This window comes from Punica granatum, chromosome 1 (assembly GCF_007655135.1).
Source record: "Punica granatum isolate Tunisia-2019 chromosome 1, ASM765513v2, whole genome shotgun sequence".
In the NCBI taxonomy this organism is placed as follows: domain Eukaryota; kingdom Viridiplantae; phylum Streptophyta; class Magnoliopsida; order Myrtales; family Lythraceae; genus Punica; species Punica granatum.
In genome coordinates this window covers 29,194,122-29,338,300 of record NC_045127.1, presented here as the reverse complement: position 1 = coordinate 29,338,300, position 144,179 = coordinate 29,194,122, and the positions used below count along the sequence as shown (strand labels likewise).

At 44.5% G+C, this 144,179-nt stretch overlaps 4 protein-coding genes across 6 annotated transcripts; 2 read left to right on the top strand and 2 right to left on the bottom strand.

The window, feature by feature from the left end:
- Positions 1-67,825: 67,825 nt before the first annotated feature.
- Positions 67,826-73,906, top strand: LOC116192392 (probable sucrose-phosphate synthase 1). Of its 3 annotated transcripts, XM_031520932.1 has the most exons (14): positions 67,826-67,935; positions 68,036-68,232; positions 68,703-68,792; positions 69,039-69,280; positions 69,690-69,753; positions 69,827-70,525; positions 70,725-70,829; positions 70,954-71,085; positions 71,178-71,354; positions 71,532-71,585; positions 71,698-71,760; positions 71,940-72,872; positions 72,982-73,109; positions 73,454-73,906. In XM_031520932.1, the coding sequence occupies exons 2-14, from the start codon at positions 68,050-68,052 to the stop codon at positions 73,725-73,727; spliced, it is 3,144 nt and encodes a 1,047-aa protein (XP_031376792.1). In that variant the 5' UTR covers positions 67,826-67,935; positions 68,036-68,049; the 3' UTR covers positions 73,728-73,906. The 3 variants fall into 3 exon arrangements, with proteins under 3 accessions (XP_031376792.1, XP_031376791.1, XP_031376793.1); XM_031520931.1 differs by lacking the exon at positions 67,826-67,935 and having other exon boundaries at positions 67,957-68,232; XM_031520933.1 differs by lacking the exons at positions 67,826-67,935; positions 71,532-71,585 and having other exon boundaries at positions 67,957-68,232.
- A 24,107-nt stretch (positions 73,907-98,013) lies between these two features.
- On the top strand, positions 98,014-106,416 carry LOC116213495 (protein REDUCED WALL ACETYLATION 3-like). Its single transcript, XM_031548472.1, has 16 exons — positions 98,014-98,481; positions 99,909-100,000; positions 100,299-100,436; positions 100,528-100,584; positions 100,663-100,735; positions 100,990-101,148; positions 102,368-102,517; positions 102,905-103,160; positions 103,388-103,503; positions 103,592-103,678; positions 103,825-103,913; positions 104,048-104,110; positions 104,214-104,270; positions 104,860-104,956; positions 105,080-105,238; positions 105,930-106,416. Exons 1-16 carry the CDS (start codon positions 98,449-98,451, stop codon positions 105,933-105,935), a joined length of 1,632 nt encoding a protein of 543 aa, XP_031404332.1. The 5' UTR covers positions 98,014-98,448; the 3' UTR covers positions 105,936-106,416.
- A 3,667-nt stretch (positions 106,417-110,083) lies between these two features.
- On the bottom strand, positions 110,084-113,272 carry LOC116193093 (pentatricopeptide repeat-containing protein At5g39680). The gene has a single exon (XM_031521847.1). The coding sequence runs from the start codon at positions 113,204-113,206 to the stop codon at positions 111,107-111,109; it is 2,100 nt and encodes a 699-aa protein (XP_031377707.1). The 5' UTR covers positions 113,207-113,272; the 3' UTR covers positions 110,084-111,106.
- Positions 113,273-123,652: 10,380 nt separating this feature from the next.
- Positions 123,653-126,580, bottom strand: LOC116205085. Its single transcript, XM_031537552.1, has 4 exons — positions 125,536-126,580; positions 124,883-125,424; positions 124,379-124,558; positions 123,653-123,949 (listed from the first exon to the last, which is right to left on the bottom strand). Exons 1-4 carry the CDS (start codon positions 126,578-126,580, stop codon positions 123,653-123,655), a joined length of 2,064 nt encoding a protein of 687 aa, XP_031393412.1.
- Between the last annotated feature and the right edge of the window lie 17,599 nt (positions 126,581-144,179).

The following is a 144,179-nucleotide window of genomic DNA, read 5'->3' as shown; positions in this document are numbered from 1 at the left end:
TGAGGCATGTATCCTCAGCTTACAGGCGGCGATCGACCTCAAAGTCAAGGAGCTTGAAGTGTTTGGAGATTCTATGCTCATAATCTTTCAAACACTCAAACAGTGGAAGACGAAAGATCCGAAACTGGTGCCATATCACGAGTACCTCGAAGAGTTGACAGAGAACTTCGAGGACATTTCATTTACGTATACTCCACGCATGAAGAACCAGTCCGCCGATGCACTCGCAATGCTCGCTTCTATGGTGAGCATCACAAAAGAGAATCTCATCGAGCCCCTCGAGTTAGAGATTGCTCAGGGCCCTGCCCATTGCGATGTAATCGACGCTGTCGACGGCAAACCGTGGTATGCAGACATCAAGCACTTACTGCAAACAGGTCAATTCCCAGCGTTCACAGATTGACATGACCGGAGGACTCTTCGGCGCATTGCAGCAAATTTCTTCCTAAGTGGTGAGACTCTCTACCGCCGTTCATTCGATGCTACACTGCTTCGGTGTGTCGATGAGAATGAGGCACAACGCCTCATGGAAGAAGTGCACGAAGGAAACTGCGGACCTCACATGAACGGGCTCAAGCTAGCAAAGAAGCTCATGCGACTCGGGTATTTCTGGTCTACCATGGAGACCGACTACGTCAAGCATGTCAGAATTGTCACTTGTGTCAAGTCTACGCGGATCGGATCAGAGCACTACCCCACGAGCTGCATCCAATGGCTGCTCCGTGGCCCTTTTCAATGTGGGGCATGGACGTGATTGGTCCTATCAACCCCAAAGCATCCAATGGACACTTGTTCATATTGGTAGCTATCGATTACTTTACCAAATGGATCGAAGCTATCACCCTTGCATCCGTCACTGCAAAGACTGTGGCACGCTTCCTCATGCGCGACATCAACGCACGTTACGGGGTCCCTGCGACTTTTGTCACAAACAACGCCAAGAACTTGAACAATAAGCTCATTGACGAGCTCTGTGCACAGTTCAAGAACCTACATCGCAACTCCTCTCCGTATCGTCCATAAATGAATGGTGCGGTAGAAGCAACGAATAAGAACATAAAGAAAATCATCGAAAAAATGACGGTGAATTACAAAGACTGGCACGAGATGCTCCCGTTCGCACTCTTGGCGTATCAGACTTCTATCCGCTCATCTACCGGAGCAACCCCGTATTCTTTGGTCTACGGCATGGAAGCAGTTCTTCCAATCGAAGTGGAGATTCCCTCCATGAGGCCGAGTCCAAGCTCAAGGAAGCAGAATGGGCGAAGCAATGTTACGAACAACTTAATCTCATCGATGAGAGGCGGCTAACAGCACTTTGCCACGGTCAGTGCTATCAGCAAAGAATGGCCCGAGCTTTTAACAAGAAAGTTCGTCCCCGCGAGATCAGCCCCGGCAAACTCGTCTTGCGAAAAGTTTTGCACATCGCCCCTGATTCCAGGGGCAAGTTTGCTTACAAGTACGACGGTCCCTTCATCGTTAAAGAAGTCTTTGATGGAGGGGCAATCATTCTTAATGATATGGACGGGAACGAGAACGCTCTTCCGGTCAACGCTGATGCACTTAAGAAATACTATCTGTGATGGTGTTTCTCTTATTCCACTGTGGGTGTTTTTCTCAAATGCACATTACATTTTTAGCTTCTTTCGCATGTACAATTCCCAGCACTGTCATTTCTGCTTATTAATATACTCCCCTCTTCTGTTTTTTTCCTTTTCTCTGAACTTTTTCCTGAGAGAAAAAGAATGAATCTCCCGCTAGGTTGAAAACCTCTTTGAGGCGGCCTAGGCAAAAATTAGAGAATCAGGGGTACGGTTTAAAATCCCGAAAAGGGAAACCGTGGCAAAAGGAGAGTATACAACAAAATCCTCGCTAGAGTGAAAACCCGAAAAGGGCGCTCTAGGCAAAAGTTAGAGGAACCAAGAGGTGTGATCAGACCCAAACAGGGCGGTCATAGCAAAAGGTGAGCTCTAAATGAGGGAAAAGTCAAACAAAACACCCCACTAGGTCGTCACGCGTCTTGCGACTTAGGCAAAAATTAGGGGATCTTTGGCAGCTCGACCACAAAATGACAGCTACACTCAACGTGCAGCGATAACAAGTAGTGGTTTGGCAGTCTTCGGTGCAAGTAAACTCTCTTTGACTCTCACAGCACAAGACACGTTTCGACATGCAGTCGAATCGTCGTATCCTTGATCTGGAGGATCCCAAAAATCCCTCCGTTTACCTTAATGCAAATTCTACGGGTCATGCCCGTTCTGTAAAAAGCCTTTCTTGTCAAGTCACAATTTAGCGGGAGACGACCACCCCTTTAAATGGTCATCAAGTTCAAATCCCCAAAGCATTATTATTCAGACTTCTTTGCACATCTTCATTATGGCTGTAGAGTAAGACTGACAACCACTGTTAGCTCCTTTGGTTCTATATGGAGGAAGGAGGATGTGAACCCCAAAAGGAGTTTTTCTTTAACAAATGCATGTCTGCCTTATGCCAAGGACTACAGTCAAAATTCGAGGAGAAACCTTCAGGATAGCACTCCAGGCATTCAGTGACATCACTATCAGTTGGCAAGCAATGAAGCATTCTGCCACAGCATCGATTGCAACACAGACAAGCTCAGTGACGGAGGAAGCACAATGATTCCTTCCACACTTCATGCAACTCCCCAGCATTTGCATTTACTTTGTGCACCTTTCATTATCGCAATGCACTTTTCAATTGGCATGCACCTTCTCAGGAAAGCAGTGCATCTTTTATTTCCGCAATGCACTTTTTAATTGGCGTGCAACTTCTCAGGAACGCAGTGCACCTTTTATTTTCGCAATGCACCTTTCAATTGGCGTGCAACTTCTCAGGAACGCAGTGCACCTTTTATTTTCGCAATGCACCTTTCAATTGGCGTGCAACTTCTCAGGAACGCAGTGCACCTTTTATTTTCGCAATGCACCTTTCAATTGGCGTGCAACTTCTCAGGAACGCAGTGCACCTTTTATTTTCGCAATGCACCTTTCAATTGGCCTGCACCTTCTCAGGAACGCAGTGCACCTTTATTTTCGCAATGCACTTTTCAATTGGCGTGCACCTTCTCAGGAACGCAGTGCACCTTTTATTTCCGCAAAGCACTTTTCAATTGGCGTGCACCCTCTCAGGAACGCAGTGCACCTTTTATTTTCGTAATGCACCTTTCAATTGGCGTGCACCTTCTCAGGAACGCAGTGCACCTTTTATTTCCGCAATGCACTTTTAATTGGCGTGCACCTTCTCAGGAATGCAGTGCACCTTGCAACCCGCCGGGCAAGCGCCCGTGCACCTTGCAAACCCGCCGAGCTTGCGCTCATGCACCCCGCAAGTCCACTGGGTAGTTGCCTTTGAACCATGCAGTTCATTCGGTATGCGCCCCGTGCATATTGCAAAACCCCGGGCAAGCGTCCATGCATCAGGCAATATATTGGGCAAGCGCCCATGCCTCTTGCAAAAGCACTTTTTAATTGGCGTGCACCTTCTCAGGAACGCAGTGCACCTTTCATTATCGCAATGAACTTTTCAATTGGCGTGCACCTTCTCAGGAACGCAGTGCACCTTTTATTTCCGCAATGCACTTTTCAATTGGCGTGCACCTTCTTAGGAACGCAATGCACCTTTCATTAAGATCATCACTTTTCATTAAACTTGGCATACCGCATTTCTAATTAAACAACGCATTTCTCGTTGACTGCAATTTCCTTTATACATGTACCCCATTTGTTTACTGCCAAACTTATGCACATCTCACCTCACTTCCTTTATCTTTATGATAGACACAATATCCCGTATATCCAAAACAAGAAGGAGAAGGCCATATAAGAAATTCCACATCGATCATTGCTATTAAACTGGAGTGCTTCTGAAGTCTTTGGCTGCATCCTCTACTCGAGCACGCAGTCAAAGAGGGGCAAGCTGTTAGCACCCCATTTTGTCTCACCGATTCAAATTACATTATCAGCAATGATCCAAGCTATGACTTGAGCATAGTACAGAAAAACGGCTCAACAGAGCGGAAAATCACTATTCATCCTCAAGTCGGCAAAATTGAGCAAATGACCCATGGATGTGATAGAAGGACTCCAGGGGTCACCAAAAGGCAACAGAGCGACCAGAGAGCTCAACAATGTCCAAAACCGGCATTTTCAGTATATCACACGGACGGTACTATTTTTCAATAGTTCGCTCGATCGTTGGAAGATAGCCAATATTTGACTCCAAAAATCCACTTCAATGCCAAACAGATGAAAAGTGTCCCCAAAGGCATTTTGCAAATTATCTTCTCTATACAGAACAACTTTCTGTATACATAAAACTTTTCAGTGGAAGTCCAAAAATGTCGGTTTCCTGGAGAAATGTTAATTCCAAATATCAGAAGTGGCCATGCCCCACCAGCACACAGAGCATGAACAATGCTTCAGATTGTCTCTGGGAAGTCACACAGACACTTCAAATGACTTCCGAGCGGCAAAATAAGCATACCCCTCCTCGGAAGAGCATAGCCGGAGAATGGTTTGATGGAATTACGGCAAACGAAGTTCATACCGTATTTCCCTGAAAACTCTAGCAGACATTCACAATTGGGCAAAACAGACAGCAAAACCCTTTTCAGTTTCCCGAGTAACCTCCGAGGAGCGGAAATGGCCATTTTCAGTGGAAATGCATATTCGGAGGTCCTTTTTACGGAAACTGGACGTCGGGTGTCTATCCTACACCATGCTAGCCCTCTCAGGGCTCAACGTGGAATCGTCGGAATAAATCACACGACTCATCTAGACCTCCCGAGCAATGCTTTAGAGGTCTCAGATACACTTTTCAAGTCCTTGGAGGTCTGATCTCGACAAACAGAGATTACAGTAATCTCCAGAGTGCCCAAGCAACTCAGAAATTATCCTGAGAAATCCAGTTTCGACCGCCTAGGATGTCTCCGGCCCCACGTTAGCATTACCGGCTTAAGGGATAATTGTTCACGTTGTCTGACAATTTATGTCAAAATGACCAACGTGAGATGCAGACACAAGATATGTTGTCAGAAGCGGACAACTTCGCTCTGGTCACCTGCAATGAGCAAAACCGGCTTCCGAGCCTCGTACGCTTCCGGGACATTTCTCCATGAAAAATGCCAATTTTAGGCTCATTAAAACCATTTTCTCGCGCATATCGACAATTCGACGTTCAATTCGAACCACGAACTTCGAATGCGCCACCAATCGAGACCCGAGCTTTATCAAGAACACTTGGTCCACATTCATCCTCATCGTCATTAGGGTGGCCGAAATTTGCTAAGGGTCCCATTAATGGTGCTTTGCTTTGCTTAATTGCCCATTAGTTTTGACTATAAATTGCCCAAAAGTGATTAACTTAATCACTTCTCCTCTTGCACATTTCTCACTAGCTTTCTCCCTCTAAAATCCTCTCAAACTCCATAGCTAAGAGCAGCCAGGAACCAGCAAGCTTCATCTCCGAAAAACAGAAAAGAAAACATCGAACAAAACCCGAAGTTCTTAAGTCGGAAGCCGGTGTTCATCATCCCAACTTAACTTCAAAATTTCTCAAACTCCATATCCCACTCATTTTGGATCCATGGAGTTCATTGGTGAAGTTGGTTTTTCCATTTGAAGTCTTTAAATTATTGTTTCAGGTCAAATAGTGCATTTCGGGCGAAATCGTCACTCCCAGGTGAATTGTGACAGTCCAGAGCCAGCCGCGGGCCCGCCCTCGCGCCCGCGCACGCCCCGCGCGTCTGTGTGTTCACCAACCGTGCTCCGACGCCCCTTTGGCTTGCATGCATGCATGCCCATGCACGTCCATACTCCCTCGACGTCCATACGTTCGTGCTAACATCCCGAACGTTCATTCAAGTGTTCAACTGAGTCACCCGACTCTCAAACACTTCCCCGACTCTTTCCTCGTATCCCGAGGCTAGGTAAAATATTTTCGACCTAGAGGAGTTAGGGCTTTTCATATTTTTGCATGGCTATGGAGAATTATGGTGTTTTATCCATGTTTAACTTGCAAGATTTAATTTTTATGCAATTTTATGTTATATTATGCATGTGTACTACCTTATAACTTGCTAGCATGTTGGAAAAATGTTTGGATCATCGTACGAAAGACTATCCCGACCCGGAAATGGCAAGATAACTCTCGGTCAAGTCTCTAAATGAGAGGGCCGAGACTTAAATTGCTCTTTTCGGGTTAAGATCGGTCTCCTTAGCCGATCCAAGTTAGTTTCCGAGTTTATTTTGTTGTTCTCGCATGCATGAAGCCGATGTTATTTTATCTATTCCTTAAATAACATGTTTGTGAATGTTTGCATGTTTAAATGAGTTAATCAAATCATGATAATACCGGCTTTTGTTAAAAAAGTGTTATTCATCATGGTTGATGCTTGAGCATGCGAAAAATAATTAAACCGAGACAAGGAAATCATTTGTGACTTGAATTGAGCCATGAGAACTTTTGGCCACCTTTGACAAGGTGAAGCCGAGGGTTTCTTGGCCTTTCTTGGATCAATAATGATTTCCTTATGACGAGTTTAATTCGTTTCTCGGATTGTGTGAATTTTAATTTCGACGTCTTTAAGATTCCCATGTTAAAGTATCATTTAAAAACCTTTTTTAAAACAAACATGCATGGATTTGTGTATCGAGGACTCATTCGGATCCATTTGGTTATAAGGATATTGTCGGTTATTCCACCGGATTATTCTTGATCAGTATGGATTCGTTTTGGTCATCGAATCACGAATCGTTTTCATAATTAATGCATTCGGCAATAACCTTAAGCATTAATTCCACAAACGGGTCAATCAGGATGCTTACATGATTAAACCCACTTCACACTGATAAGGTTTACACGAATTGGCCATTAACTGATAACTCGCGTCGATAAGTTGTCAAATGACGTTGGTGCCCTTTTCAAACTTATCAATTTCAAAACCCGAAACGCGCGGTCCGATGTAGCATGGACGTCTGAAAAGGGCTTCTGTGTCTCAACTTGAGTTTTTACCTGATTCCAGGTAACTCGGGTCAGAATACAGAAGATCTTTCTAGATCACTTCCGGGCAGATCGACCAGTTCTTTGGCTTTTTCGAGGTTCTTGCACAACCCTGGACGATCTAGGGAATTGGTTGACACTGGCTACAGGCCGAGGTGGCCCGCACTGCGATGTTTCCCCTTTTCTGAAAATAATTTTCAAATAAAGGGCAAAATCGTCTTTTCACAATTTAGTGACACCCTTAGGGTTAGCATGACAGAAACACTATAGTATGGGATAAGAACGGGCTACCTGTTCAGGTGCAGGTTCATTTGCATAGCCTTTTCTTATCTAACTGATGAGTTTCTATCATCCTAACATAGACTCGGGTAAGTAGAACGGTTATCTCTGTCAGAAAACATGCAAAATGCTGATTAACCTTTCACTCGACTTAACCAAATCCTAGAAAATGGTTAGGCGGAACTCTAGGTTCCAAATCTAGAGGTAAAATACAAGTTTGGATCAATTCAGTGATAATTCAGTGTCACAACACCAAATCACTATAAAAGCAATCCACACACACGAAACTTGACTACGGACACCCGACATGTCAGGTTCTCAAACCAAAGCCGAATGCTCAAACATTGGCACATGTTTGTTTGTCTAGGGTAGGATTTGCATGCCAAAATACCCCGAATTAATAAACTTGCTAATCCACGTACATTCGGTGAATACAAACACATTGTCTATTATTTACATGTTGCGTGTTATCTTTTCGCACCTGTTTGCCATGCGGGTCGAGCCTGATCCCCAGGCCGAATAATATTAGGGTTCAATGCCCTAATCATCGAGCACAGGGTCCAACACCCCAATCATCACTCACAGGGTCCAACGCCCTATTCAGTGAGAGCGTGCATCGAATTTCAGTTCTTCGGTCTTTTCCCTAAACTCACGGTGAGTTAGAGCGGAATAATAACCGAACGCGAGTCGACTGGAATTCGGCCATTTGTAATTTGTATTTATTGTTTTCGAGAGCATTGTAAGGACTTTTATTTTGTACATTTGTTCTGTAAGAATTCCAGTCGGTGAGCGAATGGTTCGAGAGTCGAATTAATCGAATCGATCTAATGCTTGCCCAGACACAAGTAAATCCAAAATCTCACGGTTTTGGTTCACGAAAGGATTTAACCTCCATGATTCGATGAACTGTAACGCAAGATTGTAAACCAACTCCCCGACATACGGGTTTACTTCTCTCTCGGCTTCTCAACCGACATCGTTTAGTTCACCGAATCTCCGGTGTCAAAACGTGCGAGCCGAGCGCAACTTAATCCATGCGATAAATAATAAAACATGCAAGCCTAGCAAACCAGAGTACTGAAAGGGCGTGCGGGAAATAGACCCGCACATAACATGAACCCCCGAACACGAATTTTCCGGTTCCGCACAGATCAATGCCTTAACGACAAACTAGGTGTTCCATACCCCTAGACCCGAGTAACTTATCCGTCCTCGGCCTTCGGGTCGTAAAATGATAAGTGGCGACTCCTTCTCTCATGCGTGTCCGTCACGCGTCCCCACGGGAAGGTGGACACTCCCAAGCCGCGCGATCCAAAAGCGCGCATGCGGGCCTCGACGAGAGTCCACATTCGGGTCCGTACAGTAGCAAAAGGTGAGCTCTAAATGAGGGAAATGTTAAATAAAAATACCCCGCTAGGTCATTACGCGTATTACGACCTAGGCAAAAGTTAGGGGCCTGTGGCAGCTCTACTACGAAAAGACAGCTACACCTAGTGTGAAGCAGCAACTAGTAGTGGTTTGGCAGCCTTCGATACAAGCAAACTCTCTTTGACTCTCCGGGCACAAGATACATTTCGACATGAGATCTAATTGTTGTATCCTTGATTTGGAGGATCCCAAACATCCTTACCTTTACTTTTATGCAAATTCCACGGGTCATTCCCGTTCTGCAAATAGCCTTTCTTTTAAGTCAGAGTCTTTAGGGACACGACCACCCTTCAAATGGTCACTGAGTCCAAAATCACTGAAGCAGTATTACTTGAACTTCTTTGCACAACTTTATTATGGTTGTAGTACACGACCGACGACTATTATCAACTCTTGTTTTCCTGTACACGGGTATAGGAATGCGGATCCCGAAATATGTTTTCCTTTGACGGATACATGTCTGCCTTAGGCAAAGAGCGACAATCTCAATATGAGGAAAGAGTCCTCAGAGTAGCACTCGACGTATTCGACTGCATTGCAACCCAACAACAAGTGACGAAGCATTTTGTCACAGCATCATCTCCAGCACTGACAAGTTCAATGCCAAATGAATCACAATGATTCTTTTCACACCTCATGCTACTCCCCAACATTTGGACTTTCTTTATGCAAAGCACTTTTTATTAAGCTCTGCAATTTCCATTAAGTTCTGCGCTTTTCATTAAGCTCTGCACTTTAGTTTAAGTTGCGCAAGTTGCCGGGTGAGCGTCCGCGCTTCTTGCAAATCCGCCAGGCAAGTACCCGTGTATCTTGCAAACCTCCCGGGCAAGCGCCCATGCCTTTTGCACTACACTTTCAATTAAGCTCCACACTTTTCAATTAAGTTTCGCACTTTCAATTAAGCTATGCACTTTCAAATTAAGCTCTGCAGTTTCAATTAAGCTCTGCACTTTCAAATTAAGCTCTACATTTTCAATTAAGCTCTGCCTTTTCAAATTAAGCTTCGCATTTTCAATTAAGCTCTGCACTTTTCAATTAAGCTCCGCACCTTTCAAATTAAGCTTCGCATTTTCAATTAAGCTTCGCATTTTTCAATTAAGCTTCGCACTTTCAATTAAGCTCTGCACTTTCAAATTAAGCTCTGCATTTTCAATTAAGCTCCGCACTTTTCAATTAAGCTCCGCACTTTTGAATTAAACTTCGCACTTTCAATTAAGCTCTGTACTTTCAATTAAGCACTGCATTTTCAATTAAGCTCCGCACTTTTCAATTAAGCTTTGCATTTTTCAATTATGCTCCGCACTTTTCAATCAAGCTCTGCATTGTCAATTAAGCTCCGCATTTTTCAATCAAGCTCTACATTTTTCATCAAGCTTCACACTTCTCATTAAGCCCATGTTTATTTCAACATAAGTTTCCTTTATGCACTTTTCTATTTTCTACAAAGCTTGCCCATGTCTTATTTCGTTTCTTTTATCTTTGCGCTAGGTGTGATATTTCCCACAAATCCAAAAAGAGAGAAGAAGAAGAGGGTGGTCAGAGGTGCCATGTAAGTCATCGCAATCAAACTAGGGTGTTTCTGAAAGTTTTTGGCTACATCCTCTACTCGAGTACATAGTCAAAGAGAGGCAAGCTGTCAGCACCCCATTTTGGCTCACTGGTCCAAACAACAGCATCAGCGCAATTCAGGCCATGGCTTAAGTATTGATACAGAAGAAGGCTCGACAGAGCAACGAATCCTTATCCATCTTCTAGTCAGCAGGGGCAAGCAGATAACCTAGGCAAACAACAAAAGAATTTCCTTGGTCATCAAGAGCTAACAGGGCAAACCAAAAAGTGAAACAATCCCCAAATCGGCTTTTTCAGAATACAACACTTACAGTGCTATTTTCCATTGGTTCACTCTACCATCAAAAAATAGTCAATATTGGACTCCAAAAATCCCTTGCAGTGCCAAACAGATGAAAAGTGTCTTCAAACACATTTTGCAGATCATCTGCTCTATACAGAGCAATTTTCTATATACAGACAACTTTTTAGTGAATGTCCAAAAACGCCGGTTCATTAGAGAAAAGTTAGTGCCCAACGTCAGACACAGTCATGTCCCACAAATATATAGAGCATGCCCATTATAGCAAATCTTTTCTCGAAAGTCACGCAGACTCCTCGAATGACTCCTGAACGATAAAACAAGTATACCTTTCATCGGGAATGCATAACCAGAGACTGGTTTGACGAAACATCGGCAAACGAAGTTGACCCTGCATTGCCCTGAAAACTACAGCAGATAGACGCTGTTAGCACCCCATTTTCGTCCACCGGCTCCAACAGAGGACGTCCGACCAAAGCTCGGGACACTATTCACGATCGGGAAACCGGGGCCGAACAAGCGGGCACAGAGTCATGAATTACGGGAGAGAAGCATGGTCCACTAAAAAGGCAGAGGAGAGCATTCAGAAGAACAGACATACAACGAACCCCGAAAACAACAAAGATTGGCACTGTGGCACTATTCATCGCCGGATCACCGGAGCGTTAGAAGATATTCGATATGGGACTTTAAAAATCCCTCTTGGTACCAAAATGATCAATGGCGCCTCCGAGCGCATTTCAGAAGCCTCATGCTAAAGCCGAGGTCGGAGTCGTCGTGCCGACCCCGTTTTCTCTAAGCTGCCACGGTTGCTGCCTCTCGGGTACCTACTGACCATTATGTCCAACCGGGTCACTTGACCCTCTTGCCACTTCCCCGACTCTTTTCCTCGAACGTCGAGGCTAGGTTACACTCCTCTACGACTTAGAGAAGTTAGGATCTCCGATATTCGTTTGATATGAGGTGTTAAGGCGTTCAACAAGTTGAAATGCATGCAAGTTTACGTTCTTACCTACTCCCATGCAAATGTACATCGTTTATCATGTTTTACGTTGTATGAACACATGCATCGTGATGGGAAACGATTAAGATCGAGGTAGGAGAGACCATCTCGGCCACGGTTGGACCATGGGAACCCACGGCTTAGTCCCAAAAGGGGAGACCCGTGAGCTCCCTTGGCTCACCCGAGGTGAAGGTGGCCTCTCCCTTCTCGAAATAAGTCGGTTCCCATGTCTTTATTGTCGTTTTCCATGTGTAATGTGTTAACATGACGGGAAAGAACTTAAATCGGGGTCGAAGAGGTCGCCTTGACCCGTGTAAGCCACGGAAACTCACGGTCATTCCTCATGGGAGGTGGCCGAGAGTTTCCTTGGACCACACGGGTCCAAGGAGTCCTCTTTCGCCTCGAAATAAGCCGGTTCCCGTATTTTCCGTGTCGTCATTGTATGAGTCGACGCCGTTTTATTGATTCCTTTAAATATTTTGTTTGTGCGTATATGTATCCACTTTTGCGTGATTATGACCATGGCGGCATCGATTCGGTTAAAACGTGTGTTATTATCGTGCTTGGCGTATTATGCATGCAAGATACGGTCGGAATCAATGTAGGAGACCCTCCATAACCCAAGTCGGGTCATGGAGAGCTCTCGGCTCAATCTTTGGGAAGAGGGGCCGAGTGCTCTTTAATCCATTTCGGGTTTAGGGCGGTCTCCTTCGTTGCTTCGGAGTCGTTCCTTGGAATTGATTGTATTCCCATTTCGCATTTTACCGTTAACCACGCGATAATTAAATGTTAGGCACGTTAGCCTCGGACAATTATCCATCAAAACCATAACCGCGACGAGGAATGATAATTACCGAAGAATTTCACAAATGGGAGAAAAGAGACGCACCATTCGATTAATTAAATCGCTTGGACTAAATAATTGGATAAATTAATTGTTAATTCGTAAGCGCATCGATGGTTCACGGAACGGTGGAAATGTCCTTTTCTTTAGAAGCTCACAATTTCAAAGCACCGGGACGTGTAACACGAATAGAATCGTTGTCTAGCGAATACTCGTGACTATGACTCGAGTCCGGGCCCAATTTGAGGCGGCTCGAGTTGAGACGCGCGAGTCCTTTTTAGACCTCTTCATGTCACGCGATCTTTAACTTATATGTGAATTACACACGTTTTACCGATCAAGGGCATAATCGTCATTCCGCGATTCACCGATATCCTAGGCATTAGGGAGTCGAAAACACCTCGATCTATGGATGGGAAAGGGCAACCCGTTCGGGTGCGAGTTTCATTCGCACGGCCCATTCCGTTCACTTTCGGTGTTTCTATCTCCCTATCGTAGATTCGGTGGTGAACATTTTATTTCTGTTACAAAACATGAAGAATTGGATTAATCATGCATTTGACTTGATTAAACATTAGATAACGGATAGGTGGAACGCTAGGTTCCAATCTAGAGTCAAAAGTATAAGTTTGGCTAATTCGGTGAAACCGCAATGACACCTCACTGAATAGAGTTCTAAAACAAATTCACGCATGTAATTGGCCTAGAACCATATCCCAACCCACTTCTTTGTTTGCCTAGGTTAGATACATTGTTTGCTAATCAACCCCGGTTAATAACTGATTAAATCACGTACATTTGGCCTAATATACAACTTGTCTGTATTTATCTATGTTTGTCAGTTATTGTCTGTTTTTCATCAGTTTTATCAGTTTTCTTATGTTTTCCATTTGCTTTTGCTAATTTGTTGCGGTTCGGATCCGAGCCCATAGGTTACGTGTTGCACGGGGCCCAACGCCCCAAATCATCGAACACGAGGTCCAACGCCTCCTAACTCACTGAGCGCGTGCAACCCGAGTGCGGAATGGGATCTAGCCTCGAGTCACCATCACACTCCAAATATGGTCTATGTGGAAGGCAATTTGGATTGGATGCGTGAAACGCGTTTAGATATCACCCGGGAGCTCGATCGGTCCAACGGTTACCATGGGAACTAATCGGTTCTCCTGCAAACCGTCGGTTCGATTGGACCCGACCCCCGGCTCTTTGAGCCCGCGTTGCCTTAATTTATTCATCAGTCATTCAAAACACACGGTGAGCCGGAGCGGAGTATTGGCCCAATGCAAACCGATCGGGATCCATTTACTTTATTCAGTTGTATTGTGTAATTATTCGAGTGTACATTGTGAGGATCTTATTTGTACATCTATTCATTCATTTATACGGATCCCTGATCGGCAAGCGAGAGGTCCGAGTGTTGAATTGGTCAAGTTGGTCTATTAATGCCTAGAGACGAGTAAGCCCGAATACTCGCGGTTTCGGTTCACGCAGGGAGTCGACCACCGTGGTTTGACGAACTGTAAAAGTAAGGATAGTGAACTAGTTCCTCGACGCACGAGCCTACTCATCTTTTGAGTTCTTGGCCCAACTTGATCAATTCATCGACTTTACGGTGTCAAAACGGGCGAGTCAAGTGCAACCTTAAATCACGTGGTAAATAAACAAAACAGTAAGCCTAGCAAACTAGAGTACCGAAAGAGCGTTCGAGATATAGGCCCGCACGTAATAGAACCTCCGAATTCGGAATTTCCGGTTCCGTGTGACCATTGGCTTAGCATTTAGGTGTACCCCGTACCCCTAGACCCGGGCGACTCAACGGCCCTCGACCTACGGGTCGTAAACAGTAAGTGGCAACTCCTTCTCACGTGCGTCCGTCGCGCGTCCCCGGGAAGGTGGATACTCCCAAGCCGCGTTGTATAGGCCTCACGCATGCGTGCCCCGACGAGATAAAATTCAAGTGCGCACAGCTTGCGACTCCACTGGGGATATCTAGAGGGTTCGGGCTCGATTCCGTTTGCTTGCTTGCATGTTTATTTATCGCTTTCCGTACATTTATTTTTAAGGACATTTATTTCTCGCATTTACTTTACGCATTTGCATCGCATCATTCTAGCAGGTTTCTAGGTACCTTGTCCGAAATCCCATTGGCACCAAAGATAGGAAGCTAGGTTAGTCAGAGGTTCTGAGTAAGGGAACGGATCGAGTCGGCGATGCCACCGAATCGGCCCCCAAAGATCCTCGCTCGATTTCAAAGAATTCACACCCTTGTATCGGGAGCCCCCATCCCTAGTTAGCGGTTCTCCCAGTAGCACCGGAAACCATGCATACACAGGGACCGTCATGCTGGACCAATCTTTGCCTCCATGCCGCCAACTGACCCCAAAGTCAAGTCATTGAGTCGGCCCGTAGTTTTTTTTTTAGGACGGGCTTTTTGTTGTTTTCTTCGGGAAAGAGTGATGTATACTGTAAAGAACACGGTTATAGTTTATCTTTCCGCACTGCATGCATTATTTCCAAAAATGACTTAGGACATTACATTGGTTTGATTCTTAAGACGTTGAGTCGACATCTCCTCCATTTAGGTAAGGATGGACCGCCCGGCTCCCGGCCTCAGGCTCAAAGAAATCACACCGCCTAGGCAAGAAATCATGCGCATTTGGAGGACACTCCGCCCGGTGGATCGCGCCTTTGTTCAAGGCATCATCGAAGACGTGGTTATGCTCACTGAAACTCCAGTGGATTGGATCTTCCTAAGGACCGCCGCCGAATTCTGGGACCCCCAACATGCAGTGTTCAACTTCTAAGGAACAGAGTTGGCACCCACAATCGAGGAGTATATGGCGCTCATTCAGAGGCCCACGCCCACCACCCAAGACATCTTTGTGCCTAACCCGTTCGCAGTAATTCGAAGCCAACTCTCCACCCTCCTCGGCATACCCGTCCAAGAGGTCCACCAAGAACTTCATCAAGGATGGGATCACGGTGTCAAGATCGCATGGCTTTCAGACTGGACACTTCTTCGTGCATTGACACCCTCGACAGGGTCCTACCAGCGTGACGCGTGTCACGGGTTCCTGCTCTTGATCTTCGGCACCCTCCTGTTCCCATACTCGCCAAACCTCATTGACGGGGCTATAGCCCAAGTCGTCCTCCAAGCGGTGGGAGGCCATAGTTATGTGGAGGCTTTACTAGCCGAGACCGTTCGGTCTCTAGACTATGTTAGGGAGGTTCGGCGCGACAGGATGAGAGGATCCCTGCACCTTCTACAAGTTTGGCTCCTCGCGCATATTCGCCCATTCTGCTCATCACATCCTTTCTCCTACATTGCGGACGAGCGTTCGCTGATTGAGCGCCTAGTGCCGGTCTTTCCACCTCCCAAGCGCAGTTTCTCAGAATGGAGGCACTTTTGGCGCAAGTTGACACCCGCGCGGTTCCTATGGGTCACTCGTTGGAATCCCGGCGGCCCCATGATCACGGGGTGTCCCGGAATAGTGGGAGTCCTTCTTCTCAGCCACTTGGGAAGCACGCTCATATTCCCAGGCCGGGTAATCAGACAACTCGGTGGCCTACAGGACATTCCCGCCGAGGCAGACCGCCTACCCTACCGCATCCAATGGTCCGACTCCACATCCACGGCCCCCGCAAGATTCCTGCAGATCCGAGAGATTCACCGTCAACGGGACGCTAGCACCATACAGCGTCTTTACTTCCCCGAGCATCCCACTGACGAAGAGCAAACACTTTCCGCCACATCAGCATACGTAGCTCAGTTTTATTCACAAGGGCCGACGTCGCCACAGCGGTTCCATACCGCCCCAATGCCCCGAGCCGCACCTACATCCGCCCCGGAAGCCGAAAGCTCCACCCAAGCAGCCATGCGCGCAGAGCTACATTCCATTAGGGAGGAGCGAGATAGACTCCGTTGGGAGCTTGTTGACTCTCGTACGGAAGTCGCGGACTACAGGGAGCTCCAGACGGAGCTAACTCGAGCACGCGCCCGGATCGCGACCTTAGACCGGGAGATGGCCTGCCTGAGCGCTACGTTAGACCGAGCGCGGGCAAGGGCGCGCTGAGCCTCCCATCCTTAGGATTAGCGGACGCACTCATTTTGCCCACGCTCAGACCTACGCTGCTTTCAGCCGGCCACTGAGCGCAAAGGGATGTCGGCTTACGTTTATGTTCTTTTTTTTTCTCCATGTGCTGCACTTTATAAAACTATGGAACTCGAATCAAACCAATGTGATGACATTAGTATTTTGAAACTCATGCATCTCATACATCTTTTCCTTTTATTTATTCCGCATTTGTCCTTTCGAAAGTGTCAATATCACGCTTACACACTCTTGGAATCTAGGTAATCGCAACTGGCGTCGCACCGATACCCAACTCGTCAATGTGTCAGGATGGCGAAAGAGGACCGAGTCGATATCTCCGAGGAAGTCAACCCACCGGTCCCGGCTCATTCTCAACCACCCCCGACACATGCTCCGCCGCCTCCAACTCCCGCGGGCATACCACCGGCGTATTCGGGCGCCCCTTCTATGCATCTCCCATCCCCGACGTCCTCAGGGACGCCCCTTCCGCGAGTCTCACTGACGTTGTCCACCCCCGACGACCATGCTCGCATCGCAGCACTTGAGGGCATAGTTAACCAACTAGCTGCGAGCATGACCACCAACATGGTTGAACTGTTCGCCCTACTCAGAGGACCGAACCGCGCATCCTCGAGCTCTACGCCTCCTTCGGGACAACGACCAACAATCGATCTGACCTCTTGGATTCCACCAACCCAAGTGCCGAAGGCCACGGATGCTCCCGCCCCGCCGACAATGCACACGTCCACGGTTCACCTGTTCACCAGCCCTTTTCCGCCACCACCGGCCCCACGGCCGTCCCTCTTCCACCGGCGGCATTCTTATCTTCGGAGCAAGCCTTGTCCGCGCCACCACCTATCTCCATGCCGGCCCTAGCCGCAGTCTATACCGTTCCTCCGCCGATGGTTTTTCCGGCGTCGAGTGCACCTGCTCTGACTCACCTCTAAGCCGCAGAGCTTCCTCCATACCCATCTCTACAACCCCACGTTGGCCTTCCCTACTAGGCACCGCCTCCTATAAATACCACCTTCCTCGAATCGGGCACACCAACTCACGCGGCCCAATTCGCTTCACCGACACACTTTCTTCCCGAGGTTGACGCCGAGCAGGAGCGCAGACTAAAGAGGATGGAAGAAACAATACGAGCCCTGTAGGCAAATGAGGCTCGACCCGACGCACGCTATGGTGACTGTAGTCTATTCCCGGGCATGCGGTTACCCTCGAAAGTCAAGATCCCGGAGTTCAGGATTTACGAAGGCACAACAGATTCGCGACACCATCTCCGCCATTACCAAGGAAAGATGCTACAGTATTGGGATTACGAGGAATTCGTCATCCACTCATTTCAAGACAGCCTGTCGGGATCCGCTCTTGATTGGTTCATGTCGCTAAAGGCCGAGGATACCCTTCCCGAAAGTTCATCGACCAATACCAGTACTGTGCGGAAACGCCTCCGACCCTCTTGGAATTGAGCATGAAGGAGATGACGCAAGGCCAAAAATTCGAGGAATACGCTACCAAGTAGCGTGCCCAAGCGGCGAAACACATCCCCCCTATCAACGAAGTACAACAAATCCAGTTGTTCCACTCCACCCTAAGGGGAGTGTACTATTCGCATCTGTTGGCTCACACTTCGTCATTCTCAGACCTCATCGAGGCCGGGAAAAAGCTCGACTTGGGGATCAAGCTTGGCAGGATGGAGGGCCCCGCCGTCAAAGGAGAGGAATCTACGAAGAGGACTTCCAAGATGCCAACCTCTTCCAGTAGAAGAAGGGGAAAAGAGGTCTCAGTCAACGCTGTCAATCCGGCACACCCAACGTCCCAGTAGTACTCGATAAACTACACGCCCCTACCGCCTGTTATTCCCGCCTACACCTCGCCGGCGCCGCAATACCGATCTTAACCCCCATCGCTCGTCGTTCATCACTACGCATCTACCCCACCTCAAGCCCCCCAGTACCAACCCGCACTTCGGGAGCTCCTCAGTCGGCTCAGCAGGTCCCACCTTCGTAGGGTCAACCAGGTGGTGCAGTACAATCGCAACCTCGCAGGCAATACCCGTCCTTGTCGGTTCCGCTTTCCCACATTTACCAACAGCTCCGTGCAAGTAACAAAATAGGCACGATAGCACCCGGCCCCAACTTCGACCCAACCATTCAGGATCGGAGCAAGCAATGTGAATATCATCGAGGCGCGCCGGGGCACACCTTGAATAATTACTGGAAGCTACGGGAGAGGATCCAGGAGATGATTGACTCAAAAGAGCTCAAGTTCAACTCCGTAAGATCCCCAAATGTGCAGGCTAACCCCCTCCCCGATCATGGACCGGCCTAAGGGCCTTACATCAATATGATCGGCATATGCGCATTAGAGGAGGGCGAAAGCGAACAAGGCAGTCCCTCCCCCTTCGTGGTTGAATACGTCCCCACGGAAGTTACGGTTGGGTTCGCAGGGATTGGCACATCTCCTGCCACGTTCGTGGTAGATATTCCCGCCCGAGAACCATACTCAAACGATAAGGTCCCCTGGACCTATGAACGAGGTGTCGGGAACCTTGAACGACAATTCAGCATCATGGGGTGACGCGCTCGGGACGGCTATATGAGAACCCGGCAGCCGCGGACAAAGGGAAGGCACCCGCAGCAGAAGTTGAGGCAATACTCGGAGCCTCGCCTACTCCGCCCAAGAAAGTGACCGAAGAAGAGGCTGAAGCCTTCATGAAGATCATCAAGGCGAGTGAGTATAAGGCAGTAGAGCAGATGGCCAAATTTCCAGCCCACGTCTCGTTGCTCGCCCTCCTCCTCAGCTCGGAACCACATAGGGAAGCCCTCCTGCGAACCAAGTTCCCAAAGGGACACCTCCGGACCGAATAGAGGAGACCGTCAGCTCCATCTTCTCCAATACCATCTCGTTTTCGGATGACGAGCTCCCCTCTGAAGGATGCGCACATTCCCGGGCGTTGCACATTGTCTGCAAGTGCAACAATCATATCGTTGGTCGAGTCATGATTGACAACGGCTCCACACTCAACATATGCCCGGTGACCACTTTGAAACAGATGAACGTGGATCTCAACCACGTCCGCCCAAGCAAAACAGTGGTCCGAGCATTCGACGGCTCGTGGAGGGAGGTGAACGGGGAAATCGACCTCCTTATAGATATCGGCCCGTGCTCTTTCAGCGTCACATTCCAAGTGCTTGATATCCCGAACGCCTTCAGCCTACTACTCGGAAGGCCTTGGATCCACTCAGCCGGCGCCATTACCTCCTCTCTACATCAGAAGCTGAAATTCATCGTCGAAGAGAGGCTTATCACGGTCGAAGGGGAGGAAGATTACGCCATCTATAAAGAGACGGCGGTCCCTTACATCAGCGTTGGAAACGATAAAAATCTGCCCTTCCACTCCTTCGAGACCATCTCCGTCATTCGAGATTACGGAGAGATCGGACCATCCCGCGCCGACCGCATGATAGGGAAGGTTCTCTTGCGCCACAACTACATCCCCGGCACCGGCCTTGGGGCGCGCAGACAAGGGATCAACCGTCCCATTGAAGTTGAGGAGTACAAGCATAGGAGGGGACTCGGCTTTCGCCCTTCCTGCCATGAAATCATTGAAGCCCGCAGGAGCAACCCCCTCCTGATGCGATTCCCGCCAAGAATGACCAGACCTGACAACTAAAGGAACCCAAGATCATTCCACGATCAGATTTGAGTGATAAACCTTCAACCCGTTGTTTACGACAAAAACAAGAACCTTGGTATAACTGACCTCAACCCGTTGTTTAATGCGAAACAAGAACTTCGGTATATAGGAAGACGCCACAAACGGTGATGGAAAGCCGTTTGATAAGTCGATGAAGACGCCACAAACGGTGGTGGAAAGCCGTTTGATAAGTCGTTGATGAACGCCACGGAAATTTCCGATAAGTTCGAATTAGTTCTTCAAGAACCAAAGAGAATACTCTCACAATTTTCTGAATGTTCCTTTCTATTAAAAATTGACTAAGATGAATATATATAGACATAAAGTAATCCTAATCTGGCCATATCTCCTCCTAAAAATAAGAAAATTAAAACCTAGAATATCGATAGAGATACGACAAAATCTATAAAGATATGAAATCTAAATATCCCTAGAATATTTCCATGAGATTTAAACTTTAAACAAATCTGATGATATCTTCTCTTGATCATCAAATATTCTAGAAGCTTCCTCAAACACTTGCTGAATTTAGCCTTGTCCGGAATCTTCTATAACTTGAATCATGTTGATGGATTTTTGTTCATGTCCAATGGGCCTCCACGAATTTGCTTGAGCCCGAACCTCTTGAATCAGGTCGTTGAGTTCATCTTTAAACTTCTTTGCTCGTGCTCGCGTAATCGATCCAATTGGAACTGGAACTGGATCCCTTGAAGTCGTGCTACGATTTGCATCATTCCCCTCTTCTTGAAAATGATTTGTCCTCAAATCATCACCTACATCAAAAGGAAGCAAATCAGCAACATTAAAAGTAGCACTTACATTGTACTCACCAGGTAAGTCTAGTTTGTAAGCGTTATCATTGATGCGCTCTAGGACTTGAAAAGGACCATCTCCTCTTGGAAGCAATTTCGAACGTCTTTGCGCCGAAAATCTCTCTTTCCTCATATGCAATCAAACCCAATCTCCGGGTTCAAAAATCAGCTTATGACGGCCCTTGTTGGCGTATTTTGTATACTGCTCCGTTCTTTGCTCAATGTTGAGTCTTGTTTTCTCATGAATCTGCTTGACAAATTCAGCTTTCTTTTCGCCATCTAAATTAACATGCACAGTCAAAGGTAAAGGAGATAAATCCAATGGAGTTAAAGGATTAAATCCATAAACAACTTCAAATGGTGAAAATTTAGTAGCGGAATGAATAGATCTGTTATAAGCAAACTCAACATGTGGTAAACACTCTTCCCATGTTTTAATGTTCTTTTTTATGATTGCCCTCAACAAAGTAGACAAAGTTCTATTTACTACTTCCGTTTGACCATCAGTTTGTGGGTGACAAGTAGTAGAAAACAACAGCTTAGTACCTAACTTACACCACAAAGTCTTCCAAAAATAGCTCAAGAACTTAGTATCACTATCCGAAACAATTGTTCTAGGCATGTCATGTAACCTCACAATCTCCCTAAAGAACAAATCAGCAACATGCGAAGCATCATCCGTTTTGTGACATGGAATAAAGTGTGCTATCTTAGAAAATCTATTCACAAACACAAAAATTGAATCTCTCCCACGTTTAGTCCTAGGTAATCCTAACACAAAGTCAATTGAAATATCAATCCAAGGCTCACTAGGAATTGGTAAAGGAGTATACAAACCGTTAGGCTGCACTCTGGATTTAGCTTGCCTACACGTAATGCATCTACCACAAATTCTCTCAACATCTCTTTTCATATGTGGCCAATAGAAGTGTTCTTGCAAAATAGCTAAAGTCTTTGCAATTCCAAAATGTCCCATTAATCCTCCACCAAGAGATTCATGCACCAATAACTTTTCCTTCCTAAACACATCTAAAACAGATTTCAAATGTACCTTATGATCATCTAAGTTTTTGTTGTAAATGAGTATATCATCAAAGTTGACAACCACAAATCTACCTATAAATGCACGCAAAACATGATTCATAAGTCTCATAAAAGTGCTTGGAGCATTAGTCAAACCAAAAGGCATAACTAGCCATTCATACAAACCGTATTTTGTTTTAAAGGCAGTTTTCCATTTATCTCCTTTCATTCTAATCTGATGATAACCACTCTTTAAATCAATTTTATAAAATAAACAAAAACCATGTAGCTCATCTAACATATCATCTAAGCGAGGAATAGGATGACGATACTTTACCGTTATGTTGTTGATTGCTCGGCAACCAACGCACATTCTCCACGTCCCATCCTTCTTAGGTACAAGTTTAACCGGAACGGTGCATAGACTCGTGCTTTCCCTCACGTACCCTTTCTCCAACAACTCACTTACCTACCGTTGAAGCTCCTTTGTCTCCTTAGGATTGCTCCTATAAGCTGATCGGTTTGGAATTGTCGCACCGGGAGCAAAATCAATTTGATGTTCAATCCCTCGGATTGGAGGTAACCCATGTGGTGTTTCCTCGGGAAAGACATCCTCATACTCCTGCAAAAGAGAAACAACAGAACTAGGAAGAGCGATATCAAGTTTGTTAGTATTGAAAATGCTTTTTGTACAAAAGTACAATCATCAGCTGATTTAAAAACATTGCTTGCCTAATTTCTCCCATTTTTGCATAAAAATTCTTTTGTTTTCTCTCTGATTTTCTCTCAATGGCCGAATTTTGATTTTCTTTTTCTCTCTCATTTTTCTCGGCCTCTCTCTGATTTTCACTCTTTTTCTTCTGTTCACTCTCTTTCTTTTGATCACTCTCTTTTTGCAATCTCACTTGATCCTCATATACTTGCTGCGGAGTCAATGGTACAAGAGTGATTGATCGTTGATTAAGTACAAAGGAGTATTTGTTCGTAAAGCCATCATGCTTCACTCGTCTATCAAATTGCCATGGACGCCCTAACAACAAATGTCCCGCTTGCATTGGTACTACATCACACAACACTTCATCTTCGTATTTTTCGATTCGAAATGCAACTAATACCTGCTTGTCCACCCTTATCTCACCACTATCATTTAACCATTGCAATTTGTATGGCTTGGGGTGCTTCAGCATGGGTAGTCCCAATTTTTCCACCATTGTTGTGCTTGCGACATTAGTACAGCTACCACCTTCAATAATCATACTACATACCTTGTCTTTGATGTAGCACCTAGTGTGAAAGATATTCTCCCGCTGCACTTCTTCAACTCCTTTTATTTGCGAGCTCAATGCTCTCCTTGCCACCAATGTTAATGCATCTGGAGCTAAATATTCTTCCACGGGAACGTCCTCCAATGGGGGCATGTCATCGGGATCACTCTTTCTTTGGAACGATGGGAATTTCATCTTAATACTACCCAAATTATTGTCTTCCCGATTCCTATCTTCTCTAAACCGCACTCCATGTCTCCTATTACTAACAACCGAATCTCGATCATCTTCATCAAAACCAGCCCCATAATTCTCTTCATCTTCAACCCTCACTCCTCTCGGTTGAACTCTTTCCCTCCTACGTGCATTGGGAGCGTTTCGTGGCTGCTCTACACGTTTATTCTCCATCAGATCAATTCGTTCATGAACATGCTCAAACTCCAACCTCATCACACTCATCATCTCACTCATCATGGCCTCTATAAATATTATCGAATCAGCCAATTCCGTTGCACCTTCGGGAATACTCTTAGCACTGTTGTGAGACATGATTGTTGCAAAATAAAGTTAGAAAGAATGGACCTCACAATTCTCTCCCTTACGTGTTTACACTCAAGAATGTGAATCACTCTACACTCGTGCTTTCACTCAACAAAAAATGTGGCTTTTAACCCTCTAATATTCTCACCGCTCTTGCCTTTTTCCACTCGACAATTCTCTTTCAATTCCTTTGGAACTAAACAAACAACTCCAAATTTTCCAGCAACAATTCACCAAGAACTCATCAAGGAAAATTAATGATCAAAGGAAATTTCAGGAAGAAAAGAAACAAGAGAAAAGGCAACTACTATGAAGGATTAAATAAACCAGAATGTTATATGTAATTCTAGGAACAGAATCGATGTAGATCACAAAGAAAGGGAAATAACAACTTTAGAATGGTCTGATGCAAAGAATTTGGATCAAATTGACTACAATAGCTTCTTTCTTTTCTTTCAATCTCTTTTTTTTTCAGCTCTGTATTATTTTTTTTTGGCCGATTTTTTTTTTCAACTCTTTTTTTTTCCTACTAATAATCAATAAAGAACAAACTCGATGAAGCGAAACTCAGCAAATTGAAACAAAAAAAGGATAAGATAAACCCGATTTGGAGCCTGATGCTCTGATACCAAATGATGCGATTCCCGCCAAAAATGACGAGACCCAACAACTAAAGGAACCCAAGATCGTTCCATGATCAGATTTGAGTGACAAACCTTCGACCCGTTGTTTACGACAAAAACAATAACCTTGGTATAACTGACCTCAACCCGTTGTTTAATGCGAAACAAGAATCTCGGTATATAGGAAGACGCCACAAACGGTGATGGAAAGCCGTTTGATAAGTCGATGAAGACGCTACAAACGGTGGTGGAAAGCCATTTGATAAGTCGTTGATGAACGCCACGGAAACTTCCGATAAGTTCGAATTAGTTCTTCAAGAACCAAAGAGAATACTCTCACAATTTTCTGAATGTTCCTTTCTATTAAAAATTGACTAAGATGAATATATATAGACATAAAGTAATCATAATCTGGCCATATCTTCTCCTAAAGATAAGGAAATTAAAACCTAGAATATCGATAGAGATACGACATAATCTATAAAGATATGAAATCTAAATATCCCTAGAATATCTCCATGAGATTTAAACTTTAAACAAATCTGATGATATCTTCTCTTGATCATCAAATATTCTAGAAGCTTCCTCAAACACTTGCTGAATTTAGCCTTGTCCGGAATCTTCTATAACTTGAATCATGTTGATGGATTTTTGTTCATGTCCAATGGGCCTCCACGAATTTGCTTGAGCCCGAACCTCTTGAATCAGGTCGTTGAGTTCATCTTTAAACTTCTTTGCTCGTGCTCGCGTAATCGATCCAATTGGAACTGGAACTAGATCCCTTGAAGTCGTGCTACGATTTGCATCACCTCCACCGCCTCGCCACGCACTATGGGAGGCTCAACAGGGGCATGCAAGTTCCCCCGCTATCTCATTTTTTCCCCGGACCTCCACACATCATCGGGAGCACCCTTGACGGCCCTTCCTCGGACTCCGACGACGCGCTTGCCGCCCCGCCAGCCGTGTACGCCGTCACCGAGGAGATTCCTTCAGGGGTTCACATTCGCCTGGCGCAGGAAAATGAAGAGCTTAACAACTGGACCTCAGTCCCGCGCTACTCGGCTGTGATCGCCGATGTGTAAGGCTTATCTATGTACAAGATGTTTCCCGCGTGTCGGCGTAGCCATAGGCCACCCAACGGAAGAGGGATCTCTGTTATGGTTTCACGATTCATACTATCAATGAAATCCCTACATGCATTTTTTGAATTCCGACGTGTTTTATCTTCTTTCCCTACTCTTTCGTCTGCAGCGTTCTAAATTTTCTAAAACAATTCTTTCAATTTCCCAGGCTCCACTCGAATCCAAATCTTCGACACGTCGATTCGAACCCATTCGAAGAATGTCTCGGAGAGCCCGGACCCATATACATCGGGGAAGGGCTCGACGAAGACAGTCAAGTGACTGAGATAAAAGAGAGTTTGCGCCGCCTCGAGGATCGCCAGCTCACCTCACTCGAGCCAACGGAAGAGATCAATGTGGGCACCGAAAATGAACCCCGCACCTTAAAGATTGGGACAGGCCTCGACCCAACGGAACGAGCCCGGATGATCGATTTCCTGACAAGGTACCAAGAAGTTTTCGCCTGATCCTACGCCGACATGCCGGGTCTAGACCCATCAATAGTCAAGCACTTCCTCCCACTTGACACAGAAAAGTTTCCACCCAAGCGGCAGCAACTGCGACGATAGCGAGCCGGCCTTCTCCTCCGCATCAAAGAGGAGGTCGTCAAACAGATCAACGTCGGTTTCCTCGAAGTCTGCAACTACTTCGAATGGGTGGCGAATATTGTTCAGGTGGAAAAGAAGGATGGAAGAGTCAGGGTTTGCGTCGATTATCGAGACCTCAACAAAGGCAGTCCCAAAGACAACTTTCCATTACCTCACATTGACGTTCTGGTCGACAACACCACGCGTCACTCTCAGTTCTCCTTTATGGACGGCTTCTCTGGGTATAACCAAATCCGGATGGCCGAGGAAGACAAGATCAAGACGACATTCACAACAATGTGGGGAACCTTCTGTTATCGGGTCATGCCCTTCGACCTCAAGAACGCCGGGGCAACCTATCAGAGGGCCATGGTCACGTTGTTCCACGACATGATGCACAAGGAAATAGAGGTCTACGTCGATGACATGATCGCCAAGTCAAGAAAAGGGGAAGATCACCTTGTCAACTTAGAGCGCCTTTTCGATCGCCTGAAAAAATATAAGCTTCGGCTCAATCCGGCGAAGTGCACATTCGGCGCCAGGTCGGGGAAGTTGTTGGGGTTTGTGGTCAGTGAACGTGGCGTCGAAGTTGATCTGGATAAGGTCAAAGCCATCAGAGAGCTCCCTCCACCATCGTCGGTCCGTGAAGTATGAGGTTTCTTAGGGCGATTGAACTACATTGCGCGATTCATCGCAAACCTGACAGACAAATGCCAACCACTCTTTCGCTTGCTCCGCAAGAACGCAGCGATCGAGTGGAACGAAGAATGTCAGAAGGCCTTCGACACCATCAAGGCATATCTAGTTCAACCGCCTGTATTGGTTCCGCCCACACCTGGCCGCCCCCTCATACTTTACCTAACGGTACGCCGACAATCTTTGGGGTGCATGTTAGGACAAGAGGAGGAGTCCATACACACGAAGCACGCAATCTATTATCTAAGCAAAAAGTTCATCGACGGAGAGTCTAATTATCCTGAAATCGAGAAAATGTGTTGCGCATTGGTGTGGGTCATGCAAAGACTCCGACAATACACGCTCTATCACACAATTCGCTTACTGTCAAAGACGAATCCCCTAAAGTATTTGCTTGATAGCCCGTCCTCCATGCGAAACATCGCTAAGTGGTGTTGTCAGTTAACAGAATACGACATTGAGTACGTATCCCGTACCTCAGTTAAGGGGCAGGCGATCGCAGATCATTTGGCAGAATTCCCGATTGAGGACAGTACGCCGATCAATCCCGACTTCCCAGATGAGGGGATTCTTCAAGTAGATGGTGAGGAGAAGAAGCCGGAATGGAAGATGTACTTTGACGGTGCCGTCAACTCCACGGGATCCGGCATCGGCGTAGTGCTAATATCCCCAGACTGACGCTATTACCCGATGGCGGCAAAGATCGACTTCCCGTGCACCAATAACGTGGCCGAGTACGAGGCATGCATCCTCGGCCTACAAGTGGCTATTGACTTCAAGGTAAAAGAGCTAGAAGTATTCAGCGACTCTATGCTCACAATCTTCCAAACATTAGGGTAGTGGAAGACAAAGGATGTGAAGTTAGTGCCATACCATGAGTACCTCGAGAGGTTAACGGAGAACTTCGAAGACATCTCATTCACCTACACCCCACGCATGAAAAATCAGTTCGCAGATGCGCTTGCGACGCTCTCTTCCATGGTGAGCATCATAAGGGAAAACCTTATCGAACCCCTTGAGATTGAGATAGCCAAAGGCCCGGCCCATTGCAACGCAATCGAAGAGTCCGAGGCGAAGCCGTGGTACGAAGACATTAGGAACTTCTTACGAACTGGCCAATACCCCCCATTCGCCGATCGCCGCGATCGAAAGACGCTCAGACGCCTCGCGATACACTATTTTCTGAGCAGCGAAATACTTTACCGCCGTTCCTTTGACTCCACACTCCTCTGGTGCATCGACGAACACAAATCACGACGTCTCATTGAGGAAATGCACGGAGGAAATTGTGGACCCCACATGAATGGTCTCATGCTCGCTAAAAAGATTATGCGCTTAGGCTACTATTGGTCCACCATGGAGACCGATTGTGTAAAGCACGTTAGGCATTGCCACCGATGCCAGGTTTACGCCGATCAGATCAAAGCGCTGCCCAATGAACTACGCCCTATGACGGCCCCGTGGCCTTTCTCAATGTGGGGAATGGATGTGATCGGCCAGATCAACCCCAAAGCGTCTAACGGGCACATGTTTATCTTGGTAGCAATTGATTACTTCACCAAATGGATCGAGGCTATCACTCTCGCGTCAGTCACCGCAAAAGCCATGGCCCGTTTTCTCAAACGCGACGTCATTGCCCGGTATGGGGTCCCGGCAACGATCATCACGGACAACGCCAAGAACTTGAACAACAAAGTCATCAACGAGCTCTATGCCCAATTCAAAATCCAGCATCGCAATTCCACTCCATACCGTCCACAAATGAACGGTGCGGTGACAGCTGCAAACAAGAACATTAAGAAGATCATTGAAAAAATGACAGTGAATTACAAGGATTGGCACAAGATGCTCCCGTACGCGCTCTTGGCATACCGAACATCAATCCGGACCTCCACGGGGGTGACTCCATACTCGTTGGTTTACGGCATGGAAGCAGTCTCCTAATTGAGGTTGAAATCCCTTCCATGAGGATCCTTGCTGAAGCCAAACTTGAAGAATCAGATGGGCAAAACAACGTTACGAACAGTTAAACCTCATCGTTGCAAAGAGACTGAAAGCGCTATGTCATGAACAATGCTACCAGCAAAGAATGACTCGAGCATTCAACGCAAGAGTCCGTCACCGCGAATTCAACCCCGGTGACCTCGTTTTGAGGAAGGTCCTACACGTCACGTCGGACTCTCGGGGAAAGTTTTCGTACAAATATGACGGACCCTTTGTTGTCAGGGAGACCTTCTCCGGGGGAGTCGTCATTTTAAGCGACATGGACGGGACTGAAAACGCACTCCCGGTCAACGCTGATGCCATCAAGAAATATTATCCATGACCACTCATGTTTGTATTTCAATTGCCGGGCCTCGTGTCCGTTTCATTTGCAACACCCTTCCCATTCATCTATACGTGCACTGACTCCCGTCATTCTCTTCACCACGAGACCTCCCTGAGAGAAAAAGAAGGATAATTTTCCCGCTGGGCCGAAAACCTCCCTGAGGCGGCCCAGGCAAAAGTTAGGGAACGAGGGGCACGACTTAAAATCCCGCAAAGGGAGAATCGTGCCGAAAGGAGAGCGTAAATCATTTCCTCGCTAGGACGAAAACCCTCAAAGGGCGGCCTAGGCAAAATTTAGAGGAACCAAGAGGTGCGATCAAACCCGAACACGGGTAATCGTAGCAAAAGGTGAGCATTCACGAGAGAAAAAATAAAACAAAAATACCCCGCTAGGTTATCACGCATCTCGCGGCCTAGGCAAAAATTAGGGGACAATGTTGGCTCGACCACGAAAGAAAGGCGGCACTTCTCTGTGAAGCTACACCGAGTAGTGGTTCGGCATCCTCCGACGCAAGCAAACTCTCTTCGGCTCTCCAGGCTCGAGACTCGCCTCGAAATGGGGTCGAATCAACGTATCCTTGATTTGGAGGATCCCATAAGATCCCTCCCTTTACCTTTGTGCACATATTCCACGGGTTACCCTGTTCTAGGAAAAAGCCATTCTCCGATAGGGACACGACCGCCCTCCAATGGTCACCAATAGCAATCCCCGATACATCCTTACATAGATTCCTCTTACGCATCATAGTTTCGTCGACTGAGCGCGACTGACATCCTTTGTAGGTTTCCTTTTCTCCTTGCGCAGGTGCAGTCGGGAACCCTGAGAGGCATCTCCTCCCCGACGGACGCGCGATTGGCTCATGTAGCAGGTCGCAACCTCAAGCCGAGTGGAGGGCCCGACAAAAAAGGGGGAAAGCCATTCTACTCCAGCTCAAAACGCAACAAGTAGCACCCGGCGTTGCACAAGCATGACCTCTACCCCGAACCGAACAATTCGCCTCTTCCGGCACCTCTCAGATACCACCTAGCACAGATCCCCACCTCTACTCTCCCTACACTTTAGCATTTTATTGCTTTCCACGGGTCTCGGCCTAGCACTTTACTGTTTTCCACGGGCTTCGACCAAGCATTTTATTGTTTTCCACGGGCCTCGGCCTAGCACTTTACAGTTTTCCACGGGCTTCGGCCTAGCATTTTATTGCTTTCCACGGGCCTCGGCCTAGCACTTTACTGTTTTCCACGGGCTTCTGCCGAGCATTTTACTGCTTTCCACGGGCCTCGGCCTAGCACTTTACTACTTCGGCCTAGCATTTTATTGCTTTCCACGGGCCTTGCCCTAGCACTTTACTGTTTTCCACGAGCCTCGGCCTAGCATTTTATTGCTTTCCACGGGCCTCGGCCTAGCACTTTACTGTTTTCCACGGGCTTCGGCCTAGCATTTTACTGCTTTTCACGGGCCTCGCCCTAGCACTTTACTACTTTCCACGGGCCTCGGCCTAGCATTTTATTGCTTTCCACGGGCCTCGGCCTAGCACTTTACTGTTTTCCACGGGCTTCGGCCTAGCATTTTATTGCTTTCCACAAACCTCGGCCTGGCATTTTACTGCTTTCCACGGGCCTCGGCCTGGCACTTTACTGCTTTCCACGGGTTTCGACCTAATAATTTAATGCTTTCCACGGGCTTCGGCCTAGTGATTCACTACTTTCCGCGGGCTCCGGCCCTACACATACTGTTTTGCGGGCAAAGATCCCCTCATCCACTGTGTCATACCCTTTATGTCTCAACCATGTGGTTATCCTGTGACAGGTTCGGGCATTTTGCACATCCTCCCTAAGTATCCAATGCGGAGGGTGAGCTACTACGGAGAGTGACAACAAGACGGTTGCCGAGACCAAAAGGGATGCTTCTCATGATCTTTGGTTACCTCCTCTAATCGAGCACGCAACCAAAGAGGGGCAAGCTGTCAACACCCCATTTTGGTCCACCGGCTCCAACAGAGGACTTCGGACCAAAGCTTGGGACACTATTCACGATCAGGAAACCGGAGGCGAATATGCGGGCACAGAATCATGAATTACGGGAGAGAAGCATGGTCCACTAAAAAGGCAGAGGAGAGCAATCAGAAGAACAGACATACAACGAACCCCGAAAACAGCAAAGACTGGCACTATGGCACTATTCATCGCCGGATCACCGAAGCGTCAGAAGATATCTGATATGGGACTTTAAAAATCCCTCTTGGTACCAAAATGACCAATGGCACCTCCGAGCGCATTTCAGAAGCCTCATGCTAAAGCCGAGGCACCCCCGAACTCTCACAGACTCCTTTCCTAACAAGGCTGCCGGGGGCCCGATCCACGGACAAGTAAACGGCACCCGAAAACGGGCCTGCACACACCCAAGGACCACCAGGACCATGGAATAGGTTTCAGATTGCCTTTCGGAATTCGTCTTGGTGTCCCGAGTGGGTCCCGACCCGGGAAAGGGGACCCCTCTTAGACGGGATGTAGCGCTCAGAGCTCATTTAGGGAAATGTTGACGTCTGAGCTTTGCACCACCCACTCTCAGCAAACCCTAAGGCCCAGGAAATCATATTGGCTCGGACCAAGCGGAGCATGCCGACCTCCCGAGTGACGTTTCAGTGGTCACAAATGCCTCTCGGCAAGTCTTCGGGTCATATTTATGACAAACAGAGGCCACGGCGATCTCCGAACACCTCAGGGCATTCGGGAAACACTAATGATACTCGGGTCACGAGTCCCTAGGTCACCTCCGGCTAATGGTCTTCGGTTGAGGACGATGATCCAATGATCCCATACAGAATGAAAAGCTCACCGAGACGAACACTACGATACACGAGGGAGCAATTGGAGGACGAGAACGGTCAACTCCACTATGAGTGCCCAAACAGAGCAAAACCGACTCTCGAGGTGCCGAGTTGCCCGAATATTCATTCACATGGAAATATGGCGATATTGGGCTCATTCAAATTCTCTTCGTGCAAACATTCCAAATCTATCAATTAGTCGGACCTCAGGGATCGGACGCGCGTTCAATCAAGTCTCGAACTTCTCCTGGCTTTTCTCCTAGTCGAATGGGACCCACAGCTCAGCCAAGCCAAGCCTCCAAGCCACGGCTCAAACCCAAAGTCTTGGCTCCTACTCCAAGCCACGGCTCGGCCGCATCTAGCCACGGCTAGATCCCAATTCCGGTGGCTCAACCCCTCCATTCTTCCCTCCACAACACAATTCAAATATCTCTTACACACATCACCCATCCATCACTTCCCATCAACTTTCCCTTCCTTTCCCCACACTCAACATGACCATTTCCCCTCCCTAATCCCCTTGATATTTTCTGCAGCCCACACTTAATCCCCCGAAGCACATTTAGCTAGCCCTAATCACTTCATTAAGCTCTCCTATAAGTTCTCTAGCATCATTAACTCTAATCACTTCTTCATTCTCATTCTCTCTCAAGCCAACTTCTCTCTAAACTCCTCTCAAACCCCAGCCCTCTTCCTCATTTCGTCCAACCCATCCCAAGGCCAAAACCGACCAAAACCGACGGAAAACCACCCGGTATTCCGAGCACCGCCCGACTTGACTTAAGCCAAACACAACCAAACTTCATATCCTACATATTTCCCACCCTCTAAGTCCATTCCCTAGCTTAGATTTTCCATTTGAAGCCCCCAACAACACATTCTAGCCTCGAAAACCTTCGGGTCCCGAGACCCCCCGCCGGGCGCACCCAACTTCTACAGCGTGCCATTTCTTCCCACGACTTCGGCGAGTTGTGCCATCACGTTCAAAGGGTTCCTCATAACCCCCACTCTCCCCCGTGAAGAGGTGGTCATGGTCCGAGAGCCCTTCAACCGTGCACAACCTCCGTTCCACTTCCTCCTTCTTATCGGTCCAAGGAGCCCGACCTTGCACCGTGCCGCGGTCGGAGTCGTCGTGCCGACCCCGTTTTCTCTAAGCTGCCACGGTCGCTGCCTCTCGGGTACCTACTGCCCATTACGTCCAGCCGGGTCACTTGACCCTCTTGCCACTTCCCCGACTCTTTTCCTCGAACGTCGAGGCTAGGTAACACTCCTCTACGACTTAGAGAAGTTAAGATCTCCGATATTCGTTTGATATGAGGTGTTAAGGCATTCAACAAGTTGAAATGCATGCAAGTTTACGTTCTTACCTACTCCCATGCAAATGTACGTCGTTTATCATGTTTTACGTTGTATGAACACATGCATCGTGATGGGAAACGATTAAGATCGAGGTAGGAGAGACCATCTCGGCCACGGTTGGACCATGGGAACCCATGGCTTAGTCCTAAAAGGGGGGACCCGTGAGCTCCCTTGGCTCACCCGAGGTGAAGGTGGCCTCTCCCTTCCCGAAATAAGTCAGTTCCCATGTCTTTATCATCGTTTTCCATGTGTAATGTGTTAACATGACGGGAAAGAACTTAAATCGGGGTCGAAGAGGTCGCCTTGACCCGTGTAAGCCACGAAAACTCACGGTCATTCCTCATGGGAGGTGGCCGAGAGTTTCCTTGGACCACACAGGTCCAAGGAGTCCTCTTTCGCTTCGAAATAAGCCGGTTCCCGTATTTTCCGTTTCGTCGTTGTATGAGTCGATGCCGTTTTATTGATTCCTTTAAATATTTTATTTGTGCGTATTTGTATCCACTTTTGCGTGATTATGACCATGGCAGCATCGATTCGGTTAAAACGTGGGTTATTATCGTGCTTAGCGTATTATGCATGCAAGATACGGTCGGAATCAATGTAGGAGACCCTCCATAACCCAAGTCGGGTCATGGAGAGCTCTTGGCTCAATCTTTGGGAAGAGGGGCCGAGTGCTCTTTGATCCATTTCGAGTTTAGGGTGGTCTCCTTCATTGCTTCGGAGTCGTTCCTTGGAATTGATTGTATTCCCATTTCGCATTTTACCGTTAACCACGCGATAATTAAATGTTAGGCACGTTAGCCTCGGACAATTATCCATCAAAACCATAACCGCAACGCGGAATGATAATTACCGAAGAATTTCACAAATGGGAGAAAAGAGATGCACCATTCGATTAATTAAATCGCTTGGACTAAATAATTGGATAAATTAATTGCTAATTCGTAATCGCATCGATGGTTCACGGAATGGCGGAAATGCCCTTTTCTTTAGAAGCTCACAATTTCAAAGCACTGAGACGTGTAACCCGAATAGAATCGGTGTCTAGCGAGTACTCGCGTACTATGACTCGAGTCTGGGCCCAATTTGAGGCGGCTCGAGTCGAGAGGCGTGAGTCCTTTTTAGACCTCTTCGTGTCACGCGATCTTTAACTTATATGTGAATTACACACGTTTTACCAATCAAGGGCATAATCGTCATTCCGCGATTCACCGATATCCTAGGCGTTAGGGAGTCGGAAACACCTCGATCTATGGACAGGAAAGGGCAACCCGTTCGGGTGCGAGTTTCATTCGCACGGCCCATTCCGTTCACTTTCGGTGTTTCTATCTCCCTATCATAGATTCGGTGGTGAACATTTTATTTCTGTTACAAAACATGAAGAACTGGATTAATCATGCATTTGACTTGATTAAACATTAGATAACGGATAGGTGGAACGCTAGGTTCCAATCTAGAGTCAAAAATATAAGTTTGGCTAATTCGGTGAAACCGCAAGACACCTCACTGAATAGAGTTCTAAAACAAATTCACGCATGTAATTGGCCTAGAACCATATCCCAACCCACTTTTTTGTTTGCCTAGGTTAGATACATTGTTTGCTAATCAATCCCGGTTAATAACTGATTAAATCACGTACATTCGGCTTAATATACAACTTGTCTGTATTTATCTATGTTTGTTAGTTATTGTCTGTTTTTCATCAGTTTTATCAGTTTTCTTATGTTTTCCATTTGCTTTTGCTAATTTGTTGCAGTTCGGGTCCGAGCCCATAGGTTACGTGTTGCACGGGGCCCAACGCCCCAAATCATCGAACACGAGGTCCAACGCCTCCTAACTCACTGAGCGCGTGCAACCCGAGTGCGGAATGGGATCTAGCCTCGAGTCACCACCACACTCCAAATATGGCCTATGTGGAAGGCAATTTCGATCGGTCCAACGGTTACAGTGGGAACTAATCGGTTCTCCTGCAAACCGTCGGTTCGATTGGACCCGACCCCGGCTCTTTGAGCCCGTGTTGCCTTAATTTATTCATCGGTCATTCAAAACACACGATGAGCCGGAGCGAAATATTGGGCCAATGCAAACCGATCGGGATCCATTTACTTTATTCAGTTGTATTGTATAATTATTCGAGTGTACATTATGAGGATCTGATTTGTACATCTATTCATTCATTTGTAAGGATCCCCGATCGGCAAGCGAGAGGTCCGAGTGTTGAACCGGTCAAGTTGGTCTATTAATGCCTAGAGACGAGTAAGCCCGAATACTCGCGGTTTCGGTTCACACAGAGAGTCGACCGCCGTGGTTTGACGAACTGTAAACGTAAGGATAGTGAACCAGTTCCTCGATGCACGAGCCTACTCATCTTTTGGGTTCTTGGCCCAACTTGATCAATTCATCGACTTTACGGTGTCAAAACGGGAAAATCAAGTGCAACCTTAAATCACGTGGTAAATAAACAAAACGACAAGCCTAGCAAACTAGAGTACCGAAAGGGCGTGCGGGATATAGGCCCGCACGTAATAGAACCTCCGAATTCGGAATTTCAGGTTTCGTGTGACCATTGCCTTAGCATTTAGGTATACCCCGTACCCCTAGACCAAGGCGACTCAACGTCCCTCGACCTACGGGTCGTAAACAGTAAGTGGCGACTCCTTCTCACGTGCGTCCGTCTCACGTCCCCGGGAAGGTGGACACTCCCAAGCCGCGTTGCATAGGCCTCGCGCATGCGTTCCCCGACGAGATAAAATCCGGGTGCGCATAGACGCAATTGGGCAAATCAGACAGCATAACCCTTTTCAGCTTCCTAAGTGACCTTCAAGGAACAGAAAATGCCGTTTTCAATGGAAATCCGTATCCGGTGGTTCTTTTTGCGGAAACTTGACACTGGACAGCTGCCCTACACAATGTTAGCCATCCTTGGACTCCATTTCTTCTTCTTCTTCTTCTTTTAATTTGTCATCATTCATTCAAGCTGTACTTTTTCCTCAATCACTGTATCAATAATCGTCATATGAAAGACATTTGTTTTTACATTCTCAAGAGGATAGGTAAACTTCGTGCAACCATTTTCGGATTCACAAAGGTGTTCCTCATATCCCAAAGGAAAGAATCTGACCTTTAAGAGTTGTTTCATACGCCTCAACGTAAATACCAAATCACTTCCATCTTGAAAAGATTGTTTTGCAACCTCTCCCACCAAGTAGAAGCTTTGCCCCTTAACCAATAAACAACTCTATCAACTCGGTTTCCATCATCGGGGATGCCGTAGTAGTCGAAGAATCAGTCCACATCCAAAATCCACGCCAAGAACTCCTTGGCACTCACACTTCTGTTAAAAGTCAGGATTCCTTTTGGGCAGTAATCCTCCTACACCCATAGGTGTCTTCTTCTTCCACCGAAACTCTCAAGGGCTTGGGTCACTCACTCAAGTCGTGCTAAAATCTCTTCTCTTCGTTTGAATGTGAGGAGTAGGTCTTGGTCAAGAGTAAGCCCTCTTGGAACTCATTCGAGGTTGCCTTCAACCCTTGTCTTCACATATTTAACAAAATCCACTCAATCACTTGTGTGTACACTCTTTCACGTGTTTTAGTTGACCAACAAGAATATAACATTCGCTCTGATATCGAATGATGTGCTCTGATACCAAATGATAAGTTTCGAACCAGAAATGTAGAAGGAAAAGAAGGGTGGAGGTAGAAGCAACTAGACTCACTCGATAAGATAAATTGTCATGAATAAGAAAAGTTATTTTGATTCGCCACGCTCAAGGACGAACGATAAGAATCAGGGGGGGCTTCGCCACTAAACAATGAGATTGTGTAGATAAGAAGGACAGGAGGAAAGCTCAAGGCAAATTCACTCAAGAATCAAAGTATTCAAGTTTGAAAATTACATCTTCAAGGTAGAGCTTATATAATGCCCTTTCAACTACCAGATTTAATGAAAGCATTGAAAAATAAAAATAACTAGCTCCCAAGCATGGGAAAGACAAAAACCTTGAAAAGATGCAAAAAAGCACAAGTCTTCGTGCATTAATTGCTCATCTCCCTTGCTGTAACCACATTTGAAAATTCATCCAAAATGCAGGTGGTCATTTAATGAGTCACCCACTGAAGTTGGGTTAGGTGTTGTGCCACCTAATTCCATACTCGTAAGTATTATAATGCGATGGTCCATCTTCCTTCATGCTTCGTGGCCTTTGAATGCATGTTTGGACTCGAAACGTATTTGACTTCATGTTGGGCTGCAATCTGAAGCACATAACCTTTGTTCTCTATATCTCGATCGATCCTAAGGCATGGTCTATGTCATCTTTGTATGGCTCAATCTCCATTTTCTTGGTTACCTGGGTTAGTCTATCAAATGAGCTCGATAACCCTATATCAACTCATTTGGATATGCATCACTTTTAGACTACACCCACCAAGCGGCCGTGAGATATCGCTCTTGTTACGTAGGAGGGACAAATCCTATATTAGTCATTCACATTCCTCTTTATGTTTTGCAACACACTAAACTTTTGTCATTATAACCACCCTGTTATGGTCAACGTCTGACAATATCAAAGTATATGACATTACATGTAGGAAACCATGATGACCTCAAGTCTAAGGACTATTGCACTATAGTTTGTATGAGAACTGCTAATGATAATCACGTAATGACCCATGTACGAGTTTGATGGAGGGTCAGTCTAGTACGCATTACTCCTAATGCATACATGTGGTGTGACTCGATGTCTCTACATCTATGATCTGTGAGACGTGATCATCAATCGACACCATAGTGGTCTTTCTGCATTGTTGTTGTCCTGATTACGATAACATTTTGACTAGGGACATTTAGGAATAGTGTTAATCATTGATTGGATCTCACAATCAATTCATACTTGATGCTTATCAAACCTACTTTTCCAAGAACGTTATTGTGTAAAAAGTAATAGTGCAACAACCACAGTAACAGAGATAAATAAAAATGTCTCATATTATGAGTGTCATAATACATAATTGATAACAGATTGCCTCTAGGACATACATCAATTCCCAACATCGAAGACATTTGAGATTGATCGTGATGCTTTCGGAGTGGGAGTTGGGGCTGTCCTAATGTAAGAGAGGCAGCCTATTGCTTATTTTAGTGAGAAGCCAAGTGGTGCAAGCTTGAATTACTCAACATACGATAAGGAGTTATATGATTTGTTTCGAGCCCTTGAGACGTAGCAGGACTATCTTATTCCCAAGGATTCATCATTCATACAGATCATGAGTCCTTGGAGTTTTTAAAGGGGCAAAGCAAGCTGAACCGAAGACATGTGAAGTGGGTGGAATTCTTGCAGACATTTCCTTATGTCATCAAGTATGATGTGGACCTCACGAAGGATTGTGAAACCCGACGACTAACTTGAGTCGATTCCCAGATCGCCAAACACAAATTTAGATGAAGAAGATTATTGACCCGTTGTTTATGGAGAAACAAGAACCAACAATATCAAGACAATGATTATTGACCCATTGTTTATGAAGAAACAAGAACCAATAATATCAAATTGTGCCGAACAATCACAAACTGTCACACATGTTCATTCGAAGGAGTTCAATGAAGAACAAAGGAGAAAAAATCTCACCAAAATACCAGAATAGTCTGCTTATGATCAGCTACTCAGCCTCCTCTATATAAGCTTAAGAGGAACTGAAAACTAATAAACTTGGCAACTGGAATAACCTTAGTTTCCTAAAGCCAGAAATAACAGAGGAAATTAAATAAAGGCTATCTAGAATAGTTGGCAGTCTTTTATTCCATCTTCAGCATCTCATGGCAAGTCAGTTGAATAAAGTCTTTTGAAGACCCAATTGAATTAGACTCCTCTTGGCCCAAAAAGCCCATCAACAAGCTCTCCATAGCTTGTTGGATTTGTCTGGCCTTCGCCCGTCTGATTGGCCCACTCAAAACATGCAAGCCTCCAAGATCTTGTGCATCAACTCCCTCTTCACGAATCTGACTTCCAAGCTCGTGTGCATCAGCCTCATTGCCATGCCCGTGATCCTCATCAAAGTACAAGCAAGGGAATGTCAATGTTGTGGTTGATGTATTATCTCGGAGGTACGACTGACTTCTTATGAATGCTAAGTTGCTGCGATTTGAACAAATCAAGAGCCATTATGTAGAAGATCCCTATTTTGCTTGTGGCAAAGAGCTGTTGATGGATATTATCTGAATGATCGGTACTTGTATAAGCTTAATAAAGTTTTGTATTCCAAGCGGTTCAATTCAAGAACTCTTAGCACGGGAGGCCCATGTTGGTGGGTTAGCTGGTCATTTTGGAGAGAAGAAGACACTTGAAATGGTGAATGAGCATTTCTATTGGCCAAGAGTGATCCGGGATGTGCATCGAATTGTTGAGCAGTATATTACTTGTAAGAAGACAAAAAGCAAGGAGGCTTCCCATGGCCTATACATGCCTCTACTCGTACTTGACCACCATGGATTGATCTGAGCATGGGCTACCTACTTGACCTAACAAGAGCTCTAAGAGGGCAAAGACTTAATTTTAGTGGTGGTTGATCAATTCTCGAAGACAACTCATTTCATTCTATGTTACAAGTCTGATGATGCTTCTCATGTTGCCGACTTATTCTTCAAAGAAGTTCTGAGGATGCATGGCATTCCGATGAGTATTGTATCTAATCGCGACCCCAAGTTCTTGAGCTACTTTTGGAAGACTTTGTGGGCAAAGGTTGGCACTAAGATACTCTTTAGTACTAGCTACCATGAATAAGAACTTGGATCATTGCCTTGCTCTCATTGAATTCTCTTATGGTAGGAGTGTTCATAGCTCAATTGGGAGGACACCCTTTGAAGTGGTCTATGGGTTTAATCCGGTCACCGCTCTGGATTTGGCACCTTTACCAGCCAAAGATAGAAAGTGCTTGGATGGGAAGAAGTGAGCTGAGCAAATCAAAGCATTGCATGAGCAGGTGAATAAGCAAATTAAGGACGAATGCAACTTATGCTCAGGCTATGAATAAGGGAAGGAAGCAAGTGCAATTCAAGCTGGGAGATCTTGTTTGGATTTGTGTGGACCCGAATTTCATCTCGTCAGGGACCGCATGCGCGCACCTTTACGCATGGCTTGGGAGTGTCCACCTTCCCGTGGAGACGCGTGACGGACACGCATGAGAAGGAGCCCCCACTACCAAGCCGTAAGTCGGTTAACAAGGGAGTCGGTTGACTCTCAAGAGATCCGTAGGACCGGGTGATGCCTAACCACGATTCACGTGCCCGATTTGAGTCGTCTTCCGCATAGACTCTACTCAAAGCAAGGTAGTGACTCAGGGGCTAGACCCCATTCCGCACTCGGGTTGCACACGCTCGGTGTGTATGGAGGCGTTGAACCCCGTGATCGATGGTTTGGGGCGTTGGACCCCGTGCAATGCGTGCCCTATGGGCTCGGGCAAGAGCCGCAACAAATCGGCAAATGGAAGTAGTAAGGAGAATAAAACTGATAAAATTAGGTGAAAACATACAAAAATTGACGAATACAGACAAGTGGTGTATTATGCCGAGTTTACGTGATTTAGCCAATTATTAACCGGGGTTAATTGACAAACAATTTGTCTAGCCTATGCAAGCAGAAGAACGTGCTAGATACAGTGCTAGATCGACTAGGCATGTGTGAGTGGGTTTTAAAATTTGTTTTGTATAGTGACACTGCGGTTTCACTGAATATGTCAAACACGTATTTTTTACTCTAGATTTGGAACTTAGAGTTCTGCCTAATCATTGTCTAATGTTTGGTTAGGTCGAGTGAATGATTAATCAAGATTAGCATATCTTGTGACAGTGGTAACAGTGCTAACTACTCGAGTCTACGGTAGGATGACAGAAACACCGAAATCGGAAGAAAGGGGCTATGCGAATAACAGTCACACCCGAACAGGCTACCCGCCTTCGACCGTGAATTGAGGTGTTTCGAACTCCCTAACGCCTAGAATGTCGGCGAATCACGAAACAACGGTTACGCGTAACACGAAGAAGTCTAAAGAAGACTCGCGTATCCTGACTCGAGCCACCTCAAATCGGGCTCGGACTCGAGTCAAGGCACGCGAGTGCTCCCTAGACATCGACTCTATTCGTGCTATGCGTCTCAGTGCTTTGAAATTATGAGTTTAAAAAAGGCGTTCCTGACGATTCGTGGTCCGTCAATGCGAGTACAGATTAATAACCGATTCGTCCAACTTATTCAAGTCGAGTGGTTGACTTAGTCGAATGACACGTCTGGTTTTCCCATATATGGAATTATTAATGGTTATGGCTTTGAGCCTTGAATGTATGGGTTAATGGAGCGATTTGCGACACGAAGATCAAGACCGGTCTCCAAAGGTAAAGAACGCGCAGTCAATGACGGCCGACACACTCTTAGATCCTCGTGGGCCTGAAATGGTCGTCGATACGCAAATTCCTGCAACTTGCTTAACTAACGCATTTAACATGCTATTTATTGCGTAATTAATGACGAAACGGAAAATACGAGTACAACAAATCCGAGAACCAACTTTGAATCAAGGTAGGGAAGCCATTTCAACCCGAGATAGGTCAAGGGGATACTCGGCCATCCCCCATGAGAATGACCAAGAGTCCCACGACCCGGCTCGGGTCTCATGTGGCTTCTCCAACTCAATTTCTAGCCGTTTCTCGTATGCTCACACATCAAACACACAAACATGCTAACATATACGTAATCGGCGTCGCCATGATCTCCGGAAAATGCATATAACAATACAAGCATGCACATTCATGGAATTTCAACGGAATCGATAAAACGACGCTGACTCATGCAATGAAAAAACGTAAAGACATGGGAACTGACTTATTTCGGGATGGAGGAAACCATTTGTAGCTTGGGCAAGCCATAAGAGGTCTCGACCAACTCCTTTGAGGAGTTAGCCAGGAGCCTCCCTTGGCTTTCCCGAGCCATGGTGGTTTCCTCGACACCGAAATCGACCTATTCTCGTCATGCTATCGTGCAATACAATGATGGAAACGTAAAACACGATAAAAAAATGCATGAAGGTGCATAACGAACGTATAAAAACGCAAACTTTCACGCAATCGGTTGTGGACCGCCTCATCACCCCACAAAACACGACATAAATTAAAAGACCTAGCTCCTCTAAGTCGGGAAGTATTATACCTAACTCCAAGGCTCGAGGAAAAGTTGAGAAAAGTCCAAAAAAGGGGTTCAGGAAGTCGGTTCTGCACCTTGGAACGAATAGACCCGAATCGATACAATCAGATCGACTGGCAGACACGACTGTCAATCTGGCTTGTCGAGGCTACACCGGTCGATCGGGGTGACTTTGTCGCATAAGGCTGGCTGCGTTGGACTCCCAACTGACTGAGGATCACGCCTATAGGTGGCTGGAAGCGAGCAAAGACCTGAACCAACTGTTACAACACGGAAAAATGAGAAGGTGAAACTGTAGAGACCACAGTATCCGACTCGAATAGAGAGAAAAAAAGGAAATGGAGTATCTTCAGGAGGTGGAACGGCTCTCGGGAGGTGACCACCTTGTCACGGGGGGAGTGAGGGTCGTGTATGACCCTTCGAAGGATGATGGCACGACTCGCCTAAGCCGTGAGAAAATCCGACCTGACTGGTGCCCAAAGGGGGCGAAATTGGACCCGTTCTGAACCCGACTGAATCGTGATGCTAGAGGCTTCAAATGGAAAAACTGACTTCACCAATGGGCTTAGAAAGGTGAAAATAGGTGGGGTATGAAGTTTGGTTGAATTCCGAGTTGGGTCGGGTGGCGATCGCCGGAAAACGATTGAGTTTTCGGGCAAATTGACCTTCGTTTCGGGCTGAGCTTGGGCTGGACGAATGCTGGAGTTTGAGGGAGAGTTGAGACTATTTTTAGAGTGAGAAATGCTAGAGAGATGTGGAAGAGAGGAAGTGATTAAAGTGTCTTGCAATTAGACACTTATAGGATACCTTAATGAGCCAAATTAGTGAATTTTGAGTACAATTAAGGGGTGCTTAAGGGGATTGGCGAATTTTTTAATGTCATTAGAGTGGAGAAGTTGTCTTGTTGAGTGTGGGGAAAGAAAGAGGAAGAGTGTAGGGAAGGTTGAGTGTGGAGAAGTTTGAGTGTAGGGGAAGTTAAATGAAAGAGTGAAGAAGGAGGGAAGGTTGAGGAATTTGGAATTTGGCCGGTCAAGGGGGGAGGGGCTGCAGTCAAGGATTGACCCGTGGGTCCCACACGGGCAAGGGGAAGTTCGGGAAAGCTCGGGTCTCGGTTGGTCTCGTGTTCGATCTCCGTGGCTTGCTTGAACGACAAATTGTCGATGTACGCTCGATTGCGATTTTAATGAGCCCAATATTGCCATGCTTTGTATAAGGAAATGCTCGAGTGTCCCGAGAACTCGAAAGCTGGTTTTGCCTCGTTTGGATTATTTGAGCGAAGTTGACTATTTCTATCGCCTGTTCATGTTTCTGCATGCTGTACTGTTCGTACTGGTGTGCTTCGCGCTTTAGGCGGAACAGTTGACTCGTCGACCCCTACTGGAGACCGGGAACTAGAGACGTCCTATGAATCTACGATCGGAGCATTTTCAGTGTTTCTCAAGTGTTCTGCTGTGTTTGGAGACCATTGTGTTCTCCGTTTCTCGAAAACAAGCCCCAAAGGTTTGCCGGGGGACGTTTGAGACCACTTTAACGCCATTCGGGAGACCTTGATGATTTGCTTGGTTCGAGGCAAAATGATTTCCTGTGCCCTAGGGGTTGTTAGAAATGGGTGGTGTAGAGCTCAGGTATTAACATTTCGCAGAATAAGCTCCAAGCGCGAGATTCCGCTTGAAAGGGGCCATTTTTCCGCCAGAACGATACTCGAAAAACCTAAATGAGCCGTGCAGTGCGATCAAGGTTTATTTTCCCAGGCCTTGAGGTCCTTGGGATTGGTTGGTGCGGATTTCGTGCACTTACGATTCATTAAAATGGTCTCCGGCTATGTTTCTCTATAAAAATGGCCCTTTTTCGAGGTTTGGATCCACTCGGGAGACCATAATGATTTTCGAGAAGCGGTCTGAAGCCTATTCCCTAGTCCTTGCGACCCTTAGGTGTGGCCAAATCAATTTTCGGGTACCGTTCATCCACCTGTGGAGTGGGAGTCCGGAGAGTCCCATTAGAAAGGTCGTTTGTGGATGTTCGAAAGTGTCTCGAATTAGGCAGATGATTCTGAAAATGCATGCAGAGCTGACATTGGTCATTTTGGTGTCATGAGATATTTTTAGAATCCCATATTGGACACCTTTTGATACTCCGGCGATCCGACGGTGAATAGTGCTGCAGTGCCTGCTTTTGCTGACCCAGGGTCTAGAGTCTGTCTGGCCAAGCAGAGAATGTGCAAAATGCGCTCAGAGGTGGTATTCATCAGTTTGGCACCAAGAGGGATTTTTAGAGTCCAACATTAGATACCTTCCGACGCTCCGTCGAGTCGTTAATGAATAGTACTATAGTTAGTCGGTTTCTGTCGATTCGATATCAAGTGCCCGGTCGATCTCTCCGGTTGCTTTATGTGACCTGTATGGGTGCCCTGAGGCTTTTTTGTAGTCCATGCCCCTCGACTGTGTAGTTCCCCTATTAACCCAACTGTGAATAGTGACCCGAGCTTCTAGTGGGCCTTCCTCTATCTTGCTTGTCGGGTTTTGGCCAAGGTCACTGTTGGTGCTCTTGGTTGGAGCCGGTGAGCCAGAATGGGGTGCTGACAGAATTCATTTTCGAAAGGAGAAGTTTCCAAGTAAACATAAGAGTAAGTTGATGCCCACAGTTAAAGTTTCATTTTGTGCGGTTGAAAAGGTGAATGATAAAGCTTACAAGATTGAGTAGCCCAATGACTTCAATGTTTCAAACACCTTCAATGTGAGAGATTTATCGCCTGTATGGAAGATAGTGAAGATTTGGATTTGAGGATAAATCCTTCCTAACTCGAAGGGAATTATATGCCACAAGAATCAGCTCAAGAAATTATTGACTTTGTTCCGAGGCTAGTCATCCAACCAATAGCTCGGAGACTCGATGCAGCAAGGCCGGGTCTCATTTCCATACTCCAGCGCAATAAAGAATGTGACATTACACTTAAATCACCTTGAATTGGTCCCTAAATGACAGCCACATGGGGTCTGAACGAGTTTTGGCTTTTAAATTAAGGAGTGGAGACTTTTTGGCTCACATGAAGACTTCTAAGGCCACCCAAAGACTTTTTGTGCAGCTAAAGACTTGTGTTTTCTCTTATCTTCTCATGTACTCTTCTTGATATGCTTCATGACCAAGTGTCTATACTAGACTTTAACTCTACTTACTTCCCTAGTGTAAGAGCACTATATAAGCTTAGTAGCAGATCTGATGTTGAATGAAAATTTGCCTTTATGTATTTCTCTCCTTCTTATCTAAACAATTCCCTTTGTCAGCACCCCATTTTGGCCCACCGGCTTCCCACACGAGGATTCCCGACCAGAGCTCGGGACGCTATTCATCATCCGGCAACCAGAGGCGAATAAGCGGGCACGGAGTCATGAACGACAGGAGAAAAGCTGGGTCCATTAGAAAAGCAGAAGAGAGCAGTCAGAAGAACTTACAGGCAAAGAACCCCGAAAACAGCGGAGCCGGCACTGTGGCACTATTCATCACCGAATCACTGAAGCACCGAAAGGTGCCCAATGTGGGACTCTAAAATCCCCCTCAGTGCCAAAATGACCAATGACACATCCAAACGCGCTCCGAACACATCCTGCTTAAGCTGGGACACCCCGATCCTTCACGGACGCCTTTTCTGACAGGGCTCCCGGGACCCGCCCCACTGACAAGTAAACGACACCCCAAAACGGGCCTACAGGCACCCAGGGACCACCGGGGTCGTGGAACGAGCCTCAGACGACCTTTCGGAACTCTACGGGGCTCCTCGAATGACGTTTCAGTGGTAGCCAACGCCTCCCGGTGAATCTTCGGGGCACATTAACGGAAAACAGAGATCGCAACGATTCCCGAACACCTCGAGACATTCAGCGAGCACTGAGAAAACCCCGGTCACAAGTCCCTAGGCCTTCCCGGCCTAACGATCTTCGGCCGGAGGCGACGAGCCAACGATCTCCCACGGGGCAAAAAGGGTCACCGAAACGAACATTAAGATGCACAAAGAGCAATCGGAGACCGGGGGCACTCAACTTCACTCCGAATGTCCGAACAGGGCAAAACCGACTCTCGAGGCGCCAAGCCACCCGAACATTCGTTCACATGACATATGGCGATATTGGGTTCACTAAAATCCTCTTCGCGCAAGCGTTCCAAATCTATTAATTAATTGGACATCGGAGATCGGACGCGCGTTCAATCGAGTCTCAAGCTTTTTCCGGCTTTTCTCTTAATCGAATGGGACCCACAGCTTAGCCAAGCCAAGCCTCTAAGCCGCGGCTCAACCCCAAGCCACGGCTCAATCCCTAAGCCATGGCTCAATTCGGTGGCTCAAACCCAATAAGCTCCCTTCACCACACAAATTCAAATATCTCTTACACCTTCTTACACATATCTCCCATCCATCACTTCCCATCACTTCTCCTCTTGCTTCCCCTACACTCTAAGTGACACAAACCCCTCCCTAACCCCTCTTCAAAATTCGGCAGCCCCTTTATCCCCCTCAAAATCACACTTAATTTCACTAATTTTGCATCATTAGCCTCCTTATATAAGCCTATTGGGTCATTAACTTAATCACAACTCAACTTCCATCATCTCTCTAGCTTTCTCACTCTAGGAAACCCTCTCCAAACCCTCTCAACTTCAACATTATTTCAGAAATCGCACAGCCAAAGCACAGCCCGAAACCAATGCTAAATTGCCGGAAAACTCAACCGTTTTCCAGCGACCGCCATCCAACCCGATCCAAACTTGACCAAACTTCATATCCCACATGTTTTCGACCTCCTAAGTCCATTTCCGACATTAGATTTTTCATTTGAAACTCCCAGCACATCGTTCCAGCTCTGTCCAGATTCGGATCCCTAGGGCGTTTTCCCGGATTCTAAGTGAGTTCTTCCTTCTCGACTTAAGCAAGCTCAACCAAACTTCATATCCCACATGTATTCGGCCTCCCGAGTCCATTTCCGGTGTTAGTTTTGTGATTTGAAGCTCCCAGCAGCCTGAACCAACTCTGTCCAGAACCGGGCTCCTTAGACGGTTTCACGGCTTTCCGGGCTTCTTCGACGCCACTCCTTCCCACGACCATGGCGAGTCGTGCCGTCACTTTCTAAGGGTTCCTCATGACCCTCACTCTCTCCCGTGACGAGGTGGTCACATGCCGAGAGCCGCTCAACCGCGCAAGGCCGCCCTTTTCCCAATCTTTTCCTTTACCGGGTTTTCACAGTTTTTTATCGGTTTCTCTTTGCATTTCCAGTTGAAATCAATCGTGTGCACACCACGAGCTGGTCATGAACACCAAGAGCAGTCCCTTAGGAATTGGCGAAACTCGAGCCAGCACGGTGCAACACCGGGAGCCCCCTTGCAGCCGTTTCTACCCAAATAGCCCAGTCGGGTCTGTCCCTCTGATTTACTTTTCTGACCGGAACTTTGCAGGACCATACAGGTCAGCTCGGGTTGAATCTCACTACGAGTCACCTATCACCGTGATCCTCGGTCCGTTAGGAGTCCAATGCCACAAACCTTGCAGCAAAATACCACCGGGAGCCTCCGGGACAGCCATTTCTTTCCGATCTGCCCAGTCGGGTCAGTTCCGCCCAGTTGGTTCTGTTTTCTGCTAGCTAACCCGACTTTGTTTTTGATTTCCAGAAAATCTACATGTCCAATCCTCCCGAAACCACCGTAGTCATTATCCTCAGTCAGTTAGGAGTCCAATGCCACCGACCTCGCATCAAAAGACCACCGGGAGCCTCCTATGGACCCATTTCTTCATCGGGTGCCAGTCGGGTCTGTTTTGACCCGACTGGGTCTGTCTTTTTGTTACTGACCCTACTTCGTTTTTGATTTCCGGAAAATCTACGCGTGCTCTCCTCCCGAAACCACCGCAGACGTGATCCTTGGTCTCTTGGGAATCCAATGCAACTGGCCCCGCACGAAAATTCCATCCTGATCAACCGGTACAGCCCCGACAACCCGGACTGTCAGTCGGGTCTGCCGCTGACCCGACTTCACTGATTCGGGTCTGTTCGTTCCAGCCGAGTCTCCCGACTCCCTTCGCCACTTCTCCGACTCTTTCCCGCATCCCGGGGCTAGGTATAATCATTCCCGACTCAGAGAAGTTAGGACTTTTACGTTTTCTTTGCGTTTGTGGGGCGATAAGGCGGTCCATGATCGATTCACATGCAAGTTTATGTTTTTATGTGTTTTTACATCGCATTATGCATGTCTTCATCGTATATAGTGCTAGCATGTCGGGAAATAGCTGGAATCGGAGTCGAGGAGACATCGTTGGCTCGGGCGAACCAAGGGAGCCTCTCGGCCTCACTCCAAGGGAGGTGGCCGAGAGCCCCTCTTGGCTTCCTCGGGCCATGGATGGCCTCCTTTCCCCGACTCAAGTCGTTTCCCGAGTTTTTACATTTTTTGCTTCCCATGAGTCGGTGTCGTTTTATCGATTCCTCTAAATATCGTGTTTGTGCTTGTTTGTATGTTTAATTGCGTTCCTAAGATCATGGCGACACCGGCTATGTAAAAATGCACGTTGTCATCGTGTTTTATGTTTTATGCATGCAAGAAACGGTCAAAACCGATTCTTTGAATTGATTGTAATCACAATTTTCATTTAATCGTTGGTTTCACGTTAATTCGTATGTTAGATGCGTTAGTATCGAACAATCATTCCATTGATCCGTAATAATTGAGATTTGAGGTCTCAATCATTAAAACATTCCACGAACGGGAAATGGGATGTGTCATTCGGTTAATTAAATCACTTGGATTAAATAATTGGACAAATTAAACATTAATTCGTAAACGCATCGATGGTTCATGGAACGGCGGAAATGCCATTTTCCTTTAAAAACCCACAATTTCAAAATACCGAGACGTGCGACACGAATAGAACCGACGTCTAGCGAATACTCGCGTGCTACGACTCGAGTCCGGGCCCGATTTGAGGCGGCTCGAGTCGAGACGCGCGAGTCTTCCTTAGACTCCTTCGTGTCACACGGTCTTCAATTTGCATACGAATATCACAATTTTACTATCCAAGGGCATAACCGTCATTCGATGATTCACCGATACCCTAGGCGTTAGGGAGTCGGAAACATCTCGACCTATGGACGAAAAAGGGCCACCCGTTCGGGTGCGAGTCTCATTCGCACGGCCTATTCCGTTCACTTTCAGTGTTTCTATCTTCCTATCGTAGATTCGGTGGGAAGCATCTTATTTCAGTTACAAAACACAAAGAACCGGACTAATCATACATCTGACATAATCAAACACTAGATAATGGATAGGCGGAATGATAGATTCCAATCTATAGTCAAAACATGAGTTTGGCTAATTCGGTGAAACCGCAGTGTCACCTCACTGAATAAGAGTCTTAAAACAAACACACACATGTAATTGGCTTAGAACCCTATTCTAATCCACCATCTATGTTTGCCTAGGTTAGATACATTGCTTGCTAATCAACCCCGGTTAATAACTGATTAAATCACGTACATTCGGCCTAATACACAACTCGTCTGTATTCACCGATACTTATCAGTTGTTGTCTGTATTTCATCAGTTTTATCAGTTTTCTTCTGTTTTACTCTTGCTTTTGCTGATTTGTCGCGATTCGGGCCCGAGCCCATAGGTTACGTGTTACACGGGGTCCAATGCCCCAAACCACCGAACACGAGGTCCAACGCCTCCTAATTCACCGTTACACTCCGAACACGGCCTATGTGAAAGGCAATTTGGATTGGGCGTGTGAAACGGATCTAGATATCACCCGGGAGCTCGATCGACCCAACGGTTACGGTGGGAATCAACCGATTCTCCTGCAAACCGTTGGATCGATCGGACCCGACCCCCGGCTCCTTGAGCCCGCGTTGCCTTAATTCACTTATCGGTTATTCAAAATACACGGTGAGCCGGAGCGGAATAGTGGCCCAATGCGAACCGATCGGGATCCATTTACTTATTCGGTTATACTTTGTAATTGTTCGAGAGAACATTGTGAGGATTCTATTTGTATGTTCATTCATTTCCTTGTAAGGATCCCCGATCGGTGAGCGAGAGGTCCGAGTGCTGGATCGGTTAAGTTGGTCTATCACTACCAAAGGGTGAGTAAGCTTGGATACTCGTGGTTTCAATTCACGCAGGGAATCGACCATCACGGTTCGATGAACTGTAACGCTAAGATAGTGAACCGACTCCTCGATGCACAAGTCTACTCATCTTTCGGACTCTTGGCCCAACTTGATCAATTCATCGAATTTACGGTGTCAAAACGGGCGAGTCGAGCGCAACTCTAAATCATGCAGTAAATAAACAAAATGGCAAGTCTAGCAAGCTAGAGTACCGAAAGGGCGTGCGGGATATAGACCCGCACGTAATAGAACCCCCAAATTCGGAATTTCCGGCTCCGTACGACCATTGCCTTAGCATTTAGGTGTACCCCGTACCCCTAGACCCGGGTAACTTGCCGGCCTTCGACCTTCGGGTCGTAAAATGGCAAGTGGCGACTCCTTCTCACGTGCGTTCGTCGCGCGTCCCCGGGAAGGTGGACACTCCCAAGCCGCGTTTGCTTAGGCGCGCGCATGCGTGCCCCGACGAGATTTAATTCGGGTGCGCACACCCTTGTTTAGTGACGAAGAACCCCCGATTCTTATTGTTCATCCTTGAGCGTGGTGAATTAAAGCGACTTGTCTTATTTGCAGTGATTTATCTTATCAAACGAGGCTAGTTGTCCTTATCCTTCACCCTTCTTTCCTTAACCATTTCTGGCTCGAGATCCCATCGTGTGAGCTAGAGCACATAAGCCCGCCATGTTGCATTAGTCAAGCAACTGCAACAATAGTCCAGTCCGCTCTCTGGCATTTTGAGTTCGACATTGGCGGAAGTTCACTACACTGATGGCAATTCTGGTGGTGGCCGTGGTCGTGGTGGTGGCAGTGGTCATGGAGGCCGACAACACGAGAGGCCGTGGCAAAAATACTGCACACAGCTACTCTAGGAACTCTAATTCGGGTGGAGAAAATCGAAATTAGATTCTAGCTTGGGTCACGACCCGCGATTTCCCTTATTGGGTTAGAATTATGACCTGCGCCTTTACTCCTTGGTCAGATTTATGACCAGCGCGGCTCCAGCACCTGGATAGGATCAGGCCAGCCAAATCACGACCCATTCTCTACTGGATCTTCCTCTATTATGCAGCCTGATATATTAGCAGCTCCAACCCGCTTCTATGAGCCTTCAGCTCCTGTTATTTGCCAAATTTGCAACAGGCCGTGCCATATTTCCACTTATTATCAATTTAATTATGTCTCTGGTGCGCATGACCATCTTACTTAGGCTTCCTCTGCAAGACTTCAGGATTCAAATTGGCATATGGATTGAGGAGTGCTCATGTCACTTCAAACTTAGATAATTTAAATATCATGGATGAAAATCTGAGCTCATATCAAATTTTTATGGGTGATGGTAAATCCTTACTTATTCTTGCATCTGTTCCTCTACATTTAATTTACTTGTCTATCCGTTGCATCTCAATAATGTACTCCATGCTCCAGACATTCCCAAAAATCTTGCCTCCATCTCTAAATTTTCTTGAGATAATACTTGTTTCTTTGAGCGTAACCCTGACTGTATTGTTGTTAAGACCCTTCAAACACACTAGGAGCTATTGCGTGGCCTAATTAAGGATGAACTCTACTGTTTTCACTCGAGAGTTAGTGATCCTTAGGCTCTATTGTCTACTTCTACTTCTAGCTTTCTGTGGCATCAACGTCTCAATCGTCCATTGTTATCCATAGTTCATCGTGCTTTAGGTCCCTTTTTATCATTGAACAATGATCATGTTGGTTATGTTTGCTTAGATTGTTAGCAAGGAAAAATAATAAGTTGTTCATTTACACTTACTGTGAAATAAAAGTACTTCATTGTTTTTACTTGTCCAAACAGATATCTAGGGACTTGCTCCCATTGCTTCTCACATTGGTCATATCTATTATAAACATTTTCTTGATGACTACAACAAGTACTTGTGGCTCTATATGATGAAAAATCGGTCTGATGTTCTTAGAGTTTTTCATGCCTTTCGATATTATTGAAAATATTTTTGGGCACAAAATCAAATATTTTCAATCTGATGGTACCAAAGAATTTCTTTCTATAGAATTTCAGACTGAATTACAACACAATGGCATTTTTCATTGAATCTCATGTCCCCACGTTCCTCAACAAAATGGATCGGCTGAACGCAAACATCGCCACATTATTGACATGGGTCTCCCACTTTTCTTTCATTCCTTTGTTCCTATGAAATTCTTGGACTATGGTCGCACTCTTGATTATATTCCCTTACGAGTTTTTGGGTGTCTTTGTTATGCATATTGGCTACCATATATTCGTCATAAAGAAAAGTCTTATTCTCGTCCATGTGTCTTTCTTGTCTACCTATCCAAGTATCATGGATACGGATGTCTTGATCCCACCTCTGGCAGAATTTTCATTTTTCCTCAAGTTGTGTTTGATGAGCATTCTTTCCCATACAAGTCTAGTATGGCTGCCTTTATGAGTTCAGGTACGTCCACTTTGGGTCTTACACAGCCTACTGGTAAGTTCTCTATTCCTTCCTCAAATACTAGTGATCCTCTAGTACATTTTTCCTCCACCACTCATATTCCTCTTCCATCATCCATTCTCAGTACTCATTTTATGATTGCTGACTCTAAAACTGATGTGATTGCTCTAGCTCCTAGAGTTCATGATCAGTCTGCAGGTCTTACAATCTCTACGGAGGATGTTCAAGCAGCAATCACCGAGGCATCTTAGAGAACCCCCCATATGGTAACATGGTCCCAAGATGGCTCCTTTCCTGCTCCTCGCTTTGTGATATCACGTCATCCTTCTGCTTTCACTGTTTTTGTTGACCTGTAGGAACTGCAGTCCTTTGCTAAAGCCAATAAACACTCTCATTGGAGAGCAGCCGTGCAGGAGGAGTACCAGGCACTGCTTCAAAACCATACCTGGGATCTTGTTCCTCCCTCTTCCTCTCAGAATGTAAGAGGCTACAAGTGGGTTTATTGTATCAAGCAAAAAGAAGATGGAACTGTTGATCGATACAAGCTCGACTGGTAGCCAAAGGCTTCAATCAATGAAAAGGAATTGATTATGACGAGACATTCAATCCCATTACGAAGCCAGTGACAATTTGTATGGTACTCACTATTGTTGTCTCTCTATAGTGGCCTATCAGGAACTTGATATGAAGAATACCTTTCTCCATGGACATCTTTCTAAAGAGGTTTATATGACTCTACCTCCTGGCTTAATTGATCCTTCTGTTAGTGATATGCCCTAGAGCTTGATTTATGTATTTGGATAATTCCTTTTATGGCAATAAAGTTTATTCTATTATTCGTATATTGTCTATGTTTATTATAATAAAGTCCTTAAGATATTTTGAATGCTTCATTCTTAAGAGTTAAGAATATGAGTGACGAAGTAATTCGGTAAGAATATCTTTAAACTGTTCACGATCGTAGGAGACTTAACTGGACATTATTTCTCCAGATAGATCGTCTCCTCTGTCTGTTTCCATGATTAGTATACAGATACTAATGAAGATGGAGTAGTGAGTCTCATGCTATTTGATAACTGTTGTTATGACAGATATGTGGATACTTATATGATAAGTAGTCGAACGTGACGTGCAGATAATGTTCATACGGTAATTTACTAATGTCAATGAATGTTGTCTGGATCATATTAGTGCATATAGTCCTTAGACCTGAGATGGAACGCTATCTCAAGTATAGGTAATTAGGATTTGCTACTGCTAATGTATTTGTGCTTAGCGTGAGTATTCGGCAGATAGTGGTCCTAGTTAGTTATACTTGGAGTTAGGTGTCTGATCAAGACGGGATTCACTAACCTGAGTAAACAGGGAAAATGTCCTATGGATATGATTTTTATTCTGGATCGAGAAATCCTCGGCCGGGGTAGATAGACTTGAATAGAAAAGAGTTTTTGTTCAAGTGCTACAGATCTAAGAATGAAATTAGAGAGTCCATATGATCGGCTTTAGAGTTTGGCATTTACCGTAACTCTGGCTAGATTGGGATCTTGTAGTGAAGGGATTCAATGCATGGTATATACGATCAGAGGTTCATCAGAATGTTTCAATTATACATTCGTCATCTTTTGGATTGTCACGATATGCTGCTAGGTGTCACTCGTGAACTTTGGGAACCAAGGGCATTTTGGGAATTATGCTTTCGGTTACAGAAAGAGTTTCTCGTAGTATCAAATGAGTTGATACTATAATCCCATTGCCATTTGATGATGAACCTAGTTAGTCACACACATTGAGCGTGTCTAAACCGAGAATAGAATTAATTCTAATTAAGGAAGTTAATTAGAAATTAATTATCGAACGAGGTTTGCAATGTGGTTGCAAGGGTGCTAGCACATCCTGAAACCGAGTTCAATATCAAGGATAAATCTAATTAAGGAAATACGATAGTTTTCTTATTTGAAGAGTTTCTGTAAATAGATCGTCTATTTATCGAAACTCGTGTCAAGGACTTGTTTGATCTTTCTTTCTTACAACAATGGCAAGTCATTGGATGACTTAAATTGTGAGGACTCATTTGTGATTTATTAATTAATTCGGATTAATTAATAATTGCATTTTAGTCCCTAGGGTAAGAATATATATAGATATGTTCTTACGGTTAAACCTAGAGTTTAATTAATTGAAAACCCTAATATTAGAAAGAGAGGAAAGAGGAGAGACGGCTGAACAGTTGTTGCCGTGAACTCCCAAGGCTGATCGGAGTTCTTCTCGGATCCGATTCGGCGTTTCGGTGTTGTCCTTGGCGTCCTTGAAGAGATCCTTTCATTCCGTGACGATTCCGTTCGAGATCGGTGACCTAGATCGGAGTGTACGGGTCGAGAGGAGTCTAATCTCGGTGGAGACGTGCTTGTGTGGACGAGCTAGAGGTCGGACACTTGGACGGCTAATTTGATCGACTCGAATCAATAAGGTTAGTGAAAAGTTCGTAACTTTTCTTATGGATTCATTGTGTGATGTTATCTATTCATTTAGAAGGCGATTCTTATCTCAAGATGTGATCTTGAAGTTTTTGATTAAACGAGCATGCGATAAAAATTTGATTTTTACCGTAATTAAACTTTCCGCTGCGTACGTGCTCGGTTTTCCAACACCTTCTCATCTAGATTATATTTATAAACTACGTTGCTCCCTATATGGTCTCAAACAGGCACCTCGGACATGGTTCCAACATCTTAGCAATTTCCTTCATCAACTCATGTTTTCGGACTCAAAGGTGGACTCTTCTTTATTCATCCTTCGGCGTTCGTTTACCTCATATTCATCCTAGTCTATGTTGATGAAATTATTATGACTGGGACACTGGGAGCACCTATCAACTCTCTCTTGTCTGCCTTACATAAGGAATTCGCTATGAAGGATCTTGGCCCTTTTCATTTCTTTATGGGAATGGAACCTCGAGTTGACTCCGCTGGTCTTTATCTTGCCCAGTCGAAGTATATCCACGATATTCTTACCAACACCTCTCTGCTAGGGTGCAAACCAATAAGTAAGCGTGTTATAGCAGGATCTCGATTGTCGATTCATGATGGTGACCCATTTGATGATGCATCTCTTTATTGCAGCGTGGTTTGGCAACCTTCAGTATCTATCATTGACCCAACCTGACATAGCCTATGCAATTAACTGGGGCTGTCAGTTCATGCATCATCCCTCTACCACACACAGGCTTGTTATAAAGCGAATCTCGAGGTCTTCTAAAGGTACCATCACTTACGGACTTTATCTTCTTCCCGATCTTATACCATCAATACATGGATTTTTTTATGCTGACTGGGCCGGGGAATTATTTTTCTTGGCTCTAATCTCTTGGAGCTCCAAGAAGCAACGAACTATGGCCATGTCCAACGAGTCTGAATAAAAGAGGCTTATTAATTCACAACTGACATCATTTTGCTATAGTCTTCATTTCGAGAACTAGGATTCCCAGTACGTCACCCGCCCACTCTCTAGTTCGACAATGTTTTTACCATCTATCTCACTGTAAATTCGGTTTTCCATGCCAGAACCGAGCACATTGAAATTGATTATCACTTCGTCCAAGAGCGATTCATGCGAAGACAGTTACTCATTCGTTTCATTGGCTCCGACGATCCAGTAGCAGAAAGACTCACTAAAGGCTCATCATCATCTCGGTTTTGTCTTATTTGATCCAAGCTACACATGGAAAACTCCCCATTCAGCTTGTGGGGAAGTAACAGAGTAATTGAAGGTTTGTAATCATGCAATATTATATCTTGCCTTGTATAGCTCATTGTAATTTTGTCATGTACATAAATTACCTTAGACAGGGCTTTGTATACATCTATATATTTCAATAATATTCACATCGAAAGTCAGGGGAGGAATCCAGACATTCTCATTTTGTCTTAGAGGAACCTATTGTAATTACTTTATACACGTGTACATATATATATATATATATATTATAAACTATCACTATATCAAGCGTATATAAAAAAGATACTAGGAAGAAAGGATAAATTAAAAAGGAAGAAAAAGAGAAATTTTGAAAATTATAAAAATATTAAAAAGGAAAAAAAAGAGGGTGCGAGTGGGAAAAGTTTCCCCACTCGCCTTGTGGTCCCACAAAGGAACCGATTTTAATTACTCTAGACATATATATATATATATATATATAAAGTTAATACTTAGCTTTCAGTAATTATTTTTCAATAATATATTGACTGTCGTGCAAAACATAAATATTTTTTGGCAATGATTGAAAGGTCTGGATAAATTTTTGAAATGAGTCATACACTTGACCTTTTTTTATGCAATTATTAAACCTATAATCACTATCATCATAGTATATAAAAGCAAAGGCACAATGTCGTGAAGCCCCGACGTATTAAAAAAAATAAGAATTCTCAGCTCATCATTTAAATAACTTTTTCACTTCTATTACATGAATTATATGTCATTCTTCCTTACATTTGATCTAATGTATAGTCGCTCAAGTGTCCAAGTAATTTGTATAATACCAAAAAATCAAGAGTTTTCTTGAGAAATGAGAAGTTTATGATATCCAAAAAGTTTTAAAATAATTTACATGCATGTAACATCAAAATAGGTTCTTTTAAAAACACATTATTTATCCTTTCGGACTCACTCATATTAATCATCATCATTTTCATCCTCTTGATGCGGACACATATTGACAACTCTTTCTCATTAACTTACATCTGTATTAAGGAATAATAATATCTATCTAAGCCGCTTTTCACAGTTTTCTTTTCTAACTTAAATTAAATATCTTTCTCGATAACTTATACCCACGCAACACGTGGGCATACACATAGTTTATAGAAATTTTAGAGGGGGGTGGGAAATGAATCGAATGGTAGCAGCCGCCGGAGGGAAAGGGGCGATAGTATTGCCTTCATTCACCACCGTCCGTCCTAGTTAAGGATACTGCTGCTGGCCTGTCCATAGAAGAGACAGTCAGTGCCATTATTCAAGTATTTAATTGGAGAATAATTGTAATTAAGTTAAATATAAATTTACAGAAATTATCTTTTTTTTACCAAAATAATCCTCTCTATTAGAATTCAATCAGCATCAGGTACATGAGAATTGTCATCTACAAGAATCCCAGCATCCTTACGCAACAAACAGAAGAAAAGAGAAGGGGGTTTGTGCAACCCAATCCTCTCCACACATCTCCTTCTTAAATTGGGATGCAACCCAGTCTGCACAAACATTTGCATTTCTCTTAGCTAGAATCAAAGCTAAAATCTGAAAAGAAAGACTTGACAACTATTTGGTCCATGATATTATAAAAGTTGAACTAAATGTTAAAATAGATTTTAGAGTTAACTGTCAATTTGGTCCTCCGAAATTCGTTGGCTAACAATTTAGTCCCTAAAAGATTTTTGTCTCGCAAATAGTCCCTGAATTTCACTCCTTTCTCTCAAAACAGTCCGACTATTAACGCGCATGACGGAAATGTGACCTGAATGCACACGTGGACTAACATCGGCATAGAAATTTTTATAAATTAAAATGGTGTTGTTCTGGGCAATTTTGAAAATGAGAAAAAAAAAATTAAATAAAATATAGGGAATTGAGAGGGAGCTCGAATTGGGGCTCTAGGCTAGCGACCTACCCATCGGCGAAGTAGCCTCGGGAGAAGGAACAGAGAAGGAGCGCTCAAGTGGGGACTCTCCCATCGGTGGGGTCATCAGAGGCTTCAGGGAGCTTCAGCAACCTTGGCGGTGGGGGAGCCCCCATCCCAGCTCCCCTAACGTTTAGTTATTTTAAGTAATTTCTCTATTTTACCCTATGTATTCGAAAGAATGTTGTATAGATATACTTTGAATTAGCTAATTAACTGTCATTAGTCATGAAGTTTTATCATGTGCAATTGTAATTATGTCACATTTTTTCATGAGTTATCACATTAATTTAATTGAATTTTCAAGAAAATACAAATTTCTTCGTGTCCAAACATATATATATATGATGCGAACCTCGACAAACCAGCCGCGAGACCCAACAACAATAGAATGAGATCAAACTCGGGATCGTCCAATGAAGGTTTTAAGGATAGAGAATATTGACCCGATGATTATAAAGAGCCACAAACCAATATTATAAACGGAATATTGACTTGCTAGCTATAAAGAGCTAGAAACCAATATTATAAATGTTGGGAATCACAAGTTATCACACTTGCAATATCCGTAAAGTTGCTGAGCAACAGTTCGGAGAAAATCTCTCTCACAAAGTTGAATGAAAACTGATCTATCTTCTCTAGGGAGACCACATGCCTATTTATAGAGAGAAGCTAATAACCTAATTGGGCTAATGGACTGTGCTAAAATAAATTCTAAGTGTAATGAGCCCAAAAATGAAATAGTCATAAGTTATTGAAAAACAACTAAATTCAGCCCTTTGAACTGGGATTATCTTCCAAATAAATTTCTAGGATATGAACGGTCGTGGCTTCTTGTTCTACATGCAGCCCACCCAAGAGCTCGACTTCTCCTCCGTGAACATACAATAATAGTCTTTGCATGGCTTGTTGGATTCGCTTGGCTCGTGCTCTTGTACTTGCTCTAACTGGCATATGCTTATCCCAAAACTCGCCTTCATGCCAGACCCTGTCATCCTGGGATTCTTCCTCAAGCCCGTGCGAAGGGTCCTCTAGCTGGATCATATCATTCCCCCTCTCTTCAAAAGGATTCGTCCTCGAATTTATAACAACCGACTTGATTGGTGACTGTTCTGGAGGCATTTGCTCGAGAAAGACATTCTTGAATTCCTCACTTTTCTCGCCCATGGAATGTTTGATTTGAAGTTGCTCTTCATCCATTTGGTTAGGTGGAAGCGGCAATAGCGTTGCGTTTCGACCATCGCTATCCAGGAATTGAGAAGTAATATGACCGTTCTCATTGCCATTGGGTTGAAACTTGGTTGTGGGTTTCTCTTTGATTGGCTTCAAAGCTATTTTATCTTCTTTCTTCGTCAAAGAACCCCGCTTCAATTTACAAGAAGATGAACCGGAATCTTTGTCATAGCCATCTAGCAACTGTTCAATCCGCTTGTCTCGCCTTTCCAACCGATTGTAAATCAAATCAACCATCACATTCATGCGCTCAAATTGTTGCTGCATATCTTGGATCATCATGTTGTAATCAGTTCCTTCATTATTCTGATCATTTTCACTGCTTTCTTGTGGCATGATGAAATCTGCAAGTGAAACTTTAGAAAATAGAGATGGACCTCACAACCACTCGCTCACGTGTTTGCACTCAAATTAATGTCACTCAACACTCGTGTTTCACTCAATTTTAGGCTTTTATCATCTGATATACTCACCACTCTTGTCTTTTTTTCTCTAGATTTTCTCCTCAAAGTTCCTAAGAAACTAAGCGATTCAATCACTAGAGTAAAATTAGTTGATTAACCCAAAGCACTTATAATCATTGATTTCAAAAATTGAATCAAATTTAGGATCCAAACCTAAATGAGAAAGGAAATAATGTGATAGATGAAGTTAACGAAATAACTGAAATGTACAAGGAAGATTTGTGGGAATAAGGAAACAAGAGATTTATGGAAAGTATCGAAATGGAATGAATGAATGATTCTAAGAGACAAGAAAGGAATATGATAAGAAAATATTCAATTGAAAGAAAACAATATTAGATTTCCTAACTGCACTTTATATGCCAGTGGTCCATCAAAGTATACAAGAATATATAAAGGAAGGTAATTCAGGGATAATAGCATATATGGAAGAAAATAATAGGAAACTTTTGGAATTCCTTACTTCACTTGATTAATAATGATATTTAAGGAAGCTTCTTCCACCCCAAAAGTTAAGATTTCACAAACAATTGCTCTTTCCTTTTCTTTTTTATTTTCTTTCCTTTTTTTCCTTTTTTTCTCAGTGTTTTCTTTTTGACGAATTTTCTTTTTTTTAATTTTTTTTTGAATCTCCAATAAGATAAATTGAAACTTTAGGGTTCTTCAGGACAGTTGGAATCAACCAACAAAAATCACAACTTCTATTAATGATTTACGAACCCTAAGAACAATGGATAATAAAAAAAAACGAAATAGGATAGGTGAAACCTGGATTGGAGGCAAAGCACTGATACCAAATGATGTGAACCTCGACGAACCAGCCGCGAGACCCAACAACAATAGAATGAGATCAAACCCAGGATCGTCCAATGAAGGTTTCAAGGATAGGGAATATTGACCCGATGACTATAAAGAGTCACAAACCAATATTATAAATGGAATATTGACCCGCTAGCTATAAAGAGCTAGAAACCAATATTATAAATGTCAGGAATCACAAGTTATCACACTTGCAATATTCGCAAAGTTGCTGAGCAACAGCTTGGAGAAAATCTCTCTCATAAAGTTGAATGAAAACTGATATATCTTCTCTAGGGAGGCCACATGCCTATTTATAGAGAGACGTTGATAACCTAATTGGGCTAATAGACTAGGCTAAAATAAATCATAAATGTAATGAGCCCAAAAATGAAATAGAAAAATAATTAAATTCAGCCCTTTGAACTGGGATCATTTTCTAAATAAATTTCTAGGATATGAATGGTCGTGGCTTCTTGTTCTACATGCAGCCCGCCCAAGAACTCAACTTCTCCTCCATGGACATGCAATAACAGCCTTTGCATGGCTTGTTGGATTCACTTGGCTCGTGCTCTTGTACTTGCTCTAGCTGGCACATGCTTATCCCAAAGCTCGCCTTCATGCCTGACCTTGTCATCCTGGGATTCTTCCTTAAGCCCATGCGAAGGGTCCTCTAGCTGGATCATATCAATATATGTATTGATATAAATAATACTAGAAGCAGAGAAGAAAACTATAATAATTAATGGTTAATTGTGTAAAGAAGATCAGTTTACTGTAAATTAAAAATCTATTTCAACATTTGAATTGCTGCAGGTATATATATATATATATATATATATATAATATGATTTTCTAGTAATATGAGATGGTTAATACTATTCCTTTTTCATATTTTATAAATTATTTGGTAGTTTTCTTCACACTTTCTTTTTTTCTTTATTTATTCTTTTTTATTTGTTGCATTGCATTGGTCGTTGCAGTGCCAATAGAATAAAAGTACTAAAAATGTTGAAAGAAGATTTTACAGGGTCTTGTATTGGCAAAGATTCGGAACTAGAAATATTCGGCTTTTTACACAATAGAATGATATAATAATAAGAAATTTTAATTAAAACATGTAAGGGTTAATGGCTCAGATAATTATGAATTTTGCCCTTTTCTCAATTTTAACATGAATTCGTTTTATAGATAAATTCACATAGTTTCATTTTTCTTTTACCACATCTAGCATCCGTTAACATTTTCTTCAATTTTGCTTGCGTGATAGTGAATGGAGGCCAGGTAGCAAATGACAATTGACAAGATTAAAGACTGAGAAGAATTGGCTGAATCCTCACTTCCTAGTGAGGTGAAATTGATTGAAATAAATAGTCGTATACAAGGGTCTAATTATGGAAGCTAGTTCTAGATATGAAAACAATATATATACACGACTAAAATACATAAGTTATAAATAGCAAGCATTGATGGTGATGATTCATGCTAATCTTCTCTATTACTCCCCCGCAAGCCGAACGGGGACTTCGCCACGTGAAGCTTGAAGCGGATGTCAATGAAGCGAGTGGAAGATAAGCCTTTGGTGAGTACATCAGCGAGTTGATCATCGGAGTTAATGAAGTGAATAGAGAGTTGCCTGCTCATGAAGAGCTCCCGTACAAAGTGATAGTCAATCTCAATATGCTTGGTCCGAGCGTGAAAAACTGGATTCGCTGTAAGATATATCGCAGAGATATTGTCACACCAAAGAGTCGGAGGATGACATTGGGAAACTCCAAGTTCCCGAAGGAGAGACTGAAGCCATAAAACTTCAGCGGTGGCATTGGCAAGACTCTTATACTCAGACTCAGTACTCGACCGGGCGACTGTCCTCTGCTTTTTGGAGCTCCAAGAGACGGGATTGGAGCCAAGAAAGACTATGAAACCACTGACAGAGCGACGATCATCAGGGTTACCGGCCCAATCAGCATCAGAAAAGCCATGAATAGATGAGATGGAGCCCGGGCGAATATGAAGACCATAAGTAATTGTGCCCTTGAGATAACGGAGGATACGTTTCACTGCCATCCAGTGAGCAGTAGTTGGACAGTGCATAAACTGACATACCTGATTTACTGCATAGGCAATATCAGGTCTAGTGAGGGAGAGATACTGAAGGCTGCCTACCACACTTCTGTAGTGAGAAGGATCTTGAAGGATATCTCCATCATGAAGGGAAAGTCTGGATCCTGAAGGGACTGGAGAGCTAATAGGCTTGCACTCCAGCATAGAAGTGCGAGCAAGAAGATCATGAATATACTTGGACTGTGTCAGATAGAGGCCAGTACCATTAGTTCGAGCCTCCATCCCAAGAAAGTAGTGAAGGGGACCGAGATCCTTCATGGCAAATTCCCGGTGTAAGGCAGTAATTATGGAATCAAAGGGTGCACCTGGAGTTCCCGTCAAGATGATGTCATCAACATAGACGAGAAGATAGACATGATAAGTAGGTCCTCGTAGAATGAACAGTGAGGGATCAGCTTTAGAGTCTGAGAATCCAAGTCGCTGAAGATATGTATTGAGGCGCTGGAACCAGGCCCGGGGGGCTTGTTTGAGCCCATAGAGAGATCGACGGAGTCGACAAACATAATCAGGACGAGAAGCATCTAAGAAGCCAGGAGGTTGAGACATATAGACTTCCTCAGTGAGATGCCCATGAAGAAATGCATTCTTCACATCCAGTTGACGAATTGGCCACTGGGAGGAGACAGCAATAGATAGTACTGTTCGAATGGTTACCGGCTTGATGACTGGGCTAAACGTCTCTGAATAGTCAACTCCTTCTCTCTGATTGAAACCCTTTGCCACCAAACGAGCCTTGTAACGATCAATGGTGCCATCGGCCTTCTGTTTGATGCGATAAACCCATTTGCAGCCAACCACATTCTGTGTAGAAGATGGGGGGACAAGATCCCATGTATGATTCTGGAGTAATGCCAGATATTCCTCTTCCATTGCAGCTCGCCAGGTGGAGTGTTTGCGAGCTTGTGCAAAAGTTTGAGGTTCCTGCAAAGCAGCGGAAACAGAGAAAGCAGAGGGATGGCGAGATATAGTAAACCGAGGAGGAGGCAGTGTACCATCCTTAGATCGTGTTGTCATCCTGTGAGTATTCTGAGTAACAGGTGCAACATCATTACCCTCAGTAACCTCAGCCGAAACTCCAGACTCAGTGGACTGGTCATGAATCTCAGGAGCAGGAACATAAGACTCAGGAGGGGAAGTGGTAGGACCACTAGACTCATTTAGTGGAAAAGAAACAGATGAGGGAATGGGGAAATGAGTGAGGAATTATTGTCAGCCATAGAGAATGTGAGAAAGAAAAGCTATGGGAAGAATTACAGATTAGGATCAGGAAGGATTATAGAGCAGCACGGGTGTTATCCCGATTTGAGGCTCTGATACCATAAAGACTGAGAAGAATTGGCTGAATCCTCACTTCCTAGTGAGGTGAAATTGATTGAAATAAATAGTCGTATACAAGGGTCTAATTATGGAAGCTAGTTCTAGATATGAAAACAATATATATACACGACTAAAATACATAAGTTATAAATAGCAAGCATTGATGGTGATGATTCATGCTAATCTTCTCTATTAAAGATGAACCACGTCATCAAAAAAATAAAGAAAATGATGCATATATTCACGAACTTTGCTCATAGTTTTAGACTTAACATAAACTTTCTTCTTTTACAAATAAAACCACAAACTATCTTTTTTTTTATTGGATCTAAATCGAAATTGAAGATCGATATGGCGCACATACCTGCGGCTAATATCACCAGGATGAGGTCGCTATTGCTCCTCTTGAGATCGCAAGCAAACTCATCTCCAAGGATGGTGGCTACATGCAAGGACCCATCTCCAAGATCGGGCATGAAAGTAAATTTCAGTTATGAAATTGAAATTATTGCTTTTAATGCAGTAACATAACATAACATATATGTAAAGTTGAATGTAAGTTCATTAAATATTAGCGTAATTATAAAAAAGTGAACAATTAATTCACATTAATATTTGTCAAATAAATAAATAAATAAATAAATAATTCTATATCAATTTATATACATAAATTTGACTATGACGTGATAGCTAGATAGGACCAAATTGGTAAATTTGCACAAGTAAATAGGAGTGAAATGTTAATTATATAAACGATCAATTCATATAAACGGAATTTTAATTATTATTAAAATAATAAATTAGTTAATATCTATAATTAAAGAAATTTCATTTATATTTCGCATGTACCTCACTTAAAGAGGCAAATTTATTCGACTAATTAGCCTAATTTATTTAGCAATTTGTAACTTAAGAATCATATTAATAACCAACTTTATGTAGCCATTTATTACTACTGCTACTATTATTGTTAATACTACATTAATATACACTTTATTGGGTATTTTTCCCTTAGTTTTGGTAACTTCCACCACCAATTAATCTTATACAATTTTTGAAGTTCTGAGTGGATATAAACCATTACATATTAAGTTAGAAGTGGTGAATACTTAACCAAAAGAAAAAGAAATATACTATTGTATCGATTCATATCAATTGTCTTCCGGCATTCGATACACAGAGCAAATCATTTTCTTGCTCAAAACGTGCACATCTTTGTTGTACGTTTGAGGAAGGCTCAAATATTCCTGCGTTCAAAACAAGAACATAGTTAATGTAAGGTAAGCTTGATTTTCACTAACGAGGGGTTGGACCCGTTGGTAATCTGACAACAAGCAGTAGGCCAGGTTCAGGATTCGATTCTCTCGGGGTCGGCATCTGAGGTTTAATTGGCGGGCCTCAGGCCGTATAATACACCGCCCGATGGACTAGTCGGTTGCTACGGCACTGGACACTATTGACAGCAAAAAAAAAGGTAAGCTTGATTTTCAATACTTTCCTTGAATTGTTCAATTATTTTCTCACATTTGATGCAAAAGCAAATGAATTTCTATTTCCAAAATTGTACATATTTGTTAGATGCATGAGCGACCAAATTTTCCTGTATTTAAGTGAAAAAATTGTTCATATACTAACGGTAAACTGTAATTTGCTCACGTTAATCTATTTTGTATTACTTTTTTATTTTATCATATCATTTCTTTCTAAATACTTCACCGAGTCAACATCATGAAGATCAATTGTAAAGAGAAGTTTAGAGGCGTGGACAAGCAACAGCTACTTTAAAAAACAAGCTAGTTTTTTCCCATAAATTATTTTCCAATACCGATTATATAAAATGAGAATAGAGTTTTTATATTGAATTTTATTTTAGTACATAATACTTGAAATATAAACTGTTATATACTTTTTATTTCGTTTTATACATACCGCACAATCAATACTTATGTTATTGAATCTTTTGAGATAATTAGAGTTGATATAATATTTGATTTAACCATAGGTAACGATGATTAATTCTGCATACAAATTTCATCTTTAGCTTTGTCTAATATACTTATAAAGGTAGAGATAACGAATTGTATTTTATCATTTAAATGATTAAAGATTCAGCATTTGGCGAAATTTAAAACTTTTAGTATTTTTTTTCTTTGATAAGTCAAACAACTTAAACAGTAATCAAATTAGTAATTGTTTCTCGCTAATTACTCTTAGAATCTAGCAAGTTAATTCGAGATATGGAAATATCACATTAAAGAACATATATCAAGAAACGAATATAGAAAAATATAATATATAGAAAAACTTAATTTTGAGAAAAGATATTTGCAATTTTAGAAAAATTGAAGAGCTGATTTAAGAAATTTTCCTTTCAATTAATGACATTCTTGTTTGTTTAAATATATGATATTCAATTTATATGAATAAAATCTACATTTCTATATAAATTCTTTTCTACGGTGAAGAATATGTTATATATAAAGATTATTTAGAAAAAAAAGAAGAAGACAAAATCCCATGCAATGCATGGGCAAAAAATTATGAAGAAGACAAAATCCCATGTATCACATTGGTAAAAATTATTAACGTAATATAAGAGTGTTACTTGGTTTGGAGCATTCTTAAAAGTGTTACTTTCATGAATGTTTCGAAAAATAATAAGATTCTTGTTATTTTGCGAGTTTACTTGTTATTTAGCAAGAATTTTATTGTATTCAAATTAATAATTTTTTAAAAAATAATACAATATATTATTAAAAAATGATTTTGTCATTATTTAGTTAAAAGATTAAAAAATAATAAGTTTGTTGTTAAATGGTTTTATTACTTAATAAAGAATCCCACTGACAATACTGATGCACTAGGACGTGACGGCCTCTGTTTTTTTTTTTTTAAACACGTTCTTTAAGGAGGCCCCGTAATGAAAGTTTAATCCATAGTATAGTCATCATAAGAAATAAGAAATTTTAATTAAAAAAGATAATATTATTAAGGGATTAAAAAAGATAATAATATTAAGGGAATAATGAAAAGCGGGAAGGAATATCATTTGGTTCCAGAGAAGTCGCGCACAGCTTGGAATCGAATCAGCTTCCTTCCTCGCTTCCTTCTGCTTCACTGAACTGAACTGAAGACACTTGTCTGTTCTTCCTCGCTTCCTTCTTCCACCATTTATGCCGCTGAGTCTGCTTGCTGCTCTGCTCTTCTTTGCTCCTTTCATCACACATACACTGCTGCAGGTGCGGGCTTGAGAATGGCGGGGAACGACTGGGTGAACAGCTACTTAGAGGCCATTCTGGACGTGGATCGAAGCCTCGGTGATGGCAAATCATCCCTTCTCCTGCGGGAGAGAGGCCGCTTCAGTCCCACTCGCTACTTCGTCGAGGAGGTCATCACCGGCTTCGATGAGACTGACCTCCACCGCTCCTGGATCCGCGTCAGCTCTTACCTCTTATCACTTTCAATATTCATTTTGCATGAACTGAATTCCTTCTTCTCTGTTTTGTGTCTTGGAGCTCGGAATGGGGATTTCCGATCATCTAACTCATTCACCGAGCACCTAAGCTGGTTGATAGTTATGTGGGTTGTGTATTTCCATTCGAACCCATGAAACTGATGAATGTTTGACTCTGAGCTTGCCTGATTCTCAGATTCCATCTGAAACTCTTGAGAACTTCTGATGATCATTGGAAAATCACCTTTAAGCTGATTGTATTGTATATATACGTAATACGAAAAAATAAAAAAAATTAATGATCTCTATTGACATAGTCAATTGGGGATCGGTCACACAAAACCCAGATAGATGCCCTTACCGAAATTGTTCTCTAGTTTTTCATTTGCTAACGTTTAAATAATCACCTTTCGTTTCCCCCTTAATAGCATTTATGTTATCTTATATTTCAGGCTGCGGCTACGAGGAGCCCACAGGAGAGGAATACAAGATTGGAGAACTTGTGCTGGCGAATTTGGAACTTGGCCCGCAAGAAAAAACAGGTCTCTGATTTCTCTTTGTTCTGAACTTATACTCGACCTTTTAAGATTTGCAAAGCTGTTTGGATATATATAACTACTTCTCGATAAGTGTTTTTTTTTCCAATGAATTGAAAGCATTGTCCGGAAGGGGTCATCTTCCACGGGCTGGACAGCTAAAACTCTTGTTTGAACTGATTACGAACTATAATACCTTCTTTCTTTCGATCCACTCGTAGCCCCATTTCTAACAGCTTTCTTGTGAGGCAGCTTGAGGGAGAGGAATCTCGTCGCAGTGCACAACGCCAACGTGAACATGAAAAAGGCCGTAGAGAGGCGACTGCTGACATGTCTGAGGACACATCGGAAGGAGAGAAGGGAGATATGTTTCTTGATGTTTCAACTCATAGCAGTAGTACAGATGCAAGGATGCATAGGAACAGTTCCATGGGCATTGTGGAAGACTGGTCCAGTCAATACAAGGAACACAAGCTTTACATTGTCCTAATTAGGCATAAATATTATACATATTCGAATTTGTGCAGGAATATTCACCTTATTGGTTGTGAGATTAATACGAAGGAAAGTAAATGCAAAGAGGGGCAAAGTTGATTTGCAGTGAGGAGTCGTGCAGGTCGATGAAATTTAAATCAGAGACTTGAGTGCCTTATAGCCAAAACAGTCCACGAGTTGAGATATTCTGAACACAATTATTTGTTGGCAAAGCAGTAGAAGAAGTGTGCACCAAAGCTTAATTTTTACCACTGGAACTTCTATTTTACCTTTTCAAACCGATGCAGTTTTGATTTGTTTGCAACAAGTGTGGCACATAGTTGTCTTAGATATGCCAATCAAAAGGGAGTTGGTGTGTTTAATATCATGATTACATTTAGTTCTTATAACATGCCAATCCTCATGCAGTCTTCACGGCTTGATACGTGGAGAGAACATGGAGCTTGGTCGTGATTCTGATACGGGCGGTCAGGTCATCTTTCTTCTATTTATCATTTTAAATTCCTGTTTCTGAACACCATTATCTGATCTACTGTTATAAACAGGTGAAGTATGTAGTAGAACTAGCGAGAGCATTGGGTGCAATGCTAGGAGTTTATCGGGTCGACTTGCTGACAAGACAAGTATCAGCTCCTGATGTCGATTGGAGCTATGGTGAACCCACCGAGATGTTGAACACGGGAAAGAATGAGTGTTCGATGCAGGAACATGGGGAAAGCTGTGGCGCTTACATTATCCGTATACCATTTGGACCCAAAGACAAATATATCCCAAAGGAACTTCTCTGGCCTCACATTCCTGAATTCGTTGATGGGGCCCTCTGTCATATCATTCAGATGTCTAAAGTATTGGGCAAGCAAATCGGTGGAGGTCAACCAGTTTGGCCTATTGCTGTGCACGGGCACTATGCTGATGCAGGAGATGCTGCTGCTCTTATCTCAGGAGTTCTCAATGTACCTATGCTTTTTACTGGACACTCTCTGGGCCGGGACAAGCTCGAGCAATTGTTGAAGCAGGGGAGGATGTCCAGAGATGAAATTAACACAACATATAAGATAATGAGGCGTATTGAGGCGGAAGAGCTCTGTCTTGATGTTTCTGAGATTGTAATAACTAGCACGAAGCAGGAGATAGAAGAGCAGTGGCGCCTCTATAATGGGTTTGACCTGGTATTGGAGCGGAAACTACGAGCTAGAATTAGGAGAGGAGTTAGCTGTCACGGGAGATATATGCCACGCATGGTGGTAAGTACACAGTTTCTAACAATTCCTTTGAGAAGACGTACATGTGGATTGATACGAAGATATAGGAACCGTTTTGTACCATAGCGATTTCATTTCTTTCTGTTTTTCGGACCAAACGTGGTCTTGCTTCATTAATTACCTTAACTAGGTACTGTCGTTGAATCGATGACACTGTGCTCGTGCTATTGTATGCAATCAGGTGATTCCTCCTGGAATGGAATTTCATCACATTGCTGGCCATGACAGTGATGGAGAACTGGAAAGGAGCCAAGATAATCATCAAAATCCACCGATTTGGTCTGAGGTTATTCCTCGGTCTCTGCACCTTTTGGCAGCACAAAATCATTTGTCTGATTCCGTATTTGTTGCCAATTGAAGAAAAATGAAATATCAAGTGTTTAATGATGTTGCATATTTCAAATCGGCAGATAATGAGGTTCTTTTCCAATCCATGCAAGCCGATGATACTCGCCCTTGCTAGACCAGACCCAAAGAAGAATCTGACAATGCTAGTCAAAGCTTTTGGAGAGTGCCGGCCCCTACAGGAGCTTGCTAATCTTGTATGTCCTTGTGATGCTTATCCTATTTGACAGTGGCATTTGGTTTGCTTGAGGAGGCCGGCATTAACAATCACACCTCTTTTTCAATGCAGACGCTGATTATGGGGAACCGAGATGATATCGACGAAATGTCCGGCACAAGTGCAGCAGTCCTACTTTCAATCCTGAAGCTGATAGATAAATATGATCTCTATGGTCAAGTTGCATATCCGAAACACCACAAACAATCTGATGTTCCCGAGATCTACCGTTTGGCAGCGAAAACAAAGGTATTAATTGATTAATTAATTTCCATCATATCAGCTTTGCGCTTAAGGTATTGTACTCTGCGAAATTTTCATGTTCTATATACTACTTTGCTGCTGGGGAGCGGTATTCATCAATCTACTTTTCACCATTATGCGTACATCTAACTGAAATAACCTTTGATGATTTTTTTCTTTTAGGGAGTCTTCATCAATCCTGCTTTCATAGAGCCATTTGGCCTCACATTGATTGAGGTTACTAAACCTCCTTAATAAATACATTATGCCCAGTTGAGTCCTATATTCTAATGCCGTGCTCATTCTCGTTCTCTTCCTTTGAAGTTAATGCTTTTACTTTCCTATACAGGCAGCTGCTCATGGCTTACCAATAGTTGCTACGAAAAATGGAGGACCAGTCGATATTCACCGGGTACGTTAACTGATTGATTTTCTTAGATAACAGTGGCTTGACCGTTATGCTCCGAGCTCACAAGTAAGGAAGTGTCAAGTAAATATAGGAATACGTCACTGCACCTTCATTACAACCTTAGGCTTTTAGTTTATTGAGTTTTACCTGCTAGACTAACAATTGCGATGGACCTGTTTCAGGTTCTTGACAATGGGCTACTTGTTGATCCCCATGATCAGCAGTCCATTGCTAATGCGCTTCTAAAGCTGGTGTCAGATAAGCAGTTGTGGCTGAGATGTAGGCAGAACGGACTCAAAAATATTCACCGTTTCTCATGGCCCGAACATTGCAAGACGTATTTATCCCGAATAATTAGTTGCAAACCGAGACAGCCCCAATGGAAAAGGAGTGGTGATAAAGTAGAAAACTCGGAAGCTTTTTCACCAAGTGAATCATTGAGGGATATACAGGACTTGTCACTGTCCCCGAAGCTTTCACTGGATGGGGAGAAAATTGATGGGGGTGGACCGCTTGATACCTTGGGTCCTGAAGAAAAAGCTGCCACTGGTAAGAGTAATGTAGAGAATGCTGTGCTGACATTATCAAAGGGTATTCTTGGAGTCAGTGAGAAACATGTCCACAGTGTAAGCACCAGTGAATTCCCGAAATTTAAGAGGAAGAAAAGAGTATTCGTGGTTGCTGTCGATTGTTGTTCAGTTTCTGAAACTCTTGAAGTCATCAGGAATGTAATGAAGTCAGGTGGAAAGGATTCAAAGGACAGTGCAGTTGGGTTCATACTGTCAATGGCTTTGAAGATTTCCGAGATACAGTCTCTCTTAAGTTCTGGAGGAATGAGTATTTCGGATTTTGATGCTTTTATTTATAACAGCGGGGGTGCGCTCTGTTACCCATCAGAGGGTTCGGAGGATGGCCTTCCTGGGCTGCCGGTTGTTGTTGACATGGATTATCAGGGTCATATAGAATACCGCTGGGGTGGGGAAAGCCTACGTAAAACTTTGTTTCGTTGGGCAGCTTCAGTGAACGATAAGAGCGAAGGAAAGATTCTAGTTGCAGAAGATGACTCCACATCAGCTCCCCATTGCATTTCATTTACAGTCAATGATCCAGAGCATGTACATATTTCTCCATCCTGTTTCTTTAGCAGCTTAGAATTTGAGACGATGGAAGTTCTAATCTAAGGAATGCATTGACATATGTGGTTCGTTTCCTGCTCTGTTGCAGATCCCTTCAGTCAAGGAACTTAGGAAGTTGATGAGGACTCAAGCGCTGCGCTGCCATGTCATGTACTGTCAAAGCGGTAGCAGGTTAAACGTTATCCCAGTCTTGGCATCTCGATTTCAGGCCCTAAGGTATATTTATCTTGGTCCCTCTTTGTATTGTCTTTTGACTCTTTAATAATCTTATGGTGCATTGGGTCTAATGCTCCTCATTTGCTGCACATTCCAATCATCTGTTGGTTCTTTAAATCTTGATGTTTCGTGGTAATGATTTGACAGATTGTTGACTTTGTTTATACGTATCTCCATATCTGCCCCAATATAATTTAATGATGCAGAAGTAATAAAAAATCTGTATAAGACCGATATCAAGTTATACATGTGGCTTTTCGTATAGTATTGAGTCAAGTGGATTTAGGAGTATATGTGTATTACTTGTGATGCAAGCAATCCGGTACTGAAGCATTTCCCTGCAGGTATCTCCGTGTGCGCTGGGGAGTAGATTTGGCAAACTTCGTGGTCTTTGTTGGGGAGAACGGAGACACGGACTACGAGGGATTGATTGGTGGGGCCCACAAAACCGTGATACTGAAAGGAGTGGGGAGCAGGTCCACGAAGTTCCAGTCAGGGAGGAGCTATCCGCTCGAACACGTCGTGCCATTTGACAGCCCAAACGTTGCTCAGTCCAAGGGATCTGATGTTGAAAGCATTGTTGAAGCATTAGCAACAGTCGGGCTCGATAAGAGCTAAATAACATTAGAATCATCCATTTTCTGGTCTTTTTTTGGTTTTTGATAGAAGCAGCAGCTAAGCAATAATCTTACTGGAGGAAGAGGTACCCGTTTCATATATCATGTCATTTTTGGTATTCCCTTCTGTTGAATGAAAAGACAAATACGTATTTGCAAATTTATGCCTCACAAAGACAATCTGACTCTTCAAAAGTCCAGGCTGTCATATTTGGCCTTTCAGGAGGATGTCAACGTAGGATCTGAATTTATGGCTAGAGGCGGATAGAATGTTTTCCTCAAGGTGATATGCGCCCCCATCGTGAAATTTTGTAACATCTAAGATATAACTCATTGCCGGAGATCTACACAGGGGTCCTCTCCTTCGGGTACGTCCCGACTACTTTTCTGCTCAGGAGTCATTCCCTTCCGGTACGTCCAGACTACTTTTCTGCACAACGGGTCATCCCCTTCGGGAATGTCCCGACTACTTTTCTGCACAGGGGTCCGTCCCATTCGGGTACGTCCCGACTACATTTTTGCACAGGGGTCATCCCCTTCTAGTACGTCCTGACTATTTTTCTGGACGAGGGTCCGACCATTCGGGTACGTCCCGACTACTTTTCTGCTCCAGGGTCTTCTCCTTCGGGTACGTCCCGACTACTTTTCTACTCTGGGGACATCACCTTCGGGTACATCCCGACTACTTCTCTGCACAAGGGTCATCCCCTTGGGGTACGTCCAGACTACTTTTCTGCACAGGGGTCTGTCCCCTTCGAGTACGTCCCGACAATTTTTCTGGTCAGGGGTCATCCCCTTCGAGTACGTCCCGACTACTTTTCTCCTCAGGGGTCCGTCCCCTTCGGGTACGTCTTGACTACTTTTCCGCACAGGGGTCATCCCCTTCGGGTACGTCTCGACTACTTTTCTGCTCAGGGGTCATCCCCTTCCGGTGCGTCCCGACTACTTTTCTGCACAGAGGTCATCCCCTTCGGGTACGTCCCGACTACTTTTCTGCTCAAGGGTCATCCCCTTCCGGTCCGTCCCGACTACTTTTCTGCACAACGGGTCATCCCCTTAGGGAACGTCCCCACTACTTTTCTGCTCAGGGGTCCGTCCCCTTCGGGTACGTCCCGACTAATTTTCTGCACAGGGGTCATCCCCTTCGGGTACGTCCCGACTATTTTTCTGGTCAAGGGTCCGACCCTTCGGATACGTCCCGACCACTTTTCTGCTCATAGGTCTTCTCATTCGGGAACGTTCCGACTACTTTTCTGCTCTGGGGTCATCCCCTTCGGGTACGTCCCGACTACTTTTCTGCACATGGGTCATCCCCTTGGGGCACGTCCCGACTACTTTTCTGCACAGGGGTCTGACCCCTTCAAGTACGTCCCGACAACTTTTCTGCTCAGGGGTCATCCCCATCGAGTACGTCCCGACTACTTTTGTCCTCAGGGGTCCGTCCCCTTCGGGTACGTCCCGACTACTTTTCTGCACAGGGGTCATCCACATCGGGTACGTCTTGACTACTTTTCTGCTCAGGGATCATCCCCTTCCGGTGCTTCTCGACTACTTTTATGCACAGGGGTCATCTCCTTCGGGTACGTCCCGACTACTTTTCTGCTCAGTCGTCATCCCTTTCGGGAACGTCCGGACTACTTTTCTGCTCAGGGGTCCGTTCCCTTCGGGTACGTCCCGACTACTTTTCTGCTCAGCGGTCTTCTCCTTAGGTTACGTCCCGACTACTTTTCTGCTCAGGGGTCATCCCTTTCGGGAATGTCCCGACTACTTTTCTGCACAAGGGTCATTCCCTTGGGGCACGTTCGGACTACTTTTCTGCACAGGGGTCTGTCCCCTTCGAGTACGTCCCAACAACTTTTCTGCTCAAGGGTCATCCCCCTCGAGTATGTCCCGACTACTTTTCTCCTCAGGGGTCCGTCCCCTTCGGGAACGTCCCCACTACTTTTCTGCACAAGGGTCATCTCCTTCGGGTACTTCCCGACTACTTTCCTACATAAGGATCATCCCCTTCGGGTACGTCTCGACTACTTTTTTGCTCAGGGGTCCGTCCCATTCGGGTACGTCCCGACTACTTTTATGCACAGGGGTCATCCCCTACGGGTACGTCCCGACAATTTTTCTGTTCAGGGGTCCGTCCCCTTTGAGGACGCCCCGACTACTTTTCTGCTCGGGGTCTTCTTCTTTGGGTACGTCCCGACTACTTTTCTGCTCAGGGGTCCGTCCCCTTTGGGGACTTCCCGACTACTTTTCTGCACAGGGGTCATCCCCATCGTGTACGTTCCGACTATTTTTCTATTCAGAGGTCCGTCCTCTTCGGGTACGTCCCGACTACTTTTCTGCTCAGGGGTCTTCTCCCTCGGGTACGACCCGACAACTTTTCTGCTCAGGGGTCATCCCCTTCGAGTACGTCCCAACTACTTTTCTGCTCAGGGGTCATCCCCTTTAGGAAAATCCCGACTACTTTTCTGCTAAGGGGTCCGCCCCATTCCGGTACGTCCCGACTACTTTTCTGCACAGGGTCATCCCCATCTAGTACGTCCCGATAACTTTTCTGCTCGAGGGTCATCCCCTTCGAGTACGTCCCGACTACTTTTCTGCAGAGGGGTCATCCCCTTCGGGTACGTCCCGATTACTTTTCTCCTCAGGGGTCATCACCTTCGGGTACGTCCCGACTACATTTGGGCACAGGGGTCATATCCTTCGGGTACGTCCCGACTACTTTTCCGCACAGTGGTCATCCCCTTCGGGTACGTCCCGACTACTTTTCTGTTCAGGGGTCCGTCCCATTCGGGTACGTCCCGACTATTTTTTTGCTCTGGGGTCTTCTCCTTCGGGGACGTCCCGACCACTTTTCTGCTCAGGGGTCATCCTTTTCGGGAACGTCCCGACGACTTTCCTACTCAGGGGTTTGTTCCATTCGGGTCCGTCCCGACTTTAAATTTCCTTTCACAATGCAACATGCCGGGCAAAACGCCCCGCACCTTGCAAACCAGCCGGGCAAAACGCCCAGCACCCCGCAAGTCCATTAGATAGGCGCCTTTGAACAATGTTGTTCATTTGGTATGCGCCCCGTGCATATCGCAAACCCTTCGGGTACGTCCCGACTAATTTTCTGCTCAGGGTTCCGTACCCTTCGGGTACGTCCCGACTACTTTTCTGCACGGGGATCACCCCTTCGGGTATGTCCCGACTACTTTTCTTCTAAGGGGTCCGTCCCCTTCCGGTATGTCCCGATTACTTTTCTGCACAGGGGTCGTCACCTTCGGGTACGTCCGGACTACTTTTCCGCACGAGGGTCGTCCCCTTCGGGTGCGTCTCGACAACTTTTCTACACTGGAGTCGTCCCCTTCGGGTACGTCCCGACTACTTTTCTGCTCAGGGGTCTACTCCTTCGGATAAGTCCCGACTACTTTTTTGCTCAGTGGTCCACCCCTTGGGGCACGTCCCGACTACTTTTCTGCACAGGGGTCTGTCCCCTTCGAGTATATCCCGACAACTTTTCTGCTCGAGGGTCATCCCCTTCGAGTACGTCCCAACTACTTTTCTCCTTAGGGGTTCGTCCCCTTCGGGTACGTCCCGACTACTTTTCTGCACAGGGGTCATCCCCTTCGTGTACGTCCCGACTACTTTTCTACTCAAGGCTCATCCCCTTCGATTACGTCCCGACTACTTTTCTCCTCAGGGGTCCGTCCCCTTCGGGTACGTCCCGATTACTTTTCTGCACAGGGGTCATCCCCTTTAGGTACGTACCGCCTACTTTTCTGCTTAGGGATCATCCCCTTCGGGTACGTCCGGACTACTTTTATGCTCAGAGGTCCGTCCCATTCGAGTACATCCCGACTACTTTTATGCACAGGGGTCATCCCATTCGGGTATGTCCCGACTATTTTTCTGTTCGGGGGTCCGTCCATTTTGGGGACGTCCCGACTACTTTTCTTCTCAGGGGTCTTCTCCTTCAGGTACGTCCCAATTTCTTTTCTGCTCAGGAGTCTTCTTTTTCGAGTACATCCCGACTACTTTTCTGCTCAGGGGTCCGTCCCCTTCGGGTACGTCCCGACAACTTTTCTACACAGGGGTCATCCCCATCGGGTACGTCCCGACTATTTTTCTGTTTAGGGGTCCGTCAACTTCAAGTACGTTCCGACTACTTTTCTGCACAGGGGTCATCCCTATCGGGTATGTCCCGACTATTTTTCTGTTCAGGGGTCATCTCCTTCGCTTACGTCCCGACTACTTTTCTGCTCAGTGATCATCCCCTTCGCGAACGTCCCGACTACTTTTCAGCTCAGGGGTCTGTCCCCTTCCGGTACGTCCCGACTACTATTATGCATAGGGGTCATCCCCTTGTAGTACGTCCCAACAACTTTTCTACTTGAGGGTCATCCACTTCGAGTACGTTCCGACTACTTTTCTACAGTGGGGTCATCCCCTTCGGGTACTTCCCGATTACTTTTCTCCTCAGGGGTCATCACCTTCGGGTACGTCCCGACTACATTTTGGCACATGAGTCATCCCCTTCCGGTACATCCCGACTACTTTTCCGCACAAAGGTCATCCTCTTCGGGTACGCCCTGACTACTTTTCTGTTCAGGGGTCCGTCCCCTTCGGGTACGTCCCGACTATTTTTCTGCTCTAGGGTCTTCTCCTTCGGGTACGTCCCGACTACTTTTATGCACAAGGGTCCGTCCCCTTCGGGAACGTCCCGACTACTTTTATGCTCAGGGGTCATCCTCTTCGGGTACGTCCCGACCACTTTCCTGCTCAGGGGTTTGTCCCCTTCGGGTCCGTACCGACTTTAAATTTCTTTGTACCTTGCAACCCGCCGGGCAAAACGCCCTACACCATGCAAACCCGCCGGTCAAAATGCCCAGCACCCCGCAAGTCCATTAGATAGGCGCCTTTGAACAATGTTGTTCATTTGGTATGCGCACCGTGCATATTGCAAATTCTTCGGGTCCATCCCGACTTTAAATTTCCTTGCACCATGCAACCCGCCGGGAAAAAACTCCCCGCACCTTGCAAACCAGCCGGGCAAAACGCCCAGCACCCCGCAAGTCCATTAGATAGGCGCCTTTGAACAATGTTGTTCATTTGGTATGCGCCCCGTGCATATTACAAACCCTTCGGGTACGTCCCGACTAATTTTCTGCTCGGGGTTCCGTCCCCTTCGGGTACGTCCCGACTACTTTTCTGCACAGGGGTCACCCCTTCGGGTATGTCCCGGTAACTTTTCTTCTAAGGGGTCCGTCCCCATCCGGTACGTCCCGAGTACTTTTCTGCACAGGGGTCGTCCCCTTCGGATACGTTTAGACCACTTTTCGGCACAAGGGTCGTCCTCTTCGGGTACGTCCCGACTACTTTTCTGCACTAGGGTCGTCCCCTTCGGGTACGTCCCGACTACTTTTCTGCTCAGGGGTCTTCTCCTTCGGTTACGCATCGACTACTTTTCTGCTCAGGGGTCCTCCCCTTGGGGCACGTTCCGACTACTTTTCTGCACAGGGGTCTGTCCCATTCGAGTACATCCCAACAACTTTTCTGTTCAAGAGTCATCCCCTTCGAGTACGTCCCGACTACTTTTTTCCATAGGGGTTCGTCCCCTTCGGGTACGTCCCGACTACTTTTCTGCACAGGGGTCATCCCGTTCGAGTACGTCCTGACTACTTTTCTGCTCAAGGCTCATCCCCTTCGAATACGTCACGACTACTTTTCTCTTCAGGGGTCCGTCCCTTCGGGTACGTCCCGACTACTTTTCTGCACAGGGATCATCCAATTCGGGTATTTCCCGACTATTTTTTTGTTCGGGGGTCCGTCCCCTTTTTGGACGTCCCGACTACTTTTCTGCTCAGGGGTCTTCTCCTTCGGGGACGTCCCAACTTCTTTTCTGCTCAGGGGTCTTCTCCTTCAGGTACGTCCCGACTACTTTTCATCTCAGGGGTCCGTCCCCTTCGGTTATGCCCGACTACTTCTCTGTACAGGGATCATCCCCTTCGGGTACGTCCCGACTACTTTTCTGCTCAAGGGTCCGTCCCATTCGTGTACGTCCCGACTACTTTTACGCACAGGGGTTATCCCCTTCATGTACGTCCCGGCTATTTTTCTGTTCAGGGGTCCGTCCCCTTTAAGGAGGTCCCGACTACATTTTTACACAGGAGTCATCCCCATCGGGTACGTCACGACTATTTTTCTGTTCAGGGGTCCGTCAACTTCGGGTACGTCCCGACTACTTTTCTGCACAGGGGTCATCCCCATCGGGTATGTCTCGACTATTTTTCTGTTCTGGGGTCATTCCCTTCGCTTACGTCCAGACTACTTTTCTACTCAGTGGTCATCCCCTTCGCGAACGTCCCGACTACTTTTCTGCTTAGGGGTCCGTCCCCTTCCGGTACGTCCCAACTACTTTTCTGCATAGGGGTCATCCCCTTCTAGTACGTCCTAACAACTTTTCTGCTCGATGGTCATCCCCTTCAAGTACGTCCCGACTAATTTTCTACAGTGGGGTCATCCCCTTCGGGTACGTCCCGATTACTTTTCTCCTCAGGGGTCATTACCTTCGGGTACGTCCCGACTACATTTTGGCACATGGGTCAGCCCCTTCAGGTATATCCCGACTACTTTTCCGCACAGAGGTCATCCCCTTCGGGTACGTCCCGACTACTTTTCTGTTCAGGGGTCCGTCCCCTTCGGGTACGTCCCGACTATTTTTCTGCTCTGGGGTCTTCTTTTTCGGGTACGTCCCGACTACTTTTCTGCACAAGGGTCCGTCCCCTTCGAGAACTTCCCGACCACTTTTCTGCTCAGGAGTCATCTCCTTTGGGTACGTCCTGACCACTTTCCTGCTCAGGGGTTTGTCCCCTTCGGGTCCGTCCCGACTTTAAATTTCCTTGCACCATGCAACCCATCGGGCAAAACGCCCAGCACCCCGCAAGTCCATTGGATAGGAGCCTTTGAACAATGTTGTTCATTTGGTATGCGCCCCGTGCATATTGCAAACCTTCGGGTACGCCCCGACTAATTTTCTACTCAGGGTTCCGTCCCCTTGGGGTACGTCCCGACTACTTTTCTATACAGGGGTCACCCCTTCGGGTACGTCCCGACTACTTTTCTGCTAAGGGGTCCGTCCCCTTCAGGTACGTCCCGTTTACTTTTCTGCACAGGGGTCGTCCCCTTCGGGTAAGTCCCGACTACTTTTCTGCACAGGGGTCTTCCCCTTCGGGTACGTCCCGACTACTTTTCTACTCAGGGGTCGTCCCCTTCCGGTACGTCCCGACTACTTTTCTGCACAACGGGTCATCCCCTTCGGGAACGTCCCGACTACTTTTCTGCTCAGGGGTCCGTCCCCTTCGGGTACGCCCCGACTACTTTTCTGCACAGGGGTCATCCCCTTGGGGTACGTCCCGACTACTTTTCTGCACAGGGGTCTATCCCCTTCGAGTACGTTCCGCCAACTTTTTTGCTCAAGAATACGCTACTAAGTGGCGTGCCCAAGCGGCGAAACACATCCCTCCGATCAGCGAAGCACAACAGGTTTAGTTGTTTCACTCCACGCTGAGAGGGATATATTATTCGCACTTGTTGGCTCACACTTCTTCATTCTCCGACCTCATCGAGGCCGGGAAAAAGCTTGATTTGGGGATCAAGCTCGGAAGGATGGAGGGCCCCGCCAGTAAAGGGGAGGAGTCATCAAAGAAGGTCCCTGCGACGTCCCCGTCTTCCGGAGGGAGGAGAGGAAAGGAAGTCTCAGTTAACGCCGTCAATACGGCACATCAGACGCCCCAGCAATACCCGGTGAATCTCACAACCGTACCGACTGCCGCACCTACCTACTTCCCTCCGCCTCCACATCACTAACCTCAGTCGATTTACTACTCTGCTCCACCGGTCCCGCCAACAATGACCCCGCAATCGTACGACCACTATGCTCCCGCATCAGCTCAGCCCCCTCAACCTAGGCCCCCAGTGTCGAGAGCTCCTCCACCGACACAACTGAACCCCACTTCGCAGGGTCCACAAGCCGGCACCTCGCAACACCGACCCCGCAAGCAATACACACTTCTGCCTGCCCCTCTTTCTCATATATATCGACAACTCCTTGCGGGCGATCAGATTCGACCGATATCCCCAAGCCCGAATTTTGACCCGTCCATTCAAGACCAGTCTAAACGCTGCGAATATCATCAGGGCCCGCCAGGGCACACTCTCGATAATTGTTGGAGGTTGCGAGACGAGATCCAAAGGAGGATCGACAGCAACAGGCTCACCTTCAACGCCGTCAGGCCCCCGAATGTGCAGGACAACCCCTTCCCGGACCATAGGCCGAGTTCGGGACCTTCCATCAACATGATCTCCATATGCGCCTCAGGGAGGGACGAAGACATGTGAGACAACCCCTTTCCCTTCGTGATCAACTATACTCCCGAGGAACCCACGGTCGGATTCGCGGGGCACATGGCTTCGTCGGCTCCATTCGTTGTCGATATCCCTGCACGAGAACCGTATACAGACAGCAAGGTCCCCTGGACCTATGAAGGAAGTATCGGGAGTGTTGAGCAGCAGTTTAGTGTCATGGGGGTGACACGTTCGGGGCGGGTGTACAAGAACCCGGCGATCAGAGACAAAGGGAAGGCGCCTGCAACTGAAGTTGGGGCAGTGCCCGAAAGCTCGCCTTTTCCATACAAGAAGGTAATCGAAGAGGAAGCCGAAGCGTTTATGAAGGTCATAAAGGCGAGCGAATACAAAGTAGTCGAGCAAATGGCCAAGTCCCCAGCTCACATCTCATTGCTCGCCCTCCTCCTCGGTTCGGAACCTCACCGAGAGGCCCTTCTCCGAGTACTGACCGCGGCACAGGTCCCGAAAGAAACGCCTCCCGACAGGATAGAGGAGACCGTCGGTTCCATCTTCTCTAACACCATCTCGTTCTCGGACGACGAGCTCCCGTCCGAAGGCTGGTCACATTCACGGGCCTTGCACATTGTTTGCAAGTGCAACAACTACATCATTGGCCGGGTCATGATTGACAATGGGTCGGCGCTCAACGTTTGCCCGGTGACCACCTTGAAGCAGATGAATGTGGACCTCAACCGAGTCCGCCCGAGCAAAACAACGGTCCGAGCCTTCGACGGCTCGTGCAGGGAGGTGAACGGGGAGATCGACCTCCTCATAGATGTTGGCCCATGCTCATTCAGCATCACGTTCCAGGTGCTCGACATCCCGAACGCGTTCAACCTGCTGCTCGGGAGGCCTTGGATCCACTCGGCTGGCGCCGTCTCCTCTTCTTTGCACCAAAGGCTGAAATTCATCGTCAAGGAGAAGCTCATCACGGTGAAAGGAGAGGAGGATTACGCCATCTACAAAGATACGGCGGTGCCCTACATCAGTGTCGGCGATGATGAAAACCTCCCATTCCATTCGTTCGAAACCATCTCCATCATCCGGGACTACGGAGAGATTCGACCATCCCGCACCGACCGCATGATAGGGAGGGTGCTTTTGCGCAATAACTACGTCCCCGGCACCGGCCTCGGGGCGTGCGGACAAGGGATCAGCCGCCCTATTGAAGTCGAAGAGTACAAGCACAGGAGGGGACTCGGCTTTCGCCTCTCCTGTTATGAAATCATCGAGGCCCGCAGGGGCCACTACCTTCACCGCCTCGCCGCGCACTACGGGAGGCTCAACAGGGGCATTCATGTCCCCCCGTTATCTCGTTTCTTCCCTGGGCCTTCGCACATCATTGGGGCCACCCTTGACGGCCCTTCCTCAGACTCCGACGACACTCTTACCGCCCCGTCAGCCATGTACGCCGTCACCGAGGAGATTCCTTCAGGGGTTCACATCCGCTTGGCGCAGGAAAATGAGGAGCTTGATAATTGGACCTCAGTCCCGCGCTACTCGGCTGTGATTGCCGATGTGTAAGGCCTATCTATGTATAAGATGTTCCCCGCGTGTAGGCATAGCTATGCGCCACACGACGGGAGAGGGGTTTCTATTATGGCTTCATATTCACGTTATCAATGAAATCTCTCACGCATTTTTTTGAATTCCCATGCGTTTCGTCTCTTCCTTCTATTCTCTATTTCGTAGCGTTATAAATTTTTCTAAGACAATTCTCTCGAATTTCCAGGCTCCACTCGAATCCAAATCCTCGACACTTCGATTCGAACCTATTCCAAGAGCACCTCGGTGAGCCTCAACCCGTATACTTTGGGGAAGGGCTTCTCGAGGACAGTCAAGTGCCCGAGATAGAAGAGAGTTTGCGTCGCCTCGAGGATCATCAAATCACCTCGGTCGAGCCGATAGAGGAGATCAACGTGGGCACCGAAGAAGAGCCCCGCTCCTTGAAGATTGGGATAGCCCTCGACCCCAAGCAGCGAACCCGAATGATCGACTTCCTGAAGGAATATCAAGAGGTCTTCGTTTGGTCTTATACCGACATGCCCGGTTTAGACCCCTCAATAGTCGAGCACTTCCTTCCACTCGACACCGAGAAATTCCCGCCCAAGCGCCAACAGTTACGACGACAACGGGCTAGCCTTCTCCTCCGCATCAAGGAAGAAGTCGTCAAGCAGATCAATGCGGGATTCCTCGAAGTCTGCAACTACTCTGAGTGGGTGGTGAACATTGTGCCGGTGGAAAAGAAGGATGGAAGGGTTCGAGTCTGCGTCGACTACCGAGACCTCAACAAAGCCAGCCCTAAGGACAATTTCCCCCTGCCGCACATCGACGTCCTAGTTGACAATACGGCACGCCACGCCCAATTCTCTTTCATGGACGGCTTCTCCGGATACAATCAAATCCGGATGGCCGAAAAGGACAAACTCAAGACGACGTTCACCACGATGTGGGGAACCTTTTGCTACCGCGTCATGCCTTTCGGCCTCAAGAACGCAGGGGCAACTTATCAGAGGGCTATGGTCACACTGTTCCATGACATGATGCACAAAGAAGTCGAGGTATATGTCGGTGACATGATTGCCAAGTCCAAAGAGGGAGAAGACCACCTTATCAACCTGAAGCGCCTTTTCGACCGCTTGAGAGAATACAAGCTCCGGCTTAATCAGGCAAAATGCACATTTGGTGCCTGATCAGGAAAGCTGCTAGGGTTCGTGGTCAGTGAGCGCAGCATCGAAGTAGATCCGGACAAAGTCAAGGCGATCAAAGAGCTTCCCCCACCATCAACGGTTCGGGAGGTACGCGGCTTCTTGGGACGGCTGAATTACATTGCGCATTTCATTGCGAACCTGACGGATAAGTGTCAACTGCTCTTCCGCTTGCTCCGTAAGAATGTAGCGATGGAATGGGCCACGAGTGTCAGAAGGCCTTCAACACTATCAAGGCGTACCTAATTCAGCCGCCGATATTGATACCACCCGCACCAAATTGGCCCCTCATTCTATACCTCACGGTACGTCGGCAATCCTTAGGGTGCATGCTAGGACAAGAAGACGAGTCGACGCGTACGGAAAGGGCAATATACTACTTGAGCAAGAAGTTCACTGAGGGGGAAGTCCAATTATCCGGAAATCGAGAAGATGTGTTGCCCGTTGGTATGGGTCATGCAAAGACTCCGACAGTACACGCTCTATCACACAATCCGCTTGCTGTCAAAAGCAGACCCCTTGCGGTATTTACTCGATAGCCCCTCCTCCATGAGGAACATCGTAAAATGGCGTTGTCAGCTGACGGAATACGACATAGAATACGTGCCCTGCACGTCTATCAAGGGGCAGGCAATTGCCGACCACCTAGCAGAATTCTCGATCGATGACAACACGCCGATTAACATGGACTTCTCGGACGAAGGGATCCTCCAGATAGGTGAAGCGAAGGAGGAGCCAACATGGAAGATGTACTTCGACGGGGCTGTCAATTCCGTGGGATCAGGAGTTGGGGCAGTTTTGATATCCCCGGACGGACGCCATTACCCGGTCGCTGCGAAAGTGGATTTCTCCTGTACCAATAACGTGGCCGAGTACGAGGCGTGCATCCTCAGTTTGCAAGCGGCAATCGATTTCAAAGTGAAGGAGTTAGAAGTATTCGGTGACTCCATGCTCACAATCTTCCAAACGCTGGGGCAATGGAAGACGAAAGACGCGAAGTTAGTCCTGTACCATGAGTACCTTGAGGAATTGGCGAAGAACTTTGAGAAAATCTCATTCACTTACACTCCACGCGCGAAGAATCAGTTCGCGGACGCACTCGCAACACTCGCATCTATGGCGAGTATCTCAGAGGGGAACATCATCGAACCTCTCGAAATCGAAGTGGCCAAAGGCCCGGCCCACTGCAATGCAATTGAAGCGTTCGAAGCAAAGCCGTGGTACGAAGACATCAGGAACTTCTTACAGACGGGCCAATATCCCCTGTTCGCCGATCGCCGCGATCGAAAGACGCTTAGATGCCTCGCGATGCACTACTTTCTGAGCGGCGAGATACTATACCGTCGCTCCTTTGATTCCACGCTCCTCCGGTGCATCGACGAACACGAATCGCGACGTCTTATGGAGGAAGTGCACGGAGGAAATTGTGGACCTCATATGAATGGCATCATGCTCGCCAAAAAGATTATGCGCTTAGGCTATTATTGGTCCACCATGAAAACTGATTGTGTAAAGCATGTTAGGCATTGCCACCGATGCCAAGTTTACGCAGATCAGATTAAGGCACCGTCCAACGAGCTACGCCCTATGACAGCCCCGTGGCCTTTCTCAATGTGGGGGATGGACGTGATTGGCCCGATCAACCCCAAAACGTCTAACGGACACATGTTCATCTTGGTGGCAATTGACTACTTCACCAAGTGGATCGAGGCTATCACTCTCGCGTCGGTCACCGCAAAAGCCGTGGCCCGTTTTCTCAGACGCGACGTCATCGCCCGGTACGGGGTCCCCGCGACGATCATCACGGACAACGCCAAGAACCTGAATAACAAGGTCATCGACGAGCTCTGTGCACAATTCAAAATTCGGCACCGCAACTCCACCCCATATCTTCCTCAAATGAATGGTGCAGTGGAGGCGGCAAATAAGAACATCAAGAAGATCATCGAAAAAATGACGGTGAACTACAAGGATTGGCACGAGATGCTCCCCTATGCACTTTTGGCGTACCGAACATCCATACGGACTTCAACCGGGGCAACCCCGTACTCCCTGGTCTATGGCATGGAGGCAGTCCTCCCAATTGAGGTCGAGATCCCTTCCATGAAGATCCTTGCTGAGGCCGAACTTGCAGAAGCGGAGTGGGCGAAACAACGATACGAGCAGTTAAACCTCATTGACGAGAAAAGGCTGAAGGCACTATGCCACGGTCAGTGCTACCAGCAGAGGATGGCTCGGGCATTCAACGCCAAGGTCCGTCACCAAGAGTTCAGTCCCGATGACCTCGTCTTGAGAAAGGTCTTACATGTCGCACCCGATTCTCGAGGGAAGTTCTCGTACAAATACGACGGGCCCTTCGTCGTCAAAGAGACTTTCTCCGGGGGAGCAGTCATTCTGAGCGACATGGACGGCACCGAAAATGCTCTTCCCGTCAACGCCGACGCCATCAAGAAGTATTATCCATGACAATTCGTGTTTGCTTTTTGTTTGCCGGGCCTCGCACCCGCTTCGCTTGTAAGACATTTTCGTTCACATGCACGAGTACCAACTCCCACCATTCGCCTAAGACAAAACTTTCTTGAGAGAAGAAAATAATAATAATCTCCCGCTGGGTCGAAAACCTCGTCGAGGCGGCCTAGGCAAAAGCTAGGGAGCGAGGGGCACGACTTAAAATCCCGCAAAGGGGAGTCGCGGCAAAAGGAGAGCACAAGTCAATCCCTCGCTAGACTGAAAACCCGCAAAGGGCGGTCTAGGCAAAAGTTAGAGGAATCGAGGGGTGCGATTCCACCCAAACATGGGGGGGGTCGTAGCAAAAGGTGAGCATTCATGTGAGAAAAATTAAATAAAATACCCCGCTAGGTTATTACGCATCTCGCGGCCTAGGCAAAAATTAGGGGACAATGTCGGCTCGACCACGAAAGAAAGGCAACACTTCTCCGTGAAGCTACACCGAGTAGTGGTTCGGTATCTTCCAATACAAGCAAACTCTCTTCGACTCTCCAAGCTTGAGACTCGTCCCGGAATGGGGTCGAATCGACGTATCCTTGACTTGGAGGATCCCATAAGATCCTTCCCCTTTACCTTTATGCACGTAATTCTACGGGTTACCCGTCTCAGAAAAGCCGTCCCCCAATAAGGACACGGCCGCCTTCCAAATGGCCACCGATATCATGTCCCCAACACATCTTTACATAGATTCCTTTTACGCATCGTAGTCTCAACGATTTCACGCGGCTGACATCCTTTGCAAGCCTTTCTTTCTTATGTGCAGATGCGATCGGGAACCCCGAGGGATGCTCCCCGCCAACGGATTCATGTCTGCCTCGCGCGGCAGGTCGTGCACTCAAGGTGCCGGGAGTCGTCGAGGGATGCGCCACACCGCCCAAACCGACGATGTCCGTCGAGGAAGGACAAACGATAGTAGGCCACCATCAGCCACCGCGCACGAGGCGGTCCAGACCAAGCGCCGAACGAGCCATATCACACAACGCCCCACACAAATTCTGAATTCCAGTCCATTCGGGCCTATCCCGGCCTCATTCAGGTCTATCCTGGTCCATTCAGGTCTACCCTGGTCCATTCGGGTCTATCCCGGCCTCATTCAGGTCCATCCTGGTCCATTCGGGTCTATCCCGGTCTCATTCAGGTCTATCTTAGTCATTCGGGTCCATCCCGGTCATTTGGGTTCATCCCAATCATTCGAGTCCATCCCAGTCATTCGGGTCCTTCCGATCATTCGGGTCCTTCCGGTCTAAATTCCGGTCACTCAGGTCCTTCCGGTCGTTCGAGCCCATCCGGCCTAAATTTCTTTCGTTTGGGTCCATTCGGTCTAAGTTTCGATTATTCGGGTCCGTCCGATCTAAATTCCGGTCATTCTGATCCATCCGGTCTAAATCCTGTTCATTCAGGGTCCATTCGGTCAAAATTCCGGTCATTCGGGTCCATCCGGTCTAAATTTCGGACATTCGGGTCCATCGGGTCTAAATTCCGATCATTCGGGTCTATCCCGGTCATATTCAAGTCTATCCTGGTTCATCTGCATTCGGGTCTATCCCGGTCACATTCAGGTCTATCTTGGTTCATTTGCATTTGGGTCTATCCCGGTCACATTCAGGTCTATCCTGGTTCATATGCATTCGGTTCTATCCCGGTCTCATTCAGGTCTATCCTGGTTCATCTGCATTCGGGTCTATCCCGGTCACGTTCAGGTCTATCCTGGTTCATCTGCATTGGGGTCTATCCCGGTCTCATTCAGGTCTATCTTGGTTCATCTGCATTCGGGTCTATCCCGGTCACGTTCAGGTCTATCCTGGTTCATCTGCATTCGGGTCTATCCTGGTTCATCTGCATACGGGTCTATCCTGGTTCATATGCATTCGGGTCTATCCCGGTCTCATTCAGGTCTATCCTGGTTCATCTGCATTCGGGTCTACCCCGGTCTCATTCAGGTCTATCCTGGTTCATCTGCATTCGGGTCCATCCCAGTATCCTTCGAGTCCATCCCGGTTCTACTTTCCCGCGCAATATCCCATTATATCCAAGCAGGGCACGAGCAGCCATGGGGGAACGGCATCAGTGCAGTCGCCGGGCGCAAAAAGGGCATGCTTCTTATAATCTTTGGCTACATCCTCTAACCGAGCATGCAACCAAAGAGGGGCAAGCTGTCAGCATCCCATTTTGGCCCACCGGCTTCCTACGCGAGAATCTCCGACCAAAGCCCGGGTTACTATTCATCACCCGACGATCAGAGGCGAATATGCGGGCACAGAGACATGAATTACAGGAGAAAAGCAGGGTGCACTAAAAAAGCAGAGGAAAGCCGTCAAAAGAACAAACAAACGAGGAACCTCGAAAACATCGGAGCCGGCACTATGGCACTATTCATCACCGAATCACTGAAACACAAAAGGTGCCCAATATGGGACTCTAAAAATCCCTCTCAATGCCAAAGTGACCAACGACACGTCCAGGCGCGTTTCGGGGCATACCGCTTAAGTCGGGACGCCCCCGATCTCTCACGGACGCCTTTTCTGACGGGGTTCCCAGGGCCCGCTCCACTGACGAGTAAACGGCACCCCAAAACGGGCCTACAGGCACCCAGGGACCACCGGGGTCGTGGAACAAGCTTCAGACGACCTTTCGGAACTCTACAGGGCTCCCCGAGGGACGTTTCAATAGTAGCAAACGCCTCCCGGTGAATCTTCGGGGCACATTCACGGAAAACAGAGATCACAACGATCCCCGAACACCTCGAGATATTGAGGGAACACTGTGAAAGTCTCGGTCACAAGTCCCTAGGTCTTCCCGGGCCAACGGTCTTCGGCCGGGGACGACGAGCGAACGATCTCCCACGAGGCAAAAGGGTCACCGAAACGAATATTAAGATGCACAAAGAGCAATCGGGGACCGGGGGTATTTGACTCCACTCCGAAAGTCCGAACAGGGCAAAACCGGCTCTCGAGGCGCCGAGTCGCTCGAACGCTCGTTCCCACGATGTATGGCGATATTAGGCTCATTCAAACCCTCTTCGTTCAAGCATTCCAAATCTATTAATTAATTGGGCATCGGAGATCGGACGCGCATTCAATCGAGTCTCAAGCTTTTTTCCGGCTTTTCTCTTAATTGAATGGGACCCACAGCTCAGCCAAGCCAAGCCACCAAGCCACGGCTCAACCCCAAGCCACAGCTCAATCCCTCAAGCCGCGGCTCAACCGCAATTAGCCTCGGCTCACCCCTTGGCCAGCAGCTCAACCCCTCTCCTCTTCCCTCCACCACACAATTCAAATTGCTCTTACACACACTCACATCCATCATCTCCCATCAACTTTCCCTAACTTCCCATACACTCAACATGACCATTTCCCCATCCTAATCTCCCTCCAAAATTCGGCAACCACCCTAAGCCCCCTCTAACCACACTTAGCTTCTCCTAATCGAGCCATTAGCCTAGCCTATAAAGCCCCATTCATCATTAAGCTTAATCACTTCTTCCACTTCACTCTCTCTCAAGCCAATCTCTCTCCAAAAACCTCTCAAACCCCAGCCACTTCCCACGCCTTCGTCCAACCCGTGCCAAGGCCAAAACCGGCCAAAATCATCGGAAAACCACCCGGTATTCCGGTAACCACCCGACCCGACTTAAACCAAAAATCATCAAACTCCCTAGTCTACCTATTTCCCACCCCCTAAGTTCATTTCTGGGCTTAGATTTTCCATTTGAGGCCCCCAACATCACGTTCCAGCCACAAGAGCAATCGGGTCCTTAGACATTACTGAGTGTGCACCGAGCCCTCTACACGTGCCATTTCGCCCCACGACCTTGGCGAGTCGTGCCATCACGCTCAAAGGGTTCCTCAAAACCCTCACCCTCCCCCGTGAAGAGTGGTCACGATCCGAGGGCCGATCCACCGTGCACAACCACCGTTTCATCGTTTTTTCCTTTACTGGGTTCTTTTCCTTTACCGTGCGTTCACTCACTGTTTCGGGTCGCTTGGCACGTTCGGGACCTTTCACGAACGCCTAGATCTGCCCCTTAGGAGTCCAACGAGCCCGACCTTGCACCGTGCCGTGACCAGAGCTAGCGTGCCGACCCCATTCTTTCCGAGTTGCCGCGGCTGCCACCTCTCGGGTCCCTTGACCCGTAGCTTCCAGCCGAGTCTCGCGACTCTCAAGGCTGCTTCCCCGACTCTTTTCCTCGTGCATCGAGGCTAAGTAACACCTCTTTACGACTTAGAGAAGCTAGGATCTCCGACATTCGTTTATATGAAACGTTAATATAGTCTAAGATCTGGAATGCATGAAAGTTTACATTTTTTTTTCGGATCCATGCTTCCCATGCATTTCCATGCAACGTACGTTCGTGATATCCATTTGTGTGACCATGCCGTGTCCATATGATGCAAGAGCTTGTGTGCCATGACGGGAAGCGGCTCGGATCCGGACGGGAGAGGCTCTCTTAGCCACGGTTGAGCCACGGGACTCACGGCCTAGTCTCTAAGGAGAGACCCGTGAGCTCCCTTGGCTTACCCGGGCTAGAGCGGTCTCTCTCTTCCCGAATCGAGTTGATTCCTATGTCCCTTTACCGTTAATCACACGTGACATGTTAGCATGACGAGAAACGATCCGAATCGGGGTCGAAGAAACCCTCCCGACCCGTGTGAGTCACGGAAGCTCACGGCCATTCTTGGTGGAATGTGGCCGAGAGCTTCCTTGGACCACACAAGTCCGGGAGGCTTTCTTCCACTTCGAGACGGACTGATTCCCGTGTTTTATCCATTCTGTTATTAGTTGAATCGATGCCGTATTGTTATTTCCGTTTAAACGCGTCGTTCGTGTGTTTTTTGTACGATTTTATATGTTTATGACCATGGCTAAAACGCGATTAAACGAAGGGAATGATACGGGATCTAGGAAGGAGAGCTTTAGAAGGGTTCGGCCATGCCAAGGAACCCACGGCCATCCCCTTTGCAATAGGGGCCGTGAGGCTCCTTGGTTTGCCCGAAGCCTTTGGGCTCTCCTTTCCTCGAGGCCGCATGTTTCCCGCACATTGCTCCTAATTCTATCTTGAAATTAGCTAAGATTGTTTGTTGATTTCGTGAATATAACGTTTTTGAATGTCTCGTGTGCTTATTTGTGTAAATCGGTGTTGCGTTGATGTCAATCTAATAAAAAATATGTTATCCTCATGTGCATGTTGTTTGTTGCATGCAAGGGACGATTATGAAGGACGTGAAATACCCACCGAAACTCGAATCGGGTCAAGGAGTACTCGGCCATTCACTCTCAAAGGGGTGGCCGAGTCAGCCGTGACCTCCTTGGAGTCTCGGTTGGTCTCTCCTTCATTCCGAAATCGATCCTTGGAATTGTTCATAATTACACTTCCTTTTAATCGTTGTCTATGCGTTCATTATTTATTAGACACGTTATATCCGGACGTCAACCGTCAAAATCGTAATCGCAACATGGTACAATAAATATCGAAGAATCCCACCAACGGGTTAAACGGGACGTATCATTCGGCTAATTAAAACACTTGGACTAAGCAATGGGGCAAATTGATTATTAATTCATAAACGCATCGATGGTTCACGGAATGGCGGGAATGCCCTTTTCTTTAAAAAGAACTCACGATTCCAAAGCACCGAGGCGTTGAACACGACTAGAATCGACGTCTAACGAGTACTCGCGAGCTACGACACGAGTCCGGGCCCGATTTGAGGCGGCTCGAGTCGAGACGCGCGAGTCCTCTTTAGACTCTTTCGTGTCACACGATCCTCAATTTGTACATGAACATCACACATCTTACTATCCAAGGGCATAATCATCATTCCGTGACCCACCGATACCCTAGGCTTTAGGGAGTTGGAAACACCTAGAACTATGAATGAGAAAGGGCAACCTGTTCGGGTACGAGTTTCATTCGCGCGGCCCATTTCGTTCGTTTTCGGTGTTTCTTTCTTCCTATTGTAGATTCGGTGGGGAGCATCTTATTTCAGTTACAAAACACGAAAAACCGGATTAATCACACATTTGGCTTAATCAAACACCAGATAATGGATAGGCGGAATGATAGATTCCAATCTAGAGTCAAAACTCGAGTTTGGCTAATTCGGTGAAACCGCAGTGTCACCTCACTGAATAAGAGTCTTAAAACAAACACACACATGTAATTGACTTAGAACCATATTCTAACTCACCACCTATGTTTGTCCAGGTTAGATACATTGTTTGCTAACCAACCCCGGTTAATAACTAATTAAATCATGTACATTTGGCCTAATATACAACTTGTCTGTATTCTCCGATACCTATCAGTTGTTGTCTGTATTTCATCAGTTTTATCAGTTTTCTTCTGTTTATTTCTTGCTTTTGCTGATTTGTTGCGGTTCGGGTCCGAGCCCATAGGTTACGTGTTGCACGAGGTCCAACGCTCCAAACCACCGAACACGAGGTCCAACGCCTCCTAACTCACTGAGCGCGTGCAACCCAAGTGCGGAATGGGATCTAGCCTCGATTCACCATCATACTCCAAACATGGTCTATGTGGAAGGCAATTTGGATTGGATGTGTGAAACGTGTTTAGATATCACCCGGGAGCTCGATCGGTCCAACGGTTACAGTGGGAATCAACCGGTTCTCCTGCAGACCGTTGGTTCGATTGGACCCGACCCCCCGGCTTCTTGAGCCCGCGTTGCCTTAATTTATTTATCGGTTATTCAAAATACACGGTGAGCCGAAGCGGAATATTGGCCCAATGCAAACTGACCGGGATCCATTTACTTATTCAGTTACACTTTGTAATTATTCGAGAGAACATTGCGATGATTTTATTTGTATATTCACTCATTCACTTGTAAGGATCCCCGATCGGCGAGCGAGAGGTCCGAGTGTCGAACCAGTCAAGTTGGTCTATTGTCACCAAGAAATGAGTAAGCTCGAATACTCGCGGTCTCGGTTCGCGCAGGGAATCGACCATCACGGTTCGATGAACTGTAGCGATAAAAGAGTGAACCGATTCCTCGACGCACAAGTCTACTCATCTTTCGGATTCTTGGACCAACTCAATTAATTCATCGACTTTACGGTGTCAAAACGGGCGAGTCAAGTGCAACCCTAAATCACGTGGTAAATAAAACAAAACGGCAAGCCTAGCAAACTAGAGTACTGAAAGGGCGTGCGGGATATAGGCTCGCACGTAATTGAACCCCCGAATTCGGAATTTTCGGTTCCGCATGACCATTGCCTTAGCATTTAGGTGTACCTCGTACCCCTAAACCCGGGCGACTCAACGGCCCTCGACCTACGGGTCGTAAACAGTAAGTGGCGACTTTTTCTCACGTGCGTCCGTCGCGCGTCCCCGGGAAGGTGGACACTCCCAAGCCGCGTTGCATAGGCTTCGCGCATGCGTGCCCCGACGAGATTAAATTCGGGAGCGCACAGTCTCGACTACTTTTTTGCACAGGGGTTCGTCCCCATCGGGACCGTCTCGATTACCTTTCTGCACAGGGGTCCGTCCCCTTTGGGTCCGTCTCCACTACTTTTCTGCTCAGGGGTCATCCCCTTCTAGTACGTCCCGACTACTTTTCTACACAGGGGTTTGTCACCTTCGGGTACGTCCCGACTACTTTTCTGCTCAGGGGTCAGTCCCCTTCGGGTACGTCTCGACAACTTTTCTGCACAGCGGTCCGTCCCCTTCGGGTACGTCCCGACTACTTTTCTGCACAGGGGTCATCCCCTTCAGGTACGTCCCGACTACTTTTTTGCTCAGGGGTCATCCCCTTCGGGTACGTCACGACTACTTTTCTGCACAACGAGTCATCCCCTTCGGGTACGTCCCGATTACTTTTCTGCTCAGGGGTTATCCCCTTCGGGTACGTCCCGACTATTTTTCTGCACAACGAGTCATCCCCTTCGGGTGCGTCCCGACTACTTTTCTGCACAGGGGATCGTCCCCTTCGGGCACGTCCCGACTACTTTTCTGGTCAAGGGTCCGTCCCCTTCGGGTACGTCCCGACTACTTTTTTGCACAGGGGTCTTCTCCTTCGGGGATGTCCCGACTACTTTTCTGCACAGGGGTCCGTCCCCTTCGGGTACGTCCCGACTACTTTTCTGCACAGGGGTCCGTCCCCTTCGGGTACGTCCCGACTACTTTCCTGCTCAGGGGTCTGTCCCCTTCGGGTACGACCCGATTACTTTTTCTGCACAGTGGTCATCCCCTTCGGGTACGTCCCGACTACTATTCTGCTCAGGAGTCATCCCCTTCGGGTACGTCCCGACTACTTTTCTGCTCAGGGGTCTTCTCCTTCGAGGACGTCCCGACTACTTTTCTGCACAGGGGTCCGTCCCCTTCGGGTACGTCCCGACTACTTTTCTGCACAGGGGTCATCCCCTTCGGGTACGTCCCGACTACTTTTCTACTGTGTATACAAGGTTGTCAGAATCGCGATTCTACCTAGAATCGGTCGATGGTCGTAGAATCGTGAATCGCGATTCGAATCGTGAACCTTAAGATTTTACCTGTAATTAAAAAAACATATATTTATATATGTAACATACTTTCCTGAGCAAAAAAAATCAATCATTGTTCATTCAAATAAAGACCACAAACCAAAAAATCAACAATAAGTCATAAAGCACAAAATATCCTTACAAATTATCGAAATTCAAGGTCTAAATCATAACTCAACAGCATACCGTTTACAAACACAAAATATTGTTCTTGTGGAGATTTGCATTGGCAACTGCAACAGCATACTCTACAGCTTGTTCCACAAGGGTTCTCTCGAATTCACTTGAAATGCAAACCAGTTAAGGTAAATGCAACTGATTCAAGTTCCTTTCCTTGTAATGTGACCATTCGAGATATAAGCTTGCTCTACAAGGCACTGGTAGAATGCAAAACAACACAGACAACTACATGGAATCTAACATTGACTTGCCTTGTAGAGATCGGCCGGAGAGTGAGCTGCTCAATACATGCTTTATAACTGAGGCAAAGCCAACTCACATCTGTCCAAGACTCGGAAAGAAACATAAACAGATTACAAGAGTCTATAAATTAACCAAGAAGCCATTAATAGGCAGCGGAATGGAACTAGAGGAAATAAGACATTTGATCAATTACAGCGGAAGATGGCTGGAGGAAATACCACATTTTATCAAGACCTTTCTTTTTCAATCTAGCTCTTTCAGTTTTGAGTTTTTTGATGTTCCTTTGGATCTGATTTATGTAATCCAGGGCCACGTTCAGCTGATCTGATACTGCCCTCTTTCCCTAAATACAGTTACCCAAAGTTTAGTAAAAAAGCAAACCCTAATTCAATTTCAAGCTTATGTCATTCCAGTTAAATTTTTATATTAGCTCCAATCTCAAACCTGCACCTCATGCACATAAAAGGATCAGATGATTATCTCGAGATCATAATTCTTGGAAGCAATTAACCAACGACAAATGACAACCACAAATTTGCACACAAGTAGTAACAATTGAATTAATCATTTCTTTAATTTAGAGATAACAATTCAGCAAGTTTCCACTGTAAAATCTGTTAGTGTGAGTTTCCCATCTTTTCACCTTAAGGATCTGGGCAGCAAAGATCGAAGCGAAGCATAAAGGGTATTCATTTCTTTCCTTCTATGCCGCTCAATCTCTTTGTGACGTGTCTTCTTCTTCTTGTTTTCTTCATCAACAGCAGAATCTTCAAGGGCCTTATTGCTATCATTAGTTGTTTGTTCAGAGACGAAAGGCTTAGGAAGAGAATAATTGGGACGCAGCTGGGGCTCATGACCTCCAAGCATTTCTTGGCCATGAGACGAAAGGCTAAAGCTGAAGACGGCATGATCATGAGGATGAACATAATCAATAAGAATCAGATCTTGAAAAAGAAATTGAATATACATTGTAACACTGGGGAAGAACGGGCTGGGACCATAATCGACTCAGAATCGAAGATTGTACCTGCCGGTCCTACCCTGCCCCCGATCGAAGCTCGGAGTAGCAGCGCGACCCGAGAACGTATCCGCCGCTATGTAACCTGGAGAAGATGGATGGCAACTCGGACAAGCTAGCTAGTCGGAAGAAGAACTAGTTGCACCGTTAATCGAAGGTGGATGGAACTATGGAAGATTTCGATTGGAAATCTCGAGAAGTTAGGGTTAAACCACATCAGAGAAGGAAGAAAGGGCGGGCGGGAGAAGGGGGGAAAGGCTATGGGCCTGGGATTCGGCCCCTTCTAGGTCCACGTTTGGGTTGACTCGAGCTTAATCGTAAAATCGCAGAATCGGTCTGATTCTGCTATTCTCCGGTCCAGCTCGCGATTTTGTCCCGATTCTACAAATACCGACTCATCCCCTACAATCGGAATCAGCGACCCCCTCATGAATCGTAGAATCGTGCAATCAGAATTGGCGACCCCCTCATGAATCGTAGAATCGTACGATTCTACGATTCGAATCGCGATTTTGACAACCATGTGTATATAATTAATAATGCATAATTACCCAATGACAGTGCTTTCCTCCTCATTTGTCTTTCCAATCATGAATGAACTTAACTAATCCAATCTACCATATTTACTAATTATACAAGACTATTTTAATTTGTTATATTATTATTATTATTATTATTATTATTACTATTAATGAATGATTATCACATATTTTTTCCAGCCGGGTTGAGGAAAGCAACCCACCACCCACACGGAGAAGAAGAGACGAGAGAGCGAGATAGAGAGAGAGAGAGAGAGAGAGAGACCGACAGTGAGCGAGTTTTTGAGATTGAGATCTCTCCTTCCTCTGTTAAACAGGAGAGGGACATCTCCCCCGACATTTTCTCAATTCTTGAAGCAAACTCCACATCTCTCTCAACTCCTCTTTCCAACCCTACCCGCGAACGATTCATTAATTCATTCCTTCCTTCTTCTATTTCGTTTATATCTACTGATCAGACGCCCAATTCCACACCCCCATCTACCTGACCTGCTGCTACTATTGCTTTCCCACCGCCTCCTCCCTCCTCGGTGGTGGGCGCATCCATCGATCGGGGGGCTCCCGTCTTCTTGATTCCGAATCGGGGGGGTCTGATTCGGTTCTTTATCCCCATCACGCTGTTCCTGGAGTTAACCCTCGACAATGGTGGTTTCTGGACCGATCACGCCGGGCCAGGTGATGCTTCTCCTCCTCTCCCCGTTTTGCTCGCCAAAATGTCTCATTCTGGTGTAATGTTACCGAATTTTCTTCGCCTGTCGGTGATGGATGGACTTATTCCATGTGCCTAATTGGATTCACTGTTAATGTCCGTACTTCTTACGGTGTTATGTATGGGTCGGGGCACAGTGTTTTATATTGTTTCGAGATCAGCTCATAGGAGTATTGTTGAATGCTAGCGTATTGTCAGGTGCCTCTTCGATGGCAGAGTAACTGCTCAGAAACTCGAAAATGTCAACCTGTCAGGTTATCATGCAGATTCAGGACAGTTGGTTCAGTACATCGGAGATTGGTCATCGACCCAGGTGCCTTGTCAGGGCTGAAAGGTGTAATTTAAGAATGCTATCTTGTCTGAGTGATTAACCGTCACGAGACTTGGTGTGGTTGTTGAAGGTTATAGATATAGTCAATTGCTTTGCTTGTAATTCCCAGTCAAGCCAATAGGAGGAAGTAGTTGTTTTGTAGGGTTTTGACCTATGGTTTAGCAAAAATATGGAATGTCTTGTATAGGGATCCGGAGAAAATACAGAATAGGATTTTCCAGAGTGTGCTAGGGAAGGGTCGCCTTGCTCTGAAGTCACTCTACTCTCTTGATATGGATGCCTTTCTGGTGAAATGAAAGTTCCACTTTGCTTAAAACATTGAGTTTGAAGTCGGATTAAAAATAATGAGCCCCTCTGGCCAACTCCCTCTTGCAGTTTTTTGTCTAGTTGCTTATTATTGTTTTTTTTTTGGTGGATAAGCAAAGTTGAATGGAGAGTTTCAAACACGGGTCAATGGGCACAATATCTTCACCAATACAGCACCAACAATATTATTGTTAATATTGTTGCTTATTATTGTTAATGGTAAAAGTAGGAACTTTATTCCTCCTTTTCTTCTTCTTTTCTGGTATGCTTTTCTAAGCTCTTTTTTTATTAGAGGCCGTGAAATAGGAGCTGATGTTACAGTATTGAAGTGGCTGATTGATTCTGCCTTCATTCATTCTGTGCAAAGATATCTTCAATCTTCAGCAATATATAGTAGACATTTCTTTCATATGATTATTATTAAAGAAAAAAATGTCTGTCTTATGGGCAAGTTGAACTGCGTGATCGTGTTACCATAATTATTAATTCCCTCTTAGTCTCACTGGTGATGATTCTAAGGGGATTGAGTAAATTGACTGCATCCAAATTTAGTGAAAACATCGATTGTGGGGACAATTTGTTAAGTCAATGTTGTCAATGGTGTTTTTGGAAAGTGAAAATGAGACTGAAAGGGTTCCGACTTGCATAGGTAATTGGTTGTTCATATTGATGATTTGGTGGAGAAGAAATTGCGAAAGCACTTATACGCAAAAAGAGAATGGAACATCTGATTTTAGCATTCTTATTCGGCTACAGGTGTCATTTCTACTAGGAATCATCCCAGTGTTTATTGCATGGATATATTCTGAGCTGTTGGAGTACAAGAAGTCAGCACCTGTTTCCAAAGTGTAAGTTCTCCCCTGTTAAGTTTTATTTGCATGGATTAAGTAGTTGCGGAACCATTTTGAATATCTGTATTTTGATATTGTCTCTGGCATTCATGTTAAGAATTGTTGATTAATTATCTTTATAGTTTTGAATAAGGTAATTGTTGTAAAATAAAAAAAAGTGGTTTGCCATGGAATATTCTGTTGCAAAGAAATTGGCTTTCTCAGGAGATATATCTATTGCAAATTTCAATCAAGCAGCTAGTATAATGTTCGTTATTTATCTATTTATCTTTTTTTTTTCCCCTGTGATTTGCAGTCATTCAGACAACAATTTGGTGGAACTCGGAAATGACACCAACAAGGAAGATGATAGGGCTGGTTTGCTTGAGGGAGGCTTGGCAAAGTCAGCTTCTGCTAAGTTTCATAATTCATCAATCAAAACAAACTTAATAAGGTCACCTTTTTGTGTTATTTTCACAAATTTCTTGTTTCTTCTCATGTTTTTGTAATCCTACATAGTACTTACTGCATTACTGTATTTTTAGGTTTTTGACAATGGAGGAATCTTTCTTGCTGGAAAACCGAGCAACTCTGAGAGCTATGTGAGTATGAAATTCTTCATCATGGGCACTACTTAGCCTATAGTAGTAGTTTTCTAAATGATGATGACTTTTATGCAGATCTGAATTCGGGGGACTTCTAATTTATTTCTACATATGTGACCGAACGGATATATTACGAGATTCCAGCAAGGTACTGTCATTTCTCTCGTATTAAATGGCATCATTATAGATACTTATCTTTTGGAACATGGCATGATGCGGATATAAGTCTTGACATGCACTATTGAAATATTAGGCTGCGTTACATTTGAAAGCTCTTGAATCTCATAGTATATATACAGTTCAGTTCCCTGACAAGTGATTACATTATCCTTGGTCTAGATGTATGCATTTGCTAAAATTGTGCTCTTCTGATCGAATGATTTCGTGTCTTTCCTTGAACAGAGCTACAATCGCGACCTTTTCCTTTTCTTATATGCCCTTCTTATCATAGTATCAGCAATGACCTCCTTGAAGAAACATGCCGAGAAGTCAGCATTCTCCGGAAAATCCATACTTTACCTTAATCGGCATCAGACAGAAGAGTGGAAAGGATGGATGCAGGCAAGTCCTCTTCCAGTGTATAGACTTCTTGACATATGATACATGTTACTAGATTGACAAATTTAAGATCATCACATGGATGATCGTGATAATAATTTACTCCTGGCAAATTTCGATGACTTTTGCTCAGAATTCTTCGAGCTCCAGGAGCAGTGTTGGTCTATTATGGATTTTGAGGGATTTATCTGTTACATCAGCTCTTCAGAAAATCAGTCGCATAATATAAGGAAAACTGATTACTTGACTTGATACTAGACCCTTCACCTGTGTATATTGCAGGACCTTTATGTCATACTTATTTGATAAATAATTCCTATTGAAAATAAAGGAGAAAGTTCATGGTCTCGAAGGGAGGGAAAAGGGTGAGCGAGTGGGAGGAAGATATGGATGTGGTGTGGAGAAAGAAAAATCTGGAGAACTGGAGAGTAATTACTGTTGATGGGCTTTTTAAATCTAGATGAATAGAGTATAGGTTCTCTTAAATCATATAATTAACAGTGTATTTTTTCCCCACATGTGACATTAAAAAAGTGACATAGTTATGGGTATTTGGGACAATATGGTCATTTCCTATAGGGCACACCACATCTCCCAGCATACTAAGGGTGTGTTTGGATTGAGAGTTGAGTTGAGTTGAGTTTTGATTTTAATTGGTTTGTAATGATTGTATTGTTGAATTATGAGAAAAAGTGTGAAAAAATAATAAATAATTGAGAGAAACTAATGATTAAGTAATGATTGTGTTGTTGAATTGTGAAAAAGTAATGAATAGTTGAGAGAATTTATTATTAAAAATTGAATTGAATGGTTAAAAATATTTAAAAAATAAAAAAGTAATGATTGTGATGTTGAATTGAAGATAAGTGGAGTTGAGTTGAGTTGAGTTGAAAATTATTGCGAATCCAAACACACTCTAATTGTGTAAGTGTTACAGCATGTTCCGGTCATATAAGAGTCAATTGCATAACATTGGGAATATTGATCACCTAAAACGATACATTGGAACTCCTTTAATTCTTGGGCCTGGGCAACCTCCCATTTTGTTCGTTATTTGTCTGATTATATGTTCAGTTTGGTGTTCTTCTAAGCTTCTCTGCTGATGCTATGATGAGCTGCAACTTTGTTATACCTTGTACACACAGATGGTGCACCTTTCTACACTCTCCAACTTTTGCAGAAGCTGAGCTTTTTAACGTATATCTTCTCTTGTGATTTTCAGGTTCTTTTTCTGATGTACCATTACTTTGCTGCAACTGAGATTTACAATGCAATTCGTGTTTTTATTGCCGCCTATGTATGGATGACTGGGTTCGGCAACTTTTCCTATTATTACATCCGGAAGGACTTCAGTCTTGCACGCTTTGCTCAGGTCATATTATAGCTCTCTTCATCTTGATTAGTGGTTCAATTATATCGATCTCCAAACTTTGAAGTTCCTTTAACAGTCGTTATTGAAAAGACAAAAGTAGCTTGTTTTTGGCTGATTCAACTGTTCTATGGTCCATTCTTGCATGCTGACCTTATTCACAAGAATCATCTGGTTACTCCACATAGCTGGACTGAACAGTTTTCTGTTTGGCCAGAACTGAACTGTCATATGCTTTATATTTGATGATGTTTATACGTTCTGCATTATAATCGCAAATATGCAACTGGCTACACCCATCGGTCCTCCATGTTGGATTCATTAGCCACGAACCCTGAGCCTGAAATGGTTTCATGTCCTGTGTGCTTGACTTTTTATTAATTGATGTAGATGATGTGGCGGTTGAACTTCTTCGTGATATTCTGCTGCATCATCCTCAACAATGACTACATGCTCTATTATATTTGTCCAATGCACACGCTTTTCACTCTCATGGTGTATGGAGCACTGGGCATTTTCAATGAATACAACGAGATCAGATCGGTGATGATCTCAAAGATTCTTGCATGCTTCCTCGTGGTTATATTGATATGGGAAATTCCTGGAGTTTTTGATATACTCTGGAGTCCATTGGCATTTATGTTAGGTGAGTAAGCTCTAAATTCTGTTACCCCTAGATAAAAGGAAAGGTAGCCTTCAATTTAATGCTGTTTCATTTCATTCTCATTGCATTGCTTCTCTCGTGAGTCCTGATAGTTCGATTTCATTCCCATTGCATAGTTTCTATGTTTCTTGTCCTTTGAAATTCGATTTGCTGGAAGCATATAGAAAACATTGATGGATAAACATATCAATTTTCTTGTTCTTCGACAGGCTACACTGATCCTGCGAAGCCTGACTTGCCCCGGCTCCATGAGTGGCACTTTAGATCAGGACTCGATCGCTACATTTGGATCATCGGAATGATCTATGCATATTACCATCCCACTGTAAATAGTCTATCTACTATGTGACCCCTATTTTTGCTGTCAATTGCTACATCTCGCTTCTTTATTTACTTGTGTTTAACAATTCTAGGTTGAGAGATGGATGGAGAAATTGGAGGAACTTGAACCCAAGAGGAAGATGACAATTAAAACAAGCATCGTCACAGTTGCAGTGGTTGTAAGTTGTATTTTTTTTTTGTATCCTTAGCTTTGGACATTAGCATTTTCTGATTACTTATCATAAAGGGTTATACCTTATTCAGTTCATTTCCAAATATAATGAACCTCACATAATTTTTTTTTGCATTTTTCCTTTTTTCTCAGGTCGGCTATTTTTGGTATGAATGCATCTACAAGCTGGATAAGGTTACCTACAACAAGTTCCACCCCTATACATCATGGATCCCTATAACGTGCGTATCAACATATTTATATGCACAAAATGTTTCATGTTTTTCTGTTTTAAATGTTGGCTTTGAGATTATATATTGTGTCAGGGGCTCTTTACTTTGTAGAATGCTTGCTAACATTGCTTTGCTGCCATCAGGGTGTACATTTGGTTGAGGAATTTCACTCAGCACTTACGGAGTTATTCGCTGACACTCCTTGCGTATGTTTCTGCCAAAAAATTAGACAACTTAAGAACACTGTTTTCTTTGAGTTCAGCAATAACCATGTTCATTCTTAATTGACCACTTTGCCTGTCTTACTAGGTGGCTTGGAAAGATCACACTGGAGACCTATATTTCTCAATTTCATATCTGGTTGAGGTGTGGTTTTAGTTCTTTAACCTCCGTTGACGTGAATTGTGTTTAAATACTCTCGCATTCCCCTGACTTTTGACTTTTGATTTAAATAGGAAAATTACAATTAGAAAAGTACATAAGTTCAAGGAAATTCCACCTACCTCCTAAACTATGGGGGTGGGTGACAACTGCCCTGTAAATATTATTTAAAATTTCTGCCGGATGTCGCTGACAGACTTTAATACTGGGGCATTATGAAAAACTCCCCTAATCTTTATACATATTTCCAATAGCATCATCACCCTCAAAACACCCCCAAATGGGCCATGCCCTGCTGACCCTTTACAAGGTCAGCTCCTCAAGGCTGGATTTAGCCTTGCGAGGCCATGCTTGGTCTTGCCAGTCCATATTTGCACCTGGGCAGGCTGAAGTATCTTCTATGGAGCCAGACATTCCATACGGTGGTGTGTCTGGTGTTAGGGTGTCAGTCCTCAAAACTGAGAGGATTTTCTACTAAGAATACCTGGGGAACTTTTAATATACATAAGCCCACCTGGCACTCATGTAAGTTGCATCAGTTTTTCTGCATTAATCATTTTCGGTATGTGCACAGGTCTAACATGCCTAATGGACAACCCAAGTGGCTTCTCTGTCTCATCCCAGAATACCCGATGCTGAACTTCATGCTCACGACCGCAATTTACGTCTTTGTGAGCCCCTCTTCCTCATCTCAAGCTTTAATAAAGGAAGCTCACAAGGATGAAATAATCTTCTTTTTTTTTTTTTTGGTCGTGTGTCCTAAGCAGTCTTATTAATTTTTTCATGCATATCAGGTATCACATCGTCTATTTGAGCTAACCAATACACTGAAGACTGTATTTATACCCACAAAGGACAACAGGAAGCTCTTGTCTAATTTGATTGCCGGTGCCATTGTATCTCTCTGTTTATACTCAATTTCCTTCATCGTTCTTCAGATTCCTCACTCATCAGTAAGTCTCCACCCTTCCGCTCATCTTTCCATGCTCTCGATAATATTCACTGTCTGCGATAATCTCATGGAATTTTTATATTTATTTATTTTTATTTTTTATTACAAGTGCCATCCCTGTGACTAAATATCGCTTCTTCTGAATGTCATACTTTAATGTGCTATTGGGGCCCAATATATACGAGTTATCTATTCATTTGTCGCAATTCAGTGTCATGCACCACATGCCAGGACTCTTTCTGCTTTTTGTTAGAAATTTATTTCATGCTTGGTAAATTTTTATTTTCCTAGTCTGGACGGATCACTTAGTGTGTTTGGATTGAGAGTTGAGTTGAGTTGAGTTTTGATTTTAATTGGTTTGTAATGATTGTATTGTTGAATTATGAGAAAAAGTGTGAAAAAATAATAAATAATTGAGAGAAACTAATGATTAAGTAATGATTGTGTTGTTGAATTGTGAAAAAGTAATGAATAGTTGAGAGAATTTATTATTAAAAATTGAATTGAATGGTTAAAAATATTTAAAAATTAAAAAAGTAATGATTGTGATGTTGAATTGAAGATAAGTGGAGTTGAGTTGAGTTGAGTTGAAAATTATTGCGAATCCAAACACACTCTTAATCTCAAATTTTTATTTTTCCTAGCCCGGATGAATTGTTGAATCTCATTTTTTTTCTCTCTCTACTTCACAGGCCTGACGCGTACAAACCATTAGAAAGACATGAAGCTTGTGCTGTTGGAATCCAAGTGGTCAAATGGGGAGCGTGAATAATCGCCGGGAAAACCGCTTTATAATGAAAAGAAAAGGTTTTGCTGGACAATTCGAGGCGAACGTACCAACTCTTTGCTCAACTATGGATTGAAAGCGAATGATCTCAGGGAAGCTGGTCCAAGGCGACGGTTGGCGTGAGAGAGAAGTGATTGTTTTCTTGTTTTTCTTTTACAATGTTGTCAATTTTCGTATAGCTAATAGGAATTTCTTTCTAGGGTCAGAAAGTGCGAGTTTCCATCTTTCCTTCGATTTTATAGCAGATTTCCGAGCTTTGTTACTGATGCAAAACATCTCAATCTTGTATTCATATTCACTTGAAAAACACGTGGGAAACCGTAGTGCTCTGTACATCGCATTCCAATCATATTTCATATCTCAGTTAGAAAAATGCAGTTTTCTTCTTTCCAGTTTTTTTGCCAGTTTATGTGCATATTGTCAGTGTTAGTAATTTGTCATCAGGCTGTAATTGAGACCAGCTGAGCTGATATTATTAGGCCTCGAATCGGCTAATGTTCGTAGGACACTAAACTTGGCCTGACCACGATGGTCCGATAGGGTGGGACCAAGAAAGGCATAACTGGCGTGGCATTCTCTGCAAGATCCCCTGATCAAATCCATAACCAAAGCAGTATTTCAACGCTATATACTCAATATACAGTCAGCTTCAGTTAGTACAATTCACAAACGTTTACAAAATCAAGATATACCAAAGCAGTATTTCATAGGGAGAAATAACAAAGTAATTAGGGATGTAGATTGGTTCGTACAGAGCTGAAGAAAGGCATAGGCTCGGGTTGTAGCGGGAAGTGATCTCACTCGTCATTATAACGAACAAGCAATTCTGCGGGATTGAGTACGATGCCTGGGAAGAATTTAGATATTTCCATGCCTAATGAAAATCGAATGACAGCTATCCTCACAGTATTTTTCGAAAAAGAGGATTGTCCCAATTTTAGATCTTTGGGAAACTGTAAAGAAAAATTGGTGGTACATACTTATCCCCCCCCCCAAAAAAAAAAAAAAAGATACAAATAATAATTACAGTAAAACTGGTTTAGAGCAAGGAAGCAATAATGAAAATTGAGAAGTCACTATCTCCATTTATCAGCAACCTGATAATTATAAGTTACATCACTATGTATTGCTCGACTCTGAAACCTTCACTTCTTGTCTCAAGAACCTTCACTAACCTGGCAAATTCCAAAGACATAATCAAACTCTTATGATTAATTCAAAAGAATGAACAAAGAGACAAATATGCCGAATATCAGTATCTAAATAATTTAAATAAGATTCCTTTTATGGTTTCATGATGATTGAATCCATTCAAGCCTTCCAACAATTTAAAAGTGTGTCTTTTATCTCCGAAATCTGTATAATGGTGGAGAAGCAATAACTCCCAAATAGCGCAGTTCTTTCAATTGTCCGTCAACAGCAAGAACTAACGGAATCTAAATCCCCATAACTAAGAGACAGAAATTCTTCAGTTCTCACCAATAAGTTGTGATATGATCCAGCTAGAGGACCCTTCACACGGGCATGTGGAAGCATTCCAGGATGACGGGGTATGGCATGAAGTCGAGCATTGGGTCATGCACGTGCTAGCTAGACTAAGAAAAAGAGCACGAGCCAAGCGAATCGAATTTTTTTTTTCGCTGAATAATGCATAGTTTTATAATCAAAACGAGGGAGAAGTTACATAGTTACCAAGGTTCGGATATCCCTGGAAAATACAGAGAGCATTACAGTTTGACTCAGAGCCTAAAAGGCCTAGGTCATGGGCTAGGATGTTATCCGACCTTGGGATCCATGAACATTTCCAATCTAAAAGGGAGTTCAAAATAAACATGATATCCGATACTAGGCTCCTAATTTCCCACGGTGAGGAATGTGGGTGCAAAATGGCATTAACAAGCATTAGTGCATCGCAACGAAGCCAGATCTTCGTGAATCCTCTTTCTGAGGCAATTGAGAGTGCAAGGAGTGCAGCTCGGGCCTCTGCTTGGAGCGGCGAGTCCTCGTGCGAAATCTTGAACCATGAGAGTGTTGGAGGATTGCTTGGGTGGTGAAGGACTCCTGATAGGCATGAGGTGGTGGCTCGCCAAGACGCGTCCGTGCTAATGATGCACCAGTCGGGGCTTGTGGGCTCTTGTGAAGGTTCGAGCTGCAGAGGTGGAGCGGAAGAGCTTCCTTCTTCGTTACTCGCGGTTTGTCCCCTTCTGATGTGCTCGGTGTAGCAGCTTTTGATTCTTTGGATGGTTTGGTGAAGATCTGCTGATTTCCCTGCATGTAAGACCTCATTGCGTGAGTTCCATAACTGATAAAGAGTTATAGCTGCATATAAAGAGAATTTCATTTTATCCGAGAAGTTTGGAAACATCGTATGAGGGGGGCAAGTAATGAAATTAATCAGGTCCTTGACATGGGTGTTTGGTATTGTGCTTGACTGGATACCCCATGGTGATTCCCTCAAGCGAATCGAATTAGCCATACAAAGTATGTTATTGCATGTCCATGGAGGAGTAATCAAGCTCTTGGGTGGGCTGCATGTGGAACTAGAAGCCACGATCGTTCATATCCTAGAAATCTATTTAGAAGATGATTCAAGTTCAAATGGCTGAATTTAGTTGCTTTTCAATTACTTGGGCCTATTTTATTTTGGGCTCATTACACTTAGGATTTATTTTAGTCAAGCCCATTAGCCCATTTAGGTTATCAGCTAGTATCTCTCTATAAATAAGCATGTGGCCTTCCTAGAAAAGACAGATAAGTTTTCATTCAACTTTGTGAGAGAGGTTTTCTCTGAGCTGTTCTGCAGCAACTTCGACGATATTGCAAGTATGAAGACTTGTAATTCCTGACATTTATAATATTGGTTTTTAGCTCCTTATAGCTAGCGGGTCAATATTCCATATTATAATATTGGTTTTTGGCTCTTTATAGTCAGCAGGTCAATATTCTCTATCCTTGAAACCTTCATTGGACGATCCCGGGTTTGATCTCATTCTATTGTTGTTGGGTCTCGCGGCAGGTTCGTCGAGGTTCACATCATTTTGGTATCAGAGCTTTGGCTCGAATCCAGGTTTCACCTATCCTATTTCGTACTTGTTATTGTCCTTGTCCTAGGGTTCGACAAATTGTTGAACGACTTATTGTTGTTTCGGAAAGGTCTGAAAAACAAAAACAAAAAAAAAAGAAGAAAATTCGTCCAAAAAAATACATAGAAAAAAAATGGGGAAAGAAAAAAAAAAAGAAAAGAGCAATTGTTTGGGAAATCTTTACTTTTGGGGTGATAGAAACTTTCTTAGATATATCTCTGCTAATCAAGTAAAGTAGGGAATTTCAAATATTTCATGTTATTTTCTTCCATATCTGCTACTATCCCAGAATTACCTTCCTTTATATATTATTGTTTACTTTGATGGACCATTGGCATATAAAGTGCAATTGGGAAATCTAATATTGTTTCCTTTCAATTGAATATTTTCCTATCAAATTCCTTTCTTGTCTCTTAGAATCATTCATTCCTTCCATTTCGATACTTTCCATAAATATCTTGTTTCCTTATTCCCACAAATCTTCCTTGTACATCTCAATTATTTCGTTAACTTCATCTATCACATTATTTCTTTTCTCATTTAGATTTGGATCCTAAATTTGATTCAATTTTTGAAATCAATGATTATAAGTGCTTTGGGCTAATCGACTGATTTTACTCTTGCGATTGAATTGCTTAGTTTCTTAGGAACTTTGAGGAGAAAATCTAGAGAGAGAAAAAAAAAGGCAAGAGTAGTGAGAATATCAGAGGGTAAAAGCCTAAAATTGAGTGAAACACGAGTGTTGAGTGACATTAATTTGAGTGTAAACACGTGAGCGAGTGGTTGTGAGGTCCATCTCTATTTTCTAAAGTTTCACTTGCAGATTTCATCATGCCACAAGAAAGCAGTGGAAATGATCACAATAACAGAGGAACTAATTACAACATGATTATTCGAGATATGCAGCAACAATTTGAGCGCATGAATGTAATGGTTGATTTGATTTACGATCGATTGGAAAGGCGAGACAAGCGGATTAAACAGTTGCTAGATGGCTATGACGAAGCTTCTGATTCATCCTCTTGCAAATTGAAGTGGGGTTCTTCGACGAAGAAGGAAGATAAAATAGCCTTGAAGCCCATAAAAGAGAAACCCACAAACAAGTTTCAACCCAACGGCAAAGAGAATGGTCATATTGTTTCTCAATTTCTGGACAGCGATGATCGAAACGCAACGTTATTGTCGCTTCCACCTAACCAAAAGGAGGAAGAGCAACTTCAAATCAAGCGGCCCATTGGCGAGAAAAGTGAGGAATTCAAGAACGTCTTTCTCGAGCAAATGCCTCCAGAAAAGTCACCAATCAAGTTAGTTGTCATAGATTCCAGGTTCGCATCAAGTTGGCTTGGGGATTGTTTCTCTATCGATATCCTGTTTTCTACAGATACACTGGCATCAACAAGCCCTTAGTTATGACTTATGAGCCACGACATGAAAAGAGGGGGAAAAATAATAAGAAAATGTTTTAGCACCTGTACTAAAAACAACAGAAGAAAGAGAACTCAACTCGTGCACCCATGACCTGAGTCGAGTATCAACTGTTACCTCCATGAAGGACCTCTGGAGAAGTCATAATCTCACATATTGCTTGGCACAGGAAAATATCTCATGAATCACATATTCTCCCCCAACTAGCAATCTCCTTCCATGAGGTCTGAAGCATTGTTTGGAAAATTTCAATCAACATTTCTTCACCAGTAATCTCCGCAAGAACACTGTCCCTCTTGAAAAATGATGGAATCTGTTCACATCCCTGACAATTATAACCCAGCTCTCCGCCTTTGAAATGAGCTTGACAGCAGAGTGGCAATCACTGCACATCCTAAGGTTCTTAAAAACCCATAATGGTGCTCGCTGAGGCATCTTTAAGAGACCATAAGCTATCACCAGCTTCTCACTGTGATAGCTCAAATGGTCCTCCTTCTGCTCGTCTTCCACATCGTGAAGTGCCATGGCAATGTCCGGTACATACCCCAATTTCTTGATCTTACTCAACATTTTCTCACCAGTAATCTCCGCAAGAACACCGTCCCTCCTGAAAATGATGGAATCTGTTCACATCTCTGACAATTATAACCCGCCTCTCGGCCTTCGAAATGAGCTTGACAGCAGAGTGGCAATCATCGCACATCCTAAGGTTCTTAAAAACCCGCAATGGCACCCGTCGAGGCATCTTTAAGAGACCGTAAGCTATCGCCAGCTTCTCACTGTGATAGCTCAAATGGTCCTCCTTCTGTTCATCTTCCACGTCGTGAAGTGCCATGGCAATGTCCGGTACATACCCCAATTTCTTTATCTTACTCAACAACTCACCAACTTTCTCTAAGATCTGAAGGTACTCAGGATGTTTATTGTCATCCGAAACAAAAACATGGGTCATATTCTCTATCTCGATCCAACTAACCCCAGGCTCCTTTTTGATACTCTGATCTCTCATCATCTTCCGAATGTTTGCAACCTGATCCCATCTCTTTGCTTTGGCGTACATATTAGACACAAGTACATAAGTCCCCACATCATTCGGGTCCATCCCAAGGACAACTTCAGCAATTCGCTTCCCGAGACCATACTTCTTGTGGTTATGACAAGCACTCAGCAAAGTACGCCAAGCAACAATGTCCCATTTGATGGGTGTCGACCTCATAAATTTCTCAGCATCTTCTAATAAACCAGCCTTACAGAATAGTCCGATGACACAGGTGCAGTGCTCAATTCCTGGTCTGATTCCATAATATGGCATTAAGTGGTTGAGAATGTACAATCCTTCGTGGACCAAACCTAAATGGCCGCAAGCAGAGAGAACTCCCACAAACGTTACGTAGTTCGGGAGCTCCCCTGAGGCCACCATTTCCTCAAATGTACTCAGAGCTTCATTTCCAAGCCCGTGATGGGAGTATCCACATATCATTGAGTTCCACGTGATAGGATTCCGTACGTTCATGTGCTGAAAAGCTCTTTTGGAGGCTTCAATGTCTCCACTCTTGGAGTACATGTGCATAAGAGCATTTCCCACATCAGTATGGTCCCCAAATCCCAGCTTGTGGACCATTGCGTGCAGAATATCTCCAGTCCTTAAGGCAGATAGACCTCCACAGGAGTTTAACAATATTGCAAAAGTGAAATCATTTGGTCGAATATCTTTGTTCATCATTCTTGGGAACAGATCCAATGCCTTCTCAAAGCACCCATTCTGATACTGCACGGCCATGACTGAGGTCCAAGTGACCACATTACTTTTGGGTAACTGGTCAAAGACTCTGATTGCGTAACTAACCTTCCCACATTTCCCATACGTGTCAACAAGTGCACTGCAAAGAAATACATCAGAAACCACACGATAGGCCTTCAACAACCGGCAGTGGAGCAAAGTAGCAAGTCTCAAATCCTTAATCGAAGCACAGAAGCTGAATGCGGTAGAAAACGTAAACCCATCCCATGAGAAGACGCCCTCCTTCACCATAAGAGTGAAAACTTGTAATGCTTCGGAGAAGTACTCATTCTCTAAGAGCCCATTTATGAGGGAGTTATATGTGAAAATATCATAAACGGGCCACGAAGAAAAAACCTGCAGACCTGCCTCCACGTCGGAACAACTCAAGTATAAGCTAATGAGTGCATTACGGACATATTGATGATGCTCCAGCCCGCACTTCACCACGCACCCATGAGACTGCTCTCCTTCTCGGTCTCTTCCACTGTTGGAACAGGAAGCAATAACTGTGGCAAGTACATACTCATTTGGGCGTGCATCAGCGGACAGCATGGTTTTGAACAGCCCAAGGACTTCCAGCGGGAGTCCTTTGTGCAGGTAACCGGCCATCAAAGCACTCCAAGAAACAACATTTCTTTCAGGCATTCTGTCGAACAGGTTTCGCACAGAACACATTTGGCCGCATTTCGAGTAGAAATTGATGAGATAGTTGTTGTGGGTGATATCATTTTGAGGGACTTTATCAGATACGATCAATCGGGCGTGGACTGCTCTACCCAAATTCCAGCTCTTGGAGTCGGCTGAGGCTTTCAGGAGCTTACTGGGGCATTCAAGAATGGAGGGAACGTGATATTTTTGGTACAAGAAAAGGCGCGGATTCGACGGGCGCATTAGAGCTTTCCTAGTCTCAGGCTCGAATTCGTCCGTCTTTGACGAGTTCAATCTGCAAGGAAATTCGAATATCCAATCAAAAAATCTGGGCACAACCACTTTTAGTCCTCAATTTTCAGTTGATTTTTCATTTTCCTCCTAAACCTTTTCTCCAGTTCAATCTTATCCTCCATTACTTAGTTTCGCTCACTTTAGTCCTACCGTTAAATATTCCGTCAAAAGTAAAGGATTCTGAATTTTAGTATATGAAAATTAATTTTCGCAATAAAAATAATTAAAAAAAGGCACGGGTGGACATAACGTAAAGCTGGAGAAGTTTTCGGGGAAGGGGGGTGGCGGAGGTTGCTAGTCGCCTTGGATGACGCCGGAGACCTCGGAGCGGTGTGGGTGGATGACAGTAACGCCCCCATCCCCCGAATTGACCGAAACAAGCTCTATCTTCACCGACAAATCAAACATAAGAAGAACAGCAAAAGCAGAAAAACAAAATCCGAAAATTCAAATTCCTCTTCCTTTCAGTCAACCCCTCCGCTGAAAATCAGAGATGGTGGGTTGGAAAACCAGACCTTGGGCTTACTCCAAGCCTGAGCAGTGAGCCCTAGGGTTGTCCAACTGGGTAGAACCGACCCGACCTGAAATATTCGGTTAGGTTCCATTACTCCGTTCGGATTGGTTCAGATATTACAAAATAGGATGCTCGACGAGATTTCGTTCAACTCGGGTCAAACCAAAACGACCCAAGATGTGAAATTTAAGCAGGATTGTTATGTACGGAACACATTAAAAAATTTCAGTGGATTTCTTCTTCACGACCTGCATGAACTTTTTTTTTCCTTATATAATGCTCGGATTGTGCCGCTTAGCTAACTCAAATTACAAAAAATCGTGCATGGAGATTAGCCTCTTGTACTTATTTCTTGGCCAAAAAAAAGAGCACTAGCTTAGGTTGTGTTTTGTAAACACTTTGTTTTGGCCCAAGTTAGGTCGATAATCCGGGAATCACACATCAGAATACGGACCTTCAAGATCAAAAAGATAACTTCTCGAGTGCTAAGTTCTTAATTTTCAGCTTCAGTGCTGTTCCGCCTGGAATTCGCGATCCACTCTCCTGCTGCCGCGTGGCGTTTAGGTTGCCAAGCGTGCTAGGATGTAGTCCTAAGATGTGAGTGAGGGCGAAGCCATTTGTCGTCCTCACCGGGCTAAAGCATTACACCACGGTCCCCGGGATCCGTAAGATTAGCCGGTGATTGGGTTTTTGATGCGGACCTCACGAAAGATTGTGAAACCCGACGACCAACTTGAATTGTTTCCCAGATCACCAAACACAGATTTAGATGAAGATGATTATTGACCCGTTGTTTATGGAGAAACAAGAACTAATAATATCAAGACAATGATTATTGACTCATTGTTTATGAAGAAATAAGAACCAATAATATCAAATTGTGCCGAACATTCACAAGCTGTCACACTTTTTCGTTCGAAAGAATTCAATGAAGAACAAATGAGAAAATCTCACCAAAAAATACAATAATAGTCTCCCTATGATCAGCTACTCAGCCTCCTTTATATAAGCCTAGGAGAAACTGGAAACTAATAAACTTGGCAACTGGAATAACCTTAGTTTCCTAAAGCTAGAAATAATAGAGGAAACTAAATAAAGGCTATCTAGAGTAGTTGGTAGTCTTTTATTCCATTTTCAGCATCTCTCGACTTCCCTTATACGTTTAATCCAATTTTGAGTGGGCTATTGACTATCTCATGGCAAGTCAGTTGAATAAAGCTCTTTGGAGGCCTAATTGAATTAGACTCCTCTTGGCCCAAAAAGCTCATCAATAAGCTCTCCAAAGCATGTTGGATTTGTTTGGCCTTCGCCCTTGTGATTGGCCCACTCAGAACATTCAAGCCTCCAAGATCTTGTGCGTCAGCTCCCTCTTCACGGATTTTGACTTTCAATCTCGTGTGCATCAACCTTATTGTCATGCCCGCGATCCTCATCATTCCCCCGCTCTTCAAAAGGATTCGTCCTCGAATCGAGATCTACATCAATCGGAGAAAGATCAGAAACATTAAAAGTTGGGCTAATATTATACTCACTTGGTAAATATATTTTGTAAGCATTATCATTTATCTTGGCTATGACTTGGAATGGTCCAATTTCTCGTGGACTTAATTTGGATTTTTGTCGGTTTGGAAATCTTTCCTTCCTCATATGAACCCACACCCAATCTCCTGGTTCAAAAGTCACTTTCTTTCGTTCCTTGTTGGCACGTTCAGCATATTGTTCATTCTTCTTCAAGATATGTTGCCTCGCTTCTTCATGAATCATTTTCACCATATCTGTCGTTTTCTTTCCGTTAAGACTAGAAATCTCACTCATAGGCAAAGGGATTAGATTCAAAGGTGTTAATGGATTAAAATCGTACACAATCTGAAATGGTGGGAAGTTAATAAAAGAATGCACTGTACGATTATAGGCAAACTCAATAAACAGTATGCAATCTTCTCAAGACTTCAAATTCCTTTTTATGACAATGCGAAGAAGAGTGGACAACGTCTTATTGACCACCTCGGTTTGCCCATCCGTTTGGGAATGACAAGTAGTTGAAAACAATAATTTAGTTCCTAACTTTCCCCACAAGACACACCAAAAATGACTCAAGAACTTAGCATCCTTAGCATCCCGATCACTAACTATGGTCTTAGGTATCCCATGCAATCGCACTACCTGCCTAAAGAACAAATAAGCAATATGTGTGGCATCATCAGTTTTGCGGCATGGAATAAAATGAACCATATTAGAAAATCGATCCACAATTACGAAAATGGAATCTCGTCCTTTACTAGACCTAGGCAATCATAGGATGAAATCCATGGATATATCAGTCCAAGGCTCATTAGGAACAGGTAAAGGCATATACATTCCATGGGGTTTGACTATTGATTTCGCCTTCTTACAAGGAACACATTTAGAGTAAATTCTCTCCACATCTCTCTTCATATGCGGCCAAAAGAAATGTTCTCTCAAAATATCCAAAGTCTTAATTACCCCGAAATGACCCATAAGACCTCCCCCATGCGACTCAAGCACAAGTAATTCACGCATAGAAGAATTAGGAATGCACAGCTTATTCTCTCTAAATAAGAATTCGTCATGCTTATAGAACTTACCAAATGCACCATTTTCACATGCACTATAAATAGCACCAAAGTCAGAATCTTGCATGTACAACTTCTTAAGATGTTCAAACCTAAGAAATTTAGCATTTAGAGTAGAGATAGGTACATACCTCTGTGATAATGCATCAGCTACCACGTTTTCCTTTCCTTGCTTGTACTAAATCACGTATGGAAACATCTCTATGAATTCGACCCACTTGGCATGTCTCCGATTCAACTTGTTTTGCCCTTTCAAATGCTTCAATGATTCGTGGTTCGTGTGTATGATAAATTCCTTCGACCACAAGTAGTGCTGCCAAATCTCCAATGCGCGAACCAAAGCATAGAGTTCCTTGTCATTTGTAGAATAATTCAAAGCGGCTCCACTTAGCTTCTCACTAAAGTAGGCAATCGGTCGTTTTTCCTGCATCAACATAGTACCTATGTCGATCCCGGAAGGATCTGATGAGGATCATGGGCATGACAATGAGGCGGATGCACATGAGCTTGGAAGTCGGACTCCTGAAGAGGGAGCTGAAGCACAAGATCTTGGAGGCTTGCATGTTCCGAGTGGGCCAATCACACGGGTGAAGGCCAAACAAATCCAACAAGCTATGGAGAGCTTGCTGATGGGCTTTTTGGGCCAAGAGGAGTCCAATTCAATTGGGTCTCCAAAGGCCTTTATTCACTTGACTTGCCATGAGATGCTGAAGATGGAATAAAAGACTGCCAACTATTCTAGATAACCTTTATTTAGTTTCCTCTGTTATTTCTGGCTTTAGGAAACTAAGGATATTTCAGTTGCCTAGTTTGTTAGTTTCCAGTTTCTCCTAAGCTTATATAAAGGAGGCTGAGTAGCTGATCAGGGCAGATTATTCTGGTATTTTGGTGAGATTTTCTCCTTTGTTCTTCATTGAACTCCTTCGAACGAGCAAGTGTGACAGCTTGTGATTGTTCGGTACACTTTGATATTATTGGTTCTTGTTTCTTCATAAACAACGGGTCGATAATCATTGTCTTGATATTGTTGGTTCTTGTTTCTCTATAAACAACGGGTCAATAATCCTCTTTATCTAAATCTGTGTTTGGCGATCTGGGAATCGATTCAAGTTGGTCGTCGGGTTTCACAATCCTTCGTGAGGTCCGCATCATTTTGGTATCAGAGCATCAGGCTCCAAATCAGGTTTATCCTATCCTTTACGTTTCAATTCGTTGAATTTCATTCCATCTAGCTTGTTCATTCTGGATTGACAAGTAGCCAAAAAAAAAAGGGACAGCACAAAAAAAAAATTCGGCCAAAAAAAATAGAGTTGAAAAAAAAAACAGAAAGAAAAAAAAAAGTTGTCGGTGTCAATTTGATCCGGATTCTTTGCATCAGAGTATTCTAAAGTTGTTATTTACCTTGTTGTTGATCTGCGTTGATTTTGCTCCCATAATTACCCTATACCTGATCTTCCATATTCCCTTCCCTATATCATCCTCCATATCTTTTCCATCCATATATTACTCTGATATATTCCTTTCTTCATTCCTAAAAAAATCTTTCCTTGGTTAACTTTCCTTTAGCCATTTATTTCCCTGTTAGTTTGTGTCCAAGTTAGGGCCAATATATTAATTGCTGTTTTGAATTATTATGAGCTAGTTGCTTTTGATTTGTGAGTTGCTGAGTTCTTTAAAGAACTTTCAGGAGGAAATTAGAGTGGAAAGAGGCAAGAGTGGTGAGCGTATCAGAGGGAAAAAGCCATTGAACTGAGTGAAACACGAGTGTTGAGTGACGATAATTTGAGGGCAAACACGTGAGCGAGTGGTTGTGAGGTCCTAACACCAATTTTCTTTTCATAGTGCAAACATGAGCTTCGCAGGAAAAGGCAATGAATCTACAACCGGGGATGGAAGTAATGCCGGCCAGCAAGATGTTGCTTTTACTTTGAAAGCCATGCAACAACAATTCGAGAGATTGGAAGTTGTTTTTGGAGATATCCGTGATAGAATGGACCGGCAAGATCAACGAATTGATCAAATGCAGAGGGAGCAACCCAGGCAGCATGTGCGAGTTCCCAATGCAAGAAGACTAATCCGCCAGCCGGCGAATTCTCATGATGAAGAAGATGAAGATTATGAGGAAGATGATGAAATTGCATCCGTGGGAAGTGTGAGGAGAGCCAAAGGAGTTAGGAATGAGGGGCGAAGACATGGTAGGCGAGATCATGCAATTAGAGATGGAGTAGATAGGAATATTGGGAGTATTAAAATGACGATACCACCTTTTCAAGGGAGGAATGACCCTGACGCTTTTATCGAGTGGGAGAGGAAGGTGGAGCTTGTATTTGATTGCCATAATTACTCGGAAGAGAAAAAAGTGAAGCTTGCAGCGATGGAATTCACTGATTATGCCATCGTTTGGTGGGACAAATTGGTTAAGGAAAGAAGAAGGAACCATGAAAGGCCTATTGAGACTTGGGAGGAGATGAAGACTGTCATGCGGAGGCGATTTGTTCCCTCGTATTACTATCGCGATTTGCATTTAAAATTGCAAAGTCTAAGGTAAGGGATGAGGAGCGTGGAAGACTACCACAAGGAGATGGAAATAGCTTTGATTCGGGCAAACATTGAAGAAGATGAAGAGGCAACTATGGCCAGGTTTTTATGTGGTTTGAATCGAGAAATTGCTAATGTGGTGGAGTTGCAACATTATGTGGAGATAGAAGAGATGGTTAGCATGGCCATGAAAGTAGAACGGCAACTCAAGAGAGGGAGACCAGCCAAGCATGAGGGCGGTTCTTATTCAGGATCTTCAAATTGGAAGTCGAAATGGGGTGCCAGCTCAAGACCAGTAGAGAAACCCAAATCGAATGCTGAAAAGAGCATGAGCAAGAGTCAAGGGGACAACAAGGAGAGAGGTAACTCTACATCCCAACCTCAAAAGAATAGAGATATCAAATGTTTTCGGTGTTTGGGGTCCGGGCATATTGCTTCTCAATGTCCAAATAAAAGGGCAATGATCATGCTGGATAGTGGCGAAATTGAAACTGAAGAGGAGGAAAGTGATTCAATGCCAACGCAAGATGATTCTAGTAGTGATTATGAATATGCTGCTGAGGGGAATGCCTTAGTAATCATGCAAGCACTGAATGTACAAATTAAGGAAGAAGAGAGAGATGATGTGCAAAGGGAAAATATATTCCACACTAGATGCCAAGTGAAGGATCGGGTATGTAGTTTGATCATTGACGGGGGTAGCTGTGTGAATGTGGCTAGTAAATTACTTGTTGACAAGTTGGGATTGCGTACATTGAAGCATCATAGGCCATATAAGCTGCAATGGTTGAATGAAAGTGGAGAAGTGAAGGTGAACAAGCAAGTTCTGGTTTCCTTTACAATTGGGAGATACAAGGATAAAGTTCTTTGTGATGTAGTGCCCATGCATGCTAGTCATATATTGCTTGGGAGGCCATGGCAGTTCGATAGACAGGCAATACATGATGGGTATAAGAATCGATACTCTTTTGTCAATGATGGTAGAAAGGTTACACTTGTTCCATTGATACCTTATCAGGTGTATGAGGATCAGATCCGAATCAAGAGATCAATTTGTGAGAAAAGTGATGTAGAAGCTGAGATTGAAAGAAAAAAAAGAGAGTGAGCAAGTGAGAGAGGAAACTGGTAAGACTAGAGAGGAAGAAATTCGAGATAGTAAAAAGAAAGAGAGTTCAGCTATAGATGAGAGGAAAGAGTTAGTTGAGAGAAAAGAGAAAAAAATGAGTTTCTATGCAAAAGACAGAGAGATCAAGAGTGCATTCAAAGCTAATTGCCCAATGATCTTGTTTGTTTACAAGGAGGCTTATTTTTCTGACCTTAATTATTCTTTGCCAAGTTGTGTTACCTCTCTTTTGCAGGAGTTTGGAGATGTCTTTCCCACGGAGTTATCCAATCGTTTGCCACCAATAAGGGGAATTGAGCATCAAATCGACTTTGTGCCAGGAGTCGCAATTCCGAACCGGCCAGCATATCGAACTAATCCGGAGGAGACAAAGGAACTTCAAAGGCAAGTGGACGAGCTTTTAGCTAAAGGGCATGTGCGTGAGAGCATGAGTCCTTGTGCGGTCCCGGTGTTGCTGGTGCCAAAGAAAGATGGTACTTGGCGAATGTGTGTTGATTGCCGCGCTGTAAACAAAATCACGGTAAAGTATCGACATCCCATTCCTCGATTAGATGACATGTTGGATGAATTGCATGGTTCCACGTTATTTACAAAAATAGACTTGAAAAGTGGATATCATCAGATTAGGATGAAAGAGGGTGATGAGTGGAAAACGGCTTTCAAAACAAAACATGGCTTGTATGAGTGGTTAGTTATGCCATTCGGATTAACTAATGCGCCTAGTACTTTCATGAGGCTCATGAATCATGTTTTGCATGCTTTCATTGGAAAATTCGTGGTTGTATATTTTGATGATATCTTGGTGTATAGTAAGAGCTTGAAGGATCATATTCATCATTTGCGATGCGTGCTTCAGGCATTGAGACATGAAAAATTATATGCTAACTTGAAGAAATGTACATTTTGCATGGATCGAGTTGTGTTTTTGGGATTTGTTGTTAGTTCCAAGGGTATTCAGATTGATGAGGAAAAGGTGAAAGCAATTAAGGATTGGCCGACGCCGAAATCCGTAACCGAGGTAAGAAGTTTTCATGGTCTAGACAGTTTTTATAGGCGATTTGTGCAGGATTTTAGTACTTTGGCTGCTCCATTGACGAAAGTGGTTAAGAAAGATATAGGTTTCAAATGGGGAGTAGAGCAAGAGCAAGCATTTAATTTGATTAAGGAAAGGCTTTGTTCTGCACCCTTATTGGTTTTACCTGATTTTTCGAAAACTTTCGAGATTGAATGTGATGCTTCCGGGATTGGTATAGGTGCTGTTTTGATGTAGGAAAAACGACCGATTGCCTACTTTAGTGAGAAGCTAAATGGAGCCGCTTTGAATTATTCTACATATGACAAGGAACTCTATGCTTTGGTCCGCGCTTTGGAGACGTGGCAGCACTACTTGTGGTCGAAGGAATTTGTCATACACACGGACCACGAATCATTGAAGCATTTGAAAGGGCAAAACAAGCTGAATCGGAGACATGCCAAATGGGTCGAATTCATAGAGATGTTTCCATACGTGATTCAGTACAAGCAAGGAAACGAAAATGTGGTAGCTGATGCATTATCACGGAGGTATGTACTTATCTCTACTCTAAATGCTAAATTTCTCGGGTTTGAACATCTTAAGGAGTTGTACATGCAAGATTCTGACTTTGGTGTTATATATAGTACATGTGAAAATGGTGCATTTGGTAAGTTCTATAAGCACGATGAATTCTTATTTAGGGAGAATAAGCTGTGCATTCCTAATTCTTCTATGCGTGAATTACTTGTGCTTGAGTCGCATGGGGGAGGTCTTATGGGTCATTTCGGGGTAGTTAAGACTTTGAATATTTTGAGAGAACATTTCTTTTGGCCGCATATGAAGAGAGATGTGGAGAGAATTTGCTCTAAATGTATTACTTGTAAGAAGGCGAAATCAACAGTCAAACCCCATGGAATGTATATGCCTTTACCTGTTCCTAATGAGCCTTGGACTGATATATCCATGGATTTCATCCTAGGATTGCCTAGGTCTAATAAAGGACGAGATTCCATTTTCGTAGTTGTGGATCGATTTTCTAAGATGGCTCATTTTATTCCATGTCGCAAAACTGATGATGCCACACATATTGCTGATTTGTTCTTTAGGGAGGTAGTGCGATTGCATGGGATACCTAAGACCATAGTTAGCGATCGGGATGCTAAGTTCTTGAGTCATTTTTGGCGCGTCCTGTGGGGGAAGTTAGGAACTAAATTGTTATTTTCAACTACTTGTCATCCCCAAACGGATGGGCAAACCGAGGTGGTTAATAGGACATTGTCCACTCTTCTTCGTACAGTCATAAAAAGGAATTTGAAGTCTTGGGAAGATTGTATACCGTTTATTGAGTTTGCTTATAATCGTACAGTACATTCTTCTACTAACTTTTCACCATTTCAGATTGTGTATGGTTTTAATCCATCAACACCTTTGAATCTAATTCCTTTGCCTATGAGTGAGATTTCTAGTCTTGACGGAAAGAAAAAGGCAAATATGGTGAAAAAGATTCATGAAGAAGCGAGGCAACATATCTTGAAGAAGAATAAACAATATGCTGAACGTGCCAACAAGGGACGGAAGAAAGTGATTTTTGAGCCAGGAGATTGGGTATGGGTTCATATGAGGAAGGAAAGATTTCCAAACCAACGGAAATCCAAATTGAGTCCACGAGGAATTGGACCATTCCAAGTCGTAGCCAAGATAAACGATAATGCCTATAAAATAGATTTACCAGGTGAGTATAATGTTAGCCCAACTTTTAATGTTTCTGATCTTTCTCCAATTGATGTAGGTTTCGATTCGAGGACGAATCCTTTTGAAGAGCGGGAGAATGATGAGGATCATGGGCATGACAATGAGGCTGATGCACATGAGCTTGGAAGTCGGACTCCTGAAGAGGGAGCTGAAGCACAAGATCTTGGAGGCTTGCATGTTCCGAGTGGGCCAATCACACGGGTGAAGGCCAAACAAATCCAACAAGCTATGGAGAGCTTGCTGATGGGCTTTTTGGGCCAAGAGGAGTCCAATTCAATTGGGTCTCCAAAGGCCTTTATTCACTTGACTTGCCATGAGATGCTGAAGATGGAATAAAAGACTGCCAACTATTCTAGATAACCTTTATTTAGTTTCCTCTGTTATTTCTGCTTTAGGAAACTAAGGATATTTCAGTTGCCTAGTTTGTTAGTTTCCAGTTTCTCCTAAGCTTATATAAAGGAGGCTGAGTAGTTGATCAGGGCAAATTATTCTGGTATTTTGGTGAGATTTTCTCCTTTGTTCTTCATTGAACTCCTTCAAACGAGCAAGTGTGACAGCTTGTGATTGTTCGGTACACTTTGATATTATTGGTTCTTGTTTCTTCATAAACAACGGGTCGATAATCCTTGTCTTGATATTGTTGGTTCTTGTTTCTCTATAAACAACGGGTCAATAATCCTCTTTATCTAAATCTGTGTTTGGCGATCTGGGAATCGATTCAAGTTGGTCGTCGGGTTTCACAATCCTTCGTGAGGTCCGCATCAGGATCACATTCTATCTTAAAAGTTTTCAAAAAATAAGGTAAAACTAATAAAGGTGCAGTACAAAGCCTTTTATTAATCAAATTAAATGACTGCTCTTACTCGACTCCCCATTTGAAACCGGTATCTTTCTTAACAATTTCTGTCAATGGTGCAGCCAACGTGCTAAAATTCCGCATAAATCGCCTATAAAATCTGGTTAGATCATGAAAACTTCTTACCTTGGTTACGGATTTCGGCGTCGGCCAATCCTTAATTGCTTTCTCCTTATCCTCATCAACCTTAATACCCCTGGAACTAACAACAAATCCCAAAAACACAACTCGATCCATGCAAAATGTACATTTCTTCAGGTTTGCATATAGTTGTTCATGTCTCAATGCTTGAAGAACACGCTGCAAATGATGGATATGATCATTCAAGCTCTTACTATAAACCAAGATGTCATCGAAATATACAACCACGAATTTTTCAATGAAGGCACGCAAAACATGATTCATGAGCCGCATGAAAGTACTAGGCGCATTAGTCAATCCAAATGACATAACCAACCATTCATTTAAATCATGTTTTGTTTTGAAAGCGGTTTTCCACTCATCACCCTCTTTCATCCTAATCTGATGGTATCCGCTTTTCAAGTCTATCTTTGAAAATAAAGTAGAACCATGCAATTCATCAAACATATCATCTAATCAAGGAATGGGATGTCGATACTTTACCGTGATTTTGTTCACAGCACGGCAATCAACACACATGCGCCAAGAACCATCTTTCTTTGGTACCAACAACACCGAAACCGCACAAGGACTCATGCTCTCACGCACATGCTCTTTAGCTAACAGCTCGTCCACTTGTCTTTGTGGTTCCTTTGTCTCCTCTGAATTACTTCGGTAAGCTGGTCGATTCGAAATTGCAGCTCCAGGCACAAAGTCGATTTGATGCTCGATTCCCCTTACTGGTGGTAAACCCTTGGGTAACTCCTCGAGAAAGACATCTCCAAACTCCTGCAAAAGAGAGGTAACACAACTTGACAAAGAAGAATTAAGGTCAGAGAAATAAGCCTTTTTGTAAACGAACAAGATCATTAGGCAATTAGTTTTGAAAGCACTATTGATCTCTCTTTATTTTGCATAGAAACTCATCTTTTTCTCTTTTTTCCCCTCATCTAAAGTTGAGCTCTCTTTCTTTTCACTCTATCAGTTTTCTTCCTCTCTATTCTTGCCATTTTCCTCTCTCACTTGCTCACTCTCTTTTTTTCTTTGAATCTCAGCTTCTACCTTACTTTTCTCACAAATTGATCTCTTGATTCAGAGTTGATCCTCATACACCTGATTAGGTGTCAATGGAACAAGTGTCACTTTTCTACCATCCTTGAAAAAAGAGTATCGATTCTTATACCCATCATATATCGCCTGTCTATCGAACTGCCATGGCCTCCCAAGCAACATATGACTAGCATGCATGAGCACTACATCACAAAGAACTTCATCCTTGTATCTCCCAATTGTAAAGGAAACCAGAACTTGCTTGTTCACCTTCACTTCTCCACTTTCATTCAACCATTGCAGCTTATATGGTCTAGGATACTTCAATGTATGCAATCCCAACTTGTCAACAAGTAACTTACTAGCCACATTCACACAGCTGCCCCCGTTAATGATTAAACTACATACTCGATCCTTCACTTGGTATCTAGTGTGGAATATATTTTCCCTTTGCACATCATCTCTCTCTTCTTCCTTAATTTGTGCATTAAGTGCTCGCATGATTACTACGGCATTCCCTTCAGCAATATATTCATAATCACTAGAATCATCATGTGTTGGCATTGAATCACTTTCCTCTTCTTTGGTTTCAATTTCCCAACTATCTAGCATGATCATTGTCCTTTTATTTGGACATTAAGAAGCAATATGCCAAGACCCTAAACACCGAAAACATTTGATGTCCCTGTTCTTTTGAGGTTGGGATGTAGAGTTACCTCTCTCCTTGTTGTCCCCTTGGCTCTTGCTAATGCTCCTTTCAGCATTCGATTTGGGTTTCTCCACTAGTCTTGAGTTAGCACCCCATTTTGACTTCCAATTTGATGAAGACCCAGAATATGAACCATCCTCTTGCCTTGCTGGTCTCCCTCTCTTGAGTTGTCGTTCTACTTTCATGGCCATGCTAACTATCTCTTCTATCTCCACATAATGCTGCAACTCCACCACATTAGCAATTTTCCGATTCAAACCACATAAAAACCTGGCTATAGTCGCCTCTTCATCCTCTTCAGTGTTAGCCCGAATCAAAGCCATCTCCATCTCCTTGTGGTAGTCTTCCACACTCTTTGTCCCCTGCCTTAGACTTTGCAATTTTAAATGCAAGTCCTGATAGTAATAAGAGGGAACAAATCGCCTCCGCATGACAGCCTTCATCTCATCCCAAGTGTCAATAGGCCTTTCATGGTTCTTCCTCCTTTCCTTGACCAATTTATCCCACCACACTATTGTATAGTCGATGAACTCCACCACTACAAGCTTCACCTTCTTCTCTTCCGAATAATTATGACAATCAAATATAAGCTCCACCTTCCTCTCCCATTCGATGTAAGCATCAGTGTCATTCCTCCCTTGAAATGGTGGTATCGTCATTTTAATACTCCCGATGTTCCTATCTACTCCATCTCTAACTCCTTGATCTCGCCTCCCATGTCTTCTTCCCTTGTTCCTAACTCCTCCGGCTCTCTTCACACTTCCCACGGATGCCATATCATCATCTTCCTCATAATCTTCATCTTGAGGAATCGGCGGTTGGTGCATTAGCCTCCTTGCATTGGGCACTGGTACACACTGCCCGGTTCGCTCCATTTGCATTTGGTCAATTCGTTGATCTTGCCTGTCCATCCTATCAGGAATATCTCCGAAAACAACTTCCAATCTCTCGAATTGTTGCTGCATGGCTTTCAAAGTGAAAGTAACATCTTGCTGGCCAGCATTACTTCCAGCTTCGGTCATAGATTCAGTGCCTTTTCCTGCGAAGCTCATGTTTACACTAAAAAAGAAAATGGTATTAGGACCTCACAACCACTCGCTCACGTGTTTGCCCTCAAATTAATGTCACTTAACACTCGTGTTTCGCTCAGTTCAATAGCTTTTATCCTCTTATACGCTCACCACTCTTGCCTCTTTCCACTCTAATTTCCTCCTCAAAGTTCTTTAAAGAACTCAGCAACTTACAAATCAAAGGCAACTAGCTCGTAATAATTCAAAACAACAATTAATATATTGGCCCTAATTTGGACACAAACTAACAGGGAAATAAATGGTTAAAGGAAAGTTAAGGATGAAAGGAAAGATTTTAGGAATGAAGAAATGAATATATCAGAGTAATATATGGATGGAAAGATATGGAGGATGATATAGGGAAGGGAATATAGAAGAAGATGTATTAGGTAATTATGGGAGCAAAATCAACGTGGATCAACAAGAAAGGTAAATAACAACTTTAGAATGATCTGATGCAAAGAATTCAAATCAAATTGACACCGACAGCTTCTTTCTTTTCTTTCTATCTTTCTATCTTTTTTTTCAACTCTAATTTTTTTGGCCGAAATTATTTTTTTTTCTCTCTGTTTTTTTTAAATTGGAACTTCTATTTTTTTTTTGCTACTAACAATCCAGAACGAATAAGCTAGATGGAATGAAATTCAGCGAATTGAAACGAAAAGGATAGGATAAACCTGATTTGGAGCCTGATGCTCTCATACCAAAATGATGCGAACCTCACGAAGGATTATGAAACCTAACAACCAACTTGAATTGTTTCCCAGATCGCCAAACACAGATTTAGATGAAGAGGATTATTGACCCGTTGTTTATGGAGAAACAATAACCAACAATATCAAGACAATGATTATTGAACCATTGTTTATGAAGAAACAAGAACCAATACTATCAAATTATGTCGAACATTCACAAGCTGTCACACTTTTTCATTCGAAGGAGTTCAATGAAGAACAAATGAGAAAATCTCACCAAAAAATACCATAATAGTCTCCCTATGATCAGCTTCTCAGCCTCCTTTATATAAGCCTAGGAGAAACTAGAAACTAATAAACTTGGCAACTGGAATAACCTTAGTTTCCTAAAGCCAGAAATAATAGAGGAAACTAAATAAAGACTATCTAGAATAGTTGACAGTCTTTTATTCCATCTTTAGCATCTCTCGACTTCCCTTATGCGTCTAATCCAATTTTGGGTGGGCTATCGACTATCTCATGGCAAGTCAGTTGAATAAAACCCTTTGGAGGCCCAATTGAATTAGATTTCTCTTGGCCCAAAAAGCCCATCAACAAGCTCTCCATAGCTTGTTGGATTTGTCTGGCTTTCGCTCTTGTGATTGGCCCACTCGGAACATGCAAGCCTCTACGATCTTGTGCATCAGCTCCCTCTTCACGAATCCAACTTCCAAGCTCATGTGCATCAGCCTCATTGTCATGCCCGCGATCCTCATCAGTTTTCGTTGTTGATGAGGTGTGATGCTGTCGGTCAGGAGGTTGTAGAGATGTGCAGACGATGTCATGGCTTTGAGGTTATGCCGTTTAAGTTCTCCCAAACGTGCGCGTGATGTTTCACCCAATTCTTGTATGAGACGGCTTGAAAGCTCGTCTAAGTGAATAAGGATCACGGCCTAGGGAAGGCCCGTGAATGATGTGTCTAGACTGATTATAGCCGAAATGGATGAGCTTTGGCTATAGCCTAAGTTAGGCCGTGGAGATGTGTCTCGGGTAGGGAAGCCAAAAAGGATGAGTGTTGGCTAGGAAGCCGTAACTCGGGAAATGCCACCTTGTAGGTGGGTCTCGGTTGAAGGCAGCTAAAAGATGGAATCGTGGCCCTAAAGTCAATCGTGGAAGGATGGGATCATGGTCCATTGAAGCTCCGTGTTTGGCAAGTATCGGCTATAAGATAGCCGAAAAGAAAGAGTCTTAGGCTGGAGCCCTTGACTTGGTGGAGACCATTCTTAGCCCGGAAGCCTCGAGATAGGTAGAAGTGGTGAAGTTGATGGCATCAGCGGGTTGGCCCGGAAAGCTACTGTATTTTTAGGTAAATTGTCCGTAAAAGTAGTGCGTGAAAGGAGATATGTAAGTGCAAGTGCGTGAAAGATAGATATTGAAGTACGGGTGCAGGAAAAGATAGATATGTAAGGTGCAGTTGCAAGGAATGTAAAGATACAAAAAAGGTAAATATAGATAAATGATACGAGGCGCTGAGCCGTTTGTGTGTTATAGAGTGGAGAGGTTACAATGAATGGCCTCGTCTACTCTTATAGGCCGGACCTAAGAGACCTAATCCGAGCAACATTTAGCCTTATTCTAACGAAATAATGAAGACAAGCAATAATCTAAAAGTTACCTAATCAACTAGCTAAAATTAGGAAAGATATATATCATTAGCTAGAAATAAGGAAATTGCCTAACATGGACAAATACTCTTGCCAATCTTCAAGCAATCCCCAAAAGTATGACATCTGACCAAGAAAACGTCCCTTGGCCACCCAAATCAAGATCAACCTAGTTGTGTCTTCTTGCTTGACACACATGCCAAGCTCGCCTAAGAAAGAAATCGGAATAATTTCCTTACGTGAGCTCCATTCCTTGAGTACTTGGCTATTCCCATGTTTGGTGTGATTTGCTAAGGAAATGATCCTTAGCAACCATATAGAAACGCCAGCATTCCCATATGTATGTCCAGGTTCATGCGTCGATCTCATCTTAGAAAGAATTGTGATACTTTCCTTGTGAGAGTTGTTCAGCTGAAGCTCTCAGCTAATCTGAACAGATCAACCTAGCTAGAAGTTACCATGATCTCCTTCTCGAATAACCAACTCACCAACGGCTGTCTGAATCGAGTAATGTTGCGGATCTTCGAGTCGGGTCATCAAGTGCTCGATCGTGGGCCGCCTCCTTACACGAGGCCCCTTTGTACATCCAATGGATTGTGTTGTGGACCTCTAGTTAAGCCCCAAATTCGACCAATTAAGCTCGATCTTAAGTCACGTACCTTATAGGCTCTGTAATTACTGGTAGGTGCGAAAAATAGGTGTAAACAATACCCCCCGGCATGTCTAGTTGCGTGAGTAAGGAGTCGAGCTCAACTTGACATGCAATTATGAGATTTTTCGCACCGGTCCTTGAAATGGTGTGAGGATGAACTCTAAAATGGAAGATGTTGACCTCATGACTTTGATAGTCGTTATATCCTTTTCCTTTAATGCCCTATCTATCCACGACCTGAAGTGGAGGAAACTTACATCAGCTAGTGGACCACCAATGGCATTCTTGATGATTTTAGCTAGCTGCTTTTAATGTCTAAAGCAAAAGCTGGGGAAGTACTAGCTGAGGTTCCAACTGACTGGGAGCTAGCTGCGGTTCTAGCTGACGTTCCCACTGATTGGAAGCCAGCTGAGGTTCTAGCTTACTAAGAGCCAGCTGGTGTAGAGAAGGTGTGGAAGCAACATCTTTGATGACCTCGACCCTTTCCTGGCTACTTTCTTCTAGAGGTCTACCCATGTGACTGGTGTGGAAGCAAATTAGATTGTTCGAGTTGGAGATTGGCTACAGGAAAAGAGAGCTCCTAGGAACAGCTAGGAAACGAGGGTAGCCAGCTAGGAAGTGCATGTAACCAGCCTTGAGCAGAAGCTAGCTACAGCGAGGGAGAGCTTGGGGAAGAGTGAGAAAGAGCACAGCTATGCTGAAGCTAACCTCTCACGCTCGGATGTGGACCGAGTTCAAGAGTATACAATTGGCCTTCCTGAGGCTGATCGGGGCTGGCCTTATGAACTAGCTCACTGTGTTAACTATTAGTTGATTGGCCATTGTTCGGCCTAATAATCTGTGCGGACCTGAATTTTGTCTCATCGGGGCCTGCATGCGTCATGGTCGCACGGCTTGGGAGTATATACCTTCCAGGGGAACATGTGACTGACGCGCCTGAGAAGGAGTCTCATCTACCTATTTACGACCCGAAATTCGAGGGCCAGTGAGTTGTCCGAGTCTAGGAGTAAAGAATACATCTACTGTGCTAAGGCATATGGTCTTGCGTAACCAGAAATTTCGAGTTCGAGGGTTTTGTTACGTGTGGGCCTACATCCCGCATACCCTATCAGTACTCTAGTATGTCTAGAGTTTATCGTTTTTAGTTTGTTTACCACATGCTTTAGGTTACGCCTGTCTTACTTGGTTTGACGCTGTAAATTCATTAAGAAGCGATTGATTTGGGCGAAGAGCTCGAGAGAAAGGCAGACCCTCGCATCGAAAGTTCAGATTGCCATCCTTGTGTCTCGGTTCGCCAGGCCGTGATGCCCGGTTCTCCGTGCGGGTTTATACCATGACACGTAAGGCTTAATCATCCCTCGAGAGCATAGACCGAATCGACCGGTTCAACAATCGGACCATTCGCTCGCCGATTGGGATCATTACATTAATAAATATATAAATAAATTTCTTGCAATGTACTCTCAATATAAATATTAATTGCTTGAAGTAGATCCCAGTCGATTTGAGTTCGACCAATATTCCACTCGCACTCACCTTGAGTTTGGAAGAGTGGAATAAAAATTAATGCAACGCGAGCTCATGAGAGCCAAGGGTCGGGTCCGACCAAACCAGCGAACCCCAAGAGGACGGAATGGTCCTTAAGATGGCCGTAGGACCCTTGGGGAAATTGACATTGGCACGAAAATCAAGATTACATAAAAACTAACAAACAAAGTCTAATCGAGAGGAGGAGGCCACCACTTCACCCTTAGGGAATTGGCCGAGAACCCCTTGACCTGTCTCAAATCTCGTGCGGTCCCCTCACTCTGATTTTAAACATTTTTCGCAAGCATCACTCATCAAACACGATAACAAGCAAATGTACATGCGTCTGGTATCTCTATGATAGCTAGGTATACATGCAACATATATAAATATATAGAAAACACGACATTAAACGAAATCGATAAAATGGTACCGATGCGGGAAACGAGGAAATGCAAAATCACGGGAAAGAAGTTAGAATCAAGGACGAGGAGCATGTCATGAGGCAACCTCCCTTAAGAAGCGGCCGAGAGGCTCTATGGCTCTCCCGAGCTGTGATAGCCCCCTCGACCTTGATCCCGACCCTTTCCCATCATGAAAACACACAATACATCATCATATAAAAAACTCACAGAAACTTGTAACAAAATCTAAGTAAAAATACGTTAAATTAGTCGGCGACCGCCTTATCACCCCACAAAACACAAAAAAAATAAGATTCCTAACTTCTCTAAAGAGTTTAAAGATGTTATACCTACATCTTGGAGATGGAAATAAACTAGAAAAAGGTTGGCTACAAGGTTGGAACAGCCGTGCAAGATGAGGAATTGCGAGTTGCCTTCTCGGGTACACTGGGCCATTGGGAGAGGCGCTACTGGAAGGGCTGCACCGGAAGGTTCCCGACCTCTAAAATAAGGTAAAAGAGAGGGAGAGAGAAAGGAGGGAGACGTGCCGGAGGCTGAGCACCTGCTGGAGCTCGATGATGCTTGTTGAGGAAGAAGGAGCCGAGAGGTGGTTCGGGAGTGAGGTGCTTATAAGGTGAGGGCTCGTGCCTTTGGTCCATGACTCTCCTAGTTATGGGAAAGGTGTAAAGGGTGGTTCTCCCGCTCATGTGGGCACGACTCACCAAAGTCGTGGATAAATGAAACTCCCAGAAAAAAGGGGGGAAACTCGAGGGAGGCACTACTGTGCTGATTTGGTGTGGGTTGAAGGAGGCCTCAAATGGAAAAATGAACACTGTCAATGGACTCGGGAAGTCAAATATGTGTGGCATATGTGATTTGTTTGAAATTTGGGTTAGGTCAAGAGGCAGTCACCAGAAAATCAAGATGGTTTACAGGTAAAACAAGATGTTTTTGGCCATGAGGGGGCTGCTGCTGCTGCTGGCCGAAGCTTGAGGGACTGAGAGAGGGCTTGAAAGCTTGAGAGAATTGAGAGAAATAAAAGTGTGTAAAGTAGATAAGCGAGGAAAGTTGCAGAAAGCGGTAAATGAACGTGCAAGCAAGCAAACGGGATCGAGCCCGAACCCACTAAGTATGTCCCCAGTAGAGTCGCCAAGCTGTACGGACCCGAATGTGGACTCTCGTCAAGGCTCGCATTGTGCGCTTTTGGATCGCGCGGCTTGGGAGTGTCCACCTTCTGTGGAATGTGTGACGGACACAAGTGAGAATGAGTCGCCATTTATCATTTTACGACTCGAAGGTCGAGGGTGGATAAGTTACCCAGGTCTAGGGGTATGGAATACCTAATTGTTGTTAAGGCATTGATTTGTGCGGAACCAGAAAGTCCGAGTTTGGGGGTTCATGTTGCGTGCGAGCCTATATCCCGTACGCCCTTTCGGTACTATGGTTTGCTAGGCTTGCATGTTTTATTATTTACCGCTTGAGTTAAGTTGCACTCGGCTCGCACGTTTTGACACCGAAAATTCGATGAATTAAACGATGTCAGTCAAGAAACCGAAAGAGAAGTAAACCCGTGTGTTGGAGAAGTGGTTCACAATCTTGCGTTACAGTTCATCAAACCACGGAGGTTGAATTCCTGCGTGAACTAGAACTGCAAGATCTTGTATTTACTTTCCTTTGGGCAAGCATTAGACCGATTCGATTAATTCGACTCTCGGACCGTTCGCTCACCGACTGGAATTCTTACAGAATGAAAGTATAAAATAAAATCCTTACAATGCTTTCGAAAACAATAAATACAAATTACAAATGGTCGAATTCCAGTCGACTTGCATTCGGTTATTATTCCGCTCCAACTCACCGTGAGTTTAGGAAAAAATTGAAGAACTGAAACTTAATGTGCGCTCTCACTGAATAGGGCATTGGATCCTGTGAGTGATGATTAGGGCGTTGGAGGTTAGGGCGTTGAATCCTGAGTGTAATGCGTCCTATGGGTCAGGCTTGACCCGCATGACAAACAAAAGTAGAAGATAACAAGCAACATGTTAATAACATACAAGGTGTTTGTTATTGTCAAGTGTACGTGTTTTAACAAGTTGTTAATCCGGGGTATTTTGGCTTATAAATCCTACTTTAGACAAACAAACGCATGCTAATGTTTTAGCATTCGGCTTTGGTTTGAGAACCTGATATATCGGATGTCCGTAATCAAGTCTCGTGTTTTGTCGATTGTTTTTACGGTGGTTCTGTATTGTGTCACTAAATTACCACTGAATAAACCAAACTCGTGTTTTGACTCTAGATTTGGAACTTAGAGTTCCACCTAACTATTTCTAGCGTCTGATTAGATCGAATGAAGAGATTAGTCAGCTGATCATGTTTTGATACAAAATACCCGACTAGCACTTTAACTATGCTAGGATGGCGCCAAATCATAAAATGATGTTCTTGCCCTTGATTTGAAGATTTGTTTTCAGAAAAGGGAAGCAACACAATATGGATTTGAAAGTATGAGGGCTTTGAAAAGGGCACTAACACCATTTTGTAATTCGTCGACGCGAGTTACAAATTAATGTCCAGTTCGTTCAAAGTTGCTTAAAGTTGAATGAATTAACTGTGTAAGTGTTCCAATTAGCCCGTTCATGAAATTAATGCTTAAAGTTATTACCAAATGCATTAATTATGAAAAGTATTCGCGCATCGGTGACCAAGACGGGTCAAGAAAGACCGAGGATGATTCGATCAAGAAAGACCAAACACATCCTCGAGTCCTAATAGGCCCGAAAGGGTCTCCGAATTGTGAATCCATGCATATTGCTTAAAAGAGACATTTTCAATGCGATGTTTGTGATGTTATTGAAATTGCAAATTACACAAAATCCGAGAACGGATTAAAAACGAGGAGAGAAAGCTTCATGCAACCCGTACGAGTCTATGAGGCTCTCGGCCACTTCTCCTTGGAGAAAGCCGAGAGGTCCCATGGCCAAAATAGGGTTCCACAAGGTTTCCTCGTCTCGTTTCGAATCATTTCTCGCATGCTCAAGCAACAAACGCGATAAATGACACAATTAAACGAAAGTCGGTATTGCCATGATTTAAATAACACATTCGAACATGCAAATATGCACAAACATATTATTTAAGGAATCGATAAAACAATACCGACTTCATGCACGTAGGAAAGCACGGGAAAATTCGGGAATCGAACTTAGATCGGGTTAAGAAGATCATTCCTTGCCCGAAAAGAGCACAAGAGCATTCGGTCACCTCTTTAGGGGGGTAACCCGTGAGCTCTTTGCCTTTCTCGAGTCGGGATGTTCTTCCCAACTACGATCCAAGTGTTTCCCGACATGCTAACACGTAAATCAAGGATAAACATGCATGATATAACATAGAAAGTGCATAAAAATGTAATCTTGTAAGTGAGCATGCTTGATACACCGTATAACTCCATAAACACGCAATAAATGTAAAAAGCCCTAACTCCTCTAAGTCGAGAATGTTTTACCTAGCCTCGGGATACAAGGAAAGAGTCGGGGAAGTGTTCGAGAGTCGGGTGACTCGGTGAAACTCTTGGAAGAGCGTTCGGGGTGGATGGCAGCACGTTCAGGTGAGCCTGGCGCGCGGCTGGATGTGCACGGGCGTGCACAAGCGCGGGAGGGAGTTCAGGCGCGCGACAGGGAGCTTAGGCGCACGGTCAGGTGCGCGGCAGGGAGCTCAGGAGCACGGTCAGGCGCACGGGCAGGCACGCACGGACGAGCGCGGGCAGGCACGCTGGTCGTCAACGGACATTCGGATGTGCATGCGCATGCCTGTAGGGGACGTGCGGGGCTCACGGGTGCATGGACGCGGACGAGAGCAGGCGCGCGCTGGGACGCGCGGTGACAAGCGCAGTGATGGGCGCAGGACGCGCAGTGACGGACGCTGGCGTGCGGTGACAAGTGCACTGTACACCCGAGAGCACGGTCCGAACCTGAAATGATGAGCAAACCACTTCAAATCAAAATTATGAGTTCAAAAATGAACTCCTTGGGTCCAAAACATGTGGTCCATGGAGTTTGGGAATTTTTGGATCTAAGTTGGAATAGTAACCGCCATGGATTCCGACTTAAACTCTAAGGGTTTTGGCTTGGCTTTTGCTTGTTTTGGGTTGCGGTTTTGCTGTTCAAGCTAAGGAGGAAATGAGAGCATTCCTAGAGGGAGAAATCTAGTGAGAATGTGTGTGTATGAAAAGTGATTAAGTTAATGACTTAAAGGATATATATAGGCTAAGCTTAATGACAACTAAGGGAAGCAAAGTGTAATTAGCCTCTTGGATTAGGCTTGGGCGGTTAGCTTAGGAAAATATCAAGCATTATCTTCTTCCATTGCATTAATGAAGAAGAGATAAGAGCATGATGAGCATTGATGAGCTTGGAGTGTTGTCTTCAAACACTTAGATATTTTAAAGTGGAAGACAAATGCAAGTACCTTGGAGGAAGAAGCCAAGGGAGAGGGGCGGTTTTGGGCAATGAGGTGGCCGATCTTGGATAGCCCGTGGGTCCCACAGCCCATGAGGAGAAACCGGGAGAAAGCTCGGGTCTCAATTGGTTGCATATTCGAAGCTCGTGGTTCGAATCGAATGTCGAATTGTCGACATACGCGAGAAAATGGATTTAATGAGTCCAAGAATGGCACTTTTCGTGGAAAAGTGCCTCGGGTCCATACGAGGCTGGGAAGCCGGTTTTACTCTTTTCAAGTGACCAAAGCGAAGTTAACCGCTTCTGACAGCATATCTTGTATTGGCATCTCACGTCGATCATTTTGACATGAATTGTCAGACAACGTGAACAACTGACCCTTAAGCCGGTAATGCAAATATGGAGCCGGAGACGTCCTAGGAGGCCAAAACAAGATTTCTCAGATTGCTTTCAGAGTTACTTGGACGTTCCGGAGACCATTGTGATATCTGTTTGTCGAGATCGGACCTCTAAGGACTTGAAAAGTGTATCTGAGACCTTTAAAGCAACGCTCGGGAAGTCTAGATGAGTTGTGTGATTCATTCCGACGACTCCACATTGAGCCTTGGGAAGGCTAGCACTGTGTAAGGTAGGCATCCGGCATCAAGTTTCCCCAAAGAGGACCTCCGGATATGAATTTCCACTGAAAATGGTTTTTTCTGCTCCTCGGAGGTTACTCGGGAAACTGAGAAGGTTTTTGTTGTCTGTTTTGCCCAATTGCGAATGTCCGCTAGTGTTTTCAGGGCAATGCAGTACGAACTTCGTTTGCCGTAATTGCGTCAGACCAGTATCCGGTTATGCATTTCCGAAAAGGGGTATGCCCGTTTTGTCACTTGGAAGTCATTCGAAGTATCTGTGTGGCTTCCAAGAGACAATTTGAAACACTGCTCCTGCTCTGTATGATTGTGGGGCATGGCTGTATCTGACATTTGTAATTAACTTTTCTGCGGGAAACCAGCATTTTTGGACTTCCACTGAAAAGTTGTCTGTATACAGAAAGTTGTTATGTATAGATCAGATGATTCGCAAAAATGTGTTTGAAGACACTTTTCATATGTTTGGCATTGGAGTAGATTTTTGGAGTCCAATATTGGCTATTTTCCGATGGTCGAGCGAACTATCGAAAAATAAGACTGTCCATGTGATATACTTAAAATGTCAGTTTTGGACGTTGTTAAGCTCTCTAGTCACTCTGTTACCTTTTGGTGAACCTTGGAGTCCTTCTGTTGCTTGCACATGTCATCTACTTGATTTGGCTAACTTGAGGATGAATAGTGATTTCTTGCTCTGTTGAGCCTTTTTTTGTATTCCTGCTCAAGTCATGGTTTGGACCATTGCTGATATCGTTGTTTGGAATGGTGAGCCAAAATGGGGTGCTGACAACTTGTAAAGTTTACAAGGATGAAGGACACGAAGTTTGGATTCCGAGTGCACATGAGTCAAACTTCCAAGAAAGCTGGCCCTCACGAAATAGAGCTAGCACAGCAATACGCAACAAGTCTCCACGGGGAAAAGGACACCAAAGTAGCCACAGCGATGCAAAGTCAAGGAGTTTCAAATAAAGACACGGGACACAAAACAAACCCCAGCTGCAAAGAATTGAGTCTGCTAGGTCGAAAACCCCTTTTAAGAGAGCGACCTAGGCAAAAGCTAGGGCAATAGAGAGGCACGACTTAAAATCCCATAAAGGGAAGAGCCGTGGCAAAAGGAGAGTCCATCCCCTTTAGGTTGAGAGTTGCTGTCTCGAGGTGGGTGACCGTAGAAAAAATGAGAGCAAAACGAGAGATAGATAAAATTGACCCTCTAATCCTGTAACACACCGTATGGACTAGCGATCCCTAAGGGAAGTGGCCAGATTATCTACCCCAACACGTTGCCTGATCGGCTTTCCTGCATTACTCAACCGTCAAAAGCAGAGTCTTATTCGACCACGATAGGCAACTGAGTACACCTTCCAAGCAGTTCGGAACAGCCTACACAACAGAATGACAGAGGAGAAGGGGGTACATCTCGTTGCTGGCGTGAATTCGTGTATCCTTTTAGCCTGGGGCAACATGCTCCTCAAACTTTCTCTTTTCTCTTTGTTATGACGTAACTCCAAATGGGTCACCGCCACCCTTCAATTGGCTACCACAAAGCCAAAATCTTAAAAATTCCTTTTCGGGGACTAGTCATAGCACTTTGGAAATGATTAGACCAAGGTCTGACCAATTCTGGACAAAAGTTTCCATGAGGGTTGCAAATGCAGTTGCCCTACTGTTGAGAAGGGTCAAAAGCCGACGGGTGCATCGAACAATTCATAGAGTCGCTAGGGCATCATTGAGGACTTCCTGACATGCCTAGGTGTGGCCAACATAAGACCTCTGAAAATAGAACCCACCTGTACTGTCAAAGAAAAATTCTTCACGGGTCGCTCAGGCGACCCAAAACTGAAGATCTGTGCATTGCTACGACGCTCTTTTTATTGCTTACCCGTGCCTATCTCGCGTCAGTATTTTTCACATGATTTACTAATGATCCCATGATCATAGGTACCGCAAGCTACAAGAACTACGACGGACTTTGATTCCCAATTCCATGGGATACGTAGGCGCTCATCTCCAAAGCTCAAGTTGCACATCACAAAGTATCGATCTCTAGTAGATGAGCATCCTTTGGACAACCTCCTCCCTCTGGACACTTAGCGCGCTCTGTTATCACGACTAATGGATAGTCATGCCTATCTCTGCAGGTGAACCACCCGCGGTTCTCACTCTCCCATGCGACAAGGCGAGTCGCAATTCCGAGAGTCAGTCCAATCGTCAGCACTACTGCCTTACATATACATTCATAAACAATTAGGGCATCCCCAATGCATACATAGGGCCATCCCGCGCTTCCTGCGCAACTTAGGGTCATCCCGCACTTCCTGTGCTATATAGGGTCATCTCGCGCTTCCTATGCTACATAGGGTTATCCCGCGCTTCCTGCGCAACTTAGGGTCATCCCATGCTTCTTGCGCTTTCTGCTTTCATCATGCGCTTTGCGCACTCCAAGCACAATATGTGTCTACCATGATAGCTGCTCTATCGATTGCCCTTCCTACGCAACTAGAGCACAGTTCAAACCTAGCACAACAGTTGCTTACCCTCGTGGTTAGCATGACAACCCGCGTTTCCTGCGCACACGGGGATCATCCCCACTTTACCTTTTATGTTAATATGCATCTGGCACATCCGAGATCATCTCGGCAGTGCTTGTTTATCAGCTTACTTGCTTGGACAGCCCGGATCATCCCGACTATCGTCTTTTCACATCTGGCACATCTGAGATCATCTCGGCATTGCTCTATTAGCTTACTACTTGGACACTTGGGATCATCCCGATGGTTGTCCTTTTGCACTTGGCACATCCGAGATCATCTCGGCATTACTTGTCTATCAGCTTACTACTTGGACAGCTGGGATCATCCCGACTATTTTCCTTTCACTTCTAGCACATCCGAGATCATCTCGGTATTTGCTTGTCTATCAGCCTACTACTTGGACAGCCGAGATCATCCGGACTGTTTTCCTTTCACATCTGGCACATCCGAGATCATCTCGGTATTTGCTTGTCTATCTGTTCACTAATTAGACAGTTGGGATCATCCCGACTGTTGTCCTTTCACCCAAACCTTACACAACTTCAAGCTTCAACTTCATTTTTTCCGACATAATCTAAATACGAGGAGAGGAAATGGCCAGCGAAGGTGCCATGGCAATTGCCGAGGACCAAAATGGGGTTCTTCTTCAAGTCTTTGGCCGAATCCTCTATCCAAACATCCAGCCAAAGAGGGGCAACTGTCAGCACCCCGTTTTGGCCCACCAGTTTAAACAATAGCATCAGTAGCAATTCAGCCCACGACTTGAACATCGATATTGAAGAAGGCTCGATAGAGTAGCGAGTCATCATTCACCCTCAAGTCAGCAAGGACAGGGAGATGACCCATACTCATAACAGAAGAACTTCCTTGGTCATCAAGATCTTACAAAGCAAACAGAGAGCCCAAACAGCTTCTAAATCGGCATTTTCAAAATACAACACCAACAGTTCTATTTTATACTGGTTCACTTGACCATCAAAAGATAGTCAATATTGGGTTTCAAAAATCCCTCGCGGTGCCAAACTGATGAAAAGTGTCTTCAAACACATTCCGCAGATCATCTGCTCTATACAGAGCAATTTTCTGAATACAGATAATTTTTCAGTGGAAGTCCAAAAATGCCGGTTCATCAGAGAAAAGTTAATGCCCGATGTCAGACATAGTCATACCCCGCAATTCTACAGATAATGAGCATCGCTTCAGATTGCTTCTCGGAAGTCACACAGACTCCTCGAATGACTCTTGAGTGACAAAACAAGCATATCTTTAAGTGGAAATGCATAACCGAAGACTGGTTTGACGAAACATCTGCAAATGAAGTTAGCCATGCATTTCCCCGAAAACTACAGCGGACAAACACAATTGGGCAAATTAGGCTGCAGAATTCCTTTCAGTTTCCCAAATGACTTCAGAAGAGCAGAAAAGACCGTTTCCAACGGAAATTCATAACTGGAGGTCTTTTTGGCAGAAATTTGACGCCAGACGACTGCACTACATATTGCTAGCCATCCCAAGGCTCAATGTGAAATCCTCAGACGAAACTGTACAATTCCTCTAGGAGTCCAGAATAGTGCTTTTAGGATCTCAAATGCATTTTTTTTATCCTTCAGGCCCGCATGTAATAGAATCCCCGAATTCGGAATTTCCAGTTCCGTATAAACCATTACTTTAGCATACTAGGTGTATCTCATACCCCTAGACTCAGGTAACTTACCGGCCCTCAACCTCCGAGTCGTAAAATGGTAGGTATCGACTCTTTCTCACACGTGTCCGTCGCGCGTCCCCGAGAAGGTGGACACTCCCAAGCCGCGTTGCATAGGTGCGCGCATGCGTGCCCCGACGAGATGAAATTCGGGTGCACACAATATGCAATGTCATCCATACGGAATTGTCGACCAATAAGCCGATATTGCAAATGTGGAACCGGAGACGTCTGAAGAGTCTGCAGTTGGATTTCTCAAATTGCTTCTTGAATTGTTTGAGCGATCCGGAGATCGCTTCGATCTTTGTTTGTTAAAAAAGGATCTCGAAGGACTGCCGAGGGGCATGTGAGACCCTTGAAGCACTGTTCTGGAGGTCTAAATGACTTGTGCAATTCAGTCCGAGAATTTCATGTTGAGCCTTGCAATTGCTAGTACTGTATTAGCCAACTATCTGGCGTCAAGTTTTCATGAAAAGGGCCTCAGGGTATGGATTTATGTTGAAAACGACGTTTTCTGCTATTTGGATGTCACTTGTGAAACTGAAAACAGTTATGCGGTCTGACTTGACCAATTGTGTCTGACCGCTGCATCGGGGCATTGCAGGGCTAACTTCAATTGCCGATATTTCATCAGACCAGTCTCCAATTATGCATTTCCGTTGAAAGATATGCTTGTTATATCACTCGGGGTCATTCGAGAAGTCAGCGTGACTTCCGAGAAACAATCTGCAATGTGGCTCATGATTTGTAGAACCGCAAGGTTTGGCTGTACCTGACATCAGGCATTAGTTTTTGTCTGAAAAACCGACATTTTTGGACTTCTTCCGAAACGTTGTCTGCTTTTATCAGAAATTGCTCTGTATAGAGCAGATGATCTGCGAAATGTGCTTGGAGACACTTTTCATCTGTTTGGCATCTCGAAGGATTTTTGAAACCCAATATTGGATATCTTCCGATAGCTCGTTGAACCGATGAAAAATAGCACTATCGGAGTTGTATTATGCAAATGCCGGTTTAAGAGCTGTTTGAGCTCTCTAGTTGCTCTGTATATCGCAGGATGATCGGGGAAGTTCTTTTGTTATGCACTCGAATCATCTGCTTGTCTCTGTTGACTTGAGAATGAATAATGACTCGTTGCTTTGTCGAGTCTTCTTCTGTTTGGATGTTCAGGTCGTGACTTGGATTGTTGCTGATGTTGTTGTTTGAACTATTGAACTAAAATGGGGTGCAGACTATCAGCACCCCATTTTGGTCCACCGGCTTAAGCAAAGTCTTGATAACCAATCAGGCCATAATATGAGCTTCAATAGAAGGTAATCAGACAAAGTCGATTTACTATTCATGGCAAGATCGACAAGGCCAACCAGGCGACTTAAGAAGCATGATGACAGAGAAATGTCTCACGGCCTCCCAGAGAGTTTACAGAAGGATGATAGAACATCCCATGATAAACAATTAATTTTGCTCCGGTCACCCAAACCGGACAAAACCAACTTTCAAGCTCTTGATGCATCAAGTCATGTCCAAAAATGAGATAAATCAATATCAGGCTTGTCGGGATTACCCTTCTGCACATATCAGTGGTACCTTGTCCTTTGCATTACGAAATTTGAATATACAATTGATTGGGATCTAAACTTTTCCAACATCCCTTGAACCCATGCGAGGCCCATGACCACTTTCCCATTTTTATTTACTTGCAAACCAGCTCCATTCTCTTTCTTTATTTGCAATCTAGCCTTTTTTTCTTTTATTATTTGCAATCTAGCACTTTTCCTTTTATTATTTGCAAACTAGCAGAATACTTTTATTTATTTACAAAACTAGCACCACCCTTTCATTATTCACAAATTGGCCCCAATCTTTTGTTTTTCATAAAACTAGCCCCATTATTTATTTCATTTGCAAAATTAGTCTCATTATTTCTTAATCTAGCACATTTCATCCATATTTCTCTTAAACTCACATCCCAAACCTTTCTTTCCTATTTTATTCTACATTTGGCCATTTTTTCTCCTTTTATTCCCCATTAAGTTTTCTTCCATTTTTTATCTCATTCTTCCATTCTTGATCCCACTTCCAACTCAACTTTTTCCTTTTTCAACTTCGCCATTTTCCTTCTTGTTTCTTTCCCTCTCTAAGGCTGAAATCCCTCTTCTCCCTAATCGGTTTTCATCAGCTTTTAATTCCTATTTAATTGCTTGCCTATCTAAAAATACTTCCAAGCTTTTTCCCTCATTAAAACACTTCCTATCTCAAGACTCCCTCATTGATTCTTTTTCAGCAAAATGTTCAAATTTTCCTAAAGCAATTCAGCTCATTATGGCTGAAATATACCTCTCTTTGACCAGTTTTTAAATGGCCTTCAATCCCATTCAATACTTGCCCATCTAAAAATCCTTCCAAACTTGCTCTTTTATTAATATTATCACATTGATTTCAGCAAGGGGAGAGGATGAATTCGGCCAGCATTACAGGAAAAGTGGGGCAGCTGCAAAAAGAAAAAAGAAAGGAAGAAAGATTACATTTAACGACTTTGCCGTCTCGCGACAACTTTCTGATCTTGCACTTTCCTTCCAAGTTTACATTCCCCCATTCATTACACAGCAGAAAACACACTCAAAGAAGGTCAAAATTCGTCCAAATTCAACTGTGCAGAAGAAAGAAAGAAAAAAGCTCATAAACGGCTTTCCCGTCTTACACTGCTTTCTGATCTTGGACTACTTTCATGTATTGCCACTCCCCCTCATTCATTACACTTCCATTCAGCAGAAAAGAGGGGAGAGGAGGGAAAATTCGGCCAGGTACACTGTCGAAAAAGAAGGAAAAAGAGCTCATAAAAACTGGTTTCTCGTTTTGCGCAATCTTCCAATCTAAAATGCTCATTCTCGTCTTGTCACATCCCCCTCAAGCATTCAACATTCATCCCAGAAAACATTCCGCAGGGAGAAGGAAGAGAGGACAGAGAGAATTCGGAGAGAAAGGGAGCAGCACAGAAGGAGAGGGCAGAAAACCGTTTTTTCGCCAAAAAACACCGTTTTTCCGGAAAATTTTCATCCACCTTCGCCCAAACACTTTAGAAACCACCTACCCCACACGTATTCGACCTCCTGAGTCTATTGGTGACATTAGTTTGGCCATTTGAAGCTCCCAGCACTCAGTTCTACCTCTGTCTAGATTCGGGCCTCCCTTGAGTTTTCCCGGTTCCTAGGCGTTTTCTTCATCCCGACTTAGCCCTAGCACAAAACAAACTACATGCCCCCTAGTTTTTGACCTCCCAAGTCCATTGGTGAGATCGGTTCCTCCATTTGAGGCCTCTAACATCCCATTCCAGCAGT

What these genes read in the sequence shown, in the direction of transcription:
- LOC116192392 (XM_031520932.1), top strand. Translation starts at nt 68,050, where the DNA reads ATGGCGGGGAACGACTGGGTGAACAGCTACTTAGAGGCCATTCTGGAC. An exon ending in TGGCCCGCAAGAAAAAACAG is followed by an intron (nt 68,793 to 69,038) that starts GTCTCTGATTTC and finishes CTTGTGAGGCAG; the next exon opens with CTTGAGGGAGAGGAATCTCG. An exon ending in CAGTCAATGATCCAGAGCAT is followed by an intron (nt 72,873 to 72,981) that starts GTACATATTTCT and finishes GCTCTGTTGCAG; the next exon opens with ATCCCTTCAGTCAAGGAACT.
- LOC116193093 (XM_031521847.1), bottom strand. Translation starts at nt 113,206, where the DNA reads ATGCGCCCGTCGAATCCGCGCCTTTTCTTGTACCAAAAATATCACGTT.
- LOC116205085 (XM_031537552.1), bottom strand. Translation starts at nt 126,580, where the DNA reads ATGAGCTTCGCAGGAAAAGGCACTGAATCTATGACCGAAGCTGGAAGT. An exon ending in AGGGGACAACAAGGAGAGAG is followed by an intron (nt 125,425 to 125,535) that starts GTAACTCTACAT and finishes TGATCATGCTAG; the next exon opens with ATAGTTGGGAAATTGAAACC. An exon ending in TTCCATTGACACCTAATCAG is followed by an intron (nt 124,559 to 124,882) that starts GTGTATGAGGAT and finishes TCTCTTTTGCAG; the next exon opens with GAGTTTGGAGATGTCTTTCT.
- LOC116213495 (XM_031548472.1), top strand. Translation starts at nt 98,449, where the DNA reads ATGGTGGTTTCTGGACCGATCACGCCGGGCCAG. An exon ending in TCCATTGGCATTTATGTTAG is followed by an intron (nt 103,161 to 103,387) that starts GTGAGTAAGCTC and finishes GTTCTTCGACAG; the next exon opens with GCTACACTGATCCTGCGAAG. An exon ending in ACATCATGGATCCCTATAAC is followed by an intron (nt 103,914 to 104,047) that starts GTGCGTATCAAC and finishes TGCTGCCATCAG; the next exon opens with GGTGTACATTTGGTTGAGGA.